This window comes from Ixodes scapularis, unplaced genomic scaffold (genome assembly GCF_016920785.2).
Source record: "Ixodes scapularis isolate PalLabHiFi unplaced genomic scaffold, ASM1692078v2 PGA_scaffold2__306_contigs__length_199485367, whole genome shotgun sequence".
Lineage (NCBI taxonomy): Eukaryota > Metazoa > Arthropoda > Arachnida > Ixodida > Ixodidae > Ixodes > Ixodes scapularis.
Window position 1 is genome coordinate 3229002 of NW_024609857.1, and position 142759 is coordinate 3371760.

Genomic DNA, 142759 nt, shown 5'->3' on the forward strand with positions numbered 1-142759 from the left:
CGTTAGTCGTTACTACTTCCCAAGTCTTAAAAAAATTACACTTCAATTGTTTCCGTGTTTTAGGCGTCAAGCCATGTTTTTCTTTGCGTTTTTTCTCGTAAGTATTTAAGTGAAACCGTAAAAAAGAAATAAAGTAATTATGTTCAGTTTCTGCATAAACATAATGTTTCTTGATATATGACCTGCATCGTCAAAACCGTAAAACGTGTTAAATCATAATTTAAAAAGTAACGCAGAAGTAACGTGCGTTACATTTTATCGGTAGCGGCAACGCGTTCCTTTTATTTTTAGATAACGTAGCTCAGTAACGCGTACCTTTTATTTGCAAGTAACGAGTAACGTATTTCGTTACTTTTTTTTTGGTAACGCCTACAACACTGCCGTTCTGTAGCCGATCCCCTTCTACTCGGTAGCACGGGCGTAGCGAGCCTCCGACGAGCGCTTGGCCGGTGCGTTGTGCGCGAACACCGTGGGAACAAAATCCGGGTGGTCTCGATCAGACAACGGTTTCCCTGCACATAAGCAAGCCTCGGGAAAGAGATTGAAATGGAAGCCGCACTTGCATCCAAGAAAGTGTTTGCCGCACAAACGGTCGTTCGCGCGAGGCGACCATTCTTTTCGATCCACGAATATTATCCACCTTCTATGCCTTTCAGAGTCTGCCGGGGACTTGTGGAAACTCACTCCGCTGCTTTTCTTGTACATTTCGGTGCAATTAACGGCAACACAGCTTCGCGGCATGCTGAAATGCTATGACGCCCATGCAAAACGTGCGCGCTTTTGCCCACACCCCCCGGCTCCGGCGCGATCGCAGCGCCGCCGCAGCTCCGTGACGTCAAGCCCGCGTGTCGGTGTATAGTGAAACAATTTTTTTGTAATGTCCTGACACGTCATTTCAACGCCTAGCAGGAAAAAAAATTTTTTTTTGGCGTGTCGGAGGTTTTTTAAGCAACACTCATTTGTCACGATGTAACATTTGAGCATGGATGTGGAATATTTCGTTAAATTTCTTCCTAGCAAAGCTTGCTGGCATGGTTGCGAAGCTAGCCCAAGGACAACCATGGTCGAATGCAACTCACGAATGGGGCCCAAAAACTGCTTCAGCCCTCGACTCGACCTCAATTCTTGGTCAGCTCGCGGGGATGGGCTTGTGTCCCATCGATATGGTGTTGGGAAGAGCTAAGCTCCCTTCACACTGCCCGTAGCATAGCACGTGACCTGTGCAGTGACCCCGGTGCCTGGCTTTGATCAAGATCAAGAGGCCACTTGTTCTGGCTCAAGTTGTTTCCTGCGACTGCTACTCCAGGGGACGGGAAACTAATCCACGCTTTGTAGGTTATAAATATCTAGGATTCATTCCGATTGGTGTTAAATTAACGTAAATAGGAAAATTTTGAACTCTTCCCACTCTGGCCAGCATGTGCAGTTGCACATTCTGTCGCCAGTTCGTGCCACTTATATTCGCCGCAGCAAAGTGCATGGGATGGCGATGGTCAGGGTGCGTGCCTTGCTCCGTAGATCGCTAGAGACAGGCGATTTCCGTCGGGGGACTGATAGGACAAGCGACGACGATATAATCGTTTTAACTCCGTGACCGTCACTCGGCTGTTATGCTTTAGGACCCGAAAAGTCAGTTTTGTACCGCGGACATATTGCGAAGGTTTTGAAAACTTTTCCAAACGTGCCATCATGAGACCTTTCCTTTGCCACATGCAGACTGGAAAAGGAAGTTATAAAGCAACCAAATATCTTTGACAACTAATCTCGGACCCTCCATACGTGGCGGTAGGAAGCATCTGGAGGCGACATGACGCTGTGGAGAGGGACACGCCCCCAGCGATGACCAAAACCATGAAATGCTATTAAACGAAAAGGAGAGCGGACTTGGCACTAACTCCTTTTTATCCAATAGCGTCTCTTGGTTTTGGTCATCGTTGGAGTCGTGTCTCTCTCCACACTACCATATCGCCGAAGGCACACTTATCGATTTCTACTTGGGAGTACTTTGACAAGAACCAAGTCATGGGTGGGCCAAGGCTGTGACATGACGCAACCCTTGAAGCGCTATTGAAGCGTCCGAAATGGGTCTTGTTTTACCTGACCCTATGGATCCTTCTCCAAATATCGATCGTGCTTGTCCCGATGACTCCCGAAGACGAGCACCGAGTGCTCGTCTTAACGCTGGTTTCCTCAATAATTATTTCCGCCCGATCGGCCTCCTTTGGTTCGCTTTCCCAAGAAGTCGCGCATTAAAGCGGAGGAGAGTGGACATTTTACTGTTCCTTGGGGTTGACGTCTCGATGACTGCCCAGGGTCCCTTGTGCCCCAGTCAGGGTCCTGTTCTTGGTCTTGTGCACGGCCAAGTTCCTGGAGCTTGGCTTGGTCGTGGCCGTTTGGTTCACGCCCTTGTGTCGCATTGACCATGCGCGCCAGTCCCGCTCTGCTTCCCGTCGCTCGTCCCCCGTGCTGTCTTTCTCGTCGGCTTCCCACAACACTGAGCCGCCCAAAGACTCGCTTGCGTGCCGTCTCACGTGAGGCTGGTAGGACTTGCCCTTATCCTTCCTCACCGACAGCCGAGGTTGTCCGAGTAATTTGCCGGTTTGCATTAATCGCAACCCGTCACATTAATTTCATCTTGTGAATCTGCTTCGAAAAAGGTTTAACAGTGACGACCTATGAACAGATAGGGTCAAAGATTTATTTCGAGCTTGTAATTTTATGCGACTCCTTCATCGGGGTCAGGCCAGATGTAGATCGGGAGTGCAACTGCTCCGAAAAGCTGACGACGTCATAGAAGCTTCGTGGTGGTGTTGCAGCGGCGGTGGTGAATGCGAGAGACACCTGTTTCGCTGCAGGGCGCTCTCTAGCTTGACAGTCCACCGAAGCTTTGGCAGCCAGGAGTTGGGACGCCGTGACGACGGAGTCCTAACTCCTGGCTGCCTGGAGCGAGTCATTTGTTGCCACCTCGCGACCATTTCGGATGCACGGGCGGAACAGGATGCGGTTGGACATGCATTCCAAGCGCTTGAAATAAAGGATGGTCTTTGCTTCCTCCCCCAGCACATGGTGAACATGGCCAGCTGCCGGGCCCGCACCAAGACGCGCAACCGGCTGAGGGACAAGCGCGCCGACGTGGTCGCCTGAACCTGCGGACGGATGTTTAGCTATGCACTCTCCGGCCTAGCCCGGCGGGACTGGATGCCACTCGCGAGTCCGCGCTCGCAAATTCGCCGCCCATCGTTACGCAATGGGAGAGGAGGTTCCTGGGTCTCGACGTCCGGGGAAGCTGCTTTTGGCATTACCGTTTGGGGTCGGCTCCAACCCATAGACGGATTTCTTTTTGGTGGTCGTTTCTGGGTTACACGTTTTGGGGGGAGGGTGTTGGAACTGTCCGGTTCTTTGGCGCATGTCGGGCAGCACTTGTTGCGCGGCGCGCTTGCGTACTGCCGACGCCGAGTGTTTGGGCGATTCCCAGAAAAGAGTGCCTCTCGCTCGACGTTCGGTTGCCTTTTACGTGGCCCGTTGTAGACCTTCGTTCGTCCAAAGACGCCGTCCGGTTTCATACCCCCCACCGTACACATATCGAGGCAGATTAAATTGCGGAGGGGCACGTCTGGCAGGCTGAGAAGTGGCTTATTTGTCTTTTAATTTTGCCGATGCGCGCAAAAATTATAATTTCTTGAAAGTTTTTTTTTTTTATTATTATTGCGTACACAATTCACACTTTTCTTTAATTTCTGATGAAGTCTGTTTTATGTGTGCGTGTGTAAAACGTAACTGAAAGAATTTTTATGCACGCTGAACAAACGCTCGGTCCTGGGGTTGAAAGTGCTCGGTGCGTGCATGAGCTAAAGTGCAACTGCTTTGTTCCGAAGGTTTTCTAGTCGCCGAAATGTACCATTGTGGAGCTTGTTGCGAGAGGCCTTGGTCTTCTGGGGGAGCTGTCGTAGCGTGGCAAGCCACTATAGTGGGAGCGACATTGCGGAGAAAATCGGCTTTTAGAAAGGCACCTGGGCGGCGAGTGGACGTTTTTTTCAAATATACTACGGAATAAAAAAAAAAAAAAAAAGCCCTGTACAGGTTTTTGTTTTATCCAGGCCGATGTTTTTGGATGCTGAGAGATGTTTTGTTTTGAGATATAATTTGTGTGAATGTGCTGTTATACTGTATTTGTGTGCTGCTGAGATGCTTTTATGTTCACCGAACACTTTGTTGATAATAAAAGCTGAAGGCCAAATGCCATTTCTGGAGCTTCCGGAGGAAAGGTTCGTTTTGCAGGGTGGAACGCAATTTCCTTCATAATCTGAAAAGAACACGCAAGAATGTTCTTCCTTGCAAGAATGAGGCTGCTTGGTGGCTTTTATCTCATTTCTTTCATAGGTCTGGCAACGAGCATAACATACAGGGTGTTATGCGTGTAGGGTTCTTGTTCATACTAGAACGGAAGGCACCCCACAAAATGTTCTCCAAATTTATGCTTTTGCCAGTAGTTGCACCATGTGCCCACAAAACAATTTGGAATTGCTCCAAAACAAATTGGGATAGAAGCTACTTCGCCAAACGGTGGTAGAACGTCGCACTAATGGGGTGGTGGCTCACTGGAGTCCATGGACCTTATTCTGTGCTCCGTCTGTAGGCCCTCGTACAGATGGACTTAAGACCCCCACCCCATATTGCTCTATGGCTTATCAGAGTTGGTGAAATGGCCGCGTCTCGCGCGTCGCCTATGGTGTGCGGCATTGATGGCGAAGCAGGGCACAGACGAGATTGTGCATTCTCGAGATTTCTTTCGCCACCAACAATGCTGCTTGCCGTGGAAACGCACAACCTCCCTTCTTCGGGATGACTGCCTGAAATGTGCAATATCTAGACAGCACCCAGAAGCAAGTAAGGTCTGTTGGAAGATTGATGGCATAAAGCGGTTGGGACCACTTTCTGCCATCCGTGCCATTTGTTTCGTAAACGGCGCTTTACCCTAGAATACCGTGCATCTGCCCAGACCACATTAAGCGCCCATTCCCAAATTTGTAAAATCTGAGAAAATATGCACAGTACATTGATATGTAAAACTGATGACCGGACAAGCGCCCATCCCCCATTTTTTTCATGATCATCTCAAAATTTTGAGTGGGTGCTTGCCCGGTATTTTACAGTAGTTTCGTGGATAAATTTGACTGCATTGCACAACATCGGATCAGCCCATTCCCGATGGCTGCCCACCTCTCCATATAGTGTTCATATATTGGCCAGTGTTCCTAGCAGTGCGACAGAACTCGGTCTTTTGCATGCTCTGGAGCAGAACGGAGCAAATCCTGGGCACCGACATTGGCAGTCCAGAGAGAAAGAAAAAGACTCAAGAGCAGAGAAAGAAAGATTAGACGTTGAGCATGTTCGTTTTGCCGCAACAATTTGGAATTGCTCGAACACTTGTCAGCTTCTATTTTTTGTACAATGCGAGATTCTGGCGTTTTCCTGCAAAGTAAGCTAGAAAAGAAAAAAGATGGACCTGAGAAGTGATGTTTTGCCGCTGCTTTGTGCATACTAAGGCATTGCCAGCGATATGGGCCTATCGGGACCACCAACTAGGACTGCCGATGTCAGTGTCTGCCCCGCTGAAGCGGTTCGAATGCACGGGACCTCCTCTATGAACAGCTTAGGCCTTCAGCTTCCTCATTTCCCTTCCAGATTTCGAGTCGATGGAGTACGGCATTGCTCACATGTTGGAATCTTATGTTTTGGCAAACTAGGGGCAGAAAGCAGGCTTGGCAGCGAGGGAATAAGAGTACCTGCAGAACGTGAGCACCGAGTGGAGCAAGCATGGAGGGGCCTAGAATGACAAGGCGTTCAGCTAAACCATTACATGCGCGTGGTTCATGGACACCATCGTGCTACTACTCGGGGCAGGTTGCATCAAAATTCTGTCTGGGTAGCCTGCAAGTGATAGTAGTGCTAGGAAATTCCTGCATTTACTGTCTAACCTCGTTATAACAGACCTTGATTTTGACCAAGATTTCGGTCTGTTGTAAAAGGACTATGTTGTATGCAGATATGAAGTTGAGTCAATGGTGCATAGCGGAAAACAAACCGAACTTCACAGATCGGTATGTTATATCCAAATGTCTTGTAAACGGGCCTCTTATAACGATCTTTGACTGTATTATAACTAAAAAAAATGCTAAACTTGGTGTGTCTTGTGCAAAGTGCTAAATGTGGAAAGTGCGGAGAACCAATTCCACTAGTTTTCCCTTAAATAAATAGCCATGACGGCAGAAGATGATTGCTTTTTAGAGAAGTGCTAGCGGAAGTTGCACCCTCTTATCCCGATAAGTGTAGACTTAAAGCGCCGGTTCGCCTGGCGACAGAGACCTTGTGCAGCAACTTTTGTAAGCAAACAAAGCTCGAAATTTGAAGGGTACACAAACACTAGGTTTATTTTCAGACACACACTCGAAACAGCAACCGCACTTGTGACGCAAGCACCACACAACCTCAATGAGGCTACAAAGTTGCACCAGCACTTTGTAGCCAGACCTGGACAGCCCTCGGGAAGTAAGTCGGACCTTTCCACCGCAGAAGTGGCGTTAGCAGAGAAGCAATTAGTTATCCTTCTTGGTTGACGGTTCACCGGCAGCCAAGGTTTTCTGTGGAGAAAACGGCAGACTGGTAAGCCCGGACAAAAACAGATAGCACGGAGTTTTTAATGAACGCCCACCCCATACAATTTATCCCATGTCTGGCGGGAGTTTCTCCCGCTGCCACGCCCTTACTTGGAGAAGAATGTGCTTGGCCAAGGTTTCCAAGGGGATAAATGCACTCTTAGCAATAAATGTCCAAAACGAAATGACAGAGTTCTTAAGAGAATTTACCATTTCACACGATCGCCCCAAACAAAAAAATTTTGAAGGTAAAAAAAGGAAACTGATGGCACCGGCATGAACGAGCACACATTTGAACCGGAATGCATGCAATTGGGAGCCGCCATTTTTTTTTTTTTTTTTTTGCCACCATCGTTTGCTTGGAAGCGACCACCCGATACAGAGATGGGTAGAATTCTATGCAGCACAACAAAACCATGTGGGTTGCCGACGCAAGTAGCCACAGCGACACATGCTGCCGCAAAGATATCACAATTGTTGCAGAGAAGAAATTACTTTCTGAATTGCCGAATAAGGTCAATTGCAATAAATGCCAAGAAAACGCTTCGTGGAACGCAAGTTTGCTTTTCCGTGGCGTCCGTTTCCGCATTGCGAGTGTTTGTAACGTGGGCCCGAGTGTTGATTGGTCACCACGTCTCAACAATGTTGGCCACCCCATATTTTTCGTCGTGTATCTCTTTGGGACCTTGCAACAGTCGGGTGGTCCAAACTCGACCTTACGACGGGAAAATGCATATGCGAGAGCGTGACTAGCATATCCAAGACACTACGATACGGGCGGAAACGGCTTCATTCCACCTTCTCTCCGACTAAAGTCTAGAGTCGCGGTCAGCTGAAAAAACGCGGGGCATCTATGTTCCTATTTCGTGCAGAGTAACATTAAGGGAGGACACTTTCTGGGAATATCCACTTTCGAACTGCTCACTCAATCAGCGAGAAATTTGCGCGTGGTGTTTGTAGCCATATAAAAGGAGGGCATGGAAAGTTTCAGCCCCGTGAACCAATTTTATGAGGTACTATACCCCACTACCCCAGAACTAAGTAAAGTGTAGCTTGGCATAGAATCTGCAATATGAATCGATCGTTGAGAAATTGTGTTAACCACATATTTTTCTGGAATACCCAATGCCGTTTTGCTATAAAAAAATTTCACAAAATATGCTTTTTTCAACTACCATAGAATACCGTGCATCCGCACATTCCACATTAAGCACCCATTACCAAATTTATGAGATCTGAGAAAATATGCGCAGTACATTTATATGTAAAATTGATGATCGGACAAGCGCCCATCCCCCATTTTTTTACGATTATCTCCAAAGTTTGAGTGGGCGCTTGCCCGGTATTTTACGGTACACAAAATTCATGAACACAAAAATCCACCCCACATTTACCAAGTTCTGCAAATTAGAATTTTCCATAATAAAGGAACATGAAAATGCAAAATCGAAGTTCATAGTAGTTGGCTCCGTAAAATTTTCATATATAAGCGGCAAAGATAGTTTGATAGTTTCACACTGAAACAATAATTTAATAAGCAAACTTTATGCCAAAGAGTGGAACGGAGAAGACACCGTTCAAAGTGCTCGAACCTCTACCTTTTCTTTAGCATCAGAGAACCGAAAAATTTATAAAAAAATAACTATGCAGTGTAAACAAATGAAACTTACTAGGAATACTCTGTAGGTTGTTGGCGGATGCAAGTGCGGCATCTTTCGAAATCAACATTTTTGGCAGAAAATTTTTTTTCTGGGTAGTGTCCTCCCTTATGTGGAAGGTTTTCTCCCTTTTCCGAATCCAGATGGCGCATCGAACAGGCCATCATTGGCAAAGCCCCTTGATGTGTTCGCATTTGTCTTGCAAGTAGCGTTAAATGCGCCAGTGCACGAGGCCAGAGTCTCGAGAGGCCCTTGGAAGCAAATGGTGGCGCAGCATCCTCTCGTGGCATGTGTCTTGCATGTTTCCACAATGGTTGGCGGTATACTTGTCAAAAAATGCCTTTATCGAGGGGCTTTAGTCATTGGCCGCTATCCGCGCCATCTGGATTCTAAAAAGTGAAACAAAATGGAGGTTGAATGTGCTACATGGCACAAGCATCGAGAGGAGTGACAAGGCTGGCGGTCTCCGCCACATTTTTCATGAAGCAAATAGACACCCCATACGATGTCGTCATTGGTCAAAGGAACTTTCTCCTTACTCTTGTGCGTTTGCTGCTGGCGCTGGCGCAGTGTTAGTCCGGTCCCCGCGCTATTTGATTGTGTAGCGGGTGGCACTCGTAGCTGCTCGGAGGTAGGATGCCTAGATCTCTGCCTGTGCTAAAGCAGAGCCATATTTTCTTTGTGTCTATTTCCCTCGCCTCCGGTGAAGAGATTCACCGGAGGCGAGGGAAGAGAGATTCAAAGAGTGAAGAGAGATTTCAAAAGCTGTCCGAATACCCTCTCCCCTGGCGAACGTGCCGCCTGGGGAAGGAGGGCCACCCTCCGGGAAAGCGAGAACACATCACAGATGTGTCCGGCGCGCAGACTGAAGCGGCACAAGCGCGGAGGAACAATCGGAACTAGGTCGAGCTGCCGAGCTACATTGCAACTTTTTCATCCTCTTCATGGACAGCGAGTGCCATCTCGGGGGAAACAAAAGAAATGAAAAATGAAGGAAGAAAACCCCTGATTTCTTGGTTTTTCAAATTTGATGAGCTACGGAACGGATAGACTTGTATAAATAATTTCGACATAATTCGGTTCCTTATCAAATTTAGAAGACACTGAGCGGGAGAATTTTTTTTACTTGTAATTAAGTGGACTTTGTAAATTGTCTCCGAACGCAAAGGTGCCGAAACTATCCAATTTTGACAAATTTTATCATTTTTTATAAATATAAAAAAAAAGTAGTTGAATATTTATGACATTAATTTTTCCAATAACGTGCCAATGCCTTAAAAGTAAAAGTTGCAAAAGGATGTGTGCAGCAGTAATCATGCAAGAATTTTTCTAAAACTCCATGTATTCTCTATGGGCTTCCAAGGTGCGCTCCTTTCTTGAAGATGCCAGGGACTCGGCACACCCTGCGCTTTTGTCCTTTGTCATTAACTCTCATTGCATCATGCATTCAAAACCACTTTGATGCAATCCATGCTCTTGAGATTCCAAGAGCAGGGAATCCATCCCAACCACAGCACCCTTGGATCAATCCTGTCTATACCCGTTTTCACCCCAAGAACCACAGTAAAACAAGTCCGGCTCCTCGCGGAGAATTACTAAGTTCCCCCTTTATGTGGACAATTAAGATATATACAAGTGATAAGATAACATAAGAATGTTATCTTATCAAGACACAAACATTCCAAACGCCAAAAGCAACGCTTTTTCCTTCAAAACATCGCGTTTTCCTTCAAAACATCGTAAGAACTACTTCGCGGCGTGTATGAACAATGCGCGAAAATTGCTTTTTCTTGAGGTGAAAATGGGTATAGCAGACTACGGCGATGGCTGGCACGACACTGCAACGCGTCGATCTCCGCAAGTAAGGGGCTCGTTCCGAGCGACAAGGCGTTCCTGCGGAAGAAATGCCCACCTCTGCCTTGGCGTGCTCCTCGCAAAGCCTGTCGTATTCCTTGCTCAGGTTTTCCGCCTGCACCTTGAGTGCGTCGCGATCGGTCGTGAGGTGCTCCACATCTGCGAGGGAAGCCTCCCCATTAATCACGGGCACAAGCTCGGAGCCCCCAAATATTGGGCAAACGTGCCGAGCAACACAAAAATTCATTTCCTGGCGCGTAGGACACTGGCCAGTGGCATCCAATGCGTCGCAATCCATCCAACTGTTGGCCAACGCGAAGTGCGTGCAACATTCTGGCACCGAGTAGTTTTTCTGCCCTGTGGGGGTCTGCTGCTAAATTCAGTCGCATACCTAGGGCTTGAACCTATGATGAGCACGGTTTCCCAATACTCCTGTTGATTATGCCTGCATACCGAAGATTTGGAGTCATAATTTATGGACAACTTGTTGTAAAAAAAAAAACGACTCATTTTTGTTTCCCTAGGATCCTCGAGCAACGTTTGCAATATTATTCTGTTTGCACTTCCAGAAGTCACAAAAAAAAAAATCTTTTGCCACTTTATTAAAAAACACCCTTGCTACAGTAAGCGGGCATGTCTAACCTCTCTTTCATTTAGGGCTCTCCTCCCAGGCAGGTTCATTTGCCAGACATTCAGGGACCTTTCTTCGGCCTCTTTTCTTTTAAAGATTACACATATTCTCTTGTTGTAAGCGATAACGACAGGGATTCGAGATTCATTCAGGCTCTGTATTTCTGCACATCAGCAGGAGGCAGAACTTACACCAAGGAATATCCATATTTTACTCATTTATTTATTCTCTTATTTAAAATACTGCAGACCTTTTGGTCAATGCAGAAGAGAAAAAAATGTTTGTACGAGAAACAGACAAAAATCATTCAAGCACTCGTACAGGTCATCAGACTTGCATAGTCAAGAATGGTCACTCCTGCACAATATGTGACACATTCTAAAGCATGCATGTAGCAACTAAGCAAACATTTGTGTAATCTTAACTCGAATGATTTGATATCAGTGCGGTCAAAGGCTTTATTAGGTAGGATCTTACATTGTAGTTCTGTTCTACAAAAACAAAAAAAAGACTTGTCCAGTCTTCTCCTGTGTCGTCTCAAGTGCTACCATGTTTTTGAGTACCCAGTATCAACTCGCCCAACAATCTGCACTGATGAGTATTTCAAGGCATTGTTTTTGTAACAAAAGGGGCAATTCCCCTAATATAACTTGCAGCGACAACTTCATTGTCTTCAGGCACAAAGGGTAGCAAACCTTTGCAAAGCTTTAACATTTTTAAAAGATCCAATTCTAGAAAGAAAGAAAGAAAGAAAAAAAAAAGAAAAGCATAAAAAACTGAATTTTGAGTAGCATAAACAAAAAGCTCCAAACTCTAAATTGAGAATAACAAATGAATTCCCAAAAACGCCCTCAGATTTTGCTTAAAAATGAACTCGAAAAATGCAAGCCCAGCCAAAGGCTCTCATAAAAAATCCAATGTGAATTCCCCCTAAAAAAGAAAACAGGATTTTTTGAAATAAGCTCACACAAGTCGGAAACAAGAGAGGTACACAGATGGAAACTAAATTTTTTAAACCTTCCTTTTTACACGCGTCCACACTTTTTGGCTATGTGCTCGTGCACAAGACCAATGACTGGAACAGAGATAGACGAGCAATAGCACCTTCCTAGACCAGATAAGGGGGGGAAGGTAGCACCTTTGTCAGCCATAAGGAAAGCAACCTCTCCAACTAAATCTGAAGTTCAAATGGTCCCCCTTCCGCAGGCATTGTTGCCCTGAGCACAATGGACAATGAAACACTTGCCCCACCAGCGTTCCCAGGAGGAAAGACCCACCTTTCTTGGCAGCCTCGAGCTCCTTCTTCAGCTCCCTGACATCTCTCTCCAGGGACTCTGTCTTGCTGTTGCCCTCGTTCTGCTTGGCACCGTCACTCTTCTGCTGGTAAGGGGGACAACACACTTCACTGCCTACACCAGTGCATTTCTTTTCTATGCCTCTCAACTACAGTACAGAGTTGCCACAAAACAAATGTCTGAACCAACCAGTTATTTTGGAATCGACCCAGCATCTAATCAACACTCACTGAGCAGACTCGGCCTGCCTCTCTGGCCAAAGCTGCCACGGCACTGTTTTTTATTTGTCTCCTTCGCAGAACTTCTTTAAGCTTTCTGTTCCGTTCCCCCCTCCCGAGCACAGCGACTATATTTTGTTTCACCACACGTCCGGCTGCAGCAGACGCCACCAGCCATCCCAGCTCTGCAACTGTGGCACGCGACTACACTTTCTGCGCGTCACGGAGCTTACACTCGAAAGTTACGGGAAACGGCCTCAAATCGGCTCCGATGGCTCGTAGCATCCATTGCGGCCAGACGTAAGGTGAAACGGAGTATGGGAAAGACGCCACTAAAGAACCTGCAATGCACCCCGAGTGATTGAGGTTTCTCGACGTCTGTTACAGTTGCCCTAAATTCACGGCATAAAAAACTTGAAGCGAGGATACACCACAGACATTTTATCCCTGGAGCCCACACCCAAACCCTGGAGCCCGGATATGACACAGAAATTCTGACCCTGGAGTGTGGGCAAGGACGGGAGTTCCATGTCCCTGTCGCCCTTCTCCCAAATTCCCGCACCAGAACCCCCTTGTCGAGTCCCCCACCTCCTCATTTATCCATCCACCCTATTTTTCCAATACAGTGGCCACGTCGGCAACGAGGCTAACGGGCAGGCCTTTGTTTGCCCTCTATGTTTGGCCATCTCTTCCGCAATCTCGGCTGCATCTCTACACTCGGCGTGGGAGGTTCACCCTAGTGTTCTGGCAACATTTGGTGGCTGGAGCACCGCCAGCGTCTTTTGAAGCAAAAAGAACGGTTGCACTTTTTTTCTTTATTCATTTCTGGGTTAAAGTACCGCTGAGGGGGCCAAAGGCAAAAAGCCTGATAAGGCCTTAGCCCCCTCTCTGTTCACAGCAGGCAACGAGCAACCATATTTAAAATAATAAAAATGTAACCATTATACATAAAGTTATACAAGCATTATAAAGCGAATTCAAAGTCACAACATAATCTAGTATCAAAAGTTATTAAAAAAAAACTGTAGCAAAATATAAGCATTTTAAACACAATCAAAGCCATAGTGTAGTTGAATATCAAATACTATGCATTAGAAACAAGAAACAAACATACACAATCAAAGTTATAGTGTGGTTCACTATCAAATCCTACATTACATAAACAAACCTTGAGCAGGCTTTGTGCGGCGTCAGTGGCAGACTGCGCTTGACGCATGGAGGCCTCATTCACTGCCAGCAGCACGGCCTGGGCACTGATCAGAGTCACCAGGCGACGGATCACCCTGCACAGGTGCAAGAGGCTCGAGTGTTGAAATTCGAAATCGCCCATTACCTCGAGACTCCTATAACGTCGAAGCATGCTGCTACTACCAGCCAACGGTTCAGCATCCAACACGCAAAAGATTTCAGTGCAATTCTTTCTCTATTAATTATGGTATTAGTTACATTTAAGCCTGGCAGAAAGGCCGATTGCACGCTTAGAAATGTTCTGAGGGTGGCTGCTGTGCCGAAGGTGCGAGAGTGCACTCACAGCCAGAGGAAGAGGGAGAACCCAGCGATGTAGAAGTTGCGCTGTGCCCTGAACATCTTCATGCTCTGCTGCATCTCCACGTCCAGATTCCCGTGGTGGTGGTGCTCGGACTGGGCCACCTCCCGCTGGGTGCCATACTTGCGCATCTCGCGGATGGAGTCTGCAACAGACGCTTGCTCTTGCATCCTTCCGCCTCTTTCGGCGCATTCCATCCGCAAACACCGCCAGCACGCTGACAAATTTTACTTTTTAATTATTATTTTATTTAGATTGTTATAATTTGTAGACTAGGTGGCGCAAGCCACCGCCCGTTGTAAAGGGTACAGTCGCTAACATCTATTCATCTATCCATCCAGGAGCTTCCTAGAAGCCTCGCAGTGGCAGTCAACGTTCTGCTAAAAGACTGGCTTTCTTCACAAAAGAAGCAGTGCCTCTTAGCGAAATGTCTACTCTGCACGTTTGATAGAAAAAGCTTTACCAAAAAAGAAGAGGAACAGGACAACGATCATGACTGTGAAGTAAATGTCCGCCTGTGCCCCCAAGCTCTTGAAGAACCTAGACTTGAATATTCTGTTCCACCTGAAAAAAAAAAAAAAAAACCAAGAAAAACGATAAAGGAGCGCCGTTTAAGAGAAGCCCTTCTCACCAGCTCCGACACAGACATGTCCCACCGAACGCGTTTCGAGTCTTATCTAGGCCTCTGCGGCTCACGAGAGGTATACCCTGTTGTCCAACTCTTTATTCGACTTCTGAAAAATTTTCCACAATGTGTGCAAAAAGGAGGAATGAAAAGGACCATGAAACAGAGGCCAATGGTCGGGAACTGGGTGACCCTTCTATCCCACGTGCAACTGACTTGCCAGGACAACACCGGGGGTCCCCCTCTCCGTGCAGTGTTTCGAGGCCTGAAGCGGCGGCTGCACGAGGCTAGTTTCTTTTTCCAACTAGGCAACTGCCAAGGAGGCATACACCCTTTTGCGCTCGACTTGGGGTTATTTTATTTCTCCGTGTCTCAGGGTTTAATTATTATGGTAGAACTCGGGAAGTTACTAATTTCTACAAGGGGTACTGGAGGAGGAGTGCATACCATTAATTTAAATACTTTATGCACTTTTTTTCTTTTTTTTCTTTTTTTTTTGGGGGGGGGGGGGGGGGGGGGTGCGGAGTCAATAATGATGGGGAGTAGCGTTCATTATAACAACTATGTGAAGACTTTATGGTCCCCCGAAAGAAATTAACCGAAATAATACGGCGAAGACAACACGACGCGCTTCAGCGCTCTTGCCCCGTCTGCTGACCGCCCCCCTCAGCCTACTCTAGGTGCATGACGCCATTGCTTGCCAACAGTGGAAAAGAAGGGAACACTTACGCCCTGGGTGAAATGAACGGGATCATCAACAGCAACACCACTGCAATTTCTGCGTACAGAAATGCCGCCACTATTGTCCACTGGATGCTCATCGTGGACAACGCTGCAAAGGAAATTCCAGCCACATTACGAGCGCCCGTCCCTTTATCGCGTCGACTTCAGTCGTCTCCTTAGAATATCTCCCGGATAATCCGGCGCTACCATGCATCGCACTATTGTCAAGTTCAGTCGATACGATATCGGCGTCCTCAAAGTGCACGGGTGGCAGGCGGCTTGGAAGCGTGACGAACCAGGAAAAAGGGTGACACGGATGAAGTGTCTCAAAATTGGGGTTATTCCTTAAATCCGATAGCGGTAAACTTTCCTTTCCTCGTAGAGTTGTCGTTGAATGAGTCACAGAAACCAAATTTGTGTCGTAAGAGCTACGTCGGTTACGTCATTCTATTCGTGTGTGACTACTCTTTGATACACGTAGTACATGGACGCACCGGACGACTACCACCGCTATCGCTCACCTGTGCTTCCCGAGGATGCTCTCTTGCTAAGAATGAAACTCTTCTGAGATCAAAACAGGGCCAGGGTCAAGGGAGAATGTCAGCCAAGGTTTTTCGACTGGCTCTTCGACAGTCTCGGTGCCTCGGTTCACTGCTCGAAGTTACTGTGATCTCGCTTGCAACGCTTCTAATCGCATTCCTTCTCCGTCTCCTCCTTGGTCTCCTCCCATAGCCTAAAGGAGGCTATTCTCCTCCCCGTCACATATACGCTTTTCCATTGGAGAACAGTAGTCACGTGACCTGCCTTATTTACTTTTATTACGGTGTCTGGAACGCGTCTCCGACTGGTGTTTGCCCCGTCCAAAAAAAGTGGTCCCCCGATATCCGCCTGGTGATGTCATAGAAGTGCTATGTTGTCGCCGATTGTAATCCTGGTGGTGTCCTAGCACCGGTAGTGTAGGCGGTGTAGGCGTCAGACGCCTGTTCCGCTGCTGGTCGCTCTTTAATGAGATAGTCTACGGAATATATAGAAGTTGGAATGTTGAAACGTAGGTTGAAACCAACGAGGTATAGGGCATTAGAGTGATAAACTGGCAGCTGAAAGTGACCCCCAATTGACCGCCGCCATGTTGTACAATTTTGACCACTAGACACGTGACCAGGCCAAATCTATGACGTAACCGACGTAACCAGACCAAATCTCTGGCGTCAACGATAAGATGGCAGCGCCCAGTGCGTGTCGGAAGCGTTGTGGGCGTTGATCGGAGTGTGTGGATTTCGTGTGCGGAATTCGGTTTTTCAGGGTTTTGTATGCTCCCCGCGTAGGAATAACGTGAAGTAGGAGGGAATGAGGCTCTTCTTTTTTATTTAATTCAGAGTAAGCCAGATTCGGTCCCGTGCTTCTCGTACGGGCTCGGATCACTACCTCGGACATCGCTCGGTCGTTCGAGTTTAATTAAAATATCCGCAATCGTTAACCACGGGAGCTCCTCCATAATCGCTGAGTCGAAGGATACGTCGAACCCATCCGGAACGCGGAGTCTAAAGGTATGTAGGACGTAACCAGAACGCGGAGTTCTAACGGTACGGCGGACGTGCCCGGGCAATTTTCTTAGCTCGACCGTCAAGATTCGCATTTGAAGCAGCGAGTGAAGTGTTGAAATCTCCGAACTGCTCGGTGCTGAGCTAACTACGGACCACTTCATTATGTCATCCGTAGTGACGTGAAAAATACCGACGGCGGTCACTCCGGGGGACAGCGGCTCCCGGCCGCCTGCCGGGTGCCTTCTGTGAAGGGGCGACAGTCGTGTAAGCAGTACTGTACCAGCTTCTCTTATAGTTATGTTGTTCTCAAGCAGCTTCCCGATCACTAAACCCCGCAAACGCGTGCCGAAATTTCAAAAGGTGTCTGCCAACCTGGAAAGCCTTGAACTCCCAGGGAATTTCGGATCATCTGGGAAAGTCGGGGAATCATTCAAAAAGTGGGCTAAATAAGGGAAGACCACTAGTGAAAGCGGCATGGCGGTTGCTCGTCGGCACGGCCATGCTGAATGACATTGCCGAAATGTCATCCTTCGACTCAAAAACTCAAGGAATTTCATCAAAATAGTCAGAGAATAACTTGAAAAAGTCGGGGAATTTGAAATCAGTAGTTTGTTAGACACAATATTTGATTTTCTTGGCACTCCACGCGTTTTTACACACGACAGGCACACGCCCGTGTATCACACGGCACCCAGGCCAAGCGGCTGCCAGCCCCTTGTGCAAGGTCGATAAGACGCAAGCGTGGAACGCTTTCGGACTGCTGTAAATACACCAGCGGGAGCGTCCGGCCGCAGTCCGACTGCCCACGCTAGGACACCCGACACAGACTCCGCGTCCTGGGTACGTCTGACGTATCTTTAGATTTTGCATCCTAGGTACGTCAGACCTATCTTTAGACACAGCGCCTGATAATAGTAGTGAATTGGGTCACGTTCAGTGCGCAAATCACTTTATTACACTCGGAGAGCGGAATTCCATTCCCGTTGCGCAGGTAGTTCCCGAGCTAGGCATGCACTTGAAGACTATGTTTCACTCTTTCATAAAGCAAGCTTTGCGGGACCCCTTCGCCCTTGTGCACCCATTCGCAGGCCGTGTCGCCTTTCCTCACGTAACTCCCGCAGGTTCAGTGAGTTGCCGAGCCACTGCAGCCCTGGCGTCGCTCGGTACATACAAGAGGCGGCTCACGTCGGTCGTCCAGCAGCGTACTGGAGGGACGCAAAGCTAGCAGCCTCCTTGGTGCATGCAAGACGAGGCTGAGCAGAGCTCCAAGCTCTTCTGACGTACATGTGCACTCCAATGAGACCGGTGTCGCACCCCGATTCCTAGAGATGTGGTCGCACTGGCAGTCTTGTCGGTCCCTGGGGGCCGTCGAGGAGTGCCAGAAAGCAAAATTCCATCCTTCTTGCGCAGGTAGTTCCCCAGCTAGTCACTTCCTTGACGACGTCGCACCCTCTCTGGAAGAAAGCTTCGGGATGCTCTTGTGCACCCATTTGCAGGTCGTGTCGCCTTTGCTCACGTAACTCCCGCAGGTCCAGCGAGTTGCCGAGCCGCTGTAGCCCCGGCGTCGCTGGTCGTGCCTCCTGGTCCTGGTCGTGCATCAACCACCGCTGCCCATTTCCGCTGAGTGCTTGGGTGTGGTAGCTTGACGTGCTTTCCCAGAAAGCTGTATGCCTTTGCCGAGTAAAAATGGAGCGTGAGGGCAAACTTGCGCACATCCTCTGTACATGCGTTTTTGTTGCGCCTGACTCTTTTTAAGACGAGGTTGCGCATTGTGTTGGTGAATGCATTGTCAAGTATGTCAACTGCTGGCTTAGGAAGTCGTTTCCTCAGTTCACGGAGCAGCGTGTTCAGCTTCCTAATCCTGGCCGTCTTCCGATTGATCTTCTTCTTTGCCTGTTTCAACAGTTTCTTTGCCTTCTGCAGCTTTTGCCTAATCGTGGGCAGGACCCTGTGCAGTCGTGGTGACACAGCTGCGTACGAGTGGTCACCGAAGGAAGTGTTGCGTCGCTTGAACACAGCTTCAGGGGGAGTCTCTGACGTCGTAGCCTGAGAGGGGGAAGTAACCAGCTTTACATTGCTTCCAGAACCAGCAGCAGCTTGGGCCTCTCCTGGGGTTGGCTGATCAGTCGTCGATCCAGGCTGCCTCTCTGGAGGGTGAGACCTGTCAGCAGAACAACGAGCGGTGACATTCAAGACTGCCTGTATTCCACAAGACTGTGTGCCAGGGCATGCATTCTTGGCAGGTTATACCGTGCAGTGTGATATGTGACCACACCTTTTATGCGTTGGCCAGGACTGGCACTGACCCACAAAAAGGGGGTGCTGGGAGTTCTGGCTTATGAATAGGGTTCCATGTTTTGGGTGTTTTTTAATTTGTGAGTATTACCTGGCTCAGTGAGCAAAAGAAGAGCCGTGATCAAAGGGTGCAGCCAAAAGCTGTAACCAAAAGTTGTGTCCAAATGCCGTGACTAATACGACGCAATCTAAGGAAAAAGAAAATAAGAGAAAAACAAACAGCTGTGCTCACGTTATCATTTTCGTCATGTGACTTAATTATTAATCGTGTGGTCAAACAAAAAATAAACCTAGAAATAAATTATCCCCTGCCCGGTTTCGAACCTAGGCTCTCATGATCGCAAAACTAGTGTGCTATTCATTGGGTCAACCTTGCTCATTGACGTCAATATAACTCGGCCAATGGTAATGCTCACGCATTCTCACATCATGAAAGAAAGCTGAGGTGCTCTCGTAGTTTTATTTTTTTTAAAATGGGGGTGATTTTTTGGTGCTTATTTGTTCTCTCGAATTTTGAGCTTATCAGTGTCTTTTTTTGATATAGACTAAAACTCTGAGTGTCTCGGTACTTATGTGGTAAAAGCAAATGCATATCTGTGGCGTTTCTAGGAGACACAACATGATATGCACTACTCATTGCTAAATGGAGCACATAAAAACAATTTCCAAAGAAAAAGAGCAGCCTCGCAGACAGTTCAGTGCGGTCGGTGTTGTGGTTCAACAAAAGTACAGACGTTTATCAAGGTTCCCTGCCGTGGAAAGTGCAATTTCTCTTCAAAGCAAGCTCAATTCGGGTTCTTTCGGTTTTTGCAGATTTCAAGAAAAATCATTTGGAGGTCATATTTTTATGTATATCAGTATATACTGAAAACACGTAACCCACTTATAATTGAATGATTGTAAAAAGCATACAGCATGTCATGGAATTATTATAATGGTGGTGGTTGAAAGTGTTGCAAAGAACCTGAATGTTTTACTCGAACCTATCAACTTGATCCCAAAGATGCCACTTTTCTAGTGATTCGTTGACCACCACTTTCAGATACAAGAGACACACCTTTGCAAGTTGTGCAACTAGTCGCCCGAAGTACCTGAAAACTGGAGCTTGTTACTTCCCCCCTCTCAGGCTACGACGTCAGAGACTCCCCCTGAAGCTGTGTTCAAGCGACGCAACACTTCCTTCGGTGACCACTCGTACGCAGCTGTGTCACCACGACTGCACAGGGTCCTGGCCACGAGTAGGCAAAAGCTGCAGAAGGCGAGGAAACTGTTGAAACAGGTAAAGAAGAAGATCAATCGGAAGACGGCCAGGATTAGGAAGCTGAACACGCTGCTCCGTGAACTGAGGAAACGACTTCCTAAGCCAGCAGTTGACATACTTGACAATGCATTCACCAACACAATGCGCAACCTCGTCTTAAAAAGAGTCAGGCGCAACAAAAACGCATGTACAGAGGATGTGCGCAAGTTTGCCCTCACGCTCCATTTTTACTCGGCAAAGGCATACAGCTTTCTGCGAAAGCACGTCAAGCTACCACACCCAAGCACTCAGCGGAAATGGGCAGCGGTGGTTGATGCACGACCAGGACCAGGACGCACGACCAGCGACGCCGGGGCTACAGCGGCTCGGCAACTCGCTGGACCTGCGGGAGTTACGTGAGCAAAGGCGACACGACCTGCAAATGGGTGCACAAGAGCATCCCGAAGCTTGCTTCCAGAGAGGGTGCGACGTCGTCAAGGAAGTGACTAGCTGGGGAACTACCTGCGCAAGAAGGATGGAATTTTGCTTTCTGGCACTCCTCGACGGCCCCCAGGGACCAACAAGACTGCCAGTGCGACCACATCTCTAGGAATCGGGGTGCGACACCGGTCTCATTGGAGTGTACGTGCGTCAGAAGAGCTTGGAGCTCTGCTCAGCCTCGTCTTGCGTGCACCAAGGAGGCTGCTAGCTTTGCGTCCCTCCAGTACGCTGCTGGACGACCGACGTGAGCCGCCTCTTGTATGTACCGAGCGACGCCAGGGCTGCAGTGGCTCGGCAACTCACTGAACCTGCGGGAGTTGCGTGAGGAAAGGCGACACGACCTGCGAATGGGTGCACAAGGGCGGAGGGGTCCCGCAAAGCTTGCTTTATGAAAGAGTGAAACATAGTCTTCAAGTGCATGCCTAGCTCGGGAACTACCTGCGCAACGGGAATGGAATTCCGCTCTCCGAGTGTAATAAAGTGACTTGCGCACTGAACGTGACCCTATTCACTACTATTATCAGGCGCTGTGTCTAAAGATAGGTCTGACGTACCTAGGATGCAAAATCTAAAGATACGTCAGACGTACCCAGGACGCGGAGTCTGTGTCGGGTGTCCTAGCGTGGGCAGTCGGACTGCGGCAAAACGCTCCCGCTGGTGTATTTACAGCAGTCCGAAAGCGTTCCACGCTTGCGTCTTATCGACCTTGCACAAGGGGCTGGCAGCCGCTTGGCCTGGCTGCCGTGTGATACACGGGCGTGTGCCTGTCGTGTGTAAAAACGCGTGGAGTGCCAAGAAAATCAAACATTGTGTCTAACAAACTACTGATTTCAAATTCCCCGACTTTTTCAAGTTTTTCCCTGACTATTTTGATCAAATTCCTTGAGTTTTTGAGTCGAAGGATGACATTTCGGCAATGTCATTCAGCATGGCCGTGCCGACGAGCAACCGCCATGCCGCTTTCACTAGTCGTCTTCCCTTATTTAGCACACTTTTTGAATGATTCCCCGACTTTTCCAGATGATCCGAAATTCCCTGAAAGTTCAAGGCTTTCCAGGTTGGCAGACACCTTTTGAAATTTCGGCACGCGTTTGCGGGGTTTAGTGATCGGGAAGCTGCTTGAGAACAACATAACTATAAGAGAAGCTGGTACAGTACTGCTTACACGACTGTCGCCCCTTCACAGAAGGCACCCGGCAGGCGGCCGGGAGCCGCCGTCCCCCGGAGTGACCGCCGTCGGTCTTTTTCACGTCACTACGGATCACATAATGAAGTGGTCCGTAGTTAGCTCAGCACCGAGCAGTTCGGAGATTTCAACACTTCACTCGCTGCTTCAAATGCGAATCTTGACGGTCGAGCTAAGAAAATTGCCCGGGCACGTCCGCCGTACCGTTAGAACTCCGCGTTCTGGTTACGTCCTACATACCTTTAGACTCCGCGTTCCGGATGGGTTCGACGTATCCTTCGACTCAGCGATTATGGAGGAGCTCCCGTGGTTAACGATTGCGGATATTTTAATTTAACTCGAACGACCGAGCGATGTCCGAGGTAGTGATCCGAGCCCGTACGAGAAGCACGGGACCGAATCTGGCTTACTCTGAATTAAATAAAAAAGAAAAGCCTCATTCCCTCGTACTTCACGTTATTCCTACGCGTGAGAGCACACAAAACCCTCAAAAACCGAATTCCGCTCACGAAATCCACACACTCCGATCAACGCCCACGACGCCCACAACGCTTCCGACACGCACTGGGCGCTGCCATCTTTTCGTTGACGCCAGAGATTTGGTCTGGGTACGTCATAGATTTGGCCTGGTCACGTGTCTAGTGGTCAAAATTGTACAACATGGCGGCGGCCAATCGGGGGTCACTTTTGCCTGATGAACGGTATACTAGTTTATCACTCTAAGGCCCTCTACCTCGTTGGTTGAAACGTTGTGACGACAGCGACATTTGTGTTCGTTCGTGCCAACATTTCTACAACCAACCGCCAGGATCGCGACATCCGACATCATGACACTCTGGTTCTTGTGACGTCATTTCTTGCCACTTTGGGACCACTTCGCTCCCAAGTGTCATATTCCGAGCACAGCAACTAAACGACTAAACCAACTAAACGGCGCTTGGCCAGGTTGGCCAGTCCACCCCGCCCATTTCGAGCTGAATGAGCATCGTACCGGCGTGCGGTCGTGTATCACTACTGCGTGATGCATGTTAAAGACCCCAGGCACAGTGACCCCAGGCTAGCGGTTGTACTGCACTGGCTAAATTGCTTCCCCACAGCTGGAAGACTCGTCGCCCGTTCAAACAAATTAAGTAGACAGTAAACAAAGTTTACTGTCTACGTCGTTGCTTACTCAAATGAACCACCAGAGGAAACAATAAAAATGCAGAAAGCGACATCTTTTGAAGTAGAAAAAAATCGTAAGGGTGCAGGCGAGCTGGTGAATGTTGAATTAACCTGAGACTGGAGTCCTGTCTATTTTCTGTCCCTTGCACGTTTTGATGTTGTTTCTCTACCCAGTCTCAGGTTAATTTAACATGGTTAATCTTTTGAAGCACTGTTTTGAAGCTCAATCGTGCCCCGCACCACAGTGCCCGCACTTTCTAGAAGTACCGCGGAGCAGAGTAGCGCCAGTGGATGGATGGATGGATGGATGAATACGGCTGAGCCCTTTGGATCGGGCGGTAGCTTACGCCACCTAGCCATTTTGTTTTACCATTTAAGCTTAGAATATTTAAATGTGAAATCTATATTCACTCCGCAGTGCAAAGAAAGTGAGGCTATGAAACCCCCTTGCCATCAGTGAATAAGAAAATACCTAGTTTTCTCTCGATTTCTGCCACCATTCACTTAATCTTTGCTTGGTAATCTCTACAGTCTTGAAATCCACTCTCCCTTCGCTGTCTCTAAAACCCAATGACTTTATTAAATCTATGTTGTCTTCGGTAGGCATAGGGTGAAGCCCTTTGCAGTAGAGTATCAAGTGCTCAGCCGTCTCGTCCTCCTCTCCACAAGCAATGCACACTGTATCCATTTCCTGGTACTTCACTCTGTATGTTCTGGTTCGCAGAACACCCGTTCTTGCCTCAAACAGCAATGAGCTTCCCCTAGAATTGTCATAAATGCTTTCTTTGGCAATAACTCTTTTGTTTAATCTATAGCTTTCCAGAGCAGTCTTTGTCTGCATTCCCTCTAGCCACCGATCCCTTTCTGTGGCCTTAACTTTCTTCTTAACTGAGACTTGCTCTTCCGTATCTTCGCTATAGCCCAAAAACTTTCCTCTTAATTTCCTAGTGCGCTGTCTCCACTTTGTGTCTACACTCCTCATGTATAAATAGCTGAAAACCTTTCGTGCCCATTGCTCCCCATCCATTAGCCTCAACCTATCCTCAAATTCTACCTTGCTCACCGCTTCCCTGCTCTCAAATGATGCCCATCCCATGTCTCCTTGTACTCCCTGGTTTGGCGTTTTGCAATGCGCCCCCAAAGCCAGTCTACCTACTCCGCGCTGTTTTATTTCTAGTTTCGCATGCACTTCGGATTTCATGCATAGCACTGCGTTTCCAAATGTCAAGCCAGGCACCATGACCCCTTTCCAAATCTCTCTCACCACCTCATACCTGTTGTAATTCCAAAGTGCTCTATTTTTCATTACAGCTGCATTTCTGTTGCCCTTACCTATTATATACTTTTCATGGTCTCTGAGATATTCTGCACCATCACATATCCATACTCCTAGATACTTGTATTTACTAGCTCTCTCAACTGTAATATTCTGTATCTTCAGCCTCTCAACTTCATCCTCGTTAAAAATCATGACTGCCGATTTTTCGCTACTGAATTCTAAACCTAATTCCTCTCCTTCCCTACCACAGATGCTCATTAATTCCTGCAACTCTGTCCTGTTGTTAGCCATTAGTACAATATCATCCGCATACATCAATCCCGGTAAGGATTGCTGAATTTTTTGGCCTAGCTTACTGTAAGAAAGGTTGAACCCAAGCCCACTCTTCTCTAGTCTATCCTCCAATCCTCTCAGATACAACATAAACAGCAAAGGCGATAACGGGCACCCCTGCCTAAGGCCTCGTCTTATCTCTATTTTCCCTGTCGCCTTTCCTTCCCATGTTATAATCACCTTGTTATCTTTGTAAATGTTCCTTAATAGTGCTGTTAGTCCTTCATCTAGGTTTAAGTTCTCCATTATGTCCCACAGGTTTCTTTGGTTCACATTGTCATAGGCACCCTTGATATCCAGAAATGCCAGCCAGAGCTGTCTGTTTTCTTTTTGCGCTATTTCTATACACTGTGTTAGAGAAAATAAGTTGTCCTCCAACCTTCTTTGTTTTCGAAACCCGTTCTGTAACTCGCCCAGTATGCCCTCGCAATCTACCCATTCCTCCAGTCTGTTCTTTATAATCTGCATTACCAACCTGTAAATAACCGGTGTCACGGTTATAGGACGATAATTTCTAATATCAGACTTATCTCCCTTTCCCTTATATATCATACTCATCCTACTAAGCCTCCATTCATCTGGAATATTTCCTTTTGTTATCATGGTACTCACTACCTCCCTTAGTTTTGCCTTAGATTTAGGACCCAAATTCTTCACCAGCTTGATAGGGATACCATCTGTGCCTGTCGACGTGCCACTAGGGACTCTTCGTTCCGCCTTTTCCCATTCTCTTTGTCCAAAATCCGCGATGTCACAAACTGGACTGCTACTTCCTTCGGTTCTCCTATCTTCCACATGTACCCGTTCCCGAAATTTCTCCTCCATCACTGCTCCTATATATTGTATCGCATCATCTCCCTCTAATTGATCTCCCTGATGCGAGAGTATGAACCTCTGTCTAGCTTGCGTTGTTTCACCGAGTGAGTTCAAGTGCTCCCAAAACTTCTTGGCAGCATTTCTATCTTTCTTACTTACATTACTCATCCATTCCTCACCCTTTCTCTGAATTTTCGCATTGATCAAACTGGATGCCTCTCGGCGACATGTTACAAAATTGTCCCATTTTCTTTTTACTTCCGTTTCGGACTCCCCACTACGCTTGGAATACCTGTGTTCTCTAGAGGCTTCCTGACGTTTTTGTATCGCTTGCTTCACTTCTTTGTCCCACCAACTTTTTGGTCTATGTCCTTGCTTCCCCTTTCGTTTACTCTTAACTTTGTCTAGTTCTAGAGAAAAAAGCCTAGTTAGGCTCTCATAGGTCCAATCTGTATGCCATTGCCCTGAAACTGCTGCCTCTATTCTTTCAACAACTATTTCCAACTCTTTGTCGCTGCAGAAAGTTTGCTTTGAATTATGTTGTCTAGTTTCAGCATTTACTTCTCTGGCAAAATTCAGCTTAATACGTTTGTGATCACTACCAAGACTTTTGGAACCTTCTTCATCTATTTTCATTACTTGTAACTTACCATATATTTTGTGTGACATGAGTACGTAATCTATAGTTGAATGCAGATTGCCAGTTTCCCAAGTTATGTGCCCGTCACACTTCTGACTGGTATTACATAAAACTAAGTCATGTTTTTCCACCAGTTCTAGTAATATGCTTCCAGTTGAGTCCGTATACCCATCCAGACCCTCAATATGGGCATTCATGTCTCCCATAATAATTATTTCGGAGCCTTCGCCTAGTTCACTAATGTCTCTTGATATGCAATCAATCATTTTTCTGTTTTCCTCTTTAGCACCTGTCCCTGTCCATAAGTAAACCACTCCAAGGACTGTTGATTCCCCAGCGACTTTTCCTTTCAGCCACAAATGTTCGGCGCACTCCTTTCTGATCCTTTGAAAGTTCATATTCTTCTTAATAAATGCTCCAATTCCACCTCCCTTCCTCGTTCCCTCCATTCTGTTGCATTCTTCCCACACATAGTCAGGGTTGCAAGGTGGCTGCTCCATGTCTCTGAGATGTGTTTCCACAAACCCATACACCATTAAATCCTCCTTTCTTAGTTGCTCCTCCACCTCTTCCCATTTTAACCTATTTCTACCACCCTGCATGTTAATATATCCAATGTCTGATTGTGCTGATTTTTTATACCTGTTCTTACGTTTTCTCCTCTTTTTAACCCTGGGTGCCTCTCCTGACTTTGTTGGGTTTTCAGTTACTTCAGTGCCCCCAGGGCCCTCGGTCCCCCCAAAAAAGCAGTCACCGTGCGGCCCATCCTATCCCCCACCCTGTAACCCGTGGCCTCACTGTAGTGAATGCCATCTGCAAAAGGGCGGGAGCCAGCCTCGTACACTTCTCTGTTTACTTCCATTACGTCGTACCGAAGCTGTCGACTCATACCCTTAATTACTCCGTTGGCTTCGACAACCCTCCTCTCCGTTAACCCGGACTGCCCCCGAACTTCTGGAATGGTGCACACAACCACATGCACATTCTCAGACACGTCCCTCAGCTTACGTATTCCCACGTTTAGCTGCTTTCCGAGGTTCTGGCTCCTGCCCTTCAGCACATCATTAAGCCCCGCATGAACTATTACTAGGTTCCTTCCCTCCCGGTTATCCCACACCCTCTCACGTGCTGCGGTCATAGCATCCACCATACACTTCCCTGGCTGGACCTCTACGGTTACCCTCTGGTCTCCCTTCACCCTGTTATGTACACCCCTCCTAACCCGTGCTACGTTAGAGCTCCCCACTACCAGTACCCTAGATCCCCCTGGTGCCTGCGCGCCTTTGTCCTGCGACTTATCTCCTGTCACCTGACTGCCCGACGCCTGCTGCTCGAAGGCGCCATTGAGCTGAGGTTCAATCAGCTCTCCAGCGTCGTCGAGCCCGCCTGCGTCGTCGAACCCGCCGCCAGTAGCGCAATCCAGAACGCCGCCTCTCGGCGACTAGCGGCGAACGCCCGGAGGTTCCAACTGCGGTCAGAAATGCACGGAGAACGTGAGAAAATCGTTGTTTCTTCAGCATTGTGGGAATATACGGAATGGCAATCGTTTGTGACATAATAATGGAACATTTTAGAATAATTTGCGCTAAGTTTTGTGACCCGCAAGAACCTGACTTTTTTTTAAAAATTGCTTGAGCGGCATCATGCAGCAGACGACACGGCGACGTCACACCATTCACGTGACCCGCTCCGGCCAACCCGAAAAGCCCATCTCCGCTGCGAGCAAAAATCGTCTGCTTCAAACGCCATTGCCTTGGAAATTGCCTTCTCAAAATTTGCACACGCATCCGATATTATTAAAACTTTGACAAAGTGTTTAGTGCTTTACTAACTTCACGACAGACTAGTTTTGAAAAGTGCGAACTCGCCGTTCATTTTTTAATCAGCCGTGTTGTACCGATCTCCATGTATTCTCCCATAGGGCGGGCCGCCTCCTGGAACCCTGAGTACCACGTGACTCGCGCCGAGCCGCTCTGTCGGCCATCTTGTCGGCAAAACACGAGGTTCAAAGGATTGCGCTACTCTGCTCCGTAGGAGCTATATAGTGCTCTAGTACCGCCCACGCTGTGGTACCGCCCACTTGTACCACCGGTACTGCCGGTACCACCTCACAAATACAAGAAAAATTATTATAAATATTTAGACACATTTTATTATGTTTACAGTGCCTTAAGTATATTATTTTGGTTATAATGTAACAAAAAATACTTTAGAGGAACAGTGCGGGCCGTGCGGGCACGCAGGGGTACGCGGGTAATTGTAAAACAACTAACGCCACCTGGAAGAGTGCGTTCCCAGTCCTGCTCGTGTCCGCATCTAAACTTGTGGCCCCCGCTGCAAGATGAATGCTGATGTGAACCGAAAAGGTTAGTTTTATTACGAAGAAATACAATCTACTCTTTTGTCCCGAGTCTCGCATAAAAGCGTGAATGACGGTAAGCTAATCAGTGCTTGTTTCTCCACAGTTATGGCCATCCAGGCGAAAAAAAAGCGCTCAAAAGGGCCCAAGTCGAAGCTCAAGGGCCGCTCGGATGCATCTGACAAGAAGAGGTAGGCCTAGTCATTGCTGCATCTGTCCGTTTTACCAAACACTGGAGAGCTTTCTACTGCCGTTCAGTGTAAAGGGAGACGAACGCTTCGTCGTGAACCCTTCGTGGAAGAGTCTGGGGCTCAGCTGCGTTGAGACAGCGCAGTTCGGCGCAGCCTGTGGCGGCTCGCTTCGTCTCGTCAAGTTTCTCGCAAGTCGCCAGGAACTTGACGCCGCTTGCGATCCGTGCCGGATCGGCGCTGGGGCTCCGGTGGGCCATATTTTTGACTGTCGAAATTTGTCGCTGGTGTACCGGAGTGCGCCCCCCAGCATGACTCGTATGAAGCCAAATGACTAAACTTGAGCATGATGTCGTACCCGTACCGCGGTGTAAGCCTAAATTGAACGGCTATTGGAAGCGGTCCGGATGTTTTCGGTCGCGCCCCGGGCTCTTGATTGTCCTCGGCGCCGTCGCAGATTGCGGTTCTCGTGGCCGCAGCCGCCCGGTCTCCCCAGAAATCCGCGTCTCCCCTTATTCAGCGGTGATGTCGCCGTCGGAGCATCGATGGAGAGTGAAACAAGACCGAAAAAGAAAAAACGGGGCTTTCTCTTCGTCATCATCTTCGAGTGAGAGATCGCTGTCTCCGAGGGGAGAATCCCACGCTCTATTTTCTTCTTTCTCGCGCAATTGCACGTTGATGAAGGCATATCTCGCGACTCGATTCATAACCCGGCGACAGGCGTTCACCTCGGCGAGATGTCAGCGCCGCTCGCTCCGGTCCACGGACTCGGGTAACGTCCTCGTCGCTTTTCTGGCGGATCCTCGCTCGTTACTTGGGGAAACCTTTTCGCCGAGCTGTCATTTATCTCTATCATTTTTTTGTTTGTCGCTGGCCAACGTCTTGAGATCGGGCCAGCCCACCCCGTGCAAGTTTAGCTTCGATGGGTTTGGACATGCGCATTGATTTACTGTCGCTAGCGAAGGGTAGAAATGTCCATTCTCGTTAAACGGTTACCCCGGAAAACGGGCCACGCGCAAACATCGTGCGCCGCCGCCGTCGTCTGCTGGCTCTCTACTCCAGCCCGAGTCTACAGGGCGCCTGTGTTCGCGCCCGCAGCCAGTTGCGTCTTTCCGATTCCTCATTGGACCGTGAGAAACGCCGGCGAGAGACTGGTCCTTCGGTGGACTTGAAGGGACACTGACCGGGTATTTATGCTCGTCGAGGTTTTTAGTTGTACGTCACATATGAGAGCCCAACTACCCAGAACAGAATTTGCGGCTCGAAATTCGGTTTCTTTCCGCCCGAAAACCGCCGATCGAGAACTGGCCGGTTTGAGTCGCGCTCACTATCTTCTCCGTGGTCACGGGCCGTTTTCTAAGGTTTAGACACAACCACCAAATTTAATCAAAGTCGTGGGTCATTGAAAGCACACACTCAATATTAAAAATAGACAAAAAAAAATGAAACCCATTTTTTGTGACTTCTAAAAAACTGCAAATACGCTGATTGAAAAAAAAAAAAAAAAAGTTGCACAGAGAACCAGACGCATTCTGTGCGTTCACTGCGTAATTCTCAACATAGCGTTGTATCGCGTATCCTGGGACTCGCGGGCTGGACGACGATGGCAGCAGATGACGGACGTGGGACCTCTACTTCAGAACTGTCGTTCGCAGTACCGGCAAATTCTGTCTTCCTTTGAGAGAGAAATTTTGGACCGATCAAAGGAATTGGTATTCACCCGTGCAGCACGCCCGACTACCAAGCCGATTTGCTCAAAGACGTCGCCGAGCCGTCGCTCCTTCTCGTGGCTGAAGACACTGCTCGTGCAAACGTCGAGCACGAAGTGCATACTACGAGTTGAATATGCACGCGTGTGATTTCTTTACTAGGTGCGAATGTGGTATGCGTGGTGCTTCCCGACTTTGAGCCGGGAGGGCATTTGCTGGGGGGAAATCGACAGCAAACTTTTTGACCTACAGTCGACCGGCTGCATTACTGTGAAGAGTTACCCCAGTAGCTCGGTGGAAAGACGTCCGCTTCACACGCAGCAGACTCAGGTTCAATCCCTAGTGTGGGCGTACCATTTTTTTTTTGTCAAACATTTTGCCATATTTACATTTCTATTTTTACAATTATCACTGAAGAAAACAACAAATGTTGTGGATGATACGTTGCTGAACTAAATATTATGGGATTCCCTTTTCGATACTTGCTAACTCAATGTATTCACTTTCCACAAAATGCAAGGAGCATATGAATCGGGTGGTATCTGCTTTCCGAAGTGCCCGTAACTGTTCTACAGCTATTACAGCCAGCCATCAGTCCCAATCCCATTGATCTTTCGGAAACTTGTGCACTCTGCCGCACAATGCCACTTTCGGATGCCGGACACGTGAGGCAGCTCTTCATGCAACATCTTGGGGGTATTCTTTTTCGGAGCTGATCACGGGAATTCACCACAGGCACTTACTACTCATTTCCAACCCTTCAATGTACAAAACAACTCATCTTGAAGTACGGAACAGCGAGCAGAACAAACATAATCGCAAAGGGATCGCATATAAAACAATTCCCACAGCGTCTGTCGTCTGCTGCGCGCAACCAATAAAAATGAACAAAAAACATCCTCTATATTTCTCCAACTTCCGTGCACAGGTTTCGGTTTCGAGCAGTTGCGTTTTTGACTTTATTAAAATTATGTGACTTTGTAGCAAAATATTAATTGGGTAGTCTTCCAATAACCATAATAAATCGCCTGGCAAAGAATGAAACATTTTTTTTGGGGGGTGTCAGTGTCCCTTTAGTGCCGGCTCTCCGCCGAACAAGTGCTGTGGTGAAGCCGGTTGCCTCGTGGTGGTATTTGGACAGCCCTTCAGCCAAGCTCAAAGGTCTCTACTGAAATGCCTTTGCCCCGAGCGGGGGGACACCGTGATCACTGGGAACGATTCTTTCTCAGTTGAAAAATCGAAGTTCTAAAGTAGGTAGGTTGTATCGACTGACATCTGCAGTGCAGAGTTTTCAAATTCTTTAAACTAGATGTTCAACGAGCATATTGGATGGTCAAAGGCAGTGTGTCTTTCTTGCCCCATTGTGTGAAACACGTCTTTCGCATAGCTGCCTAACAGCATATGCAAAAGTCATACATCGCCACCATGCAGTCGGTTTAGCTTTGATACCATTATTTATTCATCTCTTTGTGGGTCATCCCACTAGCGGCTCAACCACATAGAGCACTTTTATTGCTTTTGCTGTCTAACTTTTGCTGCACATACCAGAAAATGTGCGAGAAACAGGAGATATCTGAGTGCTTCTTTATACCAACTCAGTTCTTCAATTTTGCATAATTTTTGGAACAGTTTTGGTTGTGTGCATGTCAATATTGGAGGTCTCAGATTTTCTAAGCATTTGAGCCCCAGAAACTTTCGGGAGATGGCACTTTTTGTTGAAATTTTTTGCTATTTGCAATATTTGCCATCTTGCATCACAAATGTTGTATATGGAGTAGGCTTAGTTTGGAAAGGCTACTAATCAAAGCCTGATTATGCACATACTGGGAATGATAGCAGTTTAATGACCGAGGCATTCACCTCTTGCTCCTCACTTAACGTTTGCTCATGCTCCAGAATCCCAGGCTCGGTTATGCTGCTCGCAGTGTAAGTACTTCTGCAGCGGGGCTGGGGAATGCTAGGCGTAAATAAGTCTTCTCGCCATGTCCTAAGACGTGTGACCGAAAAGCGTGAAGACTCAACAAAAACCATTAAAACTAATGGTCCAATGTTGGCAAAGGTTTTGCGGTTGTTGTTTTTCTGCCTTTCCTTTTTAAACAAAAATTGGGGAATGTCTTGGTTGAGTGTATGTAGGCCAGCGTTCCCCAAGGTGCAGGGGTACAGCAGGCAGAGTTCTTGACCTCGTCCCGAGGGCAGTGTCTGAGGCCCAGTGTCGGTGCAGGAGCGAGTCCCAGTACGACTATCCTGGGGAGGATGAAGAGGAGGAAGAGGAGATTCTGGGCTCCGACGACGACGAACAGGAAGATCCAAAGGACTACTGCAAAGGTGGGCCGCCGAGACTTCTCGGGACGTTAAAGGGACGCTGAAGTCGATTGTAGAAAGGGTTGTTTTTGATCTTATATTGTTTAATATATGTTAATTCTCACATTTACCAATTCCTATATTACAAAATCACCTATTTATCTCAGAACAAGACAAAAGCATGTGCACTATTTTTTTTTTCGCGGACTACACTGTGTGGATTAATGAAAGCCCTACAATACACGCAGATTCCGAATGATTTTATTATAACTCGTTTCGAAGACAGTGTCATAGGTACACATTCAGATAAGACTCCTCTTTTTCACCGTTGGTGAAGCCATCGCTTGCAACTCGCCGACAAGCGTCCTTCGCCGACCACTTCATTCGGAAGAAAATTCTTCCCCAAAAGGGCGTGTCACGATCTTCAAACACTCTTTTAACGAGGAAATAAGCTACGCACGATTGTGATTCCGGGCTTGTTGGGATGCTTAGAGCGTCTAGATTGAGTTGTCACCACAAAAGGACGATCTCAGAAGCGACTTCAGTGCCCCTTTAAGTCCGTAGTGTCCACTGCTGAAAATGAAGTTCTTTATCTAACTGCGTTCCCAGCCTTGGCAAAGGGCTCGTATTCGTGGGTGCATCGACGCGGTGCTAGGTCTGGATCGACGTGTCACTACCTGTGAACATATTAACTTGGGAGGTGCGGAGAAATTCACACTGGATCCAGGAAGCCGCAAATAAAGAGACTGCATTTTGATGCCAGTTTGGTGACCTGGCACACCCACAAACACGGGGATCCGCCGATGAAATGTGGGGTCGCACGACGGTCTCCGTTTATCCCTCTTTCGCACTGTCTGTTCATCCGCTCTTCCTTGGCCATTGATGTCGAGGAAGTAGAGCGCTCGGCGGAGGAGGTGTGGAGTGGGACTGCATTCTGTGGCCACCGTGCGCGTTGCAGGGGGCTACCACCCGGTGAAGATTGGGGACCTGTTCCACAGTCGCTACCACGTGGTGCGCAAGCTGGGCTGGGGCCATTTCTCCACTGTCTGGCTCTGCTGGGACCTCGTGTGAGTAGCGCCTTCCCCCTCGTCTCGTTCTCTGGGGCGAGGGGGCTGAGACGGAGTGAATGTCTCGCAGTGGCAAGAGGTTTGTGGCCCTGAAGGTGGTCAAGAGCGCCTCCCACTACACGGACACAGCGCTGGACGAGATCAAGCTCCTCAAGGCGGTGAGTGCTTTTCTTTCTGCTCGTGTCAACGAACTGAGACGGTGGGCCGACGTTGGGGAACCGTCCCACATTAGCGCGGCTCGTGCCTACGGTTGAAAGTAAAAAAAATATGGTACCTGGAATGCTTCTTAAACTGGCGCATTTGGCGTCCTACGATGCCCGTGCATAGGGGCGTTTTCGAAGTGGCAACAAAATGGGTCCCGGGAGTTGCCGGGGAAATGGTACAGTCTGTCGCGGTGCTGGCGGTGTGTCGTGGCAGAAGTGCCGACGGATGAGGTAAGTGGACGCAAGAGTCTCCGTCCGTGGGTTCCAGTGTACACTGCTCAACACTGTTGGCCTGAACGCAACCTTTTCTGCATTTTTTCATTTCATTTATTTACCTCAAGGGTGTCTTTGAGGACGCATTACATGAGGGGGGTAGGTGGTACATGCATTTGTAACAACATAGTAACACAATTTTCCAAACACAATCATTGGTATAACAAAATCATCGCAATCAGCCCAGCACAGTTTACAAAAAGGAAATCACATCGTACGTACACAACTGCAATTTTGAACTGGACGTAACTATGTATAAAACAACAATTTCAATATGGAGAAACGGAAAGCGACTTTGAAAACAACAAACAAGCATGTACGTGTACTATTCATGCCACAGGCGCTCGCACATTGTTTTAAATTCAACGGGATTTGTGTTAGTAACCATCTCGTCTGGCAAGTTATTCCATTCAGTAATCGATAATATTAAGGATGAAAACAGGAAGGAATTTGACTCGGACGGAGTAGTGATGGGCACCAACTTTACCACTTAGGTTACTGCCTTGAATGAAGGCTTTCTGGCAGCCTTTCAGTTTTAAGACGGTGAAAAGTGGCGATTGCTTGTTTATGCTAACAGTGTCAAGGTGCATCGATTGATTGGCTGCAGAGTAAGATGAGAACACATGTCTACTGTGTCCACCCTTGCTCCTGTGCCACTGCCAGGATTGCAGATAACAGCAGTGTTACACAGTTGCAATGTCACCAACTGGAAATGGAGGGTACAGAAATGAAGACACTGTAAATGCTCTGGTGGGAGACGCGTGCGGGGTCTCATTGCGGTGAGGGACAACCCACTCGAGGAAAGGCAGCACATGGCCTCCTGGCCATTAACCATCGAGACTCTTTTGAGGTTGGCCATCGTTTTTCTAGCACCCAGGAACTTTGACTGTTTTGCCTCGTTTTTGCCTGGACGGTCTCATTTTGGAAGTTCACAGTGATGCAATTGCCGCACCATCTGCATCAAACTGCGCCAAACTACTTACCCTGCTACATGCTGCTACGAGTTTGCGCCAGCATTGCGTCTAATGCAATTTTTCCGAATTCATACTGAAAATGTACTAGCTCAGGCTCCGCCGCATGGAGGTATCATTACTGTAGGATTGTGCAAATTTTTGGAACTTTCGATCGTTCACTTATAGAAACATGGTATACTTGATTTGATCCTCTTATAAAAGACAGGTGGTACTAGGAAGTCTCGCCATATTTCGTAGTCTGTTCTGGCAGGTTAGTTAACTTCGTTGAGGGCACTTATCACCGCATAATGGTGCACTGCTGTGAAGCGAGAACCGCGGAGTAAGCGCAGCGTTTTTGCTTACCTTTCTTTGCTATAGCACATCCGTCATTTATGGGGCACATCCGTTATATATTTTAATTCAAAGAGATTTTTTTTTAAAAATCCGTAAAAGGTACACTAATGCAGTCTGTGCAAGTGAGTTACACGTGAAGGGGAACATATTATTGGATCTAATCGCCCCGATAATTTTAATACTTTACCAGTATTCGTTAATAATCTTTTTTATTGGTGAAAATATCAGATTTCAATGCACCGGTTGCACAAATAGAAGCCTTAGCGTGCCCCCGCACATACCGTGTGCTTCAATTAACACACATTACTTAATTTTCCTACTTATTGTGACAATTAGCTCCCTACATAATTATTCTACTTATTGTGACAATAGCTCCCTACGATCTGTTGCACTTGCCGTATAACCCACCTTTACAGACCGTATTGTGTATCTTTAACGGCCCGTTTTTAATAAACGCTCGGATTAAAATCAAAAGCCCTCTTTGTATAAAAAGAAAAGAGCTTTGCGCGTGTTGATGCAACTACTCTACATTGCAGTAAACATTTTTGAAATATCATAACTTGCAATAATCCAATGATTTTTTTTTTTTTTTTAATTCAGGATCTAGTAAGGTATTATTGCGAGAAGCTTTATATAGACTGTTCGATAGGTTGAGCTTTTTATGTCAATTCTCTCATTTAGTTATCACCTTTATACAGTCGAACCTCGATGTAAAAAAGTCGGTAAAATTCGGAATTTATTTCGTTATTGAAACTTGCTACATAGATATTTGAGGCTAATGTTAAAGAAAGTTTCCACAAATGTTTCTCGGGTGCACAAAACTCACCAAGGACGCCTCTATTTCGGTTGAAGGTAGTCTGTCACCTTTTTCTGAGCCACTCTTGGCATTACTATTGGCATCACACGACGTTCGCCTAGCCAGACGGCCTGCATCGCGTCCACCACTGCACGGTTACTGGGCACATAGCAGGTGTCTTGCTCATCAGGCTCAATGTCGTCCCTGTCTTGTGAGTTCCCACAAACATCGCTATCTATTGCCTTGTCGGTCACCTCCTCTGTCGCAATGGCAGTAGAGTCGGCGTAAACAAATTCGTTGAGGTCGACGTTGTCAGGGCGGCTCCATCGCCCAGGGCAATGAGAAACGCATGCTTTTAGTTAGGCCTCGAAACAAACTACATAGCGCGAACGAAGCCGACGGACGAAACAGCGGCGGCTCTAGTGTCCTCTAGTAGCCGTTTTGTACACCACACTCGCCAGAGGCCCGTTTCACCCTTTGCACTTTATCGGGAGCCCATTTCAGCGCATGTGCTTCCCAAAATCTCCTTTGGGACCCAAAAGTTTGTTACAAATTGTCCATGAAACTTCGTTACATCGAAATTTCGGTTAACGGGACTTCGTTGCATGGAGATAAAAAATACATGGCGTGCATACACTTGCGGTTAGGAAAAGTTATGTACTTCGTTACATAGGGGGTTTCGTTACATAGAAGTTTGTTACATGGAGGTTTGACTGTATTTGATCTGTCTGGAATCACTGTGAATATATTTATATTTTCGAATTTGGGATTTCGACTGTTTTCAGCTCAGTGTCCCAAAATTACGAGGTATATATATATTTTTTTTTTTCGATGTTGCGCACGGTTTTATAATTATTGCAACTCAAAGTTTGGTTTCGGACGTCTACAACGAAACCGAAACTACCTGCTAGAGAGGGATGGCAAGACGAATTATCAGCTGTACGGCCGCAATGTGAGGTCACGGTGGTGCTGCGTTACGCGGTACGTGTGAAACCATTAGCAGCACCGCCACGACGTGACGTTACGGTGGTGGTGTGGTAAGCGTCGCCCAGTGTTGCTCGACTAAAAGCTAACATGCTCGCCACCTGTTTAAAAGCAACTGGTGGCATATTCAAGATCTGTTTTAGTGGAGTACCGTAATATCCTGAGATGCCCCACCTCCGAAGGATAACCCACTCCCTATATCTGGCAGGATTCGCTATTTGTCCGAAACACCGAAAGATAGCCCACTTCTGGTATTGCAGGGCTTGGGCCAGTGGCGACATCGCCAGGAATGGTGTTACTTAGCAGCGACGTGAGATAAGCAAACATTGCCGACTGGGAAGGTTCATAGCCTTTCCTTGCAATCACAAGTTTTGCGGGTCACAGAATCTAAAACTAGCATTTTCTTTCTTTGATTGCACACCGAAAGTTAGCCTACTCACTGTTTTCACTCGATTTGCTTTCGCTTTTTTTTTAGGTGGACTGTCTTTCGGGATATTACGGTATGCCGCTTCACTTTGACTATACCAGTCATCAATTCAGTTTTCGTCCGGAGTAGCCCTTTAATGAGTTTATTTAATGTCTTCTTTTAAGAAGACGTTAACTGCTCACATGCCGATTTTGTTATAACGAAGGTTTATCAATAAAATGTAATTGATGTTCATAATCAAATGACAAAAAAGAACTCCAATGAAACATCGATCTGGGTGCTCAGCATTCTCATAATATTTCTATGAAATACCGTAGAATACCGCGCATCCGCCCATTCCACACTAAGCGCCCACTCCCAAATTTGGAAAATCTGAGAAAATATGCACAGTACATTTATATGTAAAATTGATGACCGGACAAGCGCCCATCCCCCATTTTGTTGCAATTATCTCCAAAGTTTGAGTGGGCGCTTGCCCGGTATTTTATGGTATACTATTTGGTTTCCACTTGACTTTGTATCTAAAATAACCATTCAGATCAGTGGATAGTGTCCTTCATCAATCATCATTTTGTTGCCGTGTCTGGTGCTTCTACGTGAAACTAAACAGTTTGATGAAAATGAACCTGCTGTGCGATTAAGGCTAACAAAAAGTTGTGCAGAAGTGGGAAAGGAAAGTCGACAGTGTCTTTTAGTTGGACAGGCCATTGTGTGAACCTTTAGATGCAATATTTGCAGTGGTAGGAACGAAAAGGAAGCGTGTGCTTGTGTTCCGCAGGTTATTTTTTCTGTTCCATAATGGACTTTCAGCAGCTCCAAAAGATGTTTCAAAATGACCATACGCATCACCGAGTTCATTTCTGCTGTTCCATCGTTTTGTCTCGATTAATCCTCGCATCTCATTTCTGTGGGAACATGCATAGTTGCTGTGAATGCAAGAAAACTGATAAAATGTTTATTCGTTGCAGACATAATTTTATAAACATGAAATGAAAAGTAAACTCTTTCTGCGGTGACATCTGCCGATGCATTTTGTTTGTATAGATGTATGTATGGGAGACATGTTTTCCCACTGTTCAAGATGGGGAAGGAAGGCACTCGCATTCTCAACAAATAACTGGAAGACTTGCATTGAACAGAAGTGTGGCAGAGCTTTTCTGTCTTCCCCCTTCCTATCTGTGTCCGGTTTTCTACTTCGAGGATGAGGGTCACCCTAACCACTGACGGCTTTTTTATGTTGGCTATGGTAGGCTCGGGAGATACATAAAAGCAAAACACGCCTTTGTTTTTGTAGGCGTACGTAAGCTGAGAAGCATGGACGAGACTTATATTGTCCTTTCTAAATAACAATTCGAGCCCCCTCGTACCTTTCTGACGTACCACATGCAGAAACAAACGTTCAGTAATTATGGGGCGTGCGGAGGGTTTCCGGCACACTGCACGTGCGACGCAGCGTGGGAGTCGTCGTGGGTGCCAGGAAAGGGTGACGATGGTGTCTTTACAAAGAGGGGGGGCATTTTGGTTTTTTCAGTCTGGTGGGCTTGCCTGAGAAAGGCCCCCTTGCGTGCTTTCCCCCTACAGGTGCGGGAGAGCGACACGGACGACACCTGCCGAGAGCGGGTGGTCCAGCTCCTCGACGACTTCAGGATCTCGGGGGTCAACGGCACTCGTATCCTCGGCTGCTCTCGCTCGGGGGCGCTCCCGGGGCCGCACTCGCGGTACCTGGAACGCGTCTCCGACCGGTCTGTTGAGCTTCCCACTCCACCCACGCGTCGGACCTGATCTCAGCAACTAATGACGTAGCAAAAGCTGGAGCGTCGCATTGTCATATGTCGCGATCCTAGCGGTTGGGCGTAGGAGCTCCGGAAAAAATTGACGAGAAAATGAGAATGTCTTTGTCGTCGCGGGATCTCGACTCCTGGCAACCAAAGCTTCCGTGCACTGTTGAGCTGGAGGGAGACCTGTAGGAAACGGGCGTCCACCAAATCCACCACCGCTAATCTAACAGCACCTGGATTGCAGCCGGGAACAATATGACACTTCTTCGACGTTGTCGGGCGAAAGTCAAGGGATCGCTTTTTGGGGCGCGGTAAACGCGCCAGTCAGAGACGCGTTGGAATCACCATACTTGCGATACTGGCAGGCTCGCCCGAGCTGTCGAAGAATGCAGTTTGTGCCGCAGCGGCCCTTTCTTTGTCCTTGCACGGGCACTGCCATTTTATTATCTTTTTTTTTTTTTCTTTCTCTCCACAGTAGTGCGTAGTTAAGGGCTGTCCAAACAGGAACAGTGAGGCGACATGACTCCAACATAAGTCGTATGGCGGTCCGCTTCTGTTTTTTTTCTTTGTTGGAGAGGAAGTTTCCTCCGTCAAATTTCGCCCATGTCCTCGACAGGGACATTGAGCATGCTCATTATGTGGCTCCGGACAGCCACTCGGAAGCTCTGTTGATTCTCGGTCAATCACTCGAGGCCTCTGCTTCTCTTCAGGTCCCGTAAACGGGAAGGGGGAAAGGCTGTGTCCAGAATCTTACCCAAATATATCCGAGCTACCCCAGCGGGTTGTGCCACGTGATAACACAGATAGAGCGACGCTGAAACAGGTTTTCGAATGTAAAGGTACAAAACCCTTATCCTGAAGTAAGATTGAGTAAATTTTGGAACACGCGCAAGGATATGAGGGCCTGGCAGAACAGAGAGGCAGCATTGGCAGGTGGCGTGCGACGTCGAGTCTGACGAGCACCGAGGTCACCGAAAAGCGGAGGAAACAAGGAGGAAAATCGTGATTTTGGCTCGGTGGTGTTCAAACAGACATCGAACTGCCGGACGCTTCAACTTTTACGATTTTTGCCAGGGTCGTGTCGCCTCACGATTCCTGTTTGGACAGGCCTTTAGGTGCGGTAGAAGGCTCTGTGTAGATTGTCTTGCCTTCTTTGTAAATGGCTCTGTTTCGAACTTGGGATCTCTGCTGCAGGTTTTTGGGTGAAGAGAGAAGGTGGCCGTGCCGTATTGTCAAACAGTACATTCAGTTTTAAATCTTTGTTGCCTAGGGTATAACAGCGATGGCTTTCTTTTTGTCTTTCAAAACTAGAGAAAGAGTGCGGAGGATGGCTCCCACTTCTCGTTGGCGTGACTTTCGATGCAATTGTTAACTCGACACCTAAGTACGTCGAGCGCGAGTCGATGATCGAGTTCATTGTGGGCCGCCGTCTCCGAAAAGAACAGGCAGGGTAGTGTGCCCCTCTTCTTCCCGTGGACACCGAGGTCAGTCCGGGGTGTGCTCCGGTCGCGACACACCCGAGGTGTTCGCGATTCACCCAGACAGCATCTCTGCGTCCTTTCGCCCTTGCCGGTCTCTTGCTGTTCCCTCCCTGACCGGTGCCCTCCCAGACATGTGCATGGTGTTCGAGGTGCTCGGCCACAACCTGCTGAAGCTGATCATCCGCTCCAACTACCAGGGCATCCCCCTGCCCAACGTGCGCACCATCATACGGCAGGTGCGTCTTTACGGCTCTTTGCTACGGCGAAGTCGGGCGACGCTAGGTATTGGGGGCGCTGGAGCAATGTGCAGTTGCGGCAGGCTCTTCTGAGACGGGTCGTCTGTTGTGAATCCAACCAGTGCCCGCCAGTCAGCAAGGCTAGTCAAGTGCATGATGGTCTCCTCATAGGGGATTCTAGCTGCCGTGTAATACTGCGAATTGTTGCAATCCCGGTAGTCGGCTGTTGCCGCACTGGCGCTGCAATGTCCCAGCTTGTGCCGGCTGCAGAGTCTGCAGAACAGGTGTCTGCCTCGCCCAGCTTCGCTCCCGCGTCTCTGCCAGGACCGTGGCAATTGGCAGCATACGTAGTTGCGATTAACGTAGCCGCGAATTGAAGGGACGGCATAAAGGCAGTGAACGTCCAGGGATTCCCAGTGGCGTGTTGGGTGCATTCGTGCAGGTGCTGGAAGGGCTGGAGTACCTGCACAGCAAGTGCCAGATTATCCACACGGACATCAAGCCCGAAAACATCCTGATAGCGGTGGATGAGGTCTATGTGCGCAAGCTGGCCTACGAGGCCACCCAGTGGCAGAAGATGGGACTGCGCCTGCCAGGGTCGCTAGGTAAGCGAGGCTCGCTTCAACCATTCCCTGCTGCGTGCTGCACCTCTCTGACCACATTGTTTTAGAGCGCAGCTCTTAGACTCCTGCTTCCGGCTTGAGCGGCGTCGCCGTCGGCTTAATTGCGTGATGCATTATTGGGAATGTCCCATAATGCATTGCACGGGGAGGAGGACAAGGGGAGGAGGAGGAAGAGGGTATACCCTCCCCTCAGTACCCTTCCCTCCTCCTCCTCAAGAGCTGCACTCTAATTAGGCGATACAGGGTGCTGTAAACGTTTCATTTTTTCCTGCCTTCTTTAGGTGCGACGTTTGAAAGGTTCATTTAGGCCCAAAAGTCGGCTCCCGGATAAGTGCAGTTAAACAGTGTACCAGAGAAAGACTAAAGAGGGGGCCTAGGCTGGATCATACCTTTGTATTTGAGTGTGATTGACTGTTTTACGACTCCTCACATTATAACATGTTGTACGGAGCTGAAACATGGTGGCACCCGTGTGCAAACGGGGAACGCTTGAGGTTCTCATTTAAACAATGCTTTGCAGTATTTGCGAGTACTGTGCACCATCGTGGAGAAATGGTTGCTTACGATATTTATTAGCATATTTATTATTTAAGAGTGACGAGGACTCCAAGTGGGCAAGGACCCTTGACGGATGGCACCAGGGTGTTATTACAAGCAATCGTGACCCAGTCGGTCACGAGTTTCGAACCAGTCTTGTCGCTCGCAGCATTTCCCGCTTCAAAGACACTTTTGCGATCCAGGTTTGCATTAGACTCGTTGTCCAGACAGGTTGGATCTCAGTGTGTCCCCTCGCGTGGGTTACGGCAATTTGGTTTGTTGTGGACTGCCTCTATGTTAGTCATTTTGGGTCCTACGTCGCTACTTCGTGGCACTTTTCTTGCGTTGGCCACCTTCGTGTAAATGCGGTAATGTATGGGGGCTTGACGTGGAAGGAATAAACTAAATTACGCTCTGGGACGACTTTCTGGAGCAACTCAAAAAGAGAGAACTATGTGCGCCCATAGCTTCGACGGCATTACCTCGGAAAGCTGCCCCGGATATCGAGGATGAATTTCGGCGAGCTGGCTTGTGGTTCCGAATGAGAACTGAAATGGCATTGAAAGGGACACGGAGAGAGTTAAAAGAAATGAACAAAACGGCTCAGTTTTAGTTGTTTCCTCGACCTCTTGCTGGTTTTTTCGGTGCCGGTATAGCGTGGTCTCCTGGGGGGCGCGTGGGAGGGTGCGTGCTGAGGCCCCTTGTGCCCCGCAGTGAGCACGGCGCCCAAGGAGCTCCGGGGCGGCCCCGTGGCAGTGGGTCCGGACGGGGCCGGAGGGGCCGGGGGTGCCTCGGCCAAGATGTCGCGCAACAAGAAGAAGAAGCTGCGCAAGAAGGCCAAGCGCCAGCAGGAGCTGCTGGAGCGCCAGATGCAGCAGCTGGAGGAACTGGACATGGAGGAGGGCGAGGAGGACGGGGGCCAAGGAGAGCAGGACCACAAGGCCCTCAACGGGCGGGGGGCACCCTCCCCCGGGGGTGAGTGTCTTTGGCCGCTCTCTCGGCCAAAGGGGAAAGCTGCTCCTTTTCTTGGCTCGGCGCGCTCTAGTGTGCTTAGATTCGAGAGTGGTTCCGATCGCTCGATCAGTGTCGAGCGGTTTATTGGCCGCGTTTGCTATACAAAGTGCAATGAGGCGGTGAAAGCGTCGAGTGTCCACAACTAGTCTCAGCCTCCCCACCCGCTTGTCTGTCCGTGATCCTCCTCGCCAGCACTAATGTCCACCATTAAATAGTGAGCGCTTTCCACGGTGGAATTGGCAAAATTTTAATTGTCGCTGATCTGCCTCAAAATTAGCATATTAACAGACGTCTGAACTAGTGACCTAAATAGACCGATCTCACCAGCCAGTTTTACTACGCCACTACTGCCGCAGTGCATCGAGGGAGCTTTAGTCTTTCTGCACGTGCGACAACACCGCCTGAGGGAGCTCTGCGCGTGTGGAGCATGAGGCGGCACGAGCCGTTTTGTGCACTGCTGCGTGCCTCCTGCGAACTAAAGTTATGGCGGCGTCACGCATGCGCCAAACGCTTGATGAGATTGGTCTATTAATACTTTTCTGCAAAGTTGTTGAAGTTTTAATTTGGTCCGAGAGACTACTGGCAACACTGACACGGAACATCGTAATATGGGGCAGTACAGCTTGTTTCCGACGTTCTACTTGATGGAATGAATGCTGGCTAAGCTCATGCTAGCAAAACACAAAAAATGTGTACAAAATACCGCGTTTTTCAGACTGCCTACTCGTCTTTCAAGCTATACAGCATATGTTACCCCACTGGAGAATGCATGAAAATTTGAATGTTAGTTTTGGCATTACCTTTATTTGTCACTTTCTTAAGGGGGACACCACCTTAAATTTGCAATTTTTGACAAAAAAAAAAGACTTTTCTAGTTTGTATCTGTTGTGGTTCAACAACTAATAGTGCACACTCCTGCAAATTCTTATTACTATATCTAAAATATTTACGGAGAAGTAAAACATTTTCAGTAAGCCGACGATGCAAAATTGTTCATGACATGCAAAACTTCTGTTTTCCATTTTCTAACAATGTGATCCTGGGTGGCGTGCACGGCTGTGCCAAAAGGTTAAAACATTTACGCGAGTGCGCCTGCGAGCTCGCCACCCAGGAGCCCTAGAACGATGATCATAATCTCATTTAAAAGACCATTTCTTCACAGTTTCAGTACATCAAACATATCTGAGAGCAAACACTATTCGGTCAAGAACACCGTAGAAGTCTGGCTTTCCCGTGGAAGAGGCTATGCACATGGCCAAGAATCAAAGCCCTCGCTGATTGAATGGAAAACTAACTGAAACCAACATTCATTTGTAGAAAGTCACGTGGATTTGTTTGCTTTGGATTTCGACGACATTTACCACGCCCATAATTGCTGACGCTGATTCGTGTATTGCAAGCGTATCCAGTTCCTCACTCTTTTCATAGTCAATGCCCACATGTTGACAACAAAATGACACTCGAAGAAAGCGTTTTAAGCTCGGACTCAGAGGAGGTTGGGTGGAAGCAGAAGGCACCAGCTCTTAGTACCTTTTAGTTGCCTCTACCACCACAAGTAAAACTAAATGTAGCGGTGTGGAAACTTCAAATAGGTTTTTCTCAGTTCCACTCTTTCAGTACTTTTCATTTTAGGAAATTTATCATTTTAATGAATTGCGGAATTTATTCTTCGCTGTGGATGTTTCTGAACTGAAATTTAATAAGGGATGTGGCTAATTTTTTTTTTTTTTAAGTTTTTATTGCCAAAAAGTAGGGTTTTGATGAGGAGAAAATGCTCCATCATGTGGAATGCTTTTCAAATTGTTGTTTTGCATAGAAAAAGCGCAGATTTCAGGGTAAAAAATAGTTTGTTATGGATGAAGCTTAGAAATGCTCAATATTCTCCAGCAATTTTATGTGATACATTTTCTTGCCAAGTGAGGCGACTTGCCTACTTCAATAGCTGTATACCTCTCCCTCTAGCTTATTGGAAAATTGCCCTACAGAAATGAAACATCATACAGTGCATTTAGGCAACGAGATGAATAGAGCCTTTTAGATATCATCCACATTGAGCGACAAGTGGTGTCACCCCTTATAGCTGTGTGTAATTGAGACATAATAAGCAGCGTGCCATGAAGGGTAAAGCCTGGGCATTCCAGAAATGTGTTCAGTTTGGGTAGCTCAAAAAACGGAGCTTCCTCTAAAGCCGGGAGGGCCCTGACGAGGTCCGTTGGGGGCGCAGAGGGCGAGGCCGGCCTGGACTGGACGGCGACGGCAGAAGGTGGCGACCCCTCGTGGCTGCTTCCCTCCGGGAATGCGGAGGTGTGCAACGGCCACCGGGGCGACGGGGGGAACGCTCCAGCCCAGGGTGGGAACACGCCTGGAGCGCTCGGAGAGCACCCTGGCACCACCCCAGGGCCCCACGCAGCTGCGCAGAGTGGCTTCCTGTCCCGGTGAGGCTCTAGTCCCGGTCCGGTGCTGGGCGTGCACGACTGCCAACAGCGCGCAAATTGATAGAAAATCGAATTGTTCCAGAAATTTGGCTAGCCTAGACGATCAAATCGGGGGAATTGTCGAAAGTACCGCCGTCCGTCGGCCAAGATTTATGAAGGTGCTAATAAAGGCTTCCATCTTGTAACTGTTAATTATCCCCCACTGGTAAATTATTGCTGTCGCTCTCCTAGAATTTACAGCTCCTTGTTGTATTGAACGAGTTGGTACTGCGCTAGAATTTCTCAGCAGCCGTGCCTTTTTGCCTCGTCTAATGCTGCTGTGGCAGTCCTTGGTCCAGTCGTCTTGCTGCGTGTTTTGTATGTGTAGTTTTGCAGGTGCCGTCGCCAACGAATGTTGTCTCGAAATGGGGCTCCTCGATGCCTGGCGCTGGTCGTGCAGCTCTGCACTGGCCGTTTTGAAGAACGAGAAAGTGCTTCGGGCAGTTTCTCTCGGGCACATGGGCAAAAACCGGCAACCCTTGGCAGCACCAATCCCTCGCAGCAATATGGCCTAAGAGGCGTTACTTCCGGGCTTCTTAGTGGCTCTAGCCAAAGCCACCTGAAAGACGGGGCCCGATTCTCTCTTCCCCCGACGTCGCTTCTAGCAGGCCGGCGCTGCTTGGCTCGTGTTGGTGGCGTCTCGCAAGGAGTGCAGCGCTTCGGCGTGTATCGTGTCCCGTTTGCGTATTTGTTTATGGTACCTGTAAGCCTCATTTGAGGCTATTACATAAAAGGGAGGGGGGAGGCTATGTGGCAGCTACAAAAAGAAACCAGAAAACGGCGTTTTGGCTCGCAGTGAGTCGGACCTCTACTGACGATGGCGTAGTGGGGAGACCTCGTCTTCCTGGTGGCATTGCTTCCGCACGTGTACAAAACGGAGGGATTTGGGAGTGCAGTTGGGGGACCGACGCCCTTCCCTTCCATTTGCAGAGAACCAAAAGTCGCCCGACCGCATGGCAGACCCCGTCCACGAAGTGTGTAATATATCTGTAAAAATAGCGGACCTGGGCAACGCCTGCTGGGTGGTGAGTGCGCTTCCATCTGTGCCTGGCAACGGGCGGTTGGAAGAACCCTGGGCTGAGGAGACGCCTCTTCCATTGCAGCACCACCACTTCACGGAGGACATCCAGACGCGGCAGTACCGCTGCCTCGAAGTGCTCCTGGGCGGAGGCTACGGCACCCCAGCCGACATCTGGAGCACCGCCTGCATGGTGGGTTTTCTTTGTTTCATTATACCTCGGTGGCCCTTGACAGGCATCGCAGGAGGGACTGGCAGCTGGAAGCAAGATGCCTTTTGCTGCCTCGCACGATGTACGGGGGAGGCAAAAGGCGTTTTTGGTGCTCCAGTCGATTAGTCCGCGCATCCAGTACGGGGTGGCGGCACACGGAGTATGCGCAACCCTGTCTGCTCCTTGCGTAGCCTACACTTCTCTTCGCTTAATGCATAATCTAGCGCTCCCACACCGTACATGTGCGTGCAGTTTGCAGCAGCAAAGCAAACTGTGGAGCGTCGACACGGATAGCATTGGGCACGATTCTACCTTTCAATGAAAGCCACCGAGGTGGCTGCTAGGCTAAGTGTCGGCCTACGTATCCCTGGGTGGCGGGTTCGAATCCCGGCCGTGGTGCCTGCAATCCTGCGGAGACTTATTGCGGAGAAGGTAATTGAGTTCTAGGTTTAACGTGGAAAGATCCCCAGGGCCGGTTTGCTCATCTTGCGGCCAAGAGGGATTTTTATGTCACGTGACCAGCTTTAAGGGGACAAGGAAGTACCTGGCGTCCCTGCCTAATGGCGGAGAAATCCGTATCGCTTCAAGCACAAAAGCCTAACTTTGCTCTTAGAAACTGACTGCAGGGACTTTCAACTGGAGTCCAATTGACCGCCCCTTTATACTGTAGGAGCGGCAGGTAAAGTTACGGCCAGGGAGGGTAAATAGGAGCCAAAATAAAGTAAAAAACCATGCGAGATTATAGCAGTGGCAGTATATTTGTATACCTCCGCCAGTGCCGGCGGCTCGCGTCTTCTGCTGTGGTCGAGAGGTTAGAGCGTTGGTACTTGCCGTCGCGGCGTGAAAGTTCCGGGTTCAAATCGCGCTAGGCACTACTTTTTTTATTTGTGTGTGTATTTTACGCGTGTCTCACTTTTTAACTGTGATCTTTTTTACGAATCATACACTTGCACTACTGCACCTTATAAGGTTTTACTGCTAGTCCCACCTGTTCAATCGAAACACTGGTCGAAAAGAAAGAAAGATCAAGGCAAGTTAACGCGCTGATACAATCATTTCATAATGTTCATTAAAAGGAAACCAAGGTAACAGCATCAGTATGGCTTTCACACAAACGGAGCCGAAACAAGCATCATTTCCCCAGCAACTATAAGTTTATGTGTTTTTAAATATGCAACGCTCTTGCTATGACTCCTTTCAATAACAGGAGACACCTATTTAGTAGTAATAAAAACTTCAGTTGTGACAATTAAAAAAAAAAAAAAAATATCTTCCACAAAATAAGCAAAAAGAAAAAGACTAGCAGCTTATGCATTGATTGTGCGAAATCCTGCCGGCTAGGCAGCAAGTCAAACGTCTGAGAAAGTAGTAAAACCGAAATCAAAGAGATCATACTTTTACTTGCATGGAATGTGATAGAAGGTATACTTTTACTTTTTACATTTTTCTTTGGCAATCGTTTTGTAATATTAACACATTACTTGATTTTTAGTTAGAATAGCAGACAATCACAACCGAATGCGAAAATTAATCAGGCGTTGACATTGCAAACCATCTCTCTAACGCAAGCACCTAAAATGACTGGATTAACAAATGGAATTAATTAGAGCAGTTGGAAAACGCAAACAACAAATTCTAAAGATATTCAGCAGCACAGTTATCTGGCAAACGAAGAGACGGGCATGGGAGGATATTGTCAACTTTCCGCGGAGTGTACGGCAGGTGCAGGAGGTGTGGCGGAAGTTGGTAAAGAAAGCCAGAGACATGTATGCGCTCTTCCGAGTTCATGAACAACGAACTGGTGAGTCAGAACTACCCGCCCAATGATTCTATAGGGCTCATAGGGCCTTGTCTACAGTCTTAGTGGGAGTGCAGTCAAATACAAGAAGAAAAAGAGAGTTTCTGGCGCGATTTGAACTTGGGACTTTCACGCTGCGACGTCAAGTACCGGCGCTCTAAACTCTCGACTACAGCAGAAGGCATGAGCTGCCGGCGCTGGCGGAGGTAGATAAATATACTGCCACCGCTTTTATCTTGCGTGGTTTTTTTCTTTATTTTGGCTCATTTATTCTCCCTGGCCGTAACTTTACCTGCCGCTCCTACAGTATAAAGGGGTGGTCATTGGGACTCCAGTTGAAAGTCCCTGCAGTCAGTTTCTGCGAGCGAAATTGGGCTTTTGTGCTTGAAGCGATACTGATTTCTCCGCCATTGGGAGGGGACGCTAGGTACTTCCTTGTCTTCATGGGGCTTGTCACGTGACAGAAAAATCCCTCTTGGCCACAGCCGCGTCCGCAAGATGAGCAAACCGTCCCAGGGGGTCAAAATGAATCCTCAGTCCTCCGCTCGGGCATGCTAGATGCCCTTTGCTGGTTTGGCACGTAAATATCAAATTTGATTTTTACCTGTGAACAAAATGGCCATGAAGGGAAGGCGCCGGAGACTGTGGTGCCCCGTTGAGAGGTGGCCTCCCCCGTGTTGCGTGCAGGCGTTCGAGCTGGCCACGGGCGACTACCTGTTCGAGCCCCACTCGGGCGAAGACTACAGTCGGGACGAGGACCACCTGGCACACATCATCGAGCTGCTTGGGGAGATCCCGCGTCACATCGCCTTCTCCGGCCGTTACTCCAGGGAGTTCTTCAACAAGAGGGGTGCGTAGGGCCTGCCTCCTCCTTTGGCTTTATTTTTTTTTTTTTTTTTCCTGAGGAGGTGGCGCAGATTTGTTGCTTTATGAGTGAAACGGACATCTATAGACCAACTCGTTTACAAACAAACCAGAGCGCCCCTAGTGAAACGAACAGCCTTCTGGCGGCTGTTCGTGGTAGCAGAGAGAGCTGACAGTTTTGTGGACCTAGGATAGATGGCGCCTCTAAAACTCCTTATAATAAGTTTTGTCGATGATACCAGGTTTTTGACTCATTTATATACAGGGTGTCACAAAAGAAAATTTACACTGTCTTTTTTACCGCAAAAATAAACTAGCCATCGCCGAACGCTCATTCTCCGCCCAAAGGTAGCGCTATAGATCACAACCAGATGCCAAAGTTTCAGCCCGATCCGATAACTTAATCAAAAGTTATAAGTGATTTTCTGAAAATTTCAATGGGAAAATGGCGGCCGACGGAGTTTTCAAACACATGGGGCTCTATGGCACCAGAAACCGAAAACGGGCTCCATATTCCCATTGAGATTTTCAGAAAATCACCAATAACTTTTGATTAAGTTATTGGATCGGGCTGAAACTTTGGCATCTGGTTGTGACCTCTAGCTCTACCTTTGGGCGGAGAATGAGCGTTTGGCGATGCCTAGTTTATTTTTGCGGTAAAAAAGACCGTGTAAATTTTCTTTTGTGACACCCTGTATTTGTTGGAACGACAAGATTTATAGTAAAGTTACCTTTTATCAAGCAGGTATTCGCACAACTTGCTAGCTTTCTACAAGATTCCCCTTTGACATCACGCCGCGTATTTCTCATGCCCGCCGCTCGCGGCTGCAGGTCGGGGAACATTCTAAGTTTTGCCTCGCTATTGCGCGGTGGAACCGCAACATTTCGTTGAAAGGAGGTGTGTTTTCTGTCATTTGTGACAAGGTGAACAATATCAAAAAGCAGAAGATGCCAATTCTTTCAACCTTAAAATCGTTGCACAGCTCCTTTAAAGGGATGCTAAACCGAAATTTGCATTTCACAAAAAAAGGCCGCAGAAGCGTTGAATGGGACGATACAAACTCCAAAACGTCACACATTCATATCTCAAACGAATGGCCGTGTTTGTGGAAAAGAAGGGAGCGATCAAGGGAGGGATGGGGGGGGGGCAGGCGTCATAATTCTTCCGGGACACTTGAGAATGAGGGGAATGGGCCTCGCTTCTCTCTCCCTTGCTTCGCTGTTGATGGGATGAAGCAAAGAGGAGAGGAAACTAGAATCGTGACGTGAGATTTGTTTCCTCGACCCTGTTCAATCGTGCACTTCTTTTGCAAAAATACGGCCATCTGTTAGAGATGTAGACGCTTTACAGACGCGCCAGATTACAGCAGTCATAGCTGACCTTCTCTTGTCTTACCGAGATACTGAGTCACTGAAACGGGCGTTGACGGGCCTCCACAAAGGCCAATGCTGAGGAGAAGGACACAATGGAAACTAAAGTGGTAATAACCTTGCCTGCTTTGGTAATGATAAAGTAGACGGAATGAGAGGAAACAAAAACTGAAGGTCGGTTATGGCGACTCCCATGCAAAGCTGCTGCAAAGCATCTATATCGCTGTATGAGTGATGCTTTGGGGTTTTGCGGCGTCCCGCCTATTGCTCTAGCCTTGTTTTGTGCGCTCCGAATTTCGGTTCAGTATCGCAAGATTATCTCCCAATTTTAAAAGGGCGTTTGCTCCATATCTTACCTTTTTTTTTATTTCTTTTTCTTTAATGTGGGGTTTTTGTTGGAGGGAAACTTGCGCCTCGTTATAAGGTTAGCTCAGACGTCACTGGTGTTTGTGCAGTCTCAAGGTTGTGTCGCCGGTGTTCATCTCGCTCGTGCCTACCGCTTGCTGGCACGAGAGCTGACCATGCACGGTGCCTTGCAGGAGAGCTTCGGCACATCAGCAACCTAAAGCCCTGGGGCCTGTACGAAGTGCTGACGGAAAAGTATGACTGGAGCCCCGGTGCGGCCAGGGCCTTCGCCGACTTCCTGCTGCCGATGCTGGACTACGACCCGGCCAGCCGGGCCAAGGCCTCCGAGTGCCTGAGCCACCCGTGGCTGAACGCCGCCTCGTCCGCGCTGGACCCCGGCCCGGGCGTGCCGCGGCAGCCCGCCGGAGGGGCCACCCCCAAGCGCGGCTTCGCCCACCCGCCCTCCCCCACCTCCTCTACCTCCTCCTCCTCCTCCTCCTCCTGAGGGGCCTGCCTGCCGCCATTGGTGCTGTCCGGGGTGGGGCACTTGGAAGAGCGGCTCCCCGCCCCGTCGTATCTGCTCGGCTGCAGCGTGGCCGTCTCCCGGGGACACCCGTGCATTCGCGTCGTTGCCGAGACGGTTCCAGCCCGCCCAAGTGCCCTCGCAAATGACGAGGGCGCAGTCGGTTCGTAAGCCCCAGAAATGTGATGCGTCCTTGGGTCCTGCGCACGGACTGGAAGGTCGCCCTCGTGTCCCCGACGATGGCATCCGCTTCCCCCCGGAGAGAGATCCTGGCCGTCCACAAAAAATATAGAAATGGGCCGTGCAAAAGATAAATTGCGATCGGGATCTTTTCTGGACGGTTATTCTTCAGGTTCTCTCCGTAGAGTAGAGCGAGTGACTCTCAACCACGGGCTTCACCGGGAAGGGAGTGTGCACCTTTGGGTGTGTTTCGACGCAGATCTCATTTCTGGGTAGCAGACGCCGTTTTCACCTCATCATTGGTCGGGCCGACTCGTTGGTTGCAGCGATTGGTCCTCCGCACGCTCCTTGGAGAAAGTGCACCGGAGAGTCCCACAGGGGGACAAGGCGAAGAGGGAGCAGCCCCTTACGCAGCGGGGCGCCTAGAGTGCCGCGCCCCCCTCGCCCCCGGCCGGCAGTTTCGACTAGTGCTTTAAGGTGGGCAACCCGACGGGGCGTTGTAAATTATTGGGGCCTTTTGCGGCGGCAGAGTTCCCCGTCTGGTGCGGCGTCCTCGGGCAGTTTCCACATAGAACATTGGACTCCTGTGTGTGCTCTGTTGCGTCCTCCTAGGCAACACGGCTTCTGTGAACTCGAGATCCTAGCAGAAACCCGGATTAAAAGAAGCTGAAAATGACGACAAACTTCCCCTTCCTCCTGGTAGTTTGTACTTGCTGGTTTGTATGCGTGTGTGCGAAAATGGGATGTGTGCATTTGGAAGGGTCTGCAGCGAGTGTTTGAAGCCTTCTGTTTGGTTCTCTTTGTTTTACCGCAGAGTTTACACCGAGACATTTTTGGGGTTATGTTACACGCGGGTGCGACCCTTTTTTCTTTGTAAACTGTGCTTTTTAAGTTATGCAAAATAAATTTGCGCCAAAGAGTGAAGGCTTTTTGTCTTCCTACCTGCGCTCGTTTGCACGTTTTTGTGACTGTCGTGTAGGGGTCCAGATCTCTGCGAACGACATTTCATTCAATTGTGGCAATTGGCTTTGTCGGCGACAGCTCCAAGTACGATAAGGGATGTGTTTTTGCCGCATAAATCTGAGCTTATTCGGACTCGTTTCCTCTCGTAGTTGCCCCGGTGACATCTACCGGTGCCTTCATAGCTGCCGAAAAGTTGTCTCGTCGATCGCCAGTTCGTCTAAAATCCAGATAGAGACCGGTATATGTAAATTTAGTACCAGATGATGCTCTTTTGTGTCACCGACTACTCCAACAGATGCCAGTCGATGGTGATGCAAAGTACTCGACCGAACTGGAGAACACTGCCTCCACGCGTAGGAAGACGTGGTGAAACTTCGTCTACATGGCATCCCGCCAGATTTCAAGTTTTAAGTGTGTCGCATGAAACGGCTCCATAGTAGTCAATTGCATTCAGTTCCAGCATAAGAAACCCAGGACAAGCTACTCCCACAAAGCTGGCTGGCCCTCAGTGCTGGCTGCAGTGCTGCGCACCCAGCACTGCAGCCAGTACTGCAGCGTAAGCAGTTGCAAGAGGCTTAAAAATCGGTTGTTCAACATGAGTGTGTGACCACAACAATGGTGCCTGCAACGCGTCTTCGACTAATTATTTTTAGCGTCTTGTCCCGCCCATGCATCAAAGGTGGTCCCGAAGTGGCAACAAATGACGTTGCAGAAGCCGGAGTGTCATGCTGTCGGATGTTGCGATCCTGGCTGTTGGTCGTAAAAATGTTGGCAAAAAGCACGAGGGAACTTGAGTGTCACTGTCATCATGGTGTCCTAACTTCTGGCTGCTGAAGCTTTTGTGGACTTGCACCAGAACAGGCGTCTGCTACACCCGCCACAGCTTCTGGGACACCGCCAGAATCGCAACTGGCTACAGCATGACACTTTTATGACGTCGCCAGGCGGAATTCGAGGGACCACTTTTTTTAATGCGGTAAACACACCAGTAGGAGACGTGTTCCACGCACCATACTACAACTGCTATAAGCACCTGTGGGGGAAACCCAGACCCCCCAAGGCATTCAAGCCAACACTCGCAATTATCCGTGACCGCATGGTAATGCAACTTTACCAGAGCCGAACCTAGAATGGAACTGACTATGCCTCTTTCTGCGGTCCTTATACAGGATTTTGGGGTCTGTGTTACGGACGGTACAACTGCTACAACCGCGACGGTCCCCACACGGTGCACCCCGGCCTCGGTGTTCATTGTCCTCGTTATCGCGAGGGAAAAGCAAATTACAATGGCTCGGTGAAGATGCGGCAATTCTAAGAATACAACTTCGGAGCATTGATGCCTGGTTCTGAAGGTATGCAAAAATATTTATTTTGCTCGGCAGAAAACTATCGTAAAATCCCGAGAGATGCCCCACCCCCGAAAGGTACGCCTCCCCTATTGTTGGCTTGATTTGCTATTTTCTTTTGAACACCAAAAGATGGCCCACTCCTAGTAATCGCAGTGTTGGGATCAATGATGATTTCGGCGTAAATACATCTAGGTAGCCATGTCAGTATATAAGCGAACATTGCTGACTGGGAAGTACAGTCGTCCTTCCTTCACTGCCCTGCCGTGATAAATAGTTTGGCAGGGACACATGATCTTAAAAATGTATTTGTTAAGACTTTTCTTGTTTGCACACTGAAAGTTAGCCCACATCTTATTTTCACCCAAATTTTTTTTTTTTTTCTATTTTAGGAGGGCTATTTTGGTATATTACAGCATTTGCTATCTTGGATAACCTTCCGTGATTAAGTTTTCAAAAATTAACGCTATAAAAGTTGGCAAACTCGCAACATTTTTCTAAAGCTAAACTGCTAAACTCTATCAGCCCCATCGCTCGCTAAAATTTTCACCTTCACTTTGGCAGAGCGAATGCTGGAGAGGAGGTGACCTCTTCTCCAGCGTTCCCTATGCTAAAGTGGAAAGGGAGGAACTTGCAAAGAGCGTTGATGGTCTGCAAGCCAGTGGCATAGCCAGGTCGCTTATGGGCCTTCTCCGCATCCCAAGTCGTAGACATCAGTTTAAAGTCTGTGCCAGTGTGGTGTCCAAAGCACGTCTCCGACTGGTGGGTTTCTATCTGCCATCAAAAGTGGTTTCCAAGTGGCAACAAATGATGATGTCACAGAAGCCAAAGTGTCATGGCGGTTGGTCGCAGAAATGCTGGCGAAAAGCACTAGCGAAGTCTCAACTTCTAGCTGTTGAAACTTTCGTGGACTGTCGCACAGGAGAGCGGCCTGCAGCAGAATAGGCTCCTGTCACACCGCCAGGATCACGACCAGCGACAGCATGACTTGTAACGGTTACTGGAGATTTCATCCAAAGCCATTTTACTGAAAAAAGGATGTTTCATCGAACTGCGGATGGCCCTTTCGTTGACTCTTTTTATTGCTAGTTTTTTAGGCGAGGTATATGTTATGAAAACATAAAGGGTTTCTTCCTACAAGGTCTTTTGCCGACCGATGACAACTTTTATATTTTATTGTCCATTCTTTTTCTATGCTTTTGAACACACATTACGTTTGCTTAACTAAGGACGACACTTTCGTTGTAGCCCATATTTTAATTACATCATTTTTAATTTGCTGAAAGAAAAAAAATTGCTGAACTTGTGGATTAATGCATTTGCATTCCAGATGGTATACCTAAAGTCGTGCAAGTAGCGCATTGGGCGCTACTTGCACGACAAACGCAAACATATAGAGGGGCTTTAGGCAGTCATGGGTAAGTTACTTTTAAAAAGTAATTTGTTACAGTTACAGTTACTTTCAGAAAAAAGTAGCGAAGTTACCGTTACAGTTACCGCAACAAAAGAGTAACTCGTTACAGTTACAGTTACTTTTAAAAAGTAACGACGTTACTTTTCAGTTACTTTTCTATAACACAAAAAAAAATTGAGAAAAAACTAGAAAACGCCCCTCACTTCATATTCTAACTTAGCAGCAGTTGCTTCTCGAAGTTATTGTGTGAATGTTTCCACGCCAGAGTTGTGGCGCAAATCAAAATACGAAACATGCTCAGTGCGGATAGCGGCACTAATCAAAATACGAGACGTGCGCAGTGCCCTTCACGTGTGTTGTTGTTTTACGGTTGATTCACCCGATTAAAAAGCGTTTGCACAAAAAAAAAAAAAAAACACAACATAGGTAGTGCTTCAAGACACTAAGATGTAAGTGTTCAGGCACAAAGTACAAGCGCGTACGTAAAGATAACTAGATATTTTTTCATAAAATCTACACGTGGCTATATTCGGGTCGTGACTCGCGAGAAAGAATGTATTCAAAACTTTGTGCAAGGCCATTTTGACACTCGAAATGTCGGAATAGACGATTTGGAAAGTGCAACAAGGAACAGCTAAGTTGCACTCGTTCAGTGATATATTATTCATAAAACACTGCAAAGTAACGTCGTTACTTTCATCGTTACCTCAGAAAAAAGTAATAGAACTACAGTTACAAGTTACATTTTTAAAAAGTAACTCGTTACAGTTACAAGTTACCAAAAAAGTAACGAAATTACAGTAACGCGTTACTACCCAAGACTGGCTTTAGGTATACCCCCTCACGCCTTCAGTAGGTGCCATCGTCCTATATTCCCTCCCATGTTTGCTACTCTTGAATGTGAGGGTCGGTGCCAATTTCGGACAAGGTCGTTCCAATTGAGCTAGATTCCCCCTACCCTTTGCATTTAGAATCTGCTGTCGCTTCGCTTATCAACGACATAAGCGTACACGCCAATACGGTGCTTGGGCTTTCCTCGTGCTATCTCCCGAATCTCCACTGCACCTACTGGCAACTATGAAAGGATACCCTAGCAAAAATTGTCAATGCGCAAGTGTGTCTGCTTTTTGCAGGTGTTGTGGTGACGTCAGAACGCCGAGCTCTGATGTGTTGTAAGTGTTGTAGGAGAATTAGAGGGAAAGTGAGAGCCAATCGGGTACGCGTGCTGGGCGCATTCGTCACTGGCAGCGAGACCTCGAGGCAGCCATGCTTTGAGGTCTACCCACTATCCCTCAATCAGAGCTCGGCGTTCTGACCTCACCACAACCCCTGCAAAAGAAGCAGATGAACTTGCGCTCTGCATAGGTTTTCTATCGTACCGGAGCGCAAGAATTCGTCTGCTTCTTGCACTGGGGTTGCGATGATGTCAGAATGCCAAACTCTTATTGGCTGATCGAAAAAAAAAAAAAAAAAAAAGACCGTTTCCTCAGCCCGCTAAGCCTAAGCACCCGGATAGCGCTCCTAATCCGCCACAAGACCTTGCACTATGCAGATAAGGCTGGCGGCGCGCATGCGCAGCTGCGGCGTTTTCCTTACGGATACCGTAGCGGAGGAGAAAAACTGACCTGCCAGCGATATTAGGACCCACCACTGGGACCCACTATCCTTTCAATCAAAGCCAATCGGAGCTCGGCGTCGTTCTGACGTCACCGCAACCCCCTGCGCAAGAAGCAGACGAACCTTCTATGTGAAGCGCGGGTTCGGTGTTTAAATTCCCACGGAGCTGAACCAGCTGAACCAGAGCCTCCTAGATAAGTGTACTATGCCTGTCAGCTCCGCTTTCAGAGCGGTACACGTGCCGTGTCAGAGCTGAACTATGGTGCCTGGATCGCGTCTTCGACTGGTGTGTTTAGCGTCCTATCCTGCCCATACCACCCATACATCAAAAGTGGTCCCGAAGTGGCAACGAGTGACGCCACAAAAGCCGGAGGGCCGGAGTGTCATGCTGTTGACTGTCACGATCCTGGCGATTGGTCGTAGAAATGCTGGCGAAAAGCACGAGCGAACGCGAGTGTCGCTGTCGTCACTGCGTCACTGCGTCCCAGGCGTCCCAACTTCCATTTGTTGTAGCTTCCGTGGACTGTCACAGTGCAGAGCGACCTGCAGCAGAACAGGCGTCTGCTATATACACCACAACTGTTAGGACGCCGCCAGGATCGCAACCGGCGACAACATGACACTTGTATGACGTCATCAGGCGGAAAGGCGGAAATCGAGGGACCACTTTTTTTGGCCGCGGTAAACACACCAGTCGGAGACGCGTTCCAGGCACCGTAGCTGAACCATAGAGATCATAGAGCTGAACCCCCAGTTTTCACCGCCCACTCCGTCGTGGCCGCGGCCGGCCACTGCCGCCGAAGGAAGATTTGAGTGCGTGTGAGAGAGGCTGAAGTGTAATTGAGATTGGGGGTACTGTTTGCTGATTTAAATAAAATAAATTTGATTTAAATCACAAAATTTTAATTTACTGAACTAGAAAAGTTTTGTTTTTGTTTTTTTATTTCTGTTTTGAGAGCCACCTCCAGCGCTGATCCAACGCTGACCAGTGACTGATCTGGCAACAATGTTACCGCTCCTTTTGAATGTAGCATCGGGGGCGTCAGCGGCGTTGTAACCGTCTTTTGTTTTGAACTGAAACGTTGAGAGCAGAGGAAGGGAACGGTATTTCGTCCACGCATTTTAGGGTCATTAGTTTCTACCCCTTCTTCTTTTTTCTTTCCTCGTCTGGGATGCAAGCCTGGTGAGTGACGTATACCTTATATCTACAATACAAGAAGGGTGATGGGGAGCCGCGTCGGTCGACGCAGAAGCTTGTCAGCACTTGTCAAGTGTTGTGACCACGGTGGTTGTGACAGCAGTCGGTCTGTTCCATTACAAATGGGAATCGAATCCTGGAGTAAAGCTCGCCAGAGGTATGCTCACTGGAGAAAAGCTCACCGAAAAAAAGTTCACCCACTTTTTGGCGGGTCCGAAAGAAAGCCTGTGTTTTGACAGACCCGGAACCTTGTTTCACTTTCATGAAGGCCGTTTTCGAATGGTAAAATGTGAATATTTGGGCTTATGTAGTGCCTGCTAATACATAGTATAACGAACAAAAAGTTAGGGCGCAAACAAGCTGGTGAAGGTTTAACATTTTGGACAAAACCCCGAGACTGGGGGGAAAAAGGACAACACAACACAAAGTCTCAAACACAGCTGAAGTTTATTGGACAGAAGATCGTGGTTTTATAGGGCACAGGTACCCGGAAACCAAAAAGTGATGAAAGAGGGAGAGAATGAACTTTATCCCGAACACACAAGAGAGGGAGGACATTGACCAACAGAAAAAGCCGGTACTGTTCTAGCTCAAACAAAAGGGGGGAGGGGAAGATCTCTTAACCCACCACGGGGAGGTCCTGATAACAACACAAAAATTCAACATAGTATAAAATTCCGGGAACTAAGCTGCAGCCTACTCTTTACATTTTACCCAACCTATCTTCTAATTACCGTTATTATTCTTGCGTGACTTTTTTCGCCATTAAATTATAATTTTATTTTTATCATCCTACGGCTGCTGTGTCTGCGCACATTACTTTTGCCTTTATATATATATATATATATATATATATATATATATATATTTTTTTTTTTTGCTGTTGAAAAAGGGGGGGGGGGGGTGGCATGGGCACATAACAATTCGGAGTTTATCAGATAAATCTGAATTGACAAAAAGTTTACCGGCGGGTGTTTTTCGGAGTTTTTCGGATTTATCCGAAAACATGGAGCCCTACATATAACACAAAAACGGAACAAAGGCCAAGTAAAAGGCAGACTTACACGTAAAAATGCAGTATAAAAAACGAGCGTCAGAGCAAAACGCAAGAGAAGAAGAGAGAAGTGAATCTCGCTTTGTTTTAATGCCGAAGCAAACCCAGATTTCGCACTTCAAAGGACTGTGAATGAATGTGGAAGGCAGCAGGGTTGGCCACCTGCTAAACAACGCTCCTCAAACTATAAGAAAACAATAACTAATCATCTTTCAGCGGCGTGCGAGTCAACGAGTTATCAGAGCTCTGCGAGTTATGAGTCGCACCCCCCTGCTCCCAGATCTCGGTATGTGTGCGCGCGTGCATTCTCCATGCCGTCGCAAAAGAAAAAAAAAAAGAAAGAGTAATAATAATAAAAAGAAAACAATACAAGAAGGGTGATGAGGAGCCATGTATGGCGGTTTCTTTCTTTGCCGCTCCCTTTGTTTCTTTTGCTTGGTGCTTGGTTTCTTGTTTCACTCTCGTGAAACACCAGTGAAGCCCGTCGCTTGCGCGTCCATGAAAGGCGCCACCCCCCCCTTCCCCCTCCCCCTCTGGTCTTTGCTCTGACGCTCGTTTATTGTATTGCATTTTTTCCGTATACGTTTGTTATGGGCCTTTTGGCTCCCTGCGGCCTAGCAGTTTCCCACTCATTTTATTTCTGAGCAACTGACTCGCTGACTGGCTCGTTTCAGCTGAGCAAACCCCCCCCCCCCCCCCCCCCCCCACAAAAAAAGAATGAAATAGAATAAAGAATTGGGCTCATTCCCATTTCATTCCAGGAAAAGGCATCTAATTCCATTCCGTTCCCCTCAAGGTTGCCGCCATTCCATTCCCATTCCATTCCAAGGTCGTGAAAATGCGGAATGATTCCGTAATCATTCCAACTCCGGAGTGGCAACTCCGCAACACTGCTCAGTAGCGGGCTAGTTGGCGTGCCTTGCACGCTAGGCAAAGCTTTCTCGTGCAAATGAAAATTATTATTATGATATTGAAATTCTTGATTATATTTTCGTTCTAACCTCCAAATTTTCTTCCGTCCCCCCCTCATGTACCCGTGAAAAAATTAATAAATGAAGTATACTTAAAAAAAAAAAAGTCTTACAGTATTGTACAAAATAACCACATGCACTTATGGCATCCATGCATCAAAACAAGTGAATGTTTTGTATTGAGTACACGCTCAATGCACAAATTCTGATGTGAGCTTTTCTTCGTATCTGCCAAAAGGTTGATGAACTTTTCTCTGCATCCGACAGAAAGCATTTGTCCGGTGAGCTCTCTCCTCCGCCCATAGGAATTGCACGAAAGTTAAATTATGTGTCGCGTACAAAGAAATCTGATCTTCAATATCGGAGGAAGTCCTTCATTCTTGCTTGGCACTCGGCCCCTTTGTTTTGTTTTTTCGAAGGTCAGATCTCGAATGCAAGGTGTCACCACTGGCATGTATGAGAAAACGGGCGTTTCTGTTTAGTTTAATTCACAACATACTGACCACCTCGTGGCAAACGAGGTAGGAGAAACGCCTAAAATGAATAAGAAAACGCATGCTGGAAGCAACGTCGCAATAAAAAGACAGACGTCGTGCACTGTGACCGGAAATGGCTGTGTGTGTGGTGCAAAAACATATTGCATCTTGCTCTTTTATAGGGGAGAGAGTGGAGGAGGCCGCCCAGGCTTGGCTAAACAAACCTCAGTGAATCACGCGCTAGCTTTGAGCAGCTTAGTTAAGAGAATGCGTTATTGACAAAACGTTGCAGGAGCTGCGCTGACGAAATGTAATGTCCGCGAAACGTGTTTCGGCAAAATAATGGGGAGCCAAAATCCACCACTGAATTAACTGAGCTCTCCGCGTTGTGCACATAGCCTTTTCCGGTGAAGGTGTACGACATTGTACGTATAGCACCACTCTAAAAAGATACCATACTGCGGAGAAGTAAAATGTAATGAAATGGAATGGTTAAAGTATCTGAATATAGGCAGCTTTTTCTTGTTTTGTCTGCCAGGCACAGTTCTTGCCTAACTCAATAATCTCATAAATCAATTAACAGCAACCTTCCACAGTTAATCGGCAAATTAAATTTAAAATGTATTGTGGGGAGGGATGTTGTCAAAAAACGCTGTGCAACATAATTGGGCAGTGTTCCTGTCCCCATGTGCCGGTGTTCACCATCCTTGGAGTGGCACATAATTATAATAAAACCACCATTTTAGATATAACTGGCGCTACCTGGCAGAAAACGGGGTTTGAGGATTTCGAGGATGAAACAATGCGCGTGTTAGAAACGAGATGGAAGAAGCATCATAGAACAAACTTGGGGGCACAAAGACAGGATATGATAGAAACAAGAGAGGCTTTGGGGGAGCCCAAATTAGGTCATTCTCAATAGAGACAGTAGGATCTTGCTTTCCAAGTACGAAAAAGGTGCCTCCTGAACCGGCAGTTTTCTAAAATGGTTAATTGAGCATGCAGAAAACGTGGAGGATGGACAGATACAGCATGAAAAGGCAGTAGTGATGTATGATACAAGAAAAACCGGGAAAGAAGAGCACAAAAAACGGCGCAAGATGAACTCTCGAATGCAGCTATCAGTTCATTACAAAACATGCACATACATGTTAGTGCAAACAAGCGATCACCATTTCATTTCTTTTTTTCATTTAGGAATTACAAAGGTATCATCAAAACTACTAGTGTGAAGAAAGTGCTCTTTTGGGGAGCTATTATAAATGGTAAAATCTGAGACCTGCTAATGCCTTTGAGAAGTAAACTGTGAAAAAGTGTGAAGGCCGTGTTTGCGCTAACAGTGTTGATGCACAGTGAAAAAATTCTCTCGCCGTGACCATAACCTCCATTGACATACTCCATTGACGTCTAGCTGTCAAAGAAACCAAAAACATGATAATACGACTGCTCAATAAATTAGTAGCTGTACTTTGAGACATCCTGCGCCATTTTGGGACTCTTTACTCCCGTTGTCACTGTGTATGCCACACAGCAGCTCACCCGCCCCTTGCTTCCCATTGCTTTGTAGTACATGGCAGAGCTGTGTGCGTTTTTTCCAGCATTGCGCCAAATACTCGGTATGTAATAATAATAATGTTTATTTCACATTGAAAATACCGAACAAAGAGTGCTGGCCCCCGAAAGCAGAAGCTACTAAATAATATAATAATAATAATAATAATAATGACAGTATTACAGCTTTAAATAGATGAAAAATATTTATTTGGAAATGTGTTAAGAGTAGTACTCGAGTCACTCTCACTAAAAACTATTTTGTGTAGAGTGCTTTGTAAAAGTAAATGAATTACTTTTTGAAGATGCTTGGCTGGCATGTTTTAAAAGAAAAGTTAACAGGCGGTGCTCCACTTGTGATTGCTCCGCTATGCCATTATGTGATGATCGCTCCGGAGAAGTGCCTTAGTTGCTTAGTTCTCTTTGCCCCAAGCATATGGCGATCCCTATTTCCGTAAATTATTTTAGCCAGAAATTTCTACGAAGGTTGAAAAATTTATTCGAGAAAATGAGTATGAGATAGCGAGAAACATAACTAAGATAGAGTAGCAAATACTCTCGGTGAAATGTATTTGCAAGATACTAAAATACCATCGAGAGTGTTTGAAGACTGCATCCCGAGTATCTGAGATAGGCACGAGTCAGATTTTTCCCCAGTTTCGAGTCGATGTGCGTGTTTGTTTTTTCCATTCCTCGCGGCACATGCCAGAACCCCTCCCGCGTTGCAGAAAGAGCATGAGCTGGGCGGAGGGCGAGTGGAAGGTGGGCCTCCCTGGGGGGGCCCTGCTCAAGATCGACTCACTCGAGCAGCAGCTGGACCGGATGCAGAAGGAGCGGCAGCAGCGCCAGATGCAGCTGGACACCCTGCAGCAGACTCTGGACAAGCAGAGGCGCAAGGTGGGCATGGCCGCGTCGCCCCATTGGCCCGGCTTCTGGCGACAGTCGTTGAGCAATGGAACCGTAATGCAGGCGTATCCGACTGGGGCGTTTACCGCATTAAGAAAATGGTCCCTCGATTTCCGCCCGGTGACGTGGTACACGTGACAGATGCCTGTTCAGCTGAAGGTCGCTCTCCAGCTTGGCAATCTACGGAAGCTTTGGCAGTCAGGAGCGTGTTTGCTCTCGCCTTTTGCCGGAACTTGTACGACCAACCACCAGGACGTTCGACAGCATAATACTCTGGCTTTTGTGATGCCATTTGTTGTCACTTTGGGACCAGGTGGATGTGTGGGCAGAATATGACGCTAAATACACCAGTCGAAGACGCAAGCACTGTAGCGGAACGCTACGACTTCTTTCGACGACCACATATTGCGAGGCCGAAGAGGAGGGGCTCCGCACATTTTGCCCAGTTGAACAAAGCCGTTGGGAGATGCTGTGGGACGTCACATTGACCTCTGTAGTCCGTAATCTGTTTAATATTGTCTCCAATGTACCAAGGTAGTGGTTCGGTTAACTCTTTACTTCTTTTTTTTACGCATTTTTAAGCTCGGGATTGTGCTTCGGGGCTGTTTCCAAGCTCCGTAGCTTTCTTTGACCCCAGCACCACTTTAAGTTGACCGTGTGACATCTGAGGGGAACTGCATCCGAGGCTGTCGACGAAATTGATATTACTTTCGCCGGCCGGAGGGACTCAACTCATTGTTGGAAGAAAGGAGTACTGTACTCAGTCACGACTTCCGTGATGTACATGTTTGGGGAGGCTAGAGTGCACGGGCGGTGCTCTAACCACGCCAGTCAGTTCTGAGCACCACACCCATGTCAAAATGGACAGATCTTTCAGTAAAGGAGAGACGTTTGAAATGGGTCTACAGCGAGCTAGATGCTGCATCGCCTGGGAGCCGAAGGGGGTGGGCCAAGATCCAACGTGGGGAAAGTTCCTGGGCAAAGAGGTCGGGGCCCAGGGACCGACGGTCTCTCTGCGTCCCCCCCGCAGCAGGAGGAGGAGAAGGCATCGACCGTGCAGCTGGAGCGGGAGCGGCAGAACCTGCTGTCGCAGCTGGAGGAGTACGAACGTCGCCAGGCCAAGCTGCAGCAGGAGCTGGCTGCCAAGGAGTCCCAGCTCAGCTCGCTGGAGGTCAAGGCGGCCCAGGCCGGGACCCAGAGCGACCTCCCAGTGGCCCCGTGTACACCGACCTCGCGCAGGTTCCAGGTAAGTTTTCCCAAAGTACCCAAACTCTGCTCAAGAGCCCTCCTCGATACTTGGTTACAGGTGGCTGCGACGGACAACACTAGCTGCCCTTCATTCTTTCTGATTTTCGCTCTCGGCGTCGTCTTGCCAGAATTGTTAGGGCCAGTCTTCTTCGTGCGACGGCGTCAGGCAGCAGCATCTTGCACGTGTCGGCAGCTTCGGACATTGTTGTTTGGCTGTAGACAATGTCTTTTGAAGTGCTGGAATGTACAGCGAAGTTTTAAGGCGATTCCGGGCTTTTTTTTATGTTCTTTTACGTCGCAGGCTCCTTGCTCAATCTATTCGATTCCCCCTATGTACAAGCTGGTAGCTCAGTCTGTATTAGCCCCAAGAAGATAGGGTGGCGCCGCCTGGTAGCTTCTTGTCGCGACGTGGTACCAAGCATTACGTGACCGTTTCTGCGCTTTGTTTCTAGCAGGTAGGTTGAGGTGTATCGCTGACAACTAATGTTTGATTGGTTATTTGAACCAGAGTTTGGGGTTGCGTGTGACCCAATTCTTTTGCTGCACTTCTCGTCAAAATTGAGCTCAAGCAGCGCAATAACAATGGTGTCGCGACCTACGAAACAGGACCCAGTTTCCCAGTTTCATGTTAAAGTACTGACCACGACTTAATCGGTCGTAGTCGTGGCTTTCGAGGCTTGTCATGTGACCAAACAAGTAGATTCTGGGAAAACATAATTTTTTTTTTTTGGCCTTTTGGAAACAGGCGGGCAGAGAACATGGAAACCAATCGCGACGACGGCTGAGCAGGCATTGAACTTGCCATTCTGATTGCCATTTTTTTTCGCAGTTTGCTCGTGCGGTTTTAGAGAGACACAAAAAATAAAGTGTATGTACCACATGATACGAGGGTAATCCATAGCACGTCTTTAGAGCTTGGCATCAAGGAAAGCAGCGAATAGAATTGATGAGTGTGTCACTGCAACGAGAGCATCTGCCACCACCGCACAACACTCCGAAAGTGACAAGGGGACGATGAAATGACAAGACTCACCTAACCGGAAGATCTAGTTCCAGGTTAAAAAAATTCATACGAACAGCCCACGTAGCACCCAGTGTCATGCGAACATTCCCTGGGTGGTATGAATGTTGAAAAAATGTTAAAACTCCATTCGGAACGTTCTAGGGACGTTTGTATGCGAACATTCCCTACAATGTAAGCTGCTTAACATTCTAGGAATGTTTGTTGGCGAACATTCATATGTACAGTGTTCTCGGAACATTCGCCTTCGAACATTCGTATGCGCAACATTCTTGGAACCTTCGCTTGCGAACATTCCTAGAATTTTCGCAAGTGAAGCCAACTTTACGGAGCTCTCACGCAACCTGTGGTTCGAAACACCATCCACTATATGCCACTTTGTGCCAAAAATATGCAAATTGTGGAGTTTCTGGAAACTTAGCATGAGCGATCAGTTTTATCTTATACGAGTCTACCGAGGAATGTGATATATGGTGTAGGAGAAAAGCAATGGTTTTCAAAACTTGATAATGAACTTGGCACTCACTGCGCATGTAGAGGTGCAGTTTTGCATAGACCCGATTTTCAGCTTCTGAGGTTCCAATACGTTGAAAAAGGTATATCCTGCAGTTGAGTGCGGGATGCCATGTGTATCTGCTCTTAAGCTCGGAGTGAGTGATCGGTTATATATGCAGCACATTTTGATTGAAAGAAGTTGACAAGTGACAGGTAGGAGTAGACTGTCGCTAGTGCATGCTCAGGCTGGTGCACTGGGAAAGCGGCTGTCTTGTGCTTACGCCTTCTAAAAATAATTCTCGATTAAAAAAATATTGATCGCCCTGTGAGGAGCTTCACCACATCCATATATGTAGTATGATTCATTGGGGGCTGTAGCCTCAGCAAACCGTAATTGTAGAATCTTTGTAAATAAGCTTCAAAGGATGTTCCCTGAATGTAGGGATTTATCCACACCATGTTCCGAGGAGATTGAAAGCATGCCCGTGCATAAATTTGCAACATTTGAAGAAAGTTGCAGAAGTTCTTAGGATGTTCTGAGAACATTCTTAGAACCTTGTCAGGTCGCTACAAATGTACTGTCGTGTTTTGTTGCATGCTAGTTTTATCAGTTGAGCATGTTTTACAGCTGTTCAATTTTTTCACTTAGACCTTTGTTGGTTGCTGAATGGCACAAATAAAGGCATTATGATGATGATGATGAGGATATTTGAATGTTGATTGAATGTCCTGGTAATGTTCTATGTCATTCTCTGAACGTTCTAAGAATATCCATTTGAAAACATTCCCTGAATGTAGCGATAAGTGACTGTGCCACATTCTGACAATGTTGATAGAATGTTCTTACGTAAATTTGCAAGAATGTTGCCTATGTTCTTTTGAACATTCCTGGAATTTTCTCAGAACGTTCTCGTGCTACGTGGGGGGTCCACTTAAAAAAGAAAAAAGAAAGTTGCGCAATCTTATCTATTTGACGAGCCCGCTGATCATAGGCAGCGAGTGGCGAGCACCTTGCTAGGCCTTAAGCTTGGCCTTCCGTCTGACTTGAGCTGCCGCTGAAGTTGTTGGGATTTTTGTCGTTGCTTTCAGAACCCGTGAATTGAGCGTTTCCTTTCGTCTGCTGCTTGAAGTCGAGAAGCGTGCAAAGAGCATGTAGAAGTATGCTTGTTGGTCTCGATGGCAAAGTATCCGGGCTGTGTTGGTGGCCATGAAGCTATCGTAGGATTTTATCGTAACATACACACAACTTCCGATCATTTCGCTTGGCATATTTCGTTTTACGCACATTTGCCGTGATAGCAAAAACAAAATACAGTTAGCAAACAGTTTCTACTGATACACGCTAAAGCGCACAACCAAAGCGAAGCAAGGCGGAGAAAATACCTGGCCTCGTCACGTGATACTTGTAGCTATGCCACCATCGAGCGATCGCAGCGCTCCAATTGATCCTGCTCGGGGCTCATGGGTGAAGCTCCTCTGTAGTATGACAGTGAGTTTCCAGATCAGAAATGCCTAAGAATTGTGGTATAGGTCGACTCTACTCATCTGCCTTTCTGCAGACCATGGGGAGAGCCAGTCATGGTTCCCAGAAGGGGCCCACCAAATCACGATGACATTCGGTAGACCCTGGAACAAAACCTCATTGGACAAGGAGCTTGGTGCCTGACACATTCGGTTTCCCAGTACAGGTTGTGGGTTTTCCTTTGGAATCCCAATCCTTTTCATGGCTTTGCTATTTGCTTGGTTCAGTCCGTGGATTGTAATGCTTGCCTTTTGTGCGTTTTAGAGCGAAGCAAACGCCTTCTTTTAAAGCATGAAATGCTTTTTGACGGAGCCCCCTAACCCCAGAAATTTGTGTTCCGATGCATTTCACTGGTTTATTAGCTGGGAAACTGGTGTCCCGTGACCTGATATCATTTTAATGCTAAAGCATTAACTGTCCCACGAAGCGAAGCTGCCGTTGTTTGTAGAAGCGAAACGGCACCTAAATTCCCATTGGCTGCAACGCATCATGTGGCTTCATAGCAACGGCGTCATCGTTGCTAAGGAGCCAGCTGAACTGCTGGTGGCCCTGCGGGACGGGGGACGTGGGTATGTGCTGGCCTGACGTTAGGCCTAATGTTACACGTTGAGGTCTAACGTCGTCAACTGGTACATGCAGCTGTTTGACATGAGGGCGGGACGTGGATATGCACTGGCCTGACGTTAGGCCTAATGTTCCGCTTTGAGCAATGTTACTAAAACACTCAGCTGTGAAACTTGCCCTTGAAACCTGGACTGCTGGCGTCCACCGAGACCGAGCTAAATGCTATGACAATGCCACCCTTTAGGGATGAGTTGAAACATGAAAGTTACTTTACATGGCTACTGCTAGAGTCACTGAATGTTCCCTAGAGTACCGAAACCTCCATGCTCAAGGTTCCAGGATGGGGGCTCAATCTTTTTTCTTTACTGTGGTCATCATGAGCTTTTAGAAAGCATGTTTTTGTGTAAAAACAAATGGAAAAAGTTCTTTTTGTAGGAAATTTTATTGGAGATTGGTACAAAATGACAGGAGTGGGATGTATGCATAAAATGTCAGGTTACAGGGGTTTGCGGCACAATTAATATTGTTTTATTGCCACCGTGCCGGCAGGTACTGTTTAATACTGCCACAGTGCCAACAGGCCACAGTGGCCTGTTCTCCTCCTCTGGGTGCCGAGAATGCTTTCGCATTCAGAACTAATTAGAAGTGCTTAGGTGTCCTCGGAAGTTTCTGACACAAATTCACTGTGACGTGACTTGACACCAATTCAATTTTCTTGCTGAATTTAGTGGCGAAATTGATGTCACGTGACCTCAAAACCAATTAAGTTACCCCTCTGAATATAGTGGGAATGCTGATGTCGCATGACCTAACCTTTTATTTATTTACTTCACCATTCTGTACAACCTATACATGTTATAAGAGTGCACAAATCAATGTGTAAGCACACTAGTTTTTTTTTTTTTTTGCTTTTGTACAAATGTATATATATATATATATTCTGTGAGTGCATAGGTCGGTGTTGTGGGCACAATAGTGCATGGGCATCAGCCTTCCCCCAACACCAGCACGCCTGTACACTTCTACTTGTCATGTGCAATAAATAATATCAATATCAATATCAACTCTGTCTGCACCCCTAAATTTGGCGGGGAAATTGATGTCGCATGACCTACATTCAGATTCAGTTTCCCTGCTAAATTTAATTAGTGAGGAAGTTGACGTCATGTGACCTATGCCGCAATTCAGTTTTTCTGCTAAATTCAGTGCGCAAATTGATGTCGTGTAACCCACAGACCAATTCAGTTTCTTTGCTAAATTTATTAAGCAAATGGACGTCACATGACCTAAAGAGCAATTCAGTTTTCTCGCTAAATGTAGCGGGGAAATCGATGTCACATGGCATATACACCATTTCAGTCTCCTCATTATAAATTAGCAGTGGAAATATAAACAGATACTACCCAAACGGCTGTTTTATGTCTTCTAAACATATACAAACGATTGCTCATCATATACTACAGGATTCCACGCATTATAAAACTTTGGAGATAATGTTTGGTGCCAATTTTTTCTAAAATGTTTGGGTGGACTTATTTCCCAGCCTAACGAAAGAAACGTCTGTTGCCTAGAAACCGTCCGTGTTAGCAGGCTTTATGGTTGATCTTCTCCTTTGCCAGGTGTTCTAACGTCAGCACAGAGAAGTTAGTCTTGCCACTTGTCTCCGTTTCCCAAGTCGCTTAGCATTACCACGCGACGGTGGCCTCACACTGTCACATGACACCGACCGGCCTCGGTTGTTTCAGAGCTTCAGCTCCTCTTTGGACGATGCGCCTGGCGTGCCACTTGTACAGCAGCTCCAGGGCAGAGTTCGGGAGCTCGAGGCACAGCTCAGAGGTGAGCAAGGGGTTTGGATCGAGAAGGAACGTTGATTTAGCTTTCGGCATCACAGACAGTGTAGTCATTTTGCCATTTAGTGCGGGGACACGGGGAAAACCAAAATGTCCTCAATGCCAGGCTGGGGCCTCCCCTAAAAAGATTTTCAGATTGAAGGACATTCTCAGCACAAACAATTTTCATATATACTGTTTTTTTGCTTAAAGGGCAACTCCGGCCAAAACTCAAAATGAAATAAACTACTGGTATCGCTGTAGTAACACAAAATACCACCCCAGCCAAAGTATTACGTCCGTGGGACGCCGCATTCTCAACTAATGCGGATAATAAAAATGAGACCCGCCGCGAGCCGCTGCTCCCTAGCGGGCGGCCAGCGGGTTGCCAATCGCTAAAGCAACATTGGGCCGTGACGTCCGTATCATTCTCTTTTTTTTTTTCCTCCGGCCTGGGCATTGCGCGGAGTGCGCTTTTTGGGGCGCTACCACCGCTTCTTCGGCTGGTGATTGGCGTGTTTAACCGTTGCTTTTATCTGTAGCCAGTGTAGCTTCGGTATAGCCTTTTGTTTATTTGCTTGTGAGGACTCCAAGACTCGTTTTAGCGAGCAACTCGGTGCGCCCAAGACTGCCCAGCTGTTCCTCGAAAGATGCCGAGTACAACTTGTAGCGCTGTGGGCTGCTCACACAACCCGGTGCGCAACCCGGAGGTGCTTTTTCACAAGTTTCCAACGGGCCGGAAATTGCAAAAGGTGTGGGTGAACACTGTTCGACGAGTGGACTTTGGACTTCGGCTTTTACGCGCCCGAGGAAAAAATAGCATAAAAAAAGACGTGTACAGCCCAGCACACATGTGTTTGGACGCCGCGGCCCACGCCGGAGAGCCTCAAAGCTTCGTGTCTGGGACTGACCCGCAGCGGGAAAGCGAGAGGGCCCCCAGTACTGTGCGTCACTGGCAGCGCGGCGTAGAGCAACGCCGCTTCATCGACAAAGCCCCGATGACAATTTAGCCCCAGCAACGAGTACGGAAGACCGTATGCACGGCGACAACCGCCGAGTACGGCACCGAACGAGTTTACTCGTTTTCCAGTCGCTAGCTTCTGGGTATACGAGCGACGAGTATGGCATAGCGCACGCACGGCGGCGGCCGCTGAGTACGGCACCGAACGAGTTCACGGGTTTTCCAGTCGCTAGCTTTTGGGTATACGCACTAACTCTTGCTATATATTCTGGATAACTAACACGTAGACAGAAATAAAATAAAATCAGCTTACCTCCTATCTTTAGACGGCTAGCGCAACATAGTTAGGTGCCACTCGGCCTGCGTACTCGTTGAACGAGAACGATTCTGACGTCACGTTCACATTGCGGCAGATTTCCACTGCTGCTGGGGCGCCTCGAGCGGCTAGTTTCGGTTTTGCTGGCGACGCCCCAAACAAAACTTTGAGGCATCATATCTTTAAAACTACGCACAATAACGAAAAAAAAATTACACCTTGCAATTCAGGGATACTGACTGCACTAAAAACTGTCATAATCTCAAAATCGAAAGTATGGACCGGAGTTGCCCTTTAAAGTTGCGCTTGTATGTTAGAATTCACCGCAAACCGTTTTTATATTTAGAATCTCTGGTTTGATCCAATAGTGTTCATTTTTTTTTTTTTTCCACCATAAAAAGAATGATTTTTTGGGTGTGGATACAAACAAAATAAAATAAACTCTAAGCTTAGGATGAATTCAGCGGCCATCACCTGATTTCGAAGGTGCGCTTTTCTCAATAGTAGTGCCTTGTCCCTGCATATTCGTAACGGCGCCAAGTTATATTCACATCATTAAGCACTTTACCCTTTCTTGTACGGGTGCGTACCACGGCAGATTGTGCGAGGCTGAACTTTTGTATCTGAATTCGCTTGGGTGGGGTGACGGGGCGCGCAGTTTCAGAGAGTCGTCCGTCCATCCCGCCGGGCACGCCGCAGAGAGGGCAAGGCGCCGACCGCGAGAACCACGCCATGGACCGCCTCAGGGTGGAGAACGCCCAGCTGACGGGAAAGGTGGGCACAGCGCACGTGCGTTAAGACTCGCTGAAATGGCAGCTATCAGCTACTCGAGCGACCATTGAACGGCAAATGCTCAAAAGACGTTGCACCGTCCTCATCTCTTTTGGTACCGTTTTAACTTTTATTCTTTCATCGTCTCGCTCAGAATTTTCGGTATCTTGTCTAAGAAATTTGCTAAGCTAGCCGGCTACTTGCGTCGAGCCACGACGTCCGTTCCAGCTGTTAAATAAGCTAGGCTTGAGAGAAACGACACTGAAGCTTCGTTGCTTAAAATCGTGCTTGTCAATTACGTGAAGTTTATCCTGAAATGGCAGAAAAGGCTTTCCCGTCCTCCAGGACTGAATACGGTCCAAGACGGATCTGCTAGACGATTTTGCTTGGGTTCCTACGCGGTATGTAAAGCTTGGGAAGCGATTGCCGGTTGTGCCTGCTCTGCACTCTGCACCAAGGTGGCGGAGCCCACAAGGAAAGGGGTGTTACCTCGGCGTAGCTCATTCGGTGGCTCTTGTCCCGGACGACGTCGACCGAGGTCTTACGGCATCCCTGAACTGTGGAGTGGGTCGTTTTGCCTCCAGGTGTCGGAGCTGGAGCAGAAGGGGCGGCAGCTGAGCCAGCAGCTGGAGTGCCAGCTGCACAACAGCGAGGCCGCCCGCGGGGCCCTGGAGCAGCGCTCGCGCCAGAGGGAGGCCGAGCTCAAGGAGGAACTGCGCATGCAGGCACAGGGTCAGAGGACGTCTCCCCCGTGGCACCCCTTGTCATTTATTTTCCTCCGGGATGTGCGAGGAGTATCACACGAAGGGGGTGGGAGTACATCTAGTTATTTAAATTTATAAAAGAAAAAATGAATGAAATATTGCGCGATATTAAAGTACCGTAATCTAATTTGAGGGGTTAGAGAGGAAGAGTGTAGTAGCTCCTGCAAATACAGGGCGTTTCTTTTTTAGATTTCACGAATATGTTTTAAAAAGCTGTGAAAGCAGTGTCATGCCATTTGTGCTCAAAAATTGTTACACTGACAGGACAGTGTGCGCTGGTCTATTGTCACATTGGAACTTAATTTAAACTCGGAGTAAACAATGCCGGAATTTTCTCAACGTTTTCATCAGTTGAGCAGGTTGAGGACGCCCTTAGTGAGCTTGGTCATCGATCAATGATTCACCGGCCTTGAAGCTAGGAAACCTCTCGTAGACCTGCAATTACTTCCTCGCACCTTTGTGAACTGCCTGAAGCATTACAAACGTTTCTATTGATGTTTTCCCTAAAAAAAAAAGAAAAAAAAAACAACTTCACTGTCGCACGTTGCTCCTTCAAATCGGACATTGCAAAAAACAAATGATTTTGAAGAGCCAGAACTTTAGCAGACTACGCCGGTCGGCAAACTGGCTCAAAAGGGGTGCCGCTAAGCGCGGCACCCCTTTTGTCGAAAGCTGGTTCTACGAATGGCCGGCCCTTCAGAAATTTATTCCAGTCACCTCAGGATCCCCCCTCGTACAACTCGCCCGCACAAACCTCAGTGTAGACTTTACGGCTCTTGTAAAGCAAATTTGTAAAGCCCAAGAACAAACACCCCATATATTAGCGTTATTTATTGAAGAGTGCAATCTCCGAGCTTAGTTGTCTGGGTTGGCCGAGGTGGTAATACAAAACAAAAAAATGCCCCCCCCCCCCCCCCCCCCCTTCCGAAAATTGGTGCATGAGGACTGTCCGTTGATGAGAAAAGGGGGCTCCGAGGAGCAAGCACGCAGAGGCGTACCTCTCCTTCGCCATTTTCTCGACCACTGGGTGACTCACCAAATTACTTATATTTGGCCTCACTGCAACATTGCCTATCAAATAAGTCAATTTTGAGCCGCTATGCGCGAGTGAACGAAATTGTTCCAAACTTAAAATGCCATTCAGAATTAAAAACGGTGCGAAAAGACGAGGACCAGACGAAGAAGTAACACGGACGCAGCGCCTGGTCGTCGTCTTTTCGCGCTGTTTTTAATTCCGTAGTATGTACCAACTCGCCCAAGCCTCAACTTTAAAATGCACGTTGCAAAACAATTATTGAGTCTTTCTTTTTTTTTTTCTGAGGAAAGTTAAAAAGAAAGTTTAAGGGGGGACATGGGTCTTTGGAGCCAACATCTTCCTAAAACTGCAATCTTTTGAAAACGGCGATGGCAGTTGTTCTTCTGAATCTACCAGGCTTCTAATTTCGTGGATGAATATCTGGGCTATAAATCAATTTATAATGTCCATGCAGGCTAAATGTGCATTAAAATTGACTCTAAAACATTGTTTTCAATAAAACAATTTTTGGACTCGATGAAAATTTGCAGAAGGGATATCTCAGGATCTACAGCAGTCAGAAATATAACCTTTCCTGAAATGTGTAGCTAAGTGTGTGAAGCATACAATGTTGAGAGCAGATTTTTTAATATAAGTCTAGAAAATTTTTTATTTGATCTTTTGTTTTATTACTTGTTATCCATGCATTGAGCACTGAACTTCAATACTATGTTGTAAAATCACTAATAATGGGTTTATCTTAAAAGTGTTTCCAACATTGTATTCTTTACACTTCATAGTATCTGGCCATCTGTTAAAAAGGATATTTTGTTGAGCAGTTTTTTCCCTATCATTCCTCCAAAAAAAGGCAGGCAAGTTTTAATTATCTTCAGGACAATTCTACTGACTGAGGAAATTACTAGATATATGAAATCAGCACAAAAAGCTAAACAAGCTTGTGCAGTTTCATTGAGTTTGGTCATAAAATAAGAAAAAAAGCTCCAAGACCAGTGTTTCCCCTTAAGGCGAAGAGCCGGGTCTCGTGTCGGTCGTCTCCTTTCCGGACTGCGTGTCCTGGAGGGGTCGGGACAGTGGCCCAAACGCTGCACGTGCCCATTGTGCGCAGAGAGCGGCCGGCTGCTCAAGGAGCTGGGGGAGAGCCAGAGTCGCCTGCAGCAGGAGCTTGCCTGCAGCCAGAAGGAGCTGGGCGTGGTCAAGGCGCAGCTGGAGCGCAGCCAGGCCCACGCCCTGTGAGTGCCTGCCGTTTCTTGGCTGCCAGCCATTCGGCCGCTGGGTTGGTGCCGGCAGTCCTCACTGCCGCTACATGGACAAAATTTCAATAGAAGAAACTGGGATGTGTATTATTTTTTTTCTCATTATTATGGACGGTTTGTGTTAGGGATGATTTTTTTGCGGGGAACTAAGGTTTCCATTTTAACGGAACGCAACTGTATTTGTTCAGTTAGTCAGCTGGTTTTCAAGATTATTAAAAATCACCTGCCATTGTTTGTGGGAACACTGGAAAATACTGCTCAACAAAAAATTAGTAATTATACGTGGCTAGAAATTGCTACCGTAAAATACTGGGGGCGCGCCCAACCCACTCACCAAAAACGATTAATCTAGACATGGGCGCTTGTTCCGTCAAATGGGGTGCTTAACGTATAATTTCCAGTATTTCCGAATCCGAATGAAGTGGGCACTTCTGCGGTATTGTACGGTAAGTATAAAAAACTTAAATTCTGTCAGTGCTTTCAAATTACAGTTGAATCTCGTTAATTCAAACTCGAGGGGGGCCGAAGATTTGTTCGAATAAAGCAAAGTTTGAATTATTGGGAGTTTCCTCCCATAGAGACGCATAGGATGGGACCTGCATTTTAATTATCCGCAAGTTTGAATGTCGAGAGTTTGAATTAATGAGAGTCGACTGTACATCATTGGGAATTTTACGACGCGTTCAAGTTCTATGTTTAATGTGTTGTTACCGAGCGATCAAAAATACAATAAACTTTTTCTGGGCCTAAATCGAAAACTTTGCACAACATTGGTGCGTGGAGCTAGTGCATGGAGAGAGGGGATTTCGCCCGTGCAGTAGGTAAAGATGTTGCATCCTGTCCTTTTTCTTGCTTTCCATTCAGTCTTGTAACATAACCAGCACGCTCTATAATTGGATGAACAGATTTATTTTAAGTGGTATTTAGGGGAAGTAAGAAAATCAAAGTGGCCATGTTTGCTGTGGGGTCACATATGACTTCTTTGAACCCGAGTGAGGATGCGAGTACTGGTGGACTGAACACACTCTAATATGCCATGAACAAAAGCAGACATCTCCTTTCAGTAGCCACAATCTTTTTCCCGATAGAATATGCACTCTTTTTAGGGGCAGAGCTCCTTAGGGTCTAGCCTTGTCCATCCGTCCGGCAACCGTGCTCGCATCGATTGCACTACCTCCGGGATCGGCCCACTTTTAAAAAAAAATTGTACGCCCGCACGGGGGTTCGAACTCAGGTTTGCTTGCTTACGAGGCAGACGTCTTAACCACTACGCTACACTCCAACGTTGCATGTAGCCGCTCAACGCTTATACGGGAGAGGGCGCTGTGGTCGAATGCGTATAAAATCGCGTTAAACTTTGCATGCATTGGGTCAACGTTTATAGACGAGAGGGCGCTGTGGTCAAATGCTCAACTGTGTATATAGCCACGATCCATACCACACATTCTCTTTCTGACATGGACCGTTGACTTAAGCGGTGGAGATGCATTCCCACGGCTTCTAGCGGATCCAAGCTGATCCGCTTGAAGAACCACTGGCTCTGCATTTCACCGACCATAAAGCAGTAATAATGAAGTCGAAACGCAACCCGGAACTCGGCACTACCTATGAGCAATAAAACAAAAATCAGCACCATCAGCACCACCTATGAACAATAAAATCAGTATCATGAGCACCACCAGAGCTTCGCCCCAATCAACATCATTCACCACGGGGAGATGCGGCCTCTTTTTTTTTATAATGCAAAGAGGAGTAATTTTTGTGTTCTCACACTTGGCTGCTTGTCTAGTGCGGGTGATTCTGCTTGGCCTTTGTTGCCCGGCCGTGCTGCCTTCTCTTCGTGACCCGCCCCCGTGGCTGCTCCAGGTCCCAGGACCGAACTGTGGGGGAGCTACGGCAGCAGGTGTCGTCCCTGGAGCAGCAGGAGCGGCAGCGCTCCGACCAGGTGGCCGAGGCCCACAGGAGCCTGAAGCAGCAGGAGCAGGCGCACCGGGCCCTGGAGGCCAGGTGGGTTGGCCCGGTGGCACCGCCGCAGCACTGGCATTTGTTTGTGCATTGCTAATGCAAGCTACATGTTGAAGACACCTTGCCAGAGCCGTTCAAACTGAAGTGTTTGCTAATGGGCAGAGCTGGCGGCCCTCTAAAACTAGCTATAACAAGCCGACTTTGCCGTAACACCGGATGGAGAGGCGGCCACTCCACTTCGAGTGAGCCAACTCAAATTCGTGCGTACAAGTGGCTTTGTGAAGATAATTTCTCGTACACTGATATTTTCTTGTACCTGTGTTTGATCACAGTATTCAAGCACCGCCCATTCTTTATACATAATCTCCAACAACAAAACTTGTGAATAAGCTTCTTTTCTTTTTGTTTTTTTCTTTTTGAACGAAAAAATGCTTTCTCGAGCGAAAAATCAAACAAAAAAAAAAAACAGGCAACTGTGCGCATGGATTTGTAGTGCCTCCATAGATGCCGTCATTCGTGGCACTGAATTGTGGCGGTGGTGTCGATATTGAAACATAATTTTTGAGATGATAAGAAAAAAATACTGGTAGATGATATTATTTTTTTTCTCGATTGTTACAGATAAGCAAGTTTGAGCACTTAATTGCATGTGCAGAGCCAAAGACTCAATCTTTCATTAAGGGGGGGACACTACCAAGGAAAAACAATTTCTGCAAAAAAGTTGATCTTGAAAAATGCCATATTTACATCCACCAACATCTAGAGAGTATTCGCAGAAAGTTTAATTAGTTCACACTGCATGATTAATTTTTTATAAATTATTTTCGGTCCAGCGATGCTGAAGAAAAGGTAGAGGTTGGAGCACTTTGAAAGCATTTTTCTCCGTTCCACTTTTTGGCATAAATTTCACTTTAGGAACAGTATCGTTTGTTAATGGGACAAAAGGAAAGACGCAGTCATTGGTTCTCCTAACTGAAATTTTATGGGCAATGCAACTGTGGAATCGTTTTTTGACTTTGTGGATGTTTTTTTATAAAAGACGTTAGGATTTTGTTGACAACATAAAATCAAAAAATTTTATTTTTCTCAGCAATGTTAGCATGAAATAAATTACTTTTTTGAAATTTTGTTTTCACAGTTGCTCTCTCCAGGCATTCTGCTGCAGATCTAGTAAAGAAAAACAATGGTTATTCCATTAGTTTTCTAACGATAGTTTTCCTAAACAAAGTTTGTGTGTTCCTGATAAAAACAACTGATTTTTTTTACAGTTCATGTACACAGATGAAACTTTGCACTGCATTCTTCCTCGCAACTGGCAGTACATGCTGTAAACTTCATTCATATTCAGCCCAAGGTTTAAAAGTCTACCCTTCTGGGTTGTGAAAGGAAACCCTTTCAGTGCGATGACAGGCACCATGATCTTGAAATGTAATTCAGAGGGGGTCAAGCGTCACCAAAACAGAACGATGGAGGTGACGCGGTGTTGCCAGATTCCTGGCCGTGGTTGCTAGACTGTCGCCGTGTTGGAAAGAGTCTCCCAGTATACTATCCGGCCATGTCCCGGGCAGGCGGAGAAGGCGGCCATCTTGGCACGGTCAGCTGGCATCCCAGGCGGGTCCTCGAAGCTGGTTTTGCAAGTCCCCCGAGAGGACACGTCTGCCGCCGATCTCCAACACATTCTCTACTGGAGATTTTCAAGTCTCGTGGCTTCGAAGAGAAGAAGCGATTACAGGGGGTTTGCTTCCGTTGGAAATAGATTTCCACAAAGATTTTCTCCGGGAAAGCATAATCGGATTTTTAAGGGCTTTTATTTTTATCGAATATATTTGACCAAAGCTGAGGATTGTTTGTTTTTCCATAAAAAGTTGCTCTTCTTTTACTCGTTTCAATGGAACAAGCAATTAGGCAGTGGATCTGCTCGTTCGAGAGTTGCACGATTTTGAATTTCAAAGTGAAATATCGGGGCCTATAAGAGAGATTTTAAAGTTGGGTTTTCGCTCTCGAGACATGTCGGAGAGGTGTCCCAAGCAGCACGGACGAAATTATAATTTGTAGAGTCGATTCTTTGCCCCGCAAAACGATTGAGCAGACAACAAACGGATTGCATCGGCGGTGCCACATGTTGGCTGGGCTCGTCTCACGAGCCGGCTGAACGACTAGGACGCTCTTCCGCGCGCCTCTCCTTTTTGGCGGATTCTTCACGCGACTGTAGCGGGTGCCGTGGACAGTTGCCCGTTGGGGAAAGTGCGACACCCATGTGCACCGTGTGCGGCCGCAGGTGCGAGACCTTGGCGGCCCAGGGGCGGGAAGCGGTCTCTGCCCTGGAGGCGTCAACCAGGGACCTGAGGGCCCGGGAGGCGGAGCTCCGCAGGTGCTCGACCGAGCTGGAGCAGCGGGAGCGAGACCTGGTGCAGCTCCAGGGACAGCTGGCCAACAGCCAGGTGGGCATTGCTCGGGGGGGGGGGGGGGACGCAGTCACTTGCACTTGTGCACGGTGACACGTCACGGCCGATGCTGCGACGCAATCGAACAGATGAAGCCCAGTATCCTCTTTTGACAGCGTCTCTGTCAACCAGGTGGTGCAACTGGGAAAAAAAAGAGCAAAAAGTGTCTTATTGCCATGGCCACCTCTGCACACACATGCAGACTTGGGAACTAATGCATTACAAGTAACGGATTACTTGTACCGTATTTTCCGGACTATAGTCCGCACCCGATGTATAGTCCGCAGAAACAAATTTGGGGTCAAAACTTAAAGTTTTTGCTTAGATAGTCCGCACCTGGTGCTTAGTCGACACGAAAATCTTCTCATACGCGGCACACCTTGACATATGACTGCTTTCGTAGCTCACAAAGAAGCTTGTATTATACATAAATCATAACTTACATACTCTTTTATTCACAAAATCCGTCTCGTCTCGTCATAATCAACGATATTGAAAAACAAAATTCCTGTATAGTCTGCACGCGTAGATAGTCCGCACAGCCTGAATTTTCAACTTTTAAACATGTATAGTCTGCGGACTATAGCCCGGAAAATACAGTAATTTGTTACTTTTTCAAGTAATTTTGTAATTGCCACATTACTTCTTTGTGGCGGTAAATTGTAATGTAATTTATTACAAAACATATCGGTAACGGATTACTTTAATTACTCGTTACTAATACAGACACTGGAGCAATATCAGCAGGCAGTTCAGCAGCATAAAGATAGCAAGTTCTACAAAATAGAAAACATCAGGAAGAGAAAAATAACCGAAGTGCAAACACGATTTTTTGTGTAACCAGTCACTAGAATCACTAGAAAAAAACATGCTAGGCATATACAGATATGCAAAAAGCAAGGCTCCAGAAGACAACACTGAGTAGGCGTTGTCTTCTCGATCTCCTACCAGAGGTAGATGCTGCTGCTGAGCACGCACACCGCTAGCTTTGCCCGCAGAATTCCAGGAGTCATTTCTGGTCGTCGTAAGCTAGCGGGACGGCGGGTGAGGTTGCAGCTTTCGCTGCCTCGTCAGCTTACTGGTGAACAGAGCGCACCTGCATTCCTTCTCTCAAATACAACAGTTTGTTTTTGCGAGGACTACCATAATGCAGGCGTATGAGAAACAGAAAGTAGTGTTGCAGAGCATTTTTGAAAACATGGAAATTGTTTCTATTGTGAATGTAATTTGTAACGTAACAAGTAATCTGTTACTTTTCAGCAAAAGTAATTTGTAAGGGTAATCCATTACATTTCACGCTCAGTAATTTGTAATTGTCATCCATGCACAAGTCTGCACACTCGCATTTTCCTCAGCGCATCTGCTCTGAGCTCGAAGAACTCTGGCCAGAACACCGTGCAAAGATTTCTCCGCTTCGGTGCGTCTATAAAATTGTTCTTGCCGCCGTTGAGGCACGAAACAAGGGTCAACGACGAAGCTGTGTCTAACAACGACGAAGCTGTGTCATTCCCGGTAACGGGAATGATTGCAAAGCATTGCCTGAGGGGTGAATCCAGCAAGAACTGCTTTTACTCATGCAGAGCCAAGCGTGTTCCCTCGAGCAGCAGAAGCAGAACATGGAGCGAGAGCTCGCCCGCAGCCGGTCGGACCTGCAGAGAGAGACTGCCCACTCCAAGGATGTCTCTATGCAGCTGGATGGCTTGCAGAAGAAGCTGGAAGAGCAAAGGAGGGCTGCGGATTGTCAAAACGCCGCCGCGGAGCAGCTGCGGTCCGAGCTCGCCAAGGCGCGGCGAGAGTCCTCCGACGCCTTGTCCAAGATCCAGGCGCTGGAGGAGGCGGCGCAGCAAAGCTCGGAGTCTGCACGCCAATTCCTCGAGAAGGCGGTGCAGCTGGATCGCAAGCTCGAAGAGGCGCATAATAACGGCGAAGTGTCCCGAATCAGGGGTGAGGCGCTCGCAAAATCTCTGGAGGAGAAAGAGGCCGACCGGGTGTCTTTGCTGAACTCGAAGAAAGAGTTGGAGCGGCAGCTGACGGACGCGACCGAACGTGCGGAGCGCCTCGCTTCGGACCTTGCCAGGGAGCGACGCGAGGCCGCCGAGGCGGCGGAGGTCGTCGCCGAGAGCCGGGAGGCCGCGGCCAGGTTGGCGAAGCTGAGGGAGGAACTGGACGTCGCCACCCATTTACGGACGAAGGCCGAGGAGGCCCTGGAGCGGCTCGAGCGGGAGAAGGTGGAAGCGACCTCTCTGCGGGAGCTGTGCGAAGAGGAGTACGAGGGCCTGAGGGGGATGCTGGGGGCTGCAGAGGCGAAGCTGGCGAGCAGCGAGGAGCGGGTGCGGAGCCTGGAAGGCTCTGTCTCGGAGGGCAGGACGGAGCGGGAGGCACTGGTGGGGACGCTGCTGGAGCGGGAGTCTGCCCTCTGGGAGCTGCAGGAGCGGGCGACTGCTCTGGAGGCCGAACTGGCGGAGGCGAGGCGGGCCCTGGCCGAGACTGACGCCCGGCTACGGGCCGGCGAGGACGAGGCTCGGGACCGGGAAGTCCGTCTGTCGAAGGCGGAAGCGGAGCTGCGGGAGGTTGCGGAGAAGGCGCTGAACCTGGAGCAGACTCGCGACGATCTTCGGTGCCTGCTGGGGGAGAGAGACTCTGAGATTGCCGCTCTGAGGGAGGCTCTCTCGCTGAAGGACGCGGCCATCGAGGCACTGGAGGCTCGGGTGGCCGGTGTTTCGGGAATGGAAGCGGAGCTCCGAAGACTGCGTGAGGAAAAACAGGACCTGGAGGGGCAACTTTTACAGCTTGTCTCTGACAACGCACTTGTCGTGGAGGAGCTGAACGGGCGGCTGTCGGAGAAAGTCCTGGAGCACAATCGAGTAGCCGGAGAGCTGGAGGAAGCGGCAGCTTCTCTGCACAACCTACGACGAGACAAAGAAGACCTCCTCGCCGCGCAGCACGTTGCCGAAGGGGAGCTGGCCGCCCTGCAACGTGTCGCTGCCGACGCGGAAGCGGCACGCGACGCCCTTGCGGCCGACGCAGAGGAGAAGCGCGCCGCTGTCGACGCGCTCGAGGCCGAGGCTGAAGATCTGAAGCAGAAGGTGCGCGAGCTGCTCAACAGGACCAATGAGCTCTCGGCCGTAGAGGTTCGGGCGACGGAGCTGGAGGGCGATCTGGCCGCGAGAGACGCCCAGCTGGAGGCACGGACAGCTGAGGCGGAGGAGCTGCGCCGCGTGGTGGCCACCCTCCTGCCCAGGGATAAAGAGGCTGAGGAGCTGTGCCACTCCCTCTGCCAACGAAACGGGGAACTCGACGCGGCGCTCCTCGAAAACGCGGATCTGCGAGCTCGGCTCCAGGAGCAGGAACGGGAGGCCGGGGAACAGCTGCAGGACGCGCTCGTGCGGTGCCTGGCCTGTGAGGAACAGAATGCGGGCCTACGAGAGGCCCTGGCCCTGGAGGAAGCACGACTGGCCGCTGGCGAGGAGGCGCTGGCTGCCGCCAAGAGCAACTGGGAAGCCGAAGCTGTGGAGCGGCGCGAGCTGGAGCACACACTTGTAAATCGGAATGGGGTGAGTTTCCTCCATTTTGTCGGCCTTTGACTGCCGGTCAGAGGGAGAAGGGCCATCCCTTAACCGGCGGTCAAAGCTTCCTTTCTCGTAGAGCTTCCCACTTCTGCTTCCGGCCTTTGGATACTGCTAGATGGGCGGAACTCTGCTTGCTCTGTTAGAACTTGCGCAAACTCTTCTCGAACCGGAGGTCCAAAGGTTAAGCTGCGATATTGTTCGAACTTTTGAACCTTCCAAGTTGGCTGGTTCATCGAACTTCAAACACTGAATGCTGTTGGGCCTTCACCGTCTGCTAATTCTAAACTTCCTTAGCCTAGCGAGTCCAAGAACTGGACATGCTCTGAACGGTGTGCAGACTTTAGAAGGCAGCTGAGTCGTTCTTGAGAATGGCACCCTAGTACACAGCTTCCCGTAGAGGCTGGTTCGACACATATGCGTCTGACCATGACCGACTGCGTTATGACCGCCTGCGACTGCTTACTACGAGACACTTGCTCCATTTATGGGGGAGCCCCCGCGACGGTGCAAATAGCTTTGAATGCTTCTGGTCCCGAAGTTGACCGAAGGTGTATCTGCGAGATCAAATTTACGTCCTATGAAAGGTGGCCACTTGTAGTGTGAAATTCACGGTGAGAGAATGGTGGGTATAAAATTAGGTACATAAGCGGACCGGAAGTGAGCCCAGGCAGCCCGATAAATGTTACCAGTGTGTTATGTCGTCGCAAGCACTCGCAAATTTTTATAATGCAGTTGGTCACAGTCAAGCACAAATGTGTGAACTATCCTTTACATTCCCAAAGATTTTGTCTACATGCTCCAACATGTCAAATGTGTGTCATTATTATTAGAGAACTTGGGATTTCCAGCCTAAAAGAATTTGTTGAGTGTCTACTTTTGAAATGGTTTCCACCAGTAAAGCTCATACCTCTTAGAAGTGGGCAACTCGAGAATCAGTGTGGCCTCCGAGTTATTTCGTAGGAAACATTTTAACTGGTCCAGTCTCAATCTTCATTAGGTTTGTGATGTCACTAGTCAACAGCGCATCTCGTCCTGGAAAATCTAAAAATTTAAAGACTTACTCGGGTGGATTTGTCGTGACTCAACGTCAGGAAGCCGCACAAACTTGCTTAAAGGAATATTTCTTTTCAGGAGCTCGACGAGAAGCTTCTGGAGCTCGCTGCGGCCCAAGAGCAACTGGCGTCCGCTTCCGCTCGCCTCTCAGAGCAGGAGGAGCAGCTGAGGACTGCCGAGCGGTGCCTCTCGCAGAAGTCCGGCCAGCTGGACGAGCTTCGAGAGCAGTGCGAAGCCACGGCGGAGGAGCTGAGCGCGGCCCGGCGCGAGCTGCAGGAGGCGAGGACGGTCGAGGCGGACCTCGGCAGGCAGCTGGAAGAGCGCGACCTCTCGCTGGCGGAGTTGCGGGAGGAGGTGGCCCGCCTGTGCCACGTTGAAGCCCTCTCCGCAGAGCTCCTGCTCAAGCTGGCCGCGGTGGAACGAGAGTGTGCCGACCTAGAACACCTGAGGCACGAGCTCGTGGAGCGCAATGCGGAGCGGGACGAGCTGTACGTGTCGCTCCTGGGCTGCCGCGAGGAACTGCTGGACAAGGAGCACCGACTCCAAGTCGCGGCCGCCGAGATCGCGGCGAGGGACGCGGCCCTGCGAACCCAGGTCGGGCGGCTTTCTCGACCGTCTGCCGGGGGCAGCGACGAGGAGAAGCCGTCGCGGGAGGGAGGAGACGCGGCGCCGGGCATCGCCGCCGCGCTGCTGGATGCACACTGCGCCACCCTGAGCTGCTTGGAGCACCGGACCGAGGCCCTGCGGAGCCTGCAGGCGCGACTGGAGCGGGAGAGCCTGGCAGAGGAGCCCCTCGGCGAGGCGGCGGAGGACCTGAGCGGGCGCGTGGCGGAGCTGGCGGCGGAGCGGGGGGCCCTGGAGCAGAGGCTGCGGGACGTGAAGAGGCTCGCTTCCGTGGCCCTGGACAAGATGCGCGTCGACGTGGAGGCCCTGTCCGGGGTCGTCCGGGACGCCTGGGACAGTTCGGTGTCTAGCAAGTCTGACACGGTGCCCGAGATGCGAGACGAGACGATGGGAGACCAAGGTGTCGACGGCGGCCTGGACCCACTCGGGTGAGTCTTCAAGGCATTCGTTGCCCCATTTTAGTCATTCACCGACGATGCATTCAAATGGTGGTATTAATATTTTCGAGGATTTGCTGTGCACACGTGGGAGCGGTTTTCGTGATCCAGTTGTTTAAACACAACACCGCGTAACACTATTGGTTAAAACATGTTTTATTTGCACCGAGAGGCCGGCACCAAGCTTTGTGCTGCTTCGTGCCGTGCATGACTTGGAGTTTCGCTGGTTGCACTGCCGCATTGTTGCACTGCCGCACTGTTGCACCTGCTACGACAACGAAAGCTTAAGCTTCTGGGTTAGCACGTTAGCGGCTTTCGTAACAAACCAGCCCTGGTTCCGATTCCGATTTGCCAATTTTTTAAGAGTTTGTTCTGAAGGCCTTTAACGTGCCCGTCTGACCAGGGTATAATTTTGAAGATTTCACCGTATGATGACTCATTCTAAAACTTTTCCACCAAGTTACTTATGTCAAATTTAGGCACAGCTCCGAATGGCACAGCTCCGTAATAAGCTGATCGATTCAATTCAATTTTGCGTTATTTAAACGAAAGATGAGGGGAGCGAGTTCTTGAAAAAAGAAATAGAATTCTTGTGAATTCATTTTGAGGAAATATTTAGAGTAAGCTGATGCATGAGCTTTACGAAATTAGTGAATTTCAACTCTTTCCTGACCACAGGAAAAGTAGCAATTTTAAAAGGATCTGTGCAAACGCTTTTATTTTCCTGACTATTTTGTGTATAGAGCAATGTGAGACATCAAAATGTGGCCAATTAATTGTTCTTTAAAAGGAAACTGAGGTTGCTATAATGTGAGAAAAATTCTAACATTTTATTTCATAATTACAATGTCCTTGCGGAAAGCGGATAAATGCTGACACTTCTTCAGATATTCAAATTAAAGGACAAATAAAAAAAAATCGGAATATACAAAATGTGCCCCACACCCATGGTTATTAGTACTTCTGACGTCTATTTTTGGTTCGTTGGAGAGTTAGCCTTCGTAACACTTGATCTTTTCAACGAAGGAAGACTTGTATTGGTGAAATACAAATGGTACACCTCACATCCCCAGCAAAATGCTTTCTTTGTTTTTCTACCTTGGTTTTGTTATAGCCTTGATTGCAGTTCCTTCATATTTAGCATTTTTGTCCGACTTGTTGAGAACCTAAAACGTGCATGCCAGCTCACGTCAGCACTGGAAATTAGAATGATGCTTACCGACAACTATCTGTTAAAGGGATGCTGAACTGAAATTTGGATTTCACAAAGTAGGGCTGCAGAAGCATTGAATGGGACACTAACAACTCCAAAACATTACTCGTACAGCAATATCTCAAATGAATGGCCGTATTTTTTTAAACGAAGGGCGCGATCAAGCGAGGGATATGACTCACAATCCTTCTGGAACAGTTGAGAATGAGGAGAAGCGGCCTTGCTTCTCTCCTCTTCATTTCGGTTAACCTGCTCGAGGGGGCAAAGCGAAAGGAGAGAATATGTTAATCGCAACGTCACATGTCCCGTCGGCCTCGTCGGCCGTGTTCAATTGCACAATCCTTTTCTAAAAATACGGTCATCATTTAGAGATACCGCAGCGAGAGAGATGGTTTGGGTTCTACAGCCTCTCGCCTATCACTCCAGCCTTGTTTTGTAAGCTCCAAATTTGTCTTGTCTTGTCTTTTCTTTTGTCCTCGTCTAAAAAGCGCTACCATGCCTTTGGCAACCCAAGACCAATACCAACTAGCCCAGCATTCAGCATCCAAATTTAGGTTCAGTATTCCTTTAAGCAACCCCTATAACATCATTTAAAGTGTCCACTGATCTCTTGAGGTCTAAAAAATATGCCACAATACAGTTGAATTATGTAAATAATGCCAACTTTGTTACAAAGACTGATGCAAGCAGTTAGCCATGTTAGAGAAGCGCAATCACCTTTCCAAGGACTATTTTGACATCACCACACCCCTGCCTACATTTCGCTGTCAGTTGAATGAACTTTTGGTCACTTCATAGCGCGTCAGTGTATATGCATATCTATTTCTTTTTTAATGAGTAGGATTTTTGTGTAAGAGTTTTTATTGTACGAGTTGGTGTACCTAAGAGAAGGCCGCTCGGCCGTTTTAGGGCACCCGAAAAATAAAGATTATTATTATTATTTTTGTCACTCCTTCAGCTTGTGATAAAGCTCAAACCTACATTGAAAGAAAAACTATGGTTTTTTGACTGTCCATGAGATTGTGGAATGTAATTCTCCGCAATAAATTTAATTTCCTAACGGCGTTTGGAAACTATCTACCACTGGCGATAGATTGCCTATGGGCGCGGTCAGGAAAGAGGTAAAAAACTTTTTTTTTCAAGAAAAACTTTGATTTAAATTTTTTCTTCTCAAACAATAGAAAGTGTTAGGACACACATCACTTGTTTAGCATTCACGTGTACTTGTGCACTATACCCAATGTTTGCTCGGCAACTTTAGTCGTTGCTTGGGTGTCATGAAAGGTGCATTTGACTGAGAAAAGTGGCGCCTGGTAGTAAGACTGGTCTTGCGGTTCGCCCCTTGCAGCTCGCCGTGCCACCAGGCGGCGGGCATGGGCGACTCGGACACGACGAACCTGTCTACTTGCGAACTGACACTGTCCTCTTCGGAGCGAAGTGGCAGCACCGAGGACCGCTTGGAGCACCGGCTGGCTCACGTGTGCCGCCTGCTGGGCACCCTGCGCCACTCGGTGCACGCGCTGCTGGAGCAGGTGCACCCGCCGGCGCTCGCCGACCCCGGGCTGCTGGCGTGCTACGCCGGCGAGATTGAGCGGGAGCACGCCGCCCTCCACCGCTACTTGGTGTTGCTGCAGCAGAGGGTCTTCCGCAGGAGGCGCCAGTGCAGCACCGTCGACGTCAGGTCGGAGCTGCGCCTGGAGGGAGGCGACCTGATCGAGGCGGCCGCCTCAATTCGCGTCGCCTGCCGGCACACAGAGTCTGTCGAGGATGAAGAGTCCTTTTTTTCCTTCGACGACGAGGCCCCCAGCTGCGCCACTCCGGAAGCGAGTCGCCGTCGCGAGTTAGAGGAGACTGTCGAGCAACAGAAGGCTGAAAAGCAGCGAGTCGGATGCGGCCTCCTGGAGATCTGGCACGGGCTCGACGGTCTGTTGCGGCACGTCGAGATGGTTCGAGAGGACGAAGCGCGCGAAGAAGAGAGCGAGGAGGGACGGGCCAGGGTGAAGTGTCGCAAACTTTGTCGACGCCTGCAAGACTGGTTTTCGAGTTTCGACAGATTCGTGGGGCTCGTTGGGAAAGTGCAGTCGCAGTTGGCCGGCGCGTTGGGCGGTGGGCCTTGTGCGCTGCCCGACACTTCGGCGCTCTCTTTTCTGGACGTCGGCCATCTGGAGACCGTCCTGAACTCTGCCTTTTTGGAGGAGGAGAGGCTTGCCCGAGAGTGTGCGGCCCTTCGGGAAAGCCTGGCGCAGCGGGAAGCTGCGGAGAGGCGCGCTTTGGAAGATTCGGCGTCCCTGAGAAGCGACTGTGCCATGAGGGAGGAAGAGACGCGCTTGCTTCGCAGCCAGGTTGCTGCCCTCCAACAAGATGCGACCAAGTTGGACGAGTGGCTGGTTGAGAAAGAGGCCCTGCTGAAGAAGATCCACTCTCGCGACGAAACAGTTGACCTCCTCAATCACGCTCTCGAAGAGGTGGAAGAGACGCTGCAAACGACGTGCAACGAGAAGGCGGAATGCCAGAGAAAATTGTCCGTTTTCGAAGAAGAGGTTCTGCAGCTCGGGAGCGCTCTCGAGCAGGCTCGAACGCAACTTTCCGAGAGGGTTGCGCTTCTCGAAGGTGAGCTCGCGGCAAGGGAGATGCTGGTGGACGAGGCCCGGAGCACCGCACAAGTCCTGGAGGAAGAGCGGGGCACGCTGGCTGCGAGCCTGGAGCAGCGCGAGGAGAGTTTGGCAGAAGCAAAGGCCAACGAAGGCCTGCTGCGAGAGAGAGTGGCGAGCCTGACCGAGACGGTTTCGGCTTTGCAGGCCGACCTGGCTGTGGAGCTCTCTTCCCAGGACGCCCTGCGAGGTCGTCTGCTGGCCGGACAGGAAGAGCTGGCCCGCTGCCTCAGAGATCTGGAGGTGCTTCGAGAAGAGAAGCGAGAGTTTGATCGGCGACAAGACGAGGGCAGCTCTGAACTGGCGAAGCTGCAGAACGTCTTTGCGCAGATACAGGAGGAACACGGAAGCCAGATCCAGCAGCTTTTTGAAGAAAAGAACGGCCTGTTTGTTGAGGTGACTGAGCTGCGAGAAAAGTGTTCGCAGCTGATGGCGGAGAAAGAACGCCTCGAGGAAGAAAAGCGGGCGGTGCTGAAACAGGCGGAAGAACAGGAGCAGGAGCTGCTGAGTACGGACTCACTCCACAAAGAGAATGGGGTCCTGCGAGCAGAAGTGGACAAACTCACCGTCAAGGCCGAAGAAGCCAAGGAGTTGCAGGTGCGTGTCGACGCTCTGGAAGAAGAGAGAGGGCTTCTAGAGAAGAGGGTGGAGCTGCTGGGCTCGTTAGAGAACTGCGTGGAGCAACTGCAGGCGAGGTTGGGCACCGCAGAACGGCAGCGCACGATCCTGGAGGAACAGCTTCGGCAACTCTCGGCAGCGGTACAAGAGCTCACGGCTCTCAGGCAGCACGTGTCGTTCCTCGAGGAAGAGTCGCTGGACGTCAAGTCACAGCTGGAAGAGGCCCAACGACGGGCGGGTGAGCTGCCCGAGCTGGAGCATAGGCTCGGCTCCTTGGAGACCGCCAACGCGGAGCTGAGCGCACAAGTGGAGACGCTGGAGGACCGCAACAGAAGCCAGGCGTGCGAGCTGGAGCACCTGACACACCAACTGGAGTGCCTCCAGGCATCCGCCGAAGAGTCGAGCGGGGCCCTGCAGGCGCTCAGGGACCGGCTTGCCGACCAAGAAGCGGAGGCGGCAGCCCTCGTGGCCCAGGCAGAGCGACGGGCCACTGAGCTTCGGGAATACGAGGACCAACTGAGGAAGGCGGAAGACCGGATTCGCGAGCTTTCATCTTGCAAGTCGACTCTCGAAAGTAGACTCGCTGGCGAGGAGGCACAGAGGATGGCACTCCTCTCCCAGGTCGAGGAGCGCACCTTGGAATGCGAGGAGTACCGGACGCAGGCGTGGGCCATGAAAGGTGAAATTTCCGAGCTTACGTCCCTACAGTCGTCTCTCCAAGGCAAGCTCGCCCACGAGGAGGCGAAGACGGGAGAACTCGCCGCCACCCTGGCAGAACTCGAGCTTGCCTGTCAGGAACACCAGAGTCGACTGCGGGCTGCGGAAGACATGAGCGATGCGCTGTCGTCTTCGAAGTCTGTTGTGGAAGGCAAGCTCTCCGAGGCGAGGTCCGAAATTCTGGAGCTGGAAGAGAGGTGCCGGCACTTGGAAGGAGACAACCGTCACCTGAAATCGGCGGTTGAAGAGAGGAGTGCTGAAATGGAGAAGCTCCAAGGCGACCTTGATGGCGCTCGGCAAGAGCTGCAAGACAATGGCCGGCTCCACGTTGCGGAGGTGGAAAAGCTGACGGCGTTGCGGAGTTCCCTCGAGAGGGAGCTTGCTCAAGCGGTTGGCGACGCGGAGGCACTGGGTCGGAGGTGCGAAAGCCTCGAGAGCTCTGGGGAGGCCCTGGTGCGGGAGGTGGACATACGCTCCATCAAAGTACAGCAGCTGGAGTGCTCGCTCGCTGCCCTGGAGCAGCGGCAGCGCGTCGAGAGGGAAGGGCAGGAGGCCGAAGTGGCTCGGGTGTCGTTGCTGAAACTTGAGCTGGACGAGAGACTGCGGCTAAAGGAGGTCGATCTGGCAGACGCGCAGGCGAGGCTGCGGGAGCTGGAGGCAACGGTGAGTGTCTTGTACGTGGATTGTAGAATGTCTCGGGGTGTATGGCATTGACCGTGTACAATACTGAAGGGACTTGCCCGGGCTTCAGGAACGAGAGCTCAGTTTTTGGCATTGACGTGTTGTTGTGCCTCTAAAACTATGAGCTACCCGTAGTGTCTCGCATTGTTTGTTCTCCAGGCTGTCCAGTATATGCAGCCAGTTTTTTTCTGCAGCTTGTGTGCATCCTTCTCGCTGATATGTTGTGGGAGTAAAGACCCGCTCTCGCAGACACGCGGGGCGCTGTTTTTTGCTTGCATTTCCTGTTCGGCAGAAAGAAGTGGCATCTTTCAGTAGCATCTGGACACTTTAAAATTATTGTAGTCTGCCTGTCATTCAGCTGAAATCCAATGTTCTTCATTATAAGCCATTTCCTGGGACAGCAGAGTGCAGAAGGGCCCAAAAAATGTAATTTCCAACTACCGTAGTGACTTACATGCAAAGAAATAGTGGTGCACCCTTCTGCAAGGGTGGTCCTTGAAAACCCTAAATGGCAGCAGCCGTTTATTCCAGCTGGGCAAGCGGCTCTAGAAACCTGGGAAAACATGTCAACGAATGCCGATGGGTGTTGATACCCACTCCTAACGGTTTCTGGCAGGTGTCGAATGGGCGTGCACTTGGATCCTCTCTACGTCTCGATGCATGCCCAAGTTATCGGTGGTATATTGCACTGGCCGAGTTTTCTCTACAGCGGCCGTTGTGAGGCAAACTGGCATCCCTGTAGAAATCAGATTTGAGTGCTCGAAATATCGAAATAAGTTGGATTTTTAATGGTATTTCATATTTGCAACTCCAACGTCCTATAGATGGCGGTGTGGTAGTGAACAGAGTCAGACGCAAGACGCATGTCACTGCTTAAGTTCCTCTCCGAATCGAAGTGCGTATGACAAGGACAGCCTTTCCAGAATCATTTGTTGCAGTTTACACAGGTGCCAATGACCCAAAAAGGATGATCATTTTTGCCTGTAACGCAGATCTCTGTCGCCTAAATTGGCATTCGGTTGTCATACTTAAGAAAAATCTATGTTTGTGCACAAAGAACAAGCAAAGTTTATTAATGTGAGCACCGTGCTTCTAAGCATATCGCTCGTCTTCGCTCTCGGACAGCTCTTTGTCGCTCCCCACGTGTCACAGCATCTCGCCCTCCGTGCCGTCCATCATTTCGAAATTCCACATTTTTTTAATGAGCACTCGACCTCAGCAGATGGGATTGTGCTCCACGCCTCGGAAAGCCGTCCAGCCATCTTTTCTAGAAACGCGCGCTTCAGTTTGTTGGCGGGTGCGAATGTGCAAGCGCCTTTAGTCTGCCATCGCTGTAGAGTACCCACACCCTGTCCTTCACTGGTTTGAGTCGCAACAAAGCAAACCGCTAGAAGAGGGAGCTTTTCAAGTTGCGAAATTCAAGACGAGATTGCTACCGCGACTGTCGGCGACTCAAATGTTGCCAACATTATTAGAACAACTCTGTTGGGAAACTCCCATAGAGCCTGCTTTGAAAAATGTGGCTCCGATCCGTACTCGAGAACAAGACTAAAGGCTGTCGTAATGCCGCCATGTCTCCCGCAGTGGTTTAGTCTTGCAAGGGCCTGTGGCACCATCTCACAGTGCCCTTTTGCAGTAGCTATGTAAATCAGCTTTCATGTTTTGACTTGTCGCTAAAGGGTGGCGCTATCATCGTATCCAGTTTGGCCTCAGTGAATGCGAGCAGTCTGAGTTTGAAGAGCGAGTTTCCCAATCGAGTGTTCCTGTAGCGTTGAGTGTTGCGCAGAAAGGCTACGCCACCATCTTGTAATTGTGATGACAGCGAGACAGTCAGTAGTATGATTTCGGTTTTTGTTTTGGTTTCATATTCAGTTGGAACGCACATGCCTTTTGTTGCGAATAAAAGCGGTCACCCGTAAAATAAAAGAGAGCAGCGCCCACGCGGGCTTGCAGAGAAGACGAGGGGAAGACACTTCAGGAGGGGTCGACTTCCAAACACGTGCTCATTTATTCATGGTCAAACAACCCGGGGGGTCAAGCGCCCCGGGGGGACCCAATCGAGAGCAGGGGCTCGACGGTGGACAGTAGCGTCACCTCGCTACGGTGGATCTGTGGCAGTTCGTAGTGCCACAAATACAACACTTTTCAGCTGTATTTTTCTTGAAAAAAGGTGCGTGTTAGAATTGGGTATATTATCCTATCTTTTTTCTGGGTTTGGTCGCACAGTAGCAAAAGATATGCATTCTGCCTACCCTAGACTCTTGTCTTCAGAGTCGCCACAATTGGGAAATTTCCGGGTTCTCACTTTCGACCCAGAAATGTAAAGCTGTAAAGCTGTCACCCGGTTTCATTTTATGTCAAAAAGAAAATGCTCATTTCTTCGGAAACTACAGTTATTAACTGAACTTGGATAAAGAAATTGTTGTATTCAAGTTCTTTAGCTGCAACAAGGTTGGTGCTCGGAGCCTATGAGAGCCAACGTCTGTATAATGAGAATTCTCCACTAAGTATCCGAGAGCAAAAAACCAACTGTCGTTCTACTCCCCTCGGCATTTGTCAGATTTCGGAGCTGCAAGCCAAACTATCCGCGTCCGAGTCCCAGTGCGACGAGCTGGAAAGCAAGTCAAGCGCAGCTCTGGCCACAGCGAGGCGAGAGGAGCACAACCGGCGCAACCTGAATGCGGAGGCAGAGCAACTGCGCACCAAGCTGACCCAGGCGGAGGCTGAGCTGGCACAGCTGAGGGATTCCTCCAGGACCCAGGTAGGTTGCCCAGTGTGTCTGCTGCCCCTTGTCAGCATTGCAGCTAGCGGGAAGGTTTCCAAATCGGGCAGTTGTTATCGTTCTCTGGCAACAATACACTATGCACGTGGACCCACATGTGCAGTCAACAGAACAATAAGCTGCAACAACTTCACCGAACCTTTTTATAATTTTTTCGGTACGTTCGTATTCTAGGCTGGAAGGACCTAGAGGACACATCTACTAAGACGACAATGTCTGAATAACAATAAACAATGCGTTTCCTCCGCACTAATAATAAACGAACATGAACACCGCTTCATAGCGATACATTCAAAAGATTATGACATCACACGTCTGTAGTGTCGAGGCCGGTTATAACAAAATGGCCGAAACTGGAAATCACTTGGCTATATCCGTCTCGTTATATCTGAACGCCATAAAAATAATGTGCAAAAAAAGAGAGAAAAAGATAACACGAGTAGTCACAGGCACATGTTTATTCTGCCTCGAGAAAGCGGTCTAGGCTTCCCTGCACACGCTCTCTGCTAGATCAGAGCCACTTCTCGGCAACTGTGAAGAGCTCCGATCGAGAGAAGATCCTGCGAGCTACGTGCGGACCGTGTTGTCAGCTATGACGGCCTCCGCAGAGGACGTTGGCAATGGACAGCATTTTTTACATTTATTCGCGAGTCCCGGCACTGCCATCGTTCAGTGGTGATGATTCGCCGAATCGGTGCTTGAGCGAAGCTAGACTTTTGCGCAGAGAGTGACCACACCGACCAGCGACACCGACACGGAACACGAAGCTAACAAAGAAGTGCGCTTGGCACCGAGATTGCGCTCAAGTTTGTGTTTCGTCAGTATAGAGAGCCTAGATTAAAGGGAGGGGGCAACTGCTCGATCGGGGTCCCACGGTTTGTGAGCCGCATTCGCAAAACGATCTGCAGCCTGCAAGAAGTTAAAAGCATTCACCGTCTGCAGACGTGTCCATCTCTCCGCCCGGTTTCCTCGCCACGCTGGCCACGCAACAGCCAAATGCAGGCGCTCTTGCAGAAATCTGCCCAGGAGGCGTTCGCCATTGAATTGCAAATGCTCTCCTTGGTTGGAGTTGCCCCAACAATGGAGAGCATAGAGGCTCTCTCTTCATCTGTACGTTGTCGCTAGTAGTCGCTGGCACGGCATATATGATATGGACGTGCTAGCTCCGCGTCCGATGTGAAAAGCCGCTTCCCAGATAAGGAGCAGGGAGTAGACGACGATGGAGAGGTTGCCATCAGTGGCCTTTGCAACACGCCTGCGGCCCGTTCCGGGCTTCTGTTCAGCAGCAGCAGCAGAGATCAGCGGTCTGCAACTTGGCAAACTTCTCAAGTTTGATTATTACAACGAAACTGTTATGCGCTAGGATCTGGGAAAAAATGCGTCCACGGATATTGACAGAAAACTTCCTATTGGCCTTGGCAAGTATGAATAAACAAAAATAAAGAAAGGGCAACCAGCGTGAGTCAGCCTTCCTTGGCAATATTAGATAGTGAGGTCCTAATTCCTTGTTATCATCTCTAGGCGTCGTCTGAGAGGTCGTCCTAGGCGTCATCCTCTAGGCTTCGTCCTCGAGGTCGTCCTAGGCGTCATCCTCTAGGCTTCGTCCTCGAGGTCGTCCTTGAGGTCGTCCTAGACGTCCTAGAAGTCGTTTTTGAGGTTGTCCTAGAGATCGTCCTAGAAGTCGTCCTTGAGGTCGTTCTAGATGTCGTCCTCTGGGCGTCGTGCTTGAGGTCGTCATAGGCATCGTCCTCGAGGTTGTCCTAGATGTTGTCCTCTAGACGTCGTCCTCTCGATGTCGTCCTCTAGGCGTCGTCTTCGAGGTTGTCCTGGATGTTGTCCTCTAGGCATCGTTCTTGAGGTCATAAAGATAACAGCTTCGCTGGTCCTTCATCTTCACGTAAAGTGGAGGGGCTCTGCAATTTTTTTTAAAAATTATCATCAAATTTGTTTTGCTATATCCACGGGAACCGTTCAATTTCCTTCGTAAAAAACAAACACAAAAACATTGAAAAAGTGCAAACAGGAATGGAAAATCGTGATCACTTTGCTATAGCTGCTATTTCGTTATAACTGACGTTGTGATTGAGAGGCTCGATAGTATTCCAATTGCCTCCTTCCTCATTACTCAAAATTGAGTCAGGGTCAAAAACAAATGAAACTAATTCCGGTAAAGAATGCACTAGGCGTTTGACATTATCTCCTCTACCCCCACATTGTTGGACTTGGTGCTAGTTTGGCCAACCGTACGTCTGATGGCCGTGGCATCGCAGGGGTATCGGAGTGATTGTCTTGCCCACCATTCTTAGATCAGGGGTGGAACGGCTGCACCATTTGCGCCATTTTGCGCCAGACGCATTTGTCTGCGCCATCCTGCGCCATGTTTCGGAAACTGCGCCACAGTCAATACCTCGCGCCATTATGCACCAAATTGGAAAACGTGCGCCAAAAAAATTGTATTTTGTCTTGGTTTCGGTTTTTATCGACTCGATTGGCAACAATGATCGCGTTTAGCTTGGTCGGCCTTGCAATCCTTTTTTTCTCTTTATTCTCCCTGTGTATCCCGAGTAGGAAGTGTGCGAAAAAAACTTGGGGTTCGGATTCCAAGCGCTACACCATCTGCCTCTGGATTGTTATTCTTCAACCATAAGCGGTTAAACAAGTCGGTCGAGGTAAGGTCGAGTCGTTAAGCGTCAGATTGCCTGAGGCTCCGAAGCCCGGGATCCAGACGTCAGTCAGTTGAAAACAAATGAGCAAAAGATTCCTTTGAGCACTTCATCATTAGAAGTTGGAACCGCATTCCTGCAAGATAAATCGTGATTTGATAGATCTGAAACGCGGTCCGATCCGAAACCTTGCCGGCCAGCAGCTCTCACGCGAGCGGTAGATCTGCTCGGCATACGTTAACCTTGCTCCTGCTTATCGCTTCGAATACGATAACTCCGTTAATCGTAGTCTGCTGCTTCGATATTGAGTCGCACAATAGGATAAACTCGAATTTTGTTGCGATATTGAGTTGCGCAATATGAGAAACTCGAAATTTGTTTCCCTGTTCTTCCGCGCAACTGCACGTCCGTTGCTTACGCACGTCACGTGGTTCCCACATAAAATCACTCTGTCGAGGACGTGTGGACTGTGCGATAAGCGGTGCTGGTTTGCATTTTGAGCAGCTGAAAGCCACTCAGAATATATCAAGGCTCACAAAGTTCCAAGTTTTCGCATCTGTTACACTGTTATCCCATCTGCCTAGGTCCCTAACCACTCATGTTTATCTGGGCTGCTAAGCACAACTGAAATTGCTCCCGTGCTTGTCTAAGACACAAGCTGGAGTGCAATGAAAACTGATCTGAGCTGCTCCTAGCCTGCTCCAGAGTGTAGTTTTAGCTGCTCCCAACCTGCTCCAAAACAGCTGTTTTAGCTGCTCCCGTGGCTGCTCCCAAGCACATTTCATGAGTTCCACCCCTGTTAGATACATCAGTTAAGAAGCTCCACGGAGCAGCAGCATTTGAAAATGGTTCCTCTCTGTTGCCCGTACACGAGCAGGTGCAGCAACGCCTCCACGGGCAACAGAGGAGGACTGTTTTCAAATTACCCTCTTTTTGCGCAATCTTTACACTAACTATAAAAAACCCAATGGAATCATTTTCTGCCTCTGGCAATGTGCGTTGAACGTTCAGCCGCCTCTGCCCAAGGGCGGGTCGATGGCGTTGAGAGTGCCTCTGAGCGAATGGGCCACAAAGATCCAAGATGTTCTTCAACTGACGCGTAACGTCTCCTCGTTCCGGTCAGGGGGAGGCCGCGCTGGAGCGCCTGCGCCAGGAGCTCTCCTCGAGCAAGGAGAGCGAGCTGAAGGCATGGAGCCGCGTGACGGCCCTGGTCAAGGAGCTGCAGCACACCAAGGAAAGCGTGGCCTGGCTGCGCTCGCGCATGCGCGTCTACAAGCAGCGCATCTCGGACCTGTGAGTCGGACTTTGCGGGCAGTCACACGGGGTTCCCGGACTTTGGTTTTGCTCGTTGCAAGTGCCTCGGGCTTATAGAAACGTGATGGTTCTGTGTTTTGCAATTTTCTTTTCTTTAGGTTCATAATAGGTAATGCTCCACCTGTTCTTCTTTGTTGATGTCGCGTGAAGTGTTTTTTTCGAGGTCACCATTGTCAGATGCCACACATTTTCCTGCCTCGGTCCGTAAAGGCCCGTAGTATCGTGTAAATAAAGTGAATAAGAATTGGCCTCGAGATCGATCTAGAGGTGGCGCGGCACTACTGTTGCGCCATCATCATCATCATGAAAGAGGGGATAGACGCATGGCCGCCCTGTAGGCTCTCCACGTTCACGTGCGAGATAGTGTAGATGTTTGCGTTTATTTTGTTGCATAGTATCGTTGGGAAAACAATTTTAGCAGTAAATGGTGCGGCACTGTTCGGTGCCTCACTGAAGATAAAATCGTGTTCCCAGCGTACGGCCTAAATATAAATAATCGCTCGTGTGGATCCGTCGTCTACTCTAGGCAGGCGTTGGGAAGCATGGATCACCACGACGGATGCCTGTCTCTGGGCAAGCTGCACTATTTATGTTAAATATTTGTTTCTTTTGGAAATACTAAATGTATCAATTCACCGGCATGGGAATTCAACAACAATGAATTCCAACCCGGATGACACAATACTGGTTCTGTGGACTGTGAAATCGCAGGTTCTATGCATTGTTTTTGTTGTAACTCTTAGCTTTTGCAGTAATATAAACATTTGGCATGAAGAGAAATTAGTGCTGTATTGGAAATTACTGTGTTATGGAGTTCTGCTGCAGCCAAAGTTTCCCTTTATTGCACCATGGTGTGGGTAAGTTTTTTGGAGTTGGAACAATTCTACTACATTGCGATGAGGAGAGAGTGCCTCTTCTAGTTACGATCCACGAACTGTTCGTTGGCAGGACAAGTGAAACAAACTATTCTAATATATCTGCCGCGAGTGGAACAAACAAGTGTAACCGAGCAACGCAGTAGCACGTGTGCTTATAGATACTTTTCTCGGTGAGGGCCACGGATGTCAAGAGGCTAATAATATAAATTTATGGCTGAATAATACCTAACTGTGCTGCGCTGCAAAATTCTACAGAACATACGCGTGACCAGAAAGTGAAAGGAAAACAGAAAAGGCTAAATAATCTTGCATTCAAACAGTAGACTGCAACTCCAACAAACGACAAACACCACGAGACAGACAGCACCGGCCACAGTGACACTCTTTTACCGATAAGGGATAACGACTCTCACGAGACTTTCCGATCACCCTACGCCCTCATCTAACACATGTCGGGAATGGGCAATGCATCGATTAAACTTCAGTTTATTTGAGTGATGCTTTAATTGCAATACTTTTTCTTGCCGTTTAATCGGAATCTTGCGCTGGAGAAAACCGGGAAAAAGTTAAAAATGCCTGCTCTATTATTTCTGACATATTTATTTCCTTTAGGACACACGCTTGCGCAGTAAACCACTACAGAATGCTCGTGATTGTCATCGAGGGTGATTATAGTGTTTAAATATTAACTTAAAAATGACTTCCCTTTTTAAAAGGCTTCCCAGGTGTTCATATTTCTGCAGGCGTCATAACGTGAAGTTTAAAATGGGATTGCAATATGCCATTTGTGACAAAGCAAAAATAGTAAAAAAAGATGTGGTTTTAACACCTTTCATGTAATATGACTGGAGAATAATCAGTTAACGAATTTATTGATTGATTATTCTAGGGTGGCAATCAGTCAGCTTAATTTGTTTGTGAACCCCCAGCTCCGATCAAGACTCAACGTTTTATGAAAGCTATGGATTGTGCGAGATAACAAAAATATGTAGGACCAAAGGTTCTACAAACCAGGGTGTCGAACCGAAATGTTTTTCGTTCCGGTTCAGGGAAAACGGTTCAGCTCCGGTTCATTTCTGGAGTGAAAAAATAAAGGTTCAAACCGGATCGCACCGGTTCGTACTCGTATGCTACAAAAATAATTGACAGCAGAAGATAAACTATGGATATTTTATAAAAGTGTTACATATAGAATGCAAAGGCTCACATTACTGTGTGGAACGAACGAGCTAGTGCTGGGGCACCTTGGGACGTGAGTGAAAGCGCAGTTTAATGTGAGGCAGCTGACCGAAGAAGCAGGACGTTGTCATGCATATCCGGGGAAGGACGGTACCTCCGAGTCAATAGAATGAACTTCAGTGCAGAAAAGGCTCGCTCCATGCTGACCTAGGTCGCAGGCACTCCCAGGGCTACTTGTGCCAATGCGTAGAGTTCTGGATGGCGTTCCCTCCTCTCCTCCCAAAAACGGCAACAGGTTAGCGTCCCTTGAAAGCCACGGCTCCTTGTCTAGCAATGCTCGGCAGAGCTGTGCGCCTTGATGTGTTTGTGTTTCTGAGGAGAAAACGTTTCGGTCCTTGTTGTTTCTGCTACCAGAGATCGAAACTGTTTTGCTATTTTCTGTGGCTCTAACTGTTGATTGAATCCCCCTTCCCCTTCCCGGTGCTAGACTTTAATTTCGGACAGATTATTAAATCCGCTGAGTTCTTTTAAAAGCAGATTGGACGCGTCACAATATGGCAACTATTGCAGGTCCTAAAATATCTATCGGCCTTTGTATCGCTTTCTTATCTGATCAGTTGTACAATGATATCAAGGTGGTTAAAGTAAATTGCACACAACTCTACAAAATTGAAGACAAGAAAAACCAAACAGAGCTCGGACTGAACGCCAAAAGAAACAAAGACAAAAAGAGGTATAGAGAATACTAGACGTGTTGTCCTTGTTTTTTTGTTTTTTTTCGCTTTGCTTTTAGTTTGAGATAAAAAGTCAACCAGCCCAACTCACCGTTTTGCCACCAAACAGGCTCATTAATTGGTCACTTTGCTGACGTCCAAACTGGGTATGTTCGTGATAAATTTTCTTTCGTGAGCCATTTCTGGTCCCCAAGAAAAGGTTGGGACGAATGTGGGCATTTGTTTAAGAAATACATAAAACCAGAAATCCTGGTCTTACTGTGCTCATTTCGTTTGAGGTCTCGAGACAAACTTTATAAATTATGAAGATGACTGCTATGTGAAAACCTGATCATAAAATGTTGCAGAGCTTTCTGCTACCTATTTTTCTTGCTTTTTGACTTCCCATATGAACGAAACACCACAAAAATAATTTATCAGTTGTGCCCAGGAACGAAAAAATAATTATTCGGTCCGGTTCAACTCCCCCGCAATTTGCACAAAAATATATATATTTTTTTAATTTTTCGGTTGACTATTTTGGTTACTGTGTTTTTCGTCACGCCTTTTTCACTCAACCTGACTTCGCGTATGAACCAAAAACCGAACGGAAAACATATCGGTTTCGCTCCGGAGCAAAAAAAAAGATTTTGTTTCGGTTCAATTCAGGTTCGCGCGAAAATAACAGTCTTTTTCCGTTCAAGGTTCGGGTTTGGTTCAATACCCTGCTACAAACCACAGCGCTTCGGTTATGGAAGCATCCGACTTAATATTTATCGCTCGGCTGGATTTCCATGCGTGTGAATTGATACAACACAACCTTTAGTAGGAAGAGACAAGAGCAAAACCTTCAAACATCCAGCTCAGCCGGAAACGGGCTTGCATAGTCCAGGTCTATGATTCTGATCGTGCGCCCGTAGCAGACGACGCACGGCGGGATCCCCACTTCCGCGTGTTTCCAATTTCGGCCGCACGGTGGCGACTCTGTTCGATCTCAGGGTGAATAGACCTATGAGGTTATTGTAAAAGAGTTTGTGTTTGCTCATGTCGGGTGCAGGCGCCGCTTGTACGCAGGAGATAGATTCGGGTCGAGTGATGCGTGCGCCATGCCGACTGTTACACTTCCGCAGTGGTGCGAAGTCAGAGCCCCGCATTGGTGCGTCGTGTGAAATGTGGGTACATTTGAGGACATGTTAAGGGCTGTTGTGATTGCCTGGTGACAATGGGAGCTGAAGTAAAAGGAGGCTAAGATGAATCTTTTTTTGGCAGCGCTGTCTCGTACTGTGTCCCTCATATTTCTCGGGATCAGATTTTCTTTGTGTTCTTAGCAAAATTCCGTAACTACCTCCAGCTCAGTGCCTACCAAGGGAATATAAGAGAAGCGCAGCAACTTGCAGTTCAACGCAATAATGTAATAAAAAATCTGTTGTTTTTTTTTTTGGGGGGGGGGGGGGGGGGGGGGGTGGTGGGTTGGCTGGGGAGTTAGGCACGTGAAGATTGAAGGGGAGAGGGGGTGGATCATTTCGGGTCAAAATCCCTTTTTTTCTACACCACTCATTCGGTATGTTTAAAAAAAAGACATTTATTGCATTTGGAATGTTTGCCAGCAGGATGTTCAACCGGCTCTGCTGTGCTCTAAAGTCGGTACCTGTAATCTCTAATACACGTCAGGGAGGAGCGGCGAATACTGATGAGTCATCCGACCCGTTGTGTGTTGCAGTGGCAAAGCGGAGCCCCCCAGCTCGGAGGGCAAGGAGGGTGCCACTTCCCCGGTCAGGGACGCTCGCAAGACGGCGCATCCCTCCCCGGCGGCGGCAGCGCCGTCCCCCGTGGTGACGCGCCTCAGCCTGCGGTCCCAGAGCCCCAGCAAGGCCCGGCTGTGCCTGACGGTGTCGGCAGTGCGCCAGTCGCCTGCGAGCTCCGCTGTCGGCGCTGCCAAGGTGCCATGGCAGCGGCAGGTTCCCCCTGGCCAGCCAACGAGCGCCACCAAAAGGTCTTTGTTTGCTGACGTACCGGCAAGGTGGGTCGACCTGCCCCCTCTACAAGCTGGCCTCATTTCTTTTGAGGCAGAAATCAAATTTGCTTCCTTTATTTGCGAGCATGCTCGATTATATAGTTACTTTCTTTTAGATTATTTGAAAGAAATTGCGCTGTAATTGCTGAATGAATGGCGGCTCTGGGGCTGCAGCTTTCTGTTGTGCAGTACTGTCTACACTTTGAATGCCGTCTACACTTTGAAGGGATCTAAATTTGCAAGGACACGATTGTTCCAAAAATGTTGTGTGTCTGGGTCACCACTTTAATATGTATGGGAGCAGTATTGCCTATTGCCTCTTGTTAGGTGCGTATTGATACCAATTTTTTTCCTTTTTGAGGTGCACTATTGAGTTTTTGTCGAAGGTCTTCTTATGTTTCTCACTAGGTCTAGCTGCTTTACAACATTTGTAATAAGAGGGACGATCCACGTATGTCTCTCACTTTTGTGCACTGAGATGAGTGAACGAAGTTTCATACTCTCTCTGATTCAGATTTTGGTTGTACATTGGGGCCAGGAAAAGAGGGCACAGAGATAAGGACATCTGATTGCACATCTTATATATAGATGAGCTGTGGGTGCCGATACTTTGGGGCCTTTTTGATTTAATGTAGCAGGCGGCTGGTTCGAAACCCGGCAGAGGTGCCCTCATTTAGACGGAGGCTCGTTGCAGAGATGCGGAATCGAGCTTTCGGTCGCACGCCAAAAGATCTCCAGGCGGTCGAAACGAATCCTCAGTTTTCCGCCGGGGCAATGTTGTTTTTAGCACGCGTCTCATCTCCCAAGAGTCTCTCATTTCGGACATTGCGAAGGGCGATAGCAGCGCGTTTACCGTATTTACTCGCATAATAAACGCACTCGCATAATAAACACACCCCCCACAACGGGCATCAATAGTTAGACTTTTTTTTCCCTCCCGTAATCAACGCACTTCCAATTTTCGGATCCGCGAGTCTCGAATTGTGTCCAACTTAGCAAGCCACCAAGCCAGCTTTTTTTTGCCGCCAAGCGATCAGGCCCAGTCAAGCCAAGGCAAGCCAAGCAAGGCTGCTCTCGTAATGGCCGCAAGTGCATAGTTGCGGTAGTTACAAAAGTGATCAACCGTGAAACCGAGTGTTACGCACAATTGACGTGCACACTTGACGAAGCGTGGTTTGAGGAATTGCCGAGCCCCGGACATTCTTCTCCTATCGGATGCGTTGATGTCAACAAACAAGACGTCGTCTGCGGTCCGCTTTTGGACAGTGAAATCGTGAAAGTGGTTAGGCCTAATTTCACATACTCCGGGTAAATGCGTTTATTTAATCCGCGGCACAGCGAGGTGCACGCTGTGCTGTAGGCTGAGAGTGTCTGGTAGCCTCGCCGTGAAGGAAACTTAATCCGTGCGAGCGGGCTGTGAACGAAATTTGATCCCTGCAAGCGAGCTTCGGGGGTCCGCGGTTGGACTTCCTACGTGTTCTTGTCTCCGTAAACGAAACTTGATCCATGCGAGCGGGCTTTGGCGTTCGGGGGCTGGACTTCATACAAGTTCTTATACGCATAGTCGCGTATTACACCTGAGCATGCCCGCCGGATACTAGCAATATATATTGCCTAAGAACGTGTTGCTTTTCGTGCTGAGTGAGGTTTGTAGGGCGCTTTTCCTTCTGCAAGAGGCGCCCTAAAAAGGTTTGCAATTTATAAAGCATGGTTATCGTGGCGCGCCCCCGACCAGCCGTGGGTGCGCCTCCATCACTGGAGTCATGCCACAGTACCTTGCCGTGTCATATTGGCACCTAATATGACATTTGCACGAAGTGTATAAATGCAAAAAGTGTGTTCATTATGCGAGTAAATACGGTATGCGGAGGTCTGCAAACCTTCTTTCTATCGACGTGCGGAACAAAGAGGGGGCGTGCACTTGCAGCGTCCGAGCAAGGACAGCGGTGGGGGTGAACCCTCCGGGCGGGAAGGAGCCTGAGGATACGTCCCGGGCGCTGGCCGGAGTGGCGACCAGGAACCGGAGGCAGCCGGCTGCACAGGGGCCGACGAGCGGCAAGCAGCACGGCAGGCCGACCGGAGGTGAGCACGCCGGGGTTCTCAATCGTCGGCTGGGCGACTACGGCACCGCGAGCGCATCTCCGATTGGCGCGCGTTTAACGTCTTGACTCGCCCACGCGTCGAAATCGGTCCCAAACTAAAGACTTCGGAAAGCCGGAGCGTCGTGCTGCCGTACGTCACTATCCTGGCGGTGTGGCGAAAAATTTGTGGAAAAAGAGCGTGAGGGAACGCGAGCGTCGTTGTCACGTTGTCCAAACTCCTGGCTGCCGAAGTGTTGGCGAACTGTAAAGCCGGAGAGTGGGGGACCTGCAGCAGAAGGGCCATTTGCCACATTCGGCACCGCTGCTGCTACTGTACGACACGTTCTCGGGTAGAAGCCGAAGGAGCACTTTTCAGGACGACGCACCAGTCGGAGAAACGTTTTAGGCACCGTCACGGAGGCGGCAGGGTCGACGGACGGTGCCGCATTTGCCCGCTCGTTGCGGAGTTGTCGGCTAAACGAATAGTTTGTCCCGTTTGTTTTCCGCGTGTGTCGAGCGGCCTCGGTGCCTTGAAGACTGGCCTACGGATCTCCTATTGGCGGGATTGAATTCCGGTGGAGGTGCCCGAAATTTGACGGTTGCTCGTTTTTAGAAGGGCTGCCTCAAAACTGAGATTTTGGATGCACATGGTGAGATGGTGGTCCAAATTAATTTTCCCTCCCCCAAAATTTTGACTTTATACGTAGACTTTCGATTGCTCCGACGGATGCTCCAAAATTACTCTGAGCTTCATCACTGAACTTGCCTCGCAGAATATGATGTGTGTGACGCTCTATTTACCTCCTCATGCCACGGATCAAACGGATGATCTTACTTTGGTAGCACAGAGTCTGAGGAAAAGTTAAACTAGAATGTTTCGCACCTTATACAAAGATTATTTAGTCACTAAAGAAATACTTTGAGGTTCCATTTACAAGAATTAGAAAAGACTGGGCAGACAGGGTGATAAGCTTATAAACTTTACTTCTTCAACGATGACAGTTCTCTCTAGCAAGTACCCGTTACAGCCATGAATTACCTTGTGTCAAATTTATAGCGAGCCTGCTTCTTGCGTTTCAAGCTGTTTTTTGAGGGTGTATTTCTAGTTGCAAAAGCAACCTTGTTCAGAATAAGGTGTCGGAAACTATATTACATATACTCAAAACTTTTCTACGCCTCAGATGCAGGATGCGCCGGGTGTTGTCGGTGAATGGCATTCTATCGTCATCTTGCATGAATTGAACTGTAAAATGTGATCATTAAGTAGAAAAAAAATAACTAAAATAACTAATTTCTCGAGACACTTTTATTTTCTATTTTAACTTTGGACCAGGCTTTGTGTGTCAGGAACTCTGCCTTTACATAATGCCTTGTGGCATGCCTTCGCTGGGCTCTTTTTACTGTGGCTGGTCCCAGCAGAAGAGTAGCTCATGAAACATGGTGTGCACATGCCTGGGGGACTTCAGATGCTGGTTGGCAGGGCAATCATTTGCTTTCTCTTTTTTACATTGGTGTTGAATGTTGAGGAAAACTCTTTTTTTCTGGTGAATGGAGTTGTTAAGAGAGTTTTAAATCATAATCTCCCATCGGTTTTTGGAGCATGTCATGAACACTATGAATCCCTTCTTGAATGGAGATGGAGCTGGGGTAGGAGCATTTGAACCTTGAAGGCTTGCAGGGAGGGCCGCTCAGATCTAGAACTGCCACTCTGACGGACACATACCGTAGCTCCCTATCGGGGTTCTCAAACTGTAGTGTCTCTGAATCCTTGGCTTTACAGTGTAGCAGTTCTGATACTAACAACCTTGTTAGCAAGAAAAGCTGCGCTGTAGGAAACACTGCAATGTGACTCAGTCACGCGTCGACGCATGGCTAGTACATACAGTTTGAGCAGCTAAGCTCAGATTGTTCTCACACTAGAAATTGGGGCATTTGAGAAAGTTAGTTTGTTGCAGCAATGTTTCTGCAATAAAAGCTCCCAAAAGAAAGAAAATCAAACAAGATGTTTGTGTTCAGATAGGGTAAGGTCAGTCTGCCTTTAGGATCGATTCTCGTTCAATTGCCCGAGCTGTCCCTCCAGCACAAGCTCTCTTCCTCCGATTACTCTTTGGCACACGCGTATCCAAGGCACTACTAAAGGTAACGAGTGTGTGCAGGAGGATAAGCTTCTTCTGCAGATCTTACGTCGCTTCACTTCCCCGGCAGCGCACAAGTCGTGTGGGCGGATTCGGGAGATCCGTGCCGAGACGCGGGGAAACCCCGTGTTTCTAAAGGCTGGTCCACACACTCGCGCGAGTCCGACAGTGTGAGACTACAACGGCTCGCGACGTTAATCCTTTTACAAGTTGCTATGGCAGCAACTGTGTCGGTTCCAACAAAACCGGTTTTTACCTTGTCTTGTTGGAGCCGACGCAGCTGTTGACCCATAAGAGGCTTAACGCCGCAGGCCGTTGCAGTCGCAGTCGGTCAGACTCGCACAAGTGTGTGAACCAACTTTAAGAGTCCTCGCTCTGTACGGTCGCTCGCGCGACGACACTGTTGCCGGACCACGACAATTGTTGTCGGCCACTTCTTTTGTGGCCTTGCGGGGCCACGGCCGCCCTTGGAGGGTGACGTCCCCTGATGGCGGCCGACCATCGCCAGCAGAGTCCCCGCCCGTGGCCGGCAGGGACAAGGAGAATGAGGTGGGGCCCAAGCGCAAGAGCCCGGAGGCCGGCCTGCGCCCCCGCACCAGGAGGTTGAGGCAGCAGCTGGAGGCCCCGGGGACGCCTCTGGGGAGGGGTCAGTCGGCTCCCATGGGCGATTGCCGGCGGGGCGTCTGCCGGGGCGAGGGGCGGTGTGGGGGGGTCTTGACACCAAGTCGAGATTCTCGGCTTGGTGTCAAATAAACGTCATTACTATTATTAATCTTATTATTATAGGATTTGAACTCCATTTAGTCATTCGGCGAATACTGCAGTCTTGGAATCGTCTCTCTGAAGTTTTCGTGCGTCATACGAGAAATTCTGAGCTTTTGGACGATTAGTGTCGCTGGGTGGAAAACGGTAGCCTGCAAGTTCGGTAAAACGGCCTTTTCGTAGATGACGTAACGAGGGACTCGTTTTGATATAAACTAATTTGTCAGAAATAAGCTCGCGTAATTACAAAAAACCTCGAGATTAGGGAAAAAAAAGAGGGTCGGGACAAACGCCGAGTCTCGGTTAAGGCCTCGTGTTGGTCCCGTCACCCTTCTTCACCGTAGTTTCGGCGTTTTTCGTTGTTTTTTTTTCAATATAAGCTAGCTCATTGCACCCTTACTTTTTGTTCATACGCTTACAATTGATCACACTGGAGCCACTCAGCGATACAGAGGGCATCTTTTTAATTATCCTATATAACTTATATGAGGCAATATTTTGAAGTTCAGTAGTGTTGACGATTGGGCTAGTTGGTCATTCATATTAGCGGAAAACAAACAGCGCAAGGACAAGGACAGAGTAGCGCTGTGTGTGTCTACCGCCTTCTACTCTGTCCTTGTCCTTGCGCTGTTTGTTTTCCGCCAATATTTTGAGTCAATAATGTCGTCGCTCCCAATCACTTTAAAGGGGCCCTGCAATCATATTTAAGCGTCCACCTTTTTTGCAGTTTCCATGTCTCTTGGGGTTCGGGCAAGCCAGCAGGCACGGAGAGAGTAACTAAATATCAGTGCGTCATATTTTAATCGGACGACGCGGAAACCTCCTCCACCGACAAGGGCGACCCGCGGTACCGAAAGCGCGCGAAATGTGACGTCTTTGGTCCTGGGCTTACTACAGGTCAGAGCCGCTAAAAACTTCTTTTTAGTCGAAATACAAAATATAAGTGGCGCGAACCGTTTCAATTATTTATAAAAGTAGTGTTTGTTCAGTATTTTAGATAAAAAAAGAAACGAATCCGGTTCATAAAGTACGGAAACAAGGAATAACCCGTCGACACACCCGCCACCAAGCGGTGGAAAAGGCGGCGCATAATAGAAAGGAGTAGTGGGATCAGGCGCTGACACGGAAAGGCCACGGATGTATGCGGCGGCGCTGCGGTCGTTTGGGCAGGAGGATCCGACCGGCTCCGAGCGTTCTGAAGGCCTTCGGCGAGAAGCTTTCTCTTGCGGTTTGGTCGTTTCGCGGTATGGCAGTGCAAAGTAGCTCCCATTCTGAACTGATCTTTACCCCGTGTTTGCTGTCGTTTGTGGCCAATGAAGTGTCATGCCGAATTAGTATTTAATCACGCAGCAAAAGCAATGAGAGCCACTCTGGCTGCCTGTGCATAGAGCCTATCCAGAACACGCTTCAATGGCGCCCTCTTGCGCCGTCAACTCGGAGTGCGGCAGCCGTGAGCGCTCGATAAGCTCACTACCCCTCCTCTAGTTCATGGCCACTCTCAAGCAACCAAGGATGTCATGAGGGAGGTTATTTTTTGCTTGTTTTTGTAATTTTAATTTGCCTATAAGTTTTGAAATAAAGGGAATTTTGAGAAAGGAAAAGTTTTACTAAGTTACTACATTGAGTGCACTCAGGTTCGGTGCAAATTAAAAATTAGTAAAAAAGTCATTGCAGGGCCCCTTTAAGGTCTAGGTATTGTTTGGCTTGACTACAAGGGAGCTTTCGCCTACCGCCCAACTGGCAGTCTTCAAATTGCGAGTTTGTCAGATAAATCGAAATCTGCAGTATTTTACTAGGGTGTCTATTTGGATTTTATTGAATTTATCCGAAAACGTGGGTCCCTAGAAAATTTTAACCGGGTGTTGGGAAGTTACTAGTACGTGCAGAGTAGAGCGGGAATGCAGTGTGATTGACACCGACAATCCACTCGATACATAAAGCAATTGCCGTCAACCGGGCCATGCGGGTGTTACTGGGGGTGCCAGATTTATTTCGGCCTGAAAACTATCCTAACATCCACGCGGCAGCATTGTCGTCTCATACATTGCCTTATTAGTCGTTAAGTTTTAGTCCGACAATTGTGTAAGCCTAAGAATTCGGGAGTGGGATTATGGCAGACGCCCCGACTGCTTTTTCGCTTCCAATGGCTCGTTCGGTCTGCCTTGTCTGCTTGTACTGGTGCCTTGACTGCTTGATTGCATCGTGAGAGTGCTGAAAGGGCGGTGCTTTGGGGGGGGGGGGGAAGGAAGGAGGGGGAACAGTTTGCTTGGCCTGCTTTGCTTTGAGCTTGTTTCTGGTGCTTGTGCGTCTTGCCTTCCTGCCGATGATATGGAAATCTGGAGGGAGACTGATCGTGCACACTTTAATGGGAGCACAAAGTTCTGGGCAGGTGTCTCTCCCAGGCAGCGACGCACATTTTACCAGAAGCGCTACTTTTGTGGCGTCAACGCAAAGGAAGGGCACCTGTGCGGAGTATTGTGCCTTGGGGTCAAGTTCTTTTCCTGTTCTCTGAAGCACGTTTTCATTGTCTGTTTTGCCACATCTGCACTTGCCTATTGGGAAGCCAGTTTCGTCCTATACCTGGTTTTGTGCTCGTCTGCTGGATTGGGTTATGGGCTTTTGGCTGTGGCGCAGTTCCAGCTAGTGCATCTTGCAGTCACTGTGCATGGGCTTGCGGTTGGAAGCTCGCTTCTGCACGGGATCAGATTGCGCACTGTGAATTCTGCTATGGCACAACTGGCAGCCGTGTTGTTCTTGCAATGGGGTGCCTGCTTTGTTGCTCAGTGGCTGCGCTCGACCATTCTTCCCAGAGTGATACTAAAATGAGGTCTTTCGCTTGTCCCACAGACTCTGCCAACCTTCCTGCAAGTGGAGATACCACGGTAAGATTATTTTTGTTCTCGTGGCTCACGTTTCCTGATCATGGCCTCAGAGATCCCAAAGCGCGCGCGCGAAGGCTTTTCCGGCCGTCCCATTCGTCTCGCTCCCCAGCAGAAGAGTGTAATTGCTCTAACTCCGTCGCTCGCCGCGAAGCTGCGCTGTCTGCCCAGTCATAACGGAGGGCGAGCCGTCAGCGTCGCGGGTGGAGATCTCTACTAGTACGGGCCAGACTGCGGGCCACGGGCCGGCCCGGCAATCGGGCTGGGCTCGGGCTTCACGTCAACATTCATGAAGGGCCCGGGCCGGGTACGGGCCTTGCATTCAAGTCTACAAGGGGAGCCAAAGAGGGCCAAACCGGCCATTACTTTTTTTTTTTGGCAGCTTGTTCTTCGGATATGTGTTCGGGGGTTGGGAGAGGAACTACAGTGGGGGATAAACAGATGCTGAAGCATGTGTGTGTGGGTATATGTTTTGTATGGTTCGATGTGTGCAGCGAATGCTCTTCCAGAGGACTAGTGGCGCGGCGTTCCTTTTCGTCCCCGTCGGCGCCGCCGTTATCATACAAACCATCTACGCACGAGTGCTTGCATCCCCAATAGGGGTGAAGAGGCTCCCCTGAGGGTTACTTTTACATAACAATTTCTCGCAGACCACCGCAAAAGACAACGACATTGCTGTTTCTTTTTTTTTTTTTTTTTTACGGTTCTGCGCAGCGAAAGTGGCTAATTTAGAACTTTGCCCGTCTTTTGTACAAACGCGTTCCGATGTTTCTCTTCCTTTCCAACTGTGACACGTGGTTTTGTTTACTTCTGCTTGTCATTTTTGTTTTTGCGTCCTTTCCGCATGTGTTTGATCGCAGAATGTCAATTAAGTTACATCACAGAGTGCATTATGGGATACGCAGTGTTCTGTGCTACATGTGCCAAAAACTAGACGTTTACAAGATAATTAATGCCCAACCTTTTCAATCAGTACCTACAATTATCACAAAGTTTATAAAAAAAAATGGCGAAATCATTGCGAGGTGGTTGTACCTCACCGCCATAAGTTTTTCCCCAAAGCCGGTGTCACACTGCTTGTACGTACATCATACAAAAGACAGTCACCCCAAAATCTGAGCTCCGAATGCCGCAAGGCAAGGAGTTCAAGGAGACACTTGGCACATGGCATTTGAACCACGGATATCGTGGTGACTGATATCTGCTGATGGTTTTTTGCATAATGTATAAGCAGTGTGACCCCGGCTGAGAGGTATACTTCTAGTAGAAGCAAACACCGCAATACGACCCGCAAAAATTCCGTTATAAATATTAAAAATAATAAAAGAAGGACAACACGGACTTTACTATATAGTATCAAACCTCGTGAGGCTCAAAAAGTTACGGCAAACAACATGCGAGGGTAAAAAAAAGAAAAAATATTGCAGCATGATTATTTTTATTTAGGGAAATACGATTTTTTTTTTTATGTACGGAGATTTTTTTGTTTTATACGTGTTACAGATTGCAATCAAATATACCAAAAGGCGCGCTTGTAGCGCTAGCCGCAACATGTCGAGTATAATATCTGAAATTAAATAACTAAATAAGCATCACAACTTGTCTATGTACATCCCCAGAGCAGCTGTTCACCTTTCTACCACAACACACAAAAATTTGTAAGTATAAGTTGCAGTAACTCGACGTAACAAGACTTTTTCTTGAACTCTTCTGCCTCGCGCCATGCTGTCGATGACTGGGTTGGGAGCGCCTCCCCGCGGGGACGAGCCGCCTCCTTCTCTTTTTTCGATTACGCCCTCTCCGCACGAATGGGGCGGCCGGAGATGTGTTTGCGCGCTTCGGAATCTTGGAGGCCATATCCCGATTATGGGCAGACACGGGGCAACTTGCTCAAAACAGGGAGCACTGCCAGATCTGGTGTCCAGTCGGAATGGCGCTTGAAGATGGCGTCTCGTGCACTTGCACGCGTCGGATGCGTCTTGGCAGTGCCTTCTCACGATCTCTTAGGTCCGTTGCGAACATGCTGGCCCTAGCCTTTTCTGTGTTTCTGCTCAACTCTCTTGGTTAAATTTTGTTTGGCTGTGTAATCGTTGGAGGCTGTGCTGGCTACTTTGAGACGACTCTTCAGGCGACGAGATGTCTTTATAGCTTATTTGATACTCAGCTGCTCGGAGCACAACTAATGCTCTGCGAGTCTGTGTTTGCAGCAGCAATCCAACTTGTGCAAACAACTTTTTTTTTTAATTGTAACACAGTGCACAAAAGACAAAAACACAGAGTAAATAGAAGAACATAAGATGAGTGCTGACCCTCAACTGAAACATTTAATGAAAAGAACACGAAATACTAACAGCGGCAAAAAAACAAACAAAACCACACAGTCACTGTCAATCGACGCGTGTCAAGAAAAACAGTCTCCTTCCAACGTAAATTGAGCGATGCTTGGCTGACACATCGGTCCTCCCCTTCTGATGATGGTTACCATAATTATCAAAGTCGGGGCAACACTCGCAATCTGTGCAGCGTAGAGGAAGGTGGCCCCCCGCAGTCGATCGGAGGGTCCAGTTGTGCTCTCTCATTCTCGTGTTCACACATCTTCCTGTTTGGCCGATGTGTGCTCGTCCACAAGTCAGCGGTATCTTATAAACGAAACCTACAGCGGATTCTATATATTTCTTTCTATGTTTTATTGCACATGCCTAATTGTTGTCGTTCTTGTTTGCAACTCTGAGGCAGCCCCAGAGTTGCGAACTCTGGGGCTTGCTAGCCCAACCAGTGGAGCATCTGCTGGTTCTTTCGTCATCCTTTTGTTTGGATTGTTTTGTCTAAGCATCGCGCCCCATTCAATCTCCCCACCCCAGCCTCCAAACTTAGGGAGAAAACGGGTGCCCCCCACCACTTCTGTGTATGCCACTGGCCCTCTTGGGTGATACATAGGGGAAGAACTTAATACAATAATTTACACAACAGAACCAAGCTATATAAGACAGAAAAACAAAAACAGAAGCTACAAAACGCATACAATAAAATTATTTGGTGTAACACCATCGAGAAAACTCCCTAAAAATGTTTTCCGAATCCAATTGTGAAACAGTGTCGGTTGAACTTGCACAGGCATATACAACCTATTCAAACCGCAATGTGTGTACGGCAGAAAAATAAGACTCGGGCGGAGCATGACAGTTGAAAACGGCCTGCCTCCATTCCGCCTTACGACAAACCGCAGAGGACTGCACACGCCACCGAAAATGAGCTAGTGCCACGCGAGTGTCACGTGGCCTTCAGAATGGGAGCAGCGATGCGTCTGATAGTGCGACACATTTACGGCGCTGCATTAGCCGGGCTTGCGTCGGATGCAGCTCATCGTAAAGCTTCGGTCATCGTACGAGCAACAAGGTGTTCGCAGCAGACGCAATATTTATCTGCGTTCATGTCTCACAGATGTTCAAACATGTCTGGAGACTGTCTTTTGCATGATGTGTTGAGGTAAAACGTCTGTCTTTCCGCCTGTTGCCCGACCGAGTGTCCTCTTCTACTGCAGCGGACCTCCGGCAAGAGGGCCGCCGGCGCGTCCCCAGTGGTGCCCCCCAGGGCTCCGGCGCGAGTGCTCCCCTCCAGGGGCGGCGTGACCACGCGAGCACGCCGGGCGGCTGCCTCAGAGTCCCACGGCGAGGACCCTGAAGACTGCAAAGTGCAGTAGCGGGCGCCTCTGGGGCCTCGCTGCCCTCGACCGCCGAGCCGGCTGGGGAGCGGGAGCGGTGTTCGTGTCGAACCGGATCGGTCGCTCCCGCACCACGTTCCTGCTTCCGGCATGTCTGTGAGAGCGCTGCGTCCTCCGGGAGGGCTCTAAGAAAAAAGCACATTTTATGTTTTTAAATATAATTACCTACTCTTTAATTTAATAATATCGTTAATACCCGCTAGGCCATTAGAATGATTAATTGCTTTACGGGTACTATTTTTTTTTTTTTCTCATTGGGCAAACACCAGGGCTGGAGACCGAGTTTGGGCAACTCGGTGTCCAGCTCTGGTGCATTTTTATACTGTCGAGTCGAGTATTTTACATTATGGTTCGCGTTAAACAATCATCACTGTATTATTTTGGTGAATGTATCGAGTGTACTTTTGGACCAATTCAATAAACTTGTAGTGTCTCGACCAAGATTCTTTTATTTGTACAGCCTGGGGTGACCCGGAATATGTTGGTTATCTATTTACACTGTGGCAGTGATGTGATTGCTGCGCCAAACTGCGCCAATGGGCTAACCCTGCTACATCCTGCTACGTTTTGCCGAAATATGGGTAATCTGCGCCAAGCCTGCGCCAAAAAAAACAATTTCGGTCGCCTTTCAAAACCGAAACTAAACTGACTACCGTAACTGAGCATGCATCTGTTATGCGGCGCAAGCGGCCGCCCGACACAAAGTACCCTGCGTCAATTGTCCCTCTGGTCTTGCATAGTTTTCCTGCCGTCTCGCGATTCGCGCTCTCGTCGTCTCGTGAGTCTCGTCCCGCGTCTTTTTTAAAAATATATTCAACGATAGACGCGGGTGTGTGCGGGCGTTCCGACGCTAGCGTGCCGGGTACTAGCCATGCCGTCATGCTGTGAAACGAAACCACATTTTTGCGAGGCGAGAGTTACTTTGTGAGCTGAAACACTCGCTCCTGAAAGCAACGGCTGCGGGAAAACTATATTTGGTTTCTGCCTTCCAGCACCATGGTCGCGCAACGTCGGGTGTTGCCGTCCCCATGTCGGTACAGATATGGCGCTTTCTAAAATGAAACTACGTACTGCTGCATGTTCATCAACATTCCTGTTCTTGTTTAAATCATAAGTTACTACAAAAATCCCTCTTTAACTCAGAGACTGCTCTGACGAAGTATTGATTACCTAGGTTTCTCTCGGCGGGCTTTCTTTCGAGAGGGACCCCGGTACGCGAAAAATCTGACAAGATAGAAAGTTGGTGAAGGGAAGTGAGCTAAAGCAAAGAAGGCAATGTCTGCACACTGAACCCGCACAGCGCGCTTGTTTGTCTCGAGTTCAGTCGTTGCACTTATGGTCTTGTCACACTGCGGAAACAGTCGGAGAACTTTGTCCCTCAGCACGAGGAAAACATGTTTTCGGGGACCCTGTCTTATTGCGGAAACAGCAACAGTCCGGAAACATGTTGCTGTCGTCCGAAAACCATGTTTCCCAACTTGTTCTCCGACACTCGGGGAACATCCTGTCACACCGGGAAAGCGTGTCGGAAGAACACAAATTTCCTCCTCTCCTGCGCGCTGCCTCTCTGTCGCCCTCGTCTGCCCGGCCGGCTCGGCTCGGCTATACTTCGTTTCAGCTTCGGTCCAGACGCAGCCAAAGCTACAAGCGCGAGCTCCGGGCTTTCAGCGTCCCTTCCAAGCAGGCGCGCTCGTGCAGTGCAAGCACTGTTCTGGGCCACATGTTCGCGCTTGTAGCATCGGCTGCGTCTGGACCGAAGCTGAAACGAAGTATAGACGGCTAGGCTCAGATCTGCTGGCTCCGCTCGCCCCTTGAATCGTTGCCACTTTGGATCGCCATCGCTCTACCGTAGTCGATTCATCAGCCGTGCGAACCATCTCGTGTTCTCTGGATTTGGCGGTTGCGTTCTGCTACAGGGCTAGACCCTTGCAGGATGGCATACGCGCCGGCCACAGCAGCAGCTTCTGCTTTGGTGCTTCTTTGTGCCATCGGTTCAGATGTTTCTGACGATCAGCTGCCGCCGCGCAAGAAGCCGCGTTCAAAATGGACCAGCGAGTGGCTCGCAAGAGTGCATCTGTACTGAAAAATATAGATGTTGCCGTGTTGCTGGAAAAAAATTCGCTCAGCCACCGAAATGGGCAACACGCGTGTCGTCCGACACAAGTTGCCGAGGTTTCCGTTGCCAAAAGCTGTCGTCCATGTTGTGTTGCTGTTTCCTCAATGTGACAGGGTTTTCAGGCAACAAAGCCGACAGCCAACATGTTTCCCGACTCTTGAGAAACATATTTTGTTGATGTTTCATCCATGTTTCCTCAATGTGACAGGGCCAAAAGCGGTCCAAGAACTTTTTGACTCGTAGTATCTTGCATCGATGCGCTCAGGTTATTTTTTTGTGTGTTTAGCTTGTATTTTGTTTGCCGGCTGGGCAAACACGCGCCGCTGGACTGTTTTTGGTCGTACGCTCGAAAGTTAAATTATGCATACGATTTCGGGAATCAGTTGGAGACGGAGCAGAGTGGTATGGTTTCGATTTTGATCGAACAGCCGTTGTCTCCGCTTGCGCGATGAAGCACGCGCAACTGCAAGCCTGCAGAAGTTGCCCTCACGTGCATGCGAACATGATTGCACGATAGACGCACCAGCCGGGACGCTTGCAGCCCATCATTTGACGTTTGCTTACTTTTGACGAATATCTGGCACGTCGGGAACCAGTAAAACGGTAACAAGTTTTTTTTTTTTTTTTTAATTGCTTGGTTTGCCTACAGGACTTTATGCACTTATGGGATGTCTCAGCAGTAAAAGCACGAGCAGCGAGTTCCGTCACAACACGTCACATCAGAACACAACACAACACAAATTCCTTCGTTTGTACAGCACTTAGAACGAATATATATATTTTTTTTTTCTAAGGATATCTGCTCCAAAAGCCACTTTTGCTGCTCCGAAACACTGTTTTGGTTGCTCCAAGGGCCACATTTGCTGCTCCAAAACACTGTTTTGGCTGCTCTAAAAGGTGCTCCAAAACGGCTTAGGCCAATCACATCACTGCTGTGGGCATATCTCTTGTATGCCAATGTCAGGGGTGGAAGCGCTGCGCCATTGTGCAGCAATCCACTTTTGCTACGCCACCCTGCTTCCAAGCACCCATGTTGCACCAAAACTAGCCGAAAAACCTTTTTTTTTTTTTTCAAGCTATATTAATTGGAATACTCTTCTTTTTGGGCTACAGTGCTTTGTTCGTTTAGGTAATTTTGAACCAATAAGAACTTTTAGCAAACCGTTACCGTGCTTTGTATACCGTATACCGCACTACCGGAGCCTTTGAAGCATGCTTTTAAGCGTGCTCCCGAGCGATGCCGTGACAGTGGTATGCGTGCTTAAAAGCATGATTCAAAGGCTCCGGTAGTGCGGAACACTAATGGTTTGCTAAAAGTCCCTATCGTTATGAAACCACCACACCTATCTGGTCGTGTCAACAATGTGTAGGTCTGATCTCTGAAAATGGGACACGTGTAGGTCGTTTTGTCGGAGTACTGATCAGTACTCTGACAAATAACGAAATTATGCCTTGAGACATCATTTCGTCATTTAGGCATTTACTTTTTTTTCTTTATTTTTTTAATGTGCCGTGGCATTGAGCATGACCGCAAGTATTCGAAATGCCACAGACTTGCATTAATTTGTGTATACCGTAAAGTCTCGTATGGACGTCCACCCCTTAGAAATAACCCATCCCATTTTGTTAATCTCAACGCAGCTCTTAGGCGCCTGTTTCCGGCTTGAGCGGCATCGGCATAATCGTGAGGTCGCATGACCCCGGTGACGTCACGTGACCTCACGGTTACGCCGCCGCCGCTCGGAGGAAGGAGTAGCTGGCAGGACGAGGAGCAGGGACATACCCTCCCCTCAGTACCCTTCCCTCCTCATCCTCAAGAGCTGCGCTCTAATTCTGTGTTACAGGAAGTTGTAAACGGCTTTCATTTTTTTTGGTCTGCGATTTGCGCGCACAATATAGGTTCCCATGACGGCCGAGTTTATAGCGGCTGGGTTCTTGCGTGTATATTGCACTGTGAAGCGTGAATTGTTGCGACGGCCTTCCTTGGCTCCGTCCTGGAATTCGCCTTCACCTGTCACCAACGGCAGCAAAGTCTCTTGTTGTGTTGGGCCCCGACGCGGACAGAGTCGCACTCAGATCCCCGAGACCAACCAAAAGGCCCTTCCCCCCTTTATTCGTCTTCCTCCAATATATTGTCACGAAGGACAATTGATGAGGCGACGAAAACTGAAACAAACTAAATGTTTAATGGGGCAAACTTGTGCCCAAAACAAAAAGGAAACAGAAGATAACAATGGAGCGTTGATGGCGGCGTAACAGCAGGATCGAATGCTGGGGCATGACTGACTTCGGCTTATTATACGAAGTCTCTTATGTACTCGCATGGGTGTGTGGAACATTCGGCGTAGAAGGTTCAGCGACGAACATTTGGACCTCCAACAAGCTACAGGGTTCTCGAATTTACCAGAACATGAAATTGCAAGAATAAATAAGACGCGTCGCTCCCAGGAATCGAACCCTGGCTCTTCGCGTGGGAGGCAAGCATGATAACCGTTAGGCCTCAGCCGTGCTGCCTACTTGGCCAGCTGTGCACGCGGCAATATATACATGGACGCCTGACAACAGGCCGCAATCTTTCTTCGTTTCAGCTTCCGTCCGAGCGTGACTCTACCCACGCTGTACCTGCAACCCTCAAATCGCTAATCCCAAATGTCATCCCTCAAAAACAAGCTATTTTATTGCAAGATATGATTTTGATTACACTCATGCTTGGGGGGGGGGGGGGGGGGGGGGGCGGCGGGGTTTGTGGGGATATTTATACAGCGTGTTGTTGGTCTGCCATTTAAAGTTGCGACGAGTCACTCGCTGTAGATGAGCAATTTAGCCACTGCGGTACAACCGCTAGCCTGGGGTCTTTAACGTGCACCACGCAGTAGTGATCCACGACCGCACGCCGGTATGATGCTCATCCAGATCGAGACGGGCAGGGGTGGGGCTCGAACCCAGGATCCCTGGGTTCTGCAGCGCGAGCTTTCGCTCCACGCGTGTCGAGCTGGGTGTGCGCTTTAGCCCACTCGGCCACCGGGTTCGAGACACCCTGAGATGCCCGAGACTTCAAAGGGGCACTGACACATCAAAATCATATTTTGTTTTTGTTTATTATCCGAAACGATTGAAAACGATGCCGGGACATTACCCTCAAAATTCGAAACCTGGAAATTCAGTTTTTTCTGAATTAAAAAAAAAAAAAAAAAAAAAAAATTCCAAATGCCGAATTTGAAGTTCCCGCGCGATCTGCGCCAGTGCAGTGAGTCAAATTTTGCAGTCTCCTGCGACTCGACTTTCTTTCGGACCTCCGCTCCACGCTACCGTTGCCACCGCGACCCGAAGCGAGGAGAAGGTGAGCAGCTAGGCGGGATAAAAGGGCGCCGGCACGGGAAAAAAAACCGGTTTCTTCCCCGACTCTGCTCGAGCGCCGCAAAGTTTTCCGAGGGAGGATACAAATCCAGGAAGCGACATCACACCGAAATCTGATTTTTGGTATTTCAAAAAGAGGTGCCGTAGAGCGTTCGCAATTGCGTTAAAAAATATGTTTTACAATTGCCGTTACTAAATGTTTTAGAAATGTCGCCTAAAAAGCTTCTAGATTTCCTGATTTTTGACGTCATCGATCAAAAGAAGCAAGGAGGTGAGCGCGGGAAATATAAACGCCAAAAATAAAAAGGCGCGCGCGCACGCGGGAAAATGTTTTTTCGCGATGCGTTTTTTTTTTTTTTTGCGTGTCTATGACTATAACTTGCATCGTTTTAGACAATAAAAAATAATACGACCTTTGGGGTGTCAGTACTGCTTGCATCGATGCACTCGGATTCTTTTTTTTTCTGTGTTTAGAGCTTGTACCTTGCCTGCCAGCCTGGCAAGCACGTGCCGCGGGACTGTTTTTGGTCGTATACTTTTGCATACAATTTTAAGAACCAGTTGGTAACGGAGCGGAGTGGCATGGTTTCGGCAAATACTTTACTTGGGGGAATACATTCCACTCTGCTCATTTGCATTAGACAGAACGTTTACAGCGCCAAATCCAGCCCTGACGGTGTGGAGGTCCGCGTCAGTCCACGCGCAAGTGCACGTGGATGTTCGCGGCGGTGTCGTTTCCGATTCCACCTAAAGCCCCTTCATGTTTCAAAAGTAGCGCAAGGTGCGTCGATGCACGAGGCACGTGGAACGTGCAACCCTTGGGAAGATCATGGCGGCACAGCTCAACAAAGTATTTAGCGCACCACTGAGCTAGAGTTTAGACGCCATGTTATTCTTGGAAGTGGCGCGCGGCACGTGTCTCGCGCATTGCCACAACAATGAATTTGGTATGTAGAACATCAATATCATCGATAGCAGAGACCTCCCCGGCGATAGATGGCTCTCGCCAAGCCCAGAAAACCTGTCCGCGCCGAGGCTATTGTATTTGAGACGAGTGGAATGTCTTCCCCCTAGCAAAGTATTTAGTTTCGGTTTTGATCGAACAGCCATCTCCGCTCGTGCGACGAAGCACGTGCAACTGCAAGCCTGCCAAAGATGCCTTCATGTGCATGCGAACATGATTGCACGACAGAGGCACCAGCCGGGACTCTTGCAATCCATTGTTTTAGGTTTGCTTGCTTTTGACGAAAATCCGGCACGTCGGGGACCAGTAAAACGCTGGCAAGTTCTTCGGAATTGCTCGGTAACGCCTACATCACTGTACACTTGTGGGTTGTCTCAGTGTTTTTTTGGAGAGGTTGAAAGTGGACATTCATTACTAGCCGAAGGCAACGCGAGGCTTGCAGCAGCCTTGCAAAAAAATTTGACAAGCCCCTCCCCCCCCCCCCCCCCCCTCCAAAAAAAAAAAAAAAAGGCATCTGTTAGTTGTAATGCACCTTGTCTTGTGTACGATTTCGGATTGCACTGCAGTAGTTATGTGTTTCAGGAGTCGGGGAGACTGCTTCCATTTATTATGTGACTACGCTGGTCATTTTTAAATAAATTATAATATGCGCAGTTTGCTTCTTATTTATCTATAGCGGGTACATATAGGTATATGTATCATTTAACTGAAGCATTACAAGATGTGTCATGTCATTGGCATTTCAGTTACATGTTAAAAGACTCCCAAGTGGTCTAACTTGACCATAATTTCTTTAGTGCGGCGAGCAAAGTGCCCTTCGTTGATCCAGCACTTAAAATAATATTTTTATTTTTCTAGGAATATTTGCTCCAAAAGCCACTTTTGCTGCTCCGAAACACTGTTTTGGCTGCTCCAAAAGCCACTTTTGCTGCTCCGAAACACTGTTTTGGCTGCTCCAAAAGCCAAGTTGCTGCTCCGAAACACTGTTTTGGCTGCTCCAAAAGCCACTTTTGCTGCTCCAAAACACTGTTTTGGCTGCTCCAAAAGCCACTTTTGGTGCTCCAAAACACTGTTTTGGCTGCTTCAAAAGCCACTTTTGCTGCTCCGAAACACTGTTCTGGCTGCTCCAAAAGCCACTTTTGCGGCTCCAAAACACTGTTTTGGCTGCTCCAAAAGCCACTTTTGCTGCTCCAAAACACTGTTCTGGCTGCTCCAAAATCCACTTTTGCTGCTCCAAAACACTGTCTTGGCTGCTCCAAAAGCCACTTTTGCTGCTCCAAAACACTGTTTTGGCTACTCCAAAAGCCACTTTTGCTGCTCCAAAACACTGCCTTGGCTGCTCCAAAAGCCACTTTTGCTGCTCCAAAACACTGTCTTGGCTGCTCCAAAAGCCACTTTTGCTGCTCCAAAACACTGTTCTGGCTGCTCCAAAAGCCACTTTTGCTGCTCCAAAACACTGCCTTGGCTGCTCCAAAAGCCACTTTTGCTGCTCCAAAACACTGTTCTGGCTGCTCCAAAAGCCACTTGCTGCTCCAAAACACTGCCTTGGCTGCTCCAAAAGCCACTTTTGCGGCTCCAAAACACTGTTTTGGCTGCTCCAAAAGCCACTTTTGCTGCTCCAAAACACTGTTCTGGCTGCTCCAAAATCCACTTTTGCTGCTCCAAAACACTGCCTTGGCTGCTCCAAAAGCCACTTTTGCTGCTCCAAAACACTGTTTTGGCTGCTCCAAAAGCCACTTTTGCTGCTCCAAAACACTGCCTTGGCTGCTCCAAAAGCCACTTTTGCTGCTCCAAAACACTGTTTTGGCTGCTCCAAAATCCACTTTTGCTGCTCCAAAATACTGCCTTGGCTGCTCCAAAAGCCACTTTTGGTGCTCCAAAACACTGTTTTGGCTGCTCCAAAAGCCACTTTTGCTGCTCCAAAACACTGTTTTGGCTGCTCCAAAATCCACTTTTGCTGCTCCAAAACACTGCCTTGGCTGCTCCAAAAGCCACTTTTGGTGCTCCAAAACACTGCCTTGGCTGCTCCAAAAGCCACTTTTGCTGCTCCAAAACACTGTTTTGGCTGCTCCAAAATCCACTTTTGCTGTCCAAAACACTGCCTTGGCTGCTCCAAAAGCCACTTTTGCTGCTCCAAAACACTGTTTTGGCTGCTCCAAAAGCCACTTTTGCTGCTCCAAAACACTGCCTTGGCTGCTCCAAAAGCCACTTTTGCTGCTCCAAAACACTGTTCTGGCTGCTCCAAAATCCACTTTTGCTGCTCCAAAACACTGCCTTGGCTGCTCCAAAAGCCACTTTTGGTGCTCCAAAACACTGTTTTGGCTGCTTCAAAAGCCACTTTTGCTGCTCCGAAACACTGTTCTGGCTGCTCCAAAAGCCACTTTTGCGGCTCCAAAACACTGTTTTGGCTGCTCCAAAAGCCACTTTTGCTGCTCCAAAACACTGTTCTGGCTGCTCCAAAATCCACTTTTGCTGCTCCAAAACACTGTCTTGGCTGCTCCAAAAGCCACTTTTGCTGCTCCAAAACACTGTTTTGGCTACTCCAAAAGCCACTTTTGCTGCTCCAAAACACTGCCTTGGCTGCTCCAAAAGCCACTTTTGCTGCTCCAAAACACTGTCTTGGCTGCTCCAAAAGCCACTTTTGCTGCTCCAAAACACTGTTCTGGCTGCTCCAAAAGCCACTTTTGCTGCTCCAAAACACTGCCTTGGCTGCTCCAAAAGCCACTTTTGCTGCTCCAAAACACTGTTCTGGCTGCTCCAAAAGCCACTTTTGCTGCTCCAAAACACTGCCTTGGCTGCTCCAAAAGCCACTTTTGCGGCTCCAAAACACTGTTTTGGCTGCTCCAAAAGCCACTTTTGCTGCTCCAAAACACTGTTCTGGCTGCTCCAAAATCCACTTTTGCTGCTCCAAAACACTGTCTTGGCTGCTCCAAAAGCCACTTTTGCTGCTCCAAAACACTGTTTTGGCTGCTCCAAAAGCCACTTTTGCTGCTCCAAAACACTGCCTTGGCTGCTCCAAAAGCCACTTTTGCTGCTCCAAAACACTGTTTTGGCTGCTCCAAAAGCCACTTTTGCTGCTCCAAAACACTGTCTTGGCTGCTCCAAAAGCCACTTTTGCTGCCCCAAAACACTGTTTTGGCTGCTCTGAAAGGTGCTCCAAATTGGCTTAGGCCAATCACATCACTGCACACGCGAGTTCGGCGTGTCTGCGATATGTATCATTAATGAAAAAACGGTGAGTGCGCAGGCCAGCTAGTGATAGTTCATGATGTTTAAAACCCGAGACTGTGGTAAGGGAAAAATGAGGAAACTTTAAAGTCCAAGAGTTCCGATTTCACGTAACTTGTAGTGAAATTGTAAAAACAACGTAAAAATGACGAGATGCAAATTGTTTTAATCTCCAAATCGTTGCACCCCCCCCCCCCCCCCCCCCCCTTTAAAGGGATACTACAACGAAATTTCGGCGCTCGTTTTTTGGTCTATATCTGTTCGAAGGAACACCATCACATCGGACATACCAATATTTTGTTAAAAAAGTCACGAAAAGGAATTTTAAAACGAATCAAATGATTAGCAAAGAGCACCTGGTGGATGTCGCTAACGCCTCGCTTGTAATGTTCGTCTAGGAACCTTGACATCTAGTGACAAAGGTTGTCTCGCCTCCGGCCACGACGAGAGAAGAGGGGCAGGAGGAACTCCCCTCTTCCCGAGAATGCCTTTTGTGTGTCGCAGAAGTCGCTATTGTCCCCCTACAAGATTACAGAAGATTACCCGTCACTCAAAATTCGTACAAAAGCAGCCGCTTCGCTGGCTGGAACGACTAGGCCATCCTCTCGACGTCAGCCTCGCCGTAGCTTTGGTCGTCCTGAGACGACCTACGTCACGATTGCGTTGGATGTCACGTGTTCTCCGCTAGGCCTTCTCCGAGCGCTTGCCAGAGCGGGCCGTTTATAATGAAAAACACAGCCACCAGGCTCAAAATACAAACGCGCGATTGTCATTTACGGATATTGTGGATCATATTCAACCTATTTTTGAACACGACGGGAATATTTCAAATTTCGTTGAAGTATCCCTTTAACAGCTCGGCTGTGAAAACATCTGTGCTCGTAATTTCAACGTTCGCGCGTCGCAAGCAGCAAGTTGCCGGCGATCGTTGCCCACCTTGTTGGGTCTTCCAAACCGTTTGTGACGTGTACCATTGGTTGGAGCGCAATGCCGTCCTGTACTGAGAATCGCAGTCGCGAGGGTGCCGCCCACGCCAACCTCTTGCGCATCACGAATTCCCATTGGAGGTGCGCTTGCGTAAGCACACAATTTCCGAACAAAATATAGCGCACGCAAAGCGCGGCTAGCGTTCGGCGCATGTGTAGAGGCGACGACGCTAAGCTTTTTCGTACGCAATTCTGAAACTCCCCAACCTTACGGGTTGGTGACCCTCCAAATGCTAATATTTTCAACCGACCGTATGGTGGCGTTCTTCCACGTGTAGTTTTATACATACTGAGCTGCCTTTAGCGTCGCATGCTGGGCGTTGAGATTGTTCCACATGGCTCAACATGTGGAACGCGCGAGAGGTCGCCACCGAAACAGCCGGGCGCCAATGCACATAATGGTGGTGCGTCGGCGCCTGCACGACTTTCGCCATGAACGGCGGAGTGCGTGCAGCGTCGGCTGTGGGCGCCGCGAGCTGCTCACGACCCGGCCGCAACTGGAGAGAGCCCAGCTCATTAGCGGGAGGGCGCCTCGGACGTCTCCAATTAATCTCCGGGCGGACAACAAAGCGAACGGGCGAGACCTTAATCTCTGGCGGCCGTTTGCCGCGGAACCTTGGGGAAAGGCACACAAATGCCTCCTCCCGAACACGCCTCCTGGAGCGGGACTCGGCCGAGGTGTTGCGTCTGGAGGGCATTAATCACGCCTAATTCCCTCGCTCCGGCGGCCGCTTCCTGGAGCCCGAGTGCGCAGACGCGATTGGCCGGTGGTCCGCTGCCGATGGTGTGCGATAAGGCGTCATCCTCCCGGTCCTTGTTGCTGCCGATAAATCACGGGGCCGCGCCCGGGCGGCCGTCCATTAGCCCCGCGGGAGGTGCCAACAGCTCGAAGCTAAAACAAAGATATCTCTGGCCCGGCGCAATTACTACGGCGTGTCGGAGATGCGGCCAGATAGCGGCGCATATCGCCGCTCCGCCATCTCCCCATTACCCGTGTGTGGACTGGAGGAGCCCGCAACGCCGGCTCGGGTGACGCAGGCGCCGCCGAGGAGCTCCCCGGTCGCACAGTTCCCCGTTGGAACCTCGCCGAGCCTCGTCCGCGGTGTCCACCCACGACACACGATGGAGCCACAGTCTTCTGCCACCAGTGTTGGGAAGTACTTGAAGCATGACACGGCCGTGTCCTGTTTGCATTCATTTCCTTCTCTGCCTTTAGGCGTTTCAGCTTCAAGAATGTGCAAGCAATGAGCCCAAGTTGCCGTTTCAATACTTCAAGTAGGTTTACAAGATTTGTCTTTTATCCGAAGGATATTTTCTGAGTATGTACATGGTACTCACAAAAGGTCGGCCTCGGCGTTGGTGGCGCGCCCTGGAGGTTGAGAGGGAATCGCGTGCGGATCTTTGCCACGACGGCTGTTCGGCAGAGGCGCAGCGTTACACTGCCTAAAGTACTTTTACCACCGTGCTGTAGATGCAGGTGCTTACCGTCATATTTCGAGCCTGTTCAACCCTTTCCCGAGAGCTCAATCGCTCTTGAGGAGGGAAAAACAGGAGATTGCAGACGAGCTACATTGGCCCGTTGTAGAAGCTACGGTTCAGACCAGCGTTCCAACAAAACCCGCGGTCGATCGATTGAACGTAATCGCTCAATCAACCTTAGCAGAATGTCAAGCTGCGACGGTATACATAATCTCGTCTTGATGTTACACAACTCCCTCCCTTCCCCCCTCCCTTCCTTTCTGCAGTGGTCAGATTTAGTTGTTATTAATTCTTTTAAGTTATTTTTTTTTTCCCGCAGGTGGTGGTGGGCTGACAGGCGCTCCGCGTAAGGGTTCTCACCTATCTGTTCAGCCCAGCACACCACCACCTGCGCCCTTGGAAGTGCAAATAAAATTATTATTATTATTATTATCTAGCAACATCGACGATTCCGGTCTTCGTTCACAACGCACCATACTGCCATGGCGATGTTGGGGACACGCGGAAATACAAAAGCACGGCGATCTTCGTTTGCACTCAGTAACAGGAAACAGAACCGAGCGTAGCACAGAAGACGCGGAGGCACACGGCAGCAAGCCTTGTTTGTCCGTCGTTGTCAAGAGTCGTTGCGGATGACTGCGGATAGTTGCGGGCGTTTCGGAGTCAGCGGAGTTCCGACCGAGTGCGAGGGTTGCTATGGCAACAGCTGCGTCGGCTCCAACAAAACGGGGTAAAAACTAGTATTGTCGGAGCCGACGGAGCTTTTGCCATAGCAACCCTCGCACTTGGTCGGACTCAACGCCAGTGTGTGAATTGCCCTTTAGGCTCTTAGCCCAGTTAAGCGCTGTGCAAATCGAAGAAGGCTGTCGGATCCGACATCCGATTTCGGCAAGAAAACAGGTTCGCAGAGGAGGAAACATAACGTTTCGTTCCGATGCCTTCCGGTTTCTGACGGACGCCTTGCTCGGCCGGCCTTGTCAGATGGGAGTGACGAAACCACTGGAGACAGCCAATCACACACTTGTGGGAAGAGAGTGGAGAGGGTGAAAGGCTTCTTGCGCGCTCGGAGACTCGTGCGTCTACTTTCATGCACAACACCCGGAGAACCAATCAGCGCAACTTTCGGAGGCAGCTCAGCGAATGACGAAGCCGAAACATCTGTTTAGACCAAAACACGCAGCCTGAGTTGTGACATTAAGCAATTCAAGCGTGACGTTTTGCATTGCTTAATGTCCCAACTCAGACTGCGGTTTTTGGTCTAAACATATGTTTCGGCAACGTCATTCGCTGAGCTGCCTCTGTAAGTTACGCTGATTGGCTCTCCGAGTGTTGTGCGGAAAAGTATACTCGGCGACCACTTTTCTTGGCAATGCAGTGGAAGGTACGTCCCGCGTCCCCTCTCCAATTTTGAGTGTACGCAGGCTTTCCTCCTCCCCCATATCGGGGGAGAGGAGGAGAGCCTGCGTACGCTCAGAATGGGAGAGGGGACGCGGGACGTACCTTCCACTGCATTGCCAAGGAAAGTTGTCGCCGAGTATTAGCGGCGAGATGTTTTGGTGGCGCCCTCCTATGGTTCCCCCTTGTGACGTCATTACCTTGCGAACAACAAGTTCGATGGTGTTTGTAAATAGCATGGTGGAAGCCTGAAATCATTGCGCTCTCAAAGGAACACTGCCAACACCGTCGAAATTAAAGTTCCTTCATTCTTCTTATTTCCGTCGATGGTATACCCTTTCCGACGTCATAGTCAGCTTTTGGGCCAATCGTGAAAGGCCGACCACAGCGACGCTTTCGGTCGCGCACGTCGCCAATAGACGCTCATCCTTTTTTTAGAGTGTACAAGGCGGGTAGAGATGCGCACTACTGTTTCATTGGGTGACCGGAGCTCAGTGTTGTACACGTTCCTCAGAAAAAGGAACGAAAGCTCTGTACCATATGCTAGCGGGAGGATCACTGCGTGCACGCGAAGAGACAAAAGGAGCACGCGCTTAAAAATAAAGAAGTTGTTCTTGCTGCTGGCACTGATCGTGAACGCACTATCTTTACATGGTGTCAGAAGTCCAAAGGTAAAAGCTCACGGCATCATGACAGATCTTCGACCTCCGGAACCGCTGCAACTTGGCGACAACGCGGCGGAGTCGTGGCTAAGGTTCAAGCAGCGCATTGAGCTTTACCTCCTAGCAACGGAACCCACGAAGCCTCGCAGTAAGCAACAGAAGGCCGCCATATTTCTACATATCGCGGGCCAGGAAGCTATAGACGTGTTTAACACACTGAATTTGACATCAGAGGAGCAAGCCGACTATGACGTACTAGTCAAGACTTTTGAAGACTACTGCCTGCCCAAATGTAACGAAACGTACGAGCGCTACGTGTTTCGCACGCGTCGGCAAGCTCAAGGAGAACCGTTTGAACAATTTTTTAGAGACCTGCAACTGAAAGCAAGGACGTGCAACTTTGCAGGTTTGAAAGAATCTCTCCTCCGAGATCAGATTGTTTACGGGATTTCGAGCACGATGTTGCGAGAAAAGCTGCTTCGAAAAAAAAACCTAACCCTGGAAGTAGCAGTAGAGTGCTGCAAGGCTGAGGAGCGTGTCGAAGCACAGAACAAAGCGTGGGATGGCGAAACTGTGAAAATTGACCCCGTTCAACAAGGACAAGCCAAACAGCGTGAGCAGGGAAGATGCACTTATTGTAACTTATCTCATCCGCCGAGGAAGTGCCCAGCGTATGGAAAGACATGTGCCAAGTGCACCAAACGGAATCACTTCGCAGTCTGCTGCAGGAGTAAAAGGGCAGTGGTGCACGACGTGGCCGAAGGGGACGAAAGCGATGGTGACTCCGACGTTCTTGAAATTTTGGCAACCGGGAACGAGCGCTCTTCCTCCAATCGCGACTGGATTGTCACCACACGCATCGAGGGAACCGTGGTGAAAATCAAGGTCGACACGGGAGCGCAGGCAAACTTATTGCCCAGAGCGTTGTTTGAGAAGCTCAGGACGAAGCAGAAACCCCGTCCAACCAGAAGCATTCTTCGCCACTATGGGGGCGGCGAAATTCAACACAGCGGAAAGGTTCGTCTGTCGGTGCAGCTCGACAAGCGACCAGTGCAGCTCGATTTCTTTGTGGTGAAAAGGAACCAAGCTATCCTAGGTCTTCGTGCATGCGAGCAACTGGGCCTCGTGAACCGAGTAAGTTCAGTGGAGAACAAGGCCTCCAACCCCAGCATAGAGTCGGAATTCCCAGGGCTGTTCTCCGGTATTGGCAAGACACGACGGGAGTACAAGATGGTACTCCGAGATGACGCCGTACCAGTGGTCCAGCCCGCCAGACGAGTGCCGCACGCACTTAGGGAACCCCTCAAGAAAGAACTGGAACGCATGGAGGCCGCAGGCATTATTGCAAAGGTTAAGAAACCCTCCGACTGGGTGAGTCCCTTAGTCATCGTACGGAAAAAAAATGGCAAATTAAGAATCTGCATGGACCCTCGAAACGTGAATCGGGCACTGAAAAGAGAACATTTTCAGCTCCCACGGCGCGAGGAAATCGAGAGCGAGCTAGCGCGTGCCAAGTATTTCAGTCGCCTTGATCCCGAGTTGCCCAGCAAGTTGTCAACTGATGCGTCCGCATTTGCTCTAGGGGCTGCGTTGCTTCAGCAGCATGGAATGGACTGGCGTGCGGTAGGCTACGCGTCTCGGGTGCTCACCGATACTGAACGCCGGTATGCTCAGATTGAAAAAGAGGCCTTGGGCATAGCCTTCGGTTGCGAAAAGTTTAACGACTACGTACTGGGAAAACATATCGCCATCGAAACAGACCATCATCCGCTGTTGGCCATTTCAAAAAAAGAAATAGGAGACATGCCTCCTCGTCTCCAACGACTATTTTTACGACTACTGAAGTATGATTTCGAGTTGCAGTTTGTCCCAGGTAATAAGTTGGTGGTTGCCGACACTTTATCGAGGATTTCATCAGATTCATCTCAGGGAGAGGACACGACGGATGTAGAAGTGCATGCGGTGGGCGTCCTCTCTGAGGTAGTGGGCCAAGGCACACTAGCTCGCCTACTGGAGGCGACAGTCAGCGATCTCGCTCTCCAGCGAGTCATCACCTGCCTCAAATCATCGAAACCCGTGGAAGGTGAGCTGAAGCGGTTTACACCAGAACTTTCGGTGGTTAGCGGAGTACTGCTAAAAGGAAAGAAAGCAGTCATTCCGACAGCTATGCGAAGAGAGATGCTGAAACGACTACATCAAGGCCATCTGGGGCTGGGTAAATGCCTGTCCAAGGCCCGAAGATTGATGTATTGGCCAGCAATGACCGCCGATATTACCGCTTTTATCGACAGATGTGAAACTTGCAAGAAGTTTGCCTACAGACAGCCAGACGAGCCTCTCTCGATCCGCACCGTTCCCAACCATCCCTGGTCCAGGGTAGCTGCGGATCTCTTCCAACACTCCGGTAAACACTACTTGGCTGTATACGACGCCTATTCAAATTTTCCAGAAGTGGAACACCTTCGAGAAACCACAGCAAGGGTGGCCATTGACAAGTTAGCTCAAATATTTGTCCGCTATGGTTTACCTCTTGAAGTTTGCACGGATGGGGGCCCACAATTTTCCTCGAAAGAATTTAAGGATTTTGCTGCGCGTTATGATTTTCGGCATACTGTTTCAAGTCCAATATTTCCAAGGTCCAACGGTCTGGCTGAAAAAGGTGTACAAGTTGTAAAGCGTATACTACGAAAAACGGAGAGTGCCAAAGAAGACTTTTGGTTGGGCCTCCTCAACTACCGGGCAGCTCCCCTTGAAGATGGCCGCTCACCCGCAGAACTACTGATGGGTCGAGAACTACGAACCCTACTTCCCGACTTCACCGCGTCTCCCGCATCTCCGGTCAAAAAGCACGTCCAGAACGAGACGAAAGGAAGACAGCTAGCTCCTCTTCAGCAGGGAGACATCGTGCAAATCCTTAACAACGGGCGATGGGAGCGTAAAGCACAAGGGCAAGGCTTGGTGGCCCCAAGGTCATACACGGTGCTTACCGAGGACGGCCGGATCCTCCGCCGTAACCGACAGCATCTTCGAAAGACACCGGAAGGTTTCTTCATCTCCATCAACGACAGCGACTCAGAGGACGACAACGGCGATTGCTTGCCACCATCAAGAGCTGGATCACAGCCTCCCTCACCACCAGAGCCTCCTCGAAACCAGGTGTCGCCTCACCCACCGACCTTACCCGCTCTTGAGCAGGCGTCATCGGGAGCAGGACCTCAGTCCAAGAGACCTAGAAGGCTACCACAACGCCTGGGCTACATAAAAGGCTTCCAACAGGCAGAACTAATCTAAACGAGTACAGCCCGCTTCACGCGCTGCTTGTGGTTGTTGTGTACATCTTTGTTCCCTCAAAGAAAGGAGGATGTACCATATGCTAGCGGGAGGATCACTGCGTGCACGCGAAGAGACAAAAGGAGCGCGTGCTTAAAAATAAAGAAGTTGTTCTTGCTGCTGGCACTGATCGTGAACGCACTATCTTTACAAGCTCGTTCCTCGTTCCTTCTGATATTTGGAACGCGTTCCCGTTACAAGTTCCATTTGCGAAAAAGGAACTCGTTCCGTTACATTTAAAAAAATGGAACGTACCGTTACATATACGTTACATTTGTATTTTGATGATTACTATATTCAATTGGAACAAACAGAGTTGTTTTTGTTGTTTTTTTAATCTATCCCATCAAATGGCAACATACGATTTTGAATGCCGTGATGGAAGGACGGGAGAAGAAGACAAGCGGAGGCAAGGTTTCATTTGTTGATATATTCACGCTTAAAAATCTCAGCTTTGGGCCATATTTATTTTTAAGGTGGGTAATTCAGGCGAGCCAAATGTACTGTTGCACGCGTGTTTTACAACCATCTCACACGTTTCAATCTAACAAAGTTCCTTGTTCGAACTTAACAACACTTGCTTCTCGATGTTTCTGTCCACAAGAGGAGCAAGAGAAGAGGAGGGTAGGGTTTTTGGAAGGCCAGTCTTGAAAGCTGCCAGTCCTTCGTGAAGGTTAGATTCGTTGTGAAACCGGGACAACGGGACAATGAATAAAAGTTAATTTTTGTGTATACTTTAAGTGACCAATGTTCGGGATACAAGGTTGCGTTTGATGTCTGGTCACCTGTTGTTCAGTTGTCACTGTAGGTCGCTTTCTGAAAATTCAGTGATGGCTGTAGTCGGCGTTAGATTTCTGGTGTATGAGGATTCGTCAAAAAAAGTAACTGAGTTTGAGACGTCCCTGTTTCTGTGTCTTTTCTTTCGACTAAAAGTGTTGGTTTTTTGTACTGCAGTCTTGACCACTGAAAAAAATGTATCGATGTCCATTAGCTTTCCTGCACCCAACTGTTACCAAGAGAAAACCTCAGAAAATAAACCCTAAAGCGCCATTCACACACTTGCAACCAAGTACGACCAAGAGAGACACACCGGTTTTTAAGCCTCTTGCGAGGTTTAGGACCAGTTCCACAGCAGCGCATCAGGTCCTAAGTCGTCGCAACAAGCTTAAAAACCGGTCTTCTCTCGGTCGGTCCGACTCGGTTGCAAGTGTGTGAACGGGCCTTAAAGTGCCATTCACATACTTGCAACCGAGTACGACTCAGCGAGACAATACCGGTTTTTAAGCCTCTTGCGACGGCGCAGAACCAGACGCGCTGCTGCGGAGCAGGTGCTTCGCAGTCACAATTTGCTTAAAAACAGGTCTTGTCTCTCACGGTCGTACGCGGTTGCACAAGTGTGCCTTAAGGTAAGTAACAAAAAGCTAACGAGACCCTGCTCTTCGTAATGATATTGTTTTCTACATTTTAGAATTTCCCTTTTAGAAATAAATTAAAAATTACCCCACTGGACGAAAAAAAAGGAACGCCGTTCCTTCTTCCGTTCCAGTAAAAAAGTAACGCGTTCCCGTTCCAGTTCCACTGATGCAAAATGGAACGGTGGCGTTCCTTCGTTCCTCCGAAAAGGAACGCGTTCCAGGAACGCCGTTCCTTGGAACGCCGTTCCGTACAACACTGCAGCTTGACGTCACTCGTCGACGTCACCCAATTAGCCTCTCGGATCCAGTTCGGGAGTGCTCCGGCAAGGTCCGGGTTGTGCACGCGTGCAAATCAAAATCGGTTCTCAGCGTGCCTGCCTCACGTTTTCTTCTTTTTTTTTCTTTGCCGAAATTGGATGTCGGATTCGACACCCAATTTCGGCTTGTACAGGCCTTTAGAGTGTCAGCAGTGCTGGCATTGCTCCGGAACTTCGCTGTTTCCAACTTCTTCGTTTGTTCGTTTAACGAATTAGTGGTAAAAACATCAATGCAACCAAGGTGCTCTGCGTGTTTGGATTGGGAGACTGAATTACAGGTGGCCTTCGCTGCCGCTGACGCCGAATCAGCTCAACAGCGTTCATTAACGCGTTCGACGCGCCCGGAAAAACGACACTGAAAGTAGATAAGACTGGACGGCGGAACTTTCCTCCCGTCTGTCTGGAGAGGGAGAAGAACGCCTTCCCGTCTTCTCGTGTCCGCTTGGGGTCGCGTCAGTAGAAGGGGGGAAAATGCGCCCGTTGCTACCTTGTTCCTCCATTTCTTCTTCGAGTGTGCTCTATGGACAATTGACTTTATCCAATGTTCGCCGCCATTTCCGAAAACACCCAATGCGCCCCGATTTTATTTACTTATTTGAACATATGCTATCGATATCTTACGGGACCGAGATAGGAGTAGGATACATGACTAAGGTTAACACGGTATGTGTAACAGCCCAACAATCACAGCTCGCGCTGCCGTGCACCGAAACATGCAAAGTACATAAATCAAACAGGTGCAATGCCCGCAATACAGAACAAACACGTGCACAATAAACAAATAAAATAGTTCCCACAATATTAACACAACAAACACAACTCCTGCAGCTATCAAATGTCAGAAATAATAGAAGCGAATTCATCCTGGCTACGTGCACTTACAACATTTCCTAATAATTGTACTCTAAAAAAAGCTGTGTAGCCGTTACACCCCTTGTCACATATACGGCAGCCCAAAACTTCAGTTCGCCGTACAGCTCACTGACGTCAAGCTGATAGCCCCAACGTTTATGAGAGGCTTGATGGCGGTGCGATATAAGATATTAAACAGCTAAAGTACCCATCAAAGAATACAAAAAAAAACTGTGTAGCCCTTACACCCCTTGTCACATATACGGCAGCCCAAAACTTCAGTTCGCCTTACAGCGCACTGACGTCAAGCTGATAGCCCCAACGTTTATGAGAGGCTTGATGGCGGTGCGATATAAGATATTAAACAGCTAAAGTACGCATCAAAGAATAAAAAAAAAGAACTGTGTAGCCCTTACACCCCTTGTCACATATACGGCAGCCCAAAACTTCAGTTCGCCGTACCGCGCACTGACGTCAAGCTGATAGCCCCAACGTTTATGAGAGGCTTGATGGCGGTGCGATATAAAATATTAAACTGTTAAAGTCCGCATCAAAGAATACAAAAAAAAACTGTGTAGCCCTTACACCCCTTGTCACATATACGGCAGCCCAAAACTTCAGTTCGCCGTACAGCGCACTGACGTCAAGCTGATAGCCCCAACGTTTATGAGAGGCTTGATGGCGGTGCGATATAAGATATTAAACAGCTAAAGTACGCATCAAAGAATACAAAAAAAAACTGTGTAGCCCTTACACCCCTTGTCACATATACGGCAGCCCAAAACTTCAGTTCGCCGTACAGCGCACTGATGTCAAGCTGATAGCCCCAACGTTTATGAGAGGCTTGATGGCGGTGCGATATAAGATATTAAACAGCTAAAGTACGCATCAAAGAATACAAAAAACTGTGTAGCCCTTACACCCCTTGTCGCATATACGGCAGCCCAAAACTTCAGCTCGCCGTACAGCGCACTGACGTCAAGCTGATAGCCCCAACGTTTATGTGAGGCTTGATGGCGGTGCGATATAAGATATTAAACAGCTAAAGTACGCATCAAAGAATACAAAAAAACCATGTAACCTTGACACCCCTTGTCACATATACGGCAGTTCAAAACTTCAGTTCGCCGTACAGCGCACTGATGTCAAGCTGATAGCCCCAACGTTTATGAGAGGCTTGATGGCGGTGCGATATAAGATATTAAACAGGTAAAGTACGCATCAAAGAATACAAAAAACTTTGTAGCCTTGACACCCCTTGTCACATATACGGCAGCCCAAAACTTCAGTTCGCCGTACAGCGCACTGATGTCATACTGATAGCCCCAACGTTTATGAGAGGCTTGATGGCGGTGCGATATAACATATCAAACAGCTAAAGTACGCATCAAAGAATACAAAAAAACTGTGTAGCCCTTACACCCCTTGTCACGGATACGGCAGCCCAAAACTTCAGTTCGCCGTACAGCGCACTGACGTCAAGCTGATAGCCCCAACGTTTATGAGAGGCTTGATGGCGGTGCGATATAAGATATTAAACAGCTAAAGTACGCATCAAAGAATACAAAAAACTGTGTAGCCCTTACACCCCTTGTCGCATATACGGCAGCCCAAAACTTCAGCTCGCCGTACAGCGCACTGACGTCAAGCTGATAGCCCCAACGTTTATGTGAGGCTTGATGGCGGTGCGATATAAGATATTAAACAGCTAAAGTACGCATCAAAGAATACAAAAAAACCATGTAACCTTGACACCCCTTGTCACATATACGGCAGTCCAAAACTTCAGTTCGCCGTACAGTGCACTGACGTCAAGCTGATAGCCCCAACGTTTATGAGAGGCTTGATGGCGGTGCGATATAAGATATTAAACAGGTAAAGTACGCATCAAAGAATACAAAAAAAAACTTTGTAGCCTTGACACCCCTTGTCACATATACGGCAGCCCAAAACTTCAGTTCGCCGTACAGCGCACTGACGTCAAGCTGATAGCCCCAACGTTTATGAGAGGCTTGATGGCGGTGCGATATAAAATATTAAACTGTTAAAGTCCGCATCAAAGAATACAAAAAAAAACTGTGTAGCCCTTACACCCCTTGTCACATATACGGCAGCCCAAAACTTCAGTTCGCCGTACAGCGCACTGACGTCAAGCTGATAGCCCCAACGTTTATGAGAGGCTTGATGGCGGTGCGATATAAGATATTAAACAGCTAAAGTATGCATCAAAGAATACAAAAAAAACTGTGTAGCCCTTACACCCCTTGTCACATATACGGCAGCCCAAAACTTCAGTTCGCCGTACAGCGCACTGATGTCAAGCTGATAGCCCCAACGTTTATGAGAGGCTTGATGGCGGTGCGATATAAGATATTAAACAGCTAAAGTACGCATCAAAGAATACAAAAAACTGTGTAGCCCTTACACCCCTTGTCGCATATACGGCAGCCCAAAACTTCAGCTCGCCGTACAGCGCACTGACGTCAAGCTGATAGCCCCAACGTTTATGTGAGGCTTGATGGCGGTGCGATATAAGATATTAAACAGCTAAAGTACGCATCAAAGAATACAAAAAAACCATGTAACCTTGACACCCCTTGTCACATATACGGCAGTCCAAAACTTCAGTTCGCCGTACAGCGCACTGACGTCAAGCTGATAGCCCCAACGTTTATGAGAGGCTTGATGGCGGTGCGATATAAGATATTAAACAGGTAAAGTACGCATCAAAGAATACAAAAAAACTTTGTAGCCTTGACACCCCTTGTCACATATACGGCAGCCCAAAACTTCAGTTCGCCGTACAGCGCACTGATGTCATACTGATAGCCCCAACGTTTATGAGAGGCTTGATGGCGGTGCGATATAACATATCAAACAGCTAAAGTACGCATCAAAGAATACAAAAAAACTGTGTAGCCCTTACACCCCTTGTCACGGATACGGCAGCCCAAAACTTCAGTTCGCCGTACAGCGCACTGACGTCAAGCTGATAGCCCCAACGTTTATGAGAGGCTTGATGGCGGTGCGATATAAGATATTAAACAGCTAAAGTACGCATCAAAGAATACAAAAAACTGTGTAGCCCTTACACCCCTTGTCGCATATACGGCAGCCCAAAACTTCAGCTCGCCGTACAGCGCACTGACGTCAAGCTGATAGCCCCAACGTTTATGTGAGGCTTGATGGCGGTGCGATATAAGATATTAAACAGCTAAAGTACGCATCAAAGAATACAAAAAAACCATGTAACCTTGACACCCCTTGTCACATATACGGCAGTCCAAAACTTCAGTTCGCCGTACAGTGCACTGACGTTAAGCTGATAGCCCCAACGTTTATGAGAGGCTTGATGGCGGTGCGATATAAGATATTAAACAGGTAAAGTACGCATCAAAGAATACAAAAAACAACTTTGTAGCCTTGACACCCCTTGTCACATATACGGCAGCCCAAAACTTCAGTTCGCCGTACAGCGCACTGACGTCAAGCTGATAGCCCCAACGTTTATGAGAGGCTTGATGGCGGTGCGATATAAAATATTAAACTGTTAAAGTCCGCATCAAAGAATACAAAAAAAAACTGTGTAGCCCTTACACCCCTTGTCACATATACGGCAGCCCAAAACTTCAGTTCGCCGTACAGCGCACTGACGTCAAGCTGATAGCCCCAACGTTTATGAGAGGCTTGATGGCGGTGCGATATAAGATATTAAACAGCTAAAGTACGCATCAAAGAATACAAAAAAAACTGTGTAGCCCTTACACCCCTTGTCACATATACGGCAGCCCAAAACTTCAGTTCGCCGTACAGCGCACTGATGTCAAGCTGATAGCCCCAACGTTTATGAGAGGCTTGATGGCGGTGCGATATAAGATATTAAACAGCTAAAGTACGCATCAAAGAATACAAAAAACTGTGTAGCCCTTACACCCCTTGTCGCATATACGGCAGCCCAAAACTTCAGCTCGCCGTACAGCGCACTGACGTCAAGCTGATAGCCCCAACGTTTATGTGAGGCTTGATGGCGGTGCGATATAAGATATTAAACAGCTAAAGTACGCATCAAAGAATACAAAAAAACCATGTAACCTTGACACCCCTTGTCACATATACGGCAGTCCAAAACTTCAGTTCGCCGTACAGCGCACTGACGTCAAGCTGATAGCCCCAACGTTTATGAGAGGCTTGATGGCGGTGCGATATAAGATATTAAACAGGTAAAGTACGCATCAAAGAATACAAAAAAACTTTGTAGCCTTGACACCCCTTGTCACATATACGGCAGCCCAAAACTTCAGTTCGCCGTACAGCGCACTGATGTCATACTGATAGCCCCAACGTTTATGAGAGGCTTGATGGCGGTGCGATATAACATATCAAACAGCTAAAGTACGCATCAAAGAATACAAAAAAACTGTGTAGCCCTTACACCCCTTGTCACGGATACGGCAGCCCAAAACTTCAGTTCGCCGTACAGCGCACTGACGTCAAGCTGATAGCCCCAACGTTTATGAGAGGCTTGATGGCGGTGCGATATAAGATATTAAACAGCTAAAGTACGCATCAAAGAATACAAAAAACTGTGTAGCCCTTACACCCCTTGTCGCATATACGGCAGCCCAAAACTTCAGCTCGCCGTACAGCGCACTGACGTCAAGCTGATAGCCCCAACGTTTATGTGAGGCTTGATGGCGGTGCGATATAAGATATTAAACAGCTAAAGTACGCATCAAAGAATACAAAAAAACCATGTAACCTTGACACCCCTTGTCACATATACGGCAGTCCAAAACTTCAGTTCGCCGTACAGTGCACTGACGTCAAGCTGATAGCCCCAACGTTTATGAGAGGCTTGATGGCGGTGCGATATAAGATATTAAACAGGTAAAGTACGCATCAAAGAATACAAAAAAAACTTTGTAGCCTTGACACCCCTTGTCACATATACGGCAGCCCAAAACTTCAGTTCGCCGTACAGCGCACTGACGTCAAGCTGATAGCCCCAACGTTTATGAGAGGCTTGATGGCGGTGTGATATAAGATATAAAACAGCTAAAGTATGCATCAAAGAATATAAAAAAAACTGTGTAGCCCTTACACCCCTTGTCACATATAAGGCAGCCCGAAACTTCAGTTCGCCGTACAGCGCACTGACGTCAAGCTGATAGCCCCAACGTTTATGAGAGGCCTGATGGCGGTGCGATATAAGATATTAAACAGCTAAAGTACGCATCAAAGAATACAAAAAAACTGTGTAGCCCTTACACCCCTTGTCACATATACGGCAGCCCAAAACATCAGTTCGCCGTACAGCGCACTGACGTCAAGCTGATGGCCCCAACGTTTATGAGAGGCTTGATGGCGGTGCGATATAAGATATTAAACAGCTAAAGTACGCATAAAAGAATACAAAAAAAAACAAAAAAACTGTGTATCCCTTACACCCCTTGTCACATATATGGCAGCCCAAAACTTCAGTTCGCCGTACAGTGCGCTGACGTCAAGCTGATAGCCCCAACGTTTATGAGAGGCCTGATGGCGGTGCGATATAAGATATTAAACAGCTAAAGTACGCATCAAAGAATACAAAAAAACTGTGTAGCCCTTACACCCCTTATCACATATATGGCAGCCCAAAACACCAGTTCGCCGTACAGCGCACTGACGTCAAGCTGATAGCCCCAACGTTTATGAGAGGCTTAATGGCGGTGCGATATAAGATATTAAACAGCTAAAGTACGCATAAAAGATTACAAAAAAAACAAAAATACTGTGTATCCCTTACACCCCTTGTCACATATATGGCAGCCCAAAACTTCAGTTCGCCGTACAGCGCACTGACGTCAAGCTGATAGCCCCAACGTTTATGAGAGGCTTGGTGGCGGTGCGATATAAGATATTAAACAGCTAAAGTACGCATAAAAGAATACAAAAAAAACAAAAAAAAACTGTGTATCCCTTACACCCCTTGTCACATATATGGCAGCCCAAAACTTCAGTTCGCCGTACAGCGCACTGACGTCAAGCTGATAGCCCCAACGTTTATGAGAGGCCTGATGGCGGTGCGATATAAGATATTAAACAGCTAAAGTACGCATCAAAGAATACAAAAAAACTGTGTAGCCCTTACACCCCTTGTCACATATACGGCAGCCCAAAACATCAGTTCGCCGTACAGCGCACTGACGTCAAGCTGATAGCCCCAACGTTTATGAGAGGCTTGATGGCGGTGCGATATAAGATATTAAACAGCTAAAGTACGCATAAAAGAATACAAAAAAAAAACAAAAAAACTGTGTATCCCTTACACCCCTTGTCACATATATGGCAGCCCAAAACTTCAGTTCGCCGTACAGCGCACTGACGTCAAGCTGATAGCCCCAACGTTTATGAGAGGCTTGATGGCGGTGCGATATAAGATATTAAACAGCTAAAGTACGCATCAAAGAATACAAAAAAACTATGTAGCCCTGACACCCCTTGTCACATATACAGCAGCCCAAAACTTCAGTTCGCCGTACAGCGCACTGACGTCAAGCCGATAGCCCCAACGTTTATGAGAGGCTTGATGGCGGTGCGATATAAGATATTAAACAGCTAAAGTACGCGTCAAAGAATACAAAAAAGAAACTATGTAGCCCTTACACCCCTTGTCACATATACGGCAGCCCAAAACCTCAGTTCGCCGTACAGCGCACTGACGTCAAGCTGATAGCCCCAACGTTTATGAGAGGCATGATGGCGGTGCGATATAAGATATTAAACAGCTAAAGTACGCATCAAAGAATACAAAAAAAAGACACACACAGGTTTAGCAGTAGGGCCAAGAAAACCCCGATTACTTTTTCTACAGTCAGTTACACTTACCTAGGCTGTTTTAATAACTTGTACAACTCGGCTACCAGGCCGCTCGTGAAAGTTGGTAGCGTCGGTTGAACGCCAGTGCGCTGTACGCCCAGCTGAAGTTCGGGGGTCTCGTATAGGTCACAAGGGGTGTAAGGGCTACACCCCCTTTTTTAGTGTCTTTCCAATCTTTTGCTGTCTGCAAAAAGAATGAGTATCTAAAGCATTCCTTACTAAACCTTCTTTCCTTCACATGCTTTCCGTGCTTATTCCTCGTTATTCGCGATTTCATTTATATGTTGGTGCTTGTCAACAGGGGCCAATTTGTTAATAATGCTGTAAGAAAGATTTAAACCTTTCTGTTTTCTGCGGAGTTGGAGCATCTGTCAATTGGTTCTACCGTACAGGGGCGAAACCGATTTGTGTCTCCGATAGAGTATATGAAAAGTAATGCCCGTCGTTGTGTGTGTGTGTGTGTTTTTTTTGTTTTTGTTTTGCGTGCGGACCTTAGGCTTCGCACGCGTATTCCAGCATTGGGCGCAATAACATCTTGTATGCGATCAGCTTGGTTTTCGTTGAAGCAAGCTTAAGCTTTCGTCTGATAAGTCATAATATTTTGTTGGCATTGCCAATAACATTAACAACGTACTTTATCCATCTTAGATCTGAAGTTACAGTGCAAGATACTTATTATCAGTAACATTGGCTAAGGTGACTCCCTGCAGTGTGTAACTATAAAGGTTGATGCTTGTGAGTTTCGGTAGTGTATGTAGCTTTTTCCGTGTTTAGCGACATTTGCCATTTTGTACGCCAATAATTTTAATCAAAAACTCTTTTAATCTAATCTGATCGGCGACAGATTTGACATCGGTATAAATAATACAATCATCTGCAAATAATCTTGCTTGAATTTGCGGATCAACTATAAGTTCGTTAATATATACCAGAAACAACAATGGTCCAAGTACCGATCCTTGTGATACACACGACTCAACATGACGTATTTCATTACCTGTTTTCGTCAATACTTACAAATTTCTTACGATGAGTGAGAAATGCTTCCATCCAGTTAAACTCGTTACTATGCCCTAAAACAGATTTCAATTTATTTAGTAGTTTTCGATGACTGAACTTGTCGAACGCCTTCTTAAAGTCCATATATAATATATCTA

General features: G+C 48.3%; 4 protein-coding genes across 7 annotated transcripts in view; 3 read left to right on the forward strand and 1 right to left on the reverse strand.

The window, feature by feature from the left end:
* LOC8033205 (interferon-related developmental regulator 2) overlaps positions 1-4242 on the forward strand; it is a 32986-nt gene extending 28744 nt beyond the window's left edge. Inside the window, exon 12 of the mRNA XM_029992134.4 lies at positions 3061-4242. Coding sequence (XP_029847994.2) covers positions 3061-3144 — 84 coding nt within the window. The 3' untranslated portion in view covers positions 3145-4242. The remainder of the gene's footprint in view (positions 1-3060) is intronic.
* A 2162-nt stretch (positions 4243-6404) lies between these two features.
* LOC8033203 (B-cell receptor-associated protein 31) lies at positions 6405-15954 on the reverse strand. Of its 2 annotated transcripts, none has more exons than XM_029992136.4 (8): positions 15728-15954; positions 15213-15315; positions 14322-14422; positions 13844-14003; positions 13481-13595; positions 12077-12179; positions 10227-10327; positions 6405-6641 (listed from the first exon to the last, which is right to left on the reverse strand). In XM_029992136.4, exons 2-8 carry the CDS (start codon positions 15302-15304, stop codon positions 6597-6599), a joined length of 717 nt encoding a protein of 238 aa, XP_029847996.2. In that variant the 5' UTR covers positions 15305-15315; positions 15728-15954; the 3' UTR covers positions 6405-6596. The 2 variants fall into 2 exon arrangements, with proteins under 2 accessions (XP_029847996.2, XP_029847997.2); XM_029992137.4 differs by having other exon boundaries at positions 12077-12176; positions 15728-15951.
* Positions 15955-28491: 12537 nt separating this feature from the next.
* LOC8033202 (SRSF protein kinase 1) lies at positions 28492-53191 on the forward strand. The gene is given in 15 exon segments (XM_029992133.4): positions 28492-28570; positions 28670-28754; positions 32682-32785; positions 33720-33828; positions 33899-33986; positions 39400-39487; positions 41207-41313; positions 41756-41918; positions 43188-43448; positions 45712-45839; positions 45841-45922; positions 46892-46986; positions 47065-47172; positions 49676-49838; positions 51763-53191. Coding segments are annotated over 15 exon segments (1917 nt in total). The 5' UTR covers positions 28492-28545; the 3' UTR covers positions 52074-53191.
* Positions 53192-58646: 5455 nt separating this feature from the next.
* On the forward strand, positions 58647-115078 carry LOC8033216 (centrosome-associated protein CEP250). 3 transcript variants are annotated; one of them, XM_029992138.2, is made up of 19 exons: positions 58647-58794; positions 63571-63758; positions 64798-65013; positions 70363-70453; positions 72382-72497; positions 73079-73226; positions 75400-75523; positions 77414-77554; positions 79791-79953; positions 81537-83510; positions 84657-85630; positions 88201-91501; positions 94080-94280; positions 98088-98257; positions 102769-103068; positions 104990-105144; positions 107787-107924; positions 110888-110922; positions 114461-115078. In XM_029992138.2, exons 2-19 carry the CDS (start codon positions 63597-63599, stop codon positions 114617-114619), a joined length of 8568 nt encoding a protein of 2855 aa, XP_029847998.2. In that variant the 5' UTR covers positions 58647-58794; positions 63571-63596; the 3' UTR covers positions 114620-115078. The 3 variants fall into 3 exon arrangements, with proteins under 3 accessions (XP_029847998.2, XP_029848000.2, XP_029847999.2); XM_029992140.2 differs by having other exon boundaries at positions 107790-107924; XM_029992139.2 differs by having other exon boundaries at positions 63590-63758.
* Positions 115079-142759: the final 27681 nt, after the last annotated feature.

Coding starts and splice junctions, on each gene's coding strand:
- LOC8033216 (XM_029992138.2), top strand. CDS start 63,597: ATGAGCTGGGCGGAGGGCGAGTGGAAGGTGGGCCTCCCTGGGGGGGCC. Junction 85,631..88,200: donor GGCGGCCTGGACCCACTCGG/GTGAGTCTTCAA, acceptor CGCCCCTTGCAG/CTCGCCGTGCCACCAGGCGG. Junction 103,069..104,989: donor TTTGCTGACGTACCGGCAAG/GTGGGTCGACCT, acceptor GTGCACTTGCAG/CGTCCGAGCAAGGACAGCGG.
- LOC8033203 (XM_029992136.4), bottom strand. CDS start 15,304: ATGAGCATCCAGTGGACAATAGTGGCGGCATTTCTGTACGCAGAAATT. Junction 14,423..15,212: donor CCGTTCATTTCACCCAGGGC/GTAAGTGTTCCC, acceptor TTTTTTTTTCAG/GTGGAACAGAATATTCAAGT. Junction 6,642..10,226: donor AGGAGCACGCCAAGGCAGAG/GTGGGCATTTCT, acceptor TTTTCTCCACAG/AAAACCTTGGCTGCCGGTGA.